The following is a 124,210-nucleotide window of genomic DNA, read 5'->3' as shown; positions in this document are numbered from 1 at the left end:
CAGTTGGTATAAATTCATAATGAATAATCCCTTTGATATCAAAAAAGGTTAGCAACATGGTTGCAACAAGTTTGTGAACTTGTCAGACCTAGTATGTGTGTGTGTGTGAATATATATATGTATATGTGTATGTATATATGTATATGTATATACATGTAGGTGATCCTTGAACATGAGTTTGAATTGTGTGGGTCCATTTACCTATGTAAGAATTTTTTTTAAACAAATACCTGTACTATTTTTTATCTGTTTGGGAGTCTGTGGATGTGGGAGGCCGATTGTATGCATTGATCTAGGCCATTTTATATAAGGGACTTGAGCATCCATGAATTTTGGTATCTGAGGAAGGTCCTGGAACCACAGCCCTGAAGATACAAAGGGAAAATTTAAGTTTTTGGGGAGTCAAAAGTTACACATGGATTTTTTATGGTGCGGGGGTCAGCATCCCTAGCCCCCACATTGTTCAAGGATCAACTGTGTATATATTGGGGTGCCAAAAAATGTATACCTTTTTTTTTTTGAGGAGGGCACAGCTCACAGTGGCCCATGCGGGGATCAAACTGGCAACCTTGGTACTATTAGCACCACGCTCTAACCAACTAACTGGTCACCCCAATATTTACATTTTAAGAGATGTTATCTATGTATTACTTTTCAAAGTTGAATTACGGTAACAGTGTGTAGTATGAAGTTTGCTCAAAAGATGGCATTAATCAAATGAATGCTAGCATCACTATGAGACAGGCAGGACAGTCAAAGAAAATGGTGGAAGCACGGTTGTTGTTTGAGAATCGCAAGACCGTTTTGCCGTGGTGTTTGAAATCCGAGAACATTGTTGAAGTATAACAATGGAGGTGTGAGTATGCAACAGAACCTCCAACACACCTAACAATTGCACGCATTCGTTATAACTTTGAGACGCACGGTGCTGTGTGAAGAAATTAAAACGGCAGGCACATCCATGCAAGTGGACACTGGTCAGTGTGGCTCAAGCAGTACATAATTCGCCATAATCAGAAGTGTCTGGACGCTGATGGTAACCACTTTGCACACCTCTTATACTTGCAGAAGTCAAACGTGACTTGTATTCATCTTCTTTTATTGGTATATATTATTACAATTTTAATACTTTCTTTGGCACCCTCTGTAGATATATGTATATATCTCACATTTTCTCTATACAGGTATCAGTGGGTTAGGTTGTTTCCATGTCTTGGCTACTGTGAATATTGCTGCAATGAACATGGAATGCAGATATCTCTTTGAGATAGGGATATTTTTTTATCCTGGATCACAGAAGTCAGATTGCTTGATCATATGGTAACTCTATTTTTAATTTTTTGAGGAACCTCCACACTATTTTCCATAGAGGCTGTATTACTTTACATTCCCACCAACAGTGTATGAGGGTTCCCTTTTCTCCAATCCCACCAACAGTTACCTATTGACTTTTTGATAATCGCAATCCTAACAGGTGTGAAGAGATATCTCATTGTGGTTTTGATTTGCATTTCCTTGATGATTAGTGATGCTGAGCATCTTTTCATATACCCGTTCCAAACTCAGCCATTTGTCATGAAAATAGATTTAAGGTAGAGAGACAATTTAATCACATGGAGGAGAGATGTATGGTCTTTGAAATTATTGGAACCCATGTTAGTGAAGGAGGTTCAGCTGTGATTCCCGAAGGAGGAAACCCTGGGATTCCGTACAATGTGACCCCTGTCTGCCAAGGGTTAGATAGACCAGTCTCAAGATCTGGGCTGGTCTGACTAAATGCTGTTCTTGCTAAATGTTATAATGCAGCAGTGTTTTGCAGAAGCTCTAATTAACCAAATCCAGAGAAGTTCAGCCAACTGTAAATAAGAAATCAACATGTACGTAACCAAATAGTGTATATAAGCAATGGCTAAGCCTACCTTCAGGGAGATGGAGCTTTGGATGTGAATGAATCCTGTCTTTTTTACTTGCTGCAAGTAAAAATTACCTAAAAACAACCACGTCTCATTCTTGAATAGAACACTCCAAGTGGTGAACCCCTTGCGTTGGTTAACAAGAGCACTGCACAATGTCAAAACGAGCGCTGAGGGAGTACAGCCTAAGGGGGTCAACTTCTCCACCACCACAGTCCTTGGATGTTCCGGGGAAGCCAGCGTCTTCCCAGCAGATTCCCGTTCATTGTGAAACGACGGGTCAAACACTGCCAGCAGCGCCATGCCAGCCGTCACTTATCCGCCAACACTGGCAATGCAGCAGTGCGAGCCTTTACCCGCGCAACACAGCGCTGGGCACCTCCAGACACGCGTTGGCAGGGTCCCGTGCGTTAAGGGTCCTGGGCAGAGCCTGAGTGACAGACCAGGCAGGCACACGGGCTCCCACACTGGCACCTGGGCCGAGTCTCTCCCTCTGCTCATTTCTCGGTGTCTATCCTATCACATCACCGCTTGTGCCCGCCCTCGTTACTGAATTTCGTGGCGGCTCATCTGTAACATGAAGTACGATAACTTTAGTTGTAAGGCTGGAGCGAACAACTTCAAGACAGTACATATAACGCTTTTGCCTTCGCGCTCGGCAACGCACCCCTGGTTACAGAGACGGGGTCCCAGCCCTTGGGGGCACTTCCGGGATGGCGGAAAGGGAGGGGCCCAGCAGGAGACGTCTGAGCGGCCAGGACCGCGAGCGGGTGTGGGCGGGAGGGCGCCGTCCGCGTCTCCCACGACCCCGCCGCAGCTCCCACGACCCCGCCGCAGCTCCCGCTCAGCCCCAGCTCCCCCCGCCAGGCCCGCCTCTCCGTGGGCGCGGAGCGGGTCCCAGCGGGCATACGCATGCGCACGCGCCGAAGGCCGCGCCATTGGCCGCCACGAGGAACGTGTTGATGACGTGTCAGGAAAACACCGGAAGTGCGCCCCACGGCCGCCGGGTGGGCCCGGAAGAGTCCGGGTGCGGCGCCGCGGGGCGGAGGGAATGAATGGGCGCTGAGTGGGGGCGCGCCGGCTCTGGGGCCCGTCCTGCGGCGTGGGAGCGGCCGCAGCATGGAGGACGACGCGCCGGTGATCTACGGGCTGGAGTTCCAGGTGAGTCGCAGGAAGGCGCCTCCGCGTCCGCGGTTTGCAGAGCGAGGCCGGCGCGGGGCCGCGGGGCCCCTGGGCAGCTGAGGGCGCCGCAGCTGCGGGCTGAAGGCCCTGCGTGACGTCAGAGGGTCACCCGGGACCAACGGGTCCGCCTAACCGCGCGACCCCCGGGCGTGGTAGCCGCCGCCGCCTCCGCTCCGTCCGTCCTGGGCATGACTGTGGCCTCGTTCTCACCGCTGACTCTGGTGTCCTGACCGGTGTACATTTGCCTCCAGCACTGGAGTTCCTGGAGGCGGGAACTCTTTTTTTTTTTAATTTAAATTGTTTAATTGCGACACACGGTCACATCGACGGAACAGTGGCAAAGAATACAAAAAGTGCCGCTGTGCTCTTCACCCAGCTTCCCCTGATGTTGACATCTTACTTGACCAGGGCACATCGATCAAAGCTTAAAAGTCAGCGCTGATGCAGCCCTATCACCTGACCACAGACTCTGGATTTCACCCGTTTTCTCAGTGATGTCTTATTGCTTTTGCATCTTGTGCTCGCCAGCGCCTAGTCACGTGACCGTCACAGAGTAGATGCTCAGCAAATGCTTCTGAAACGAATGGCCCCCACAGTGTAAGCAGCGAAGTGCGAATGCACAAGGCGGTTTAGAAGGACAGCGAGAAGGCCTGGTGGACAGAGTGAGGGATGAGGGGGTGGTTCGCATGATGTCAGGCCTCTTAGCGCCTGTACTGGTTTTCTTCTGTTGAAATAGATTTTGAGAACCTGTTATGCTTAAGGGACAGATACAGAGAAATAAAAGCACAATTCATTGCCTTATGAAGTACTTGATGCATAATTGTGGGCACTACATATATGTTAAAAATATAAATGAGCTCTGCTTTCAAGAAACTTCCAGCGAGGGATGCAGCGGTGTTTGTTACTAAAAGCCGGAATGCCACCATGGCTGCTGCTGATTTAATCGTGGCTGCAGCACTTACCAGATGTGTGACCTCGGGCCTCAGCTTCCTTACCAATACAACAGGAAAATGAATGTCTACCCACTGCGGCTGTTAAGAGAGTTAAATGAGTCAATACATTTAATTCAGGCATGTAGAACAGTGCTTGGCACATAGTATGCTTTCAATAAATGATGTTCTAATTATTATAATGAGATAGAATTCTTGCAGATGAAGTCCACCCGAGGCAGGTTCTAAGTGTCCGGTGAGCAATGAGCTGTGTTACAGGGTTTGACAGCTGGCTCTTGTCTCACAAGACTGGGGCCTTAACCACCAGTTATTGAGAAAGTAATTATGTGTGGGAAACTGCTTAGCACTCACTTAATTGCAGAGTGGTCATATTGGTACATGTTTTTTTCCTGTGGTCCAAGGACATTTACCAAGACAATGATAGACTTAGGATTCTAACCTAGGTAGGCTTGAACCCAATCCGGCTTCAGAACACCTCAACCACAAAGTTATGCTGCTTTCTCCTTAACAGGGTACCATGGAGAACAGGGTACCATGGAAGTACATACAGAGGGTGCACACAGGGAGATACAATGTTCCGTGACCTTGTGATACCTAAAGGGGGCATCTTCCGCCAATGCTACTTAATAACTTCTTAAGAAATCTTTCTCCTTAAGAAATCTCCTAAGTAACCCAGAGGTTTTGATCTTCAGTGTCCAGTCTTTGAGGTCACTAAAATGTTATTTCCTGGGTTTGACAAATTGATGGACTTGATCCTTGCTTTGGGCGTCAAATATTTTATCTGAATTTTTTTTTATCTTAAAAGAAGTAGCTGATTTTTGCACTTGTTTACTTTGGACAGCTCCATTGGCTGTTATTTTCTTGAATTTGAAGAACCATTACTGCAGAAACATAAAAAGCACTGAAAGTTATAACTGAGGTTTGGTTGTCAGTGATGTTCAAATCACTATGGAGAAACAGTTTACGTCAAAAGATGGGGATATGATTATTGACCATTGGCCGAGGGTAATGAGGATTGGAGGGTAAAGTGAGGCACTCCTATGGCAAATAAAAGGCAGAACAGAGACACACAAGGTGTGATCATCAGATATGGTAAATGTTTAAATAAAAAAATATGTATTACAGTAAAAGACACATTGCCCTTAATCCCCCTCAAAGTACTCCCCCTGGCTTTGAACACACATATCCCATTGTTCTTGCATTGTTCTGAAGCAGTTCTGGAAGTCTTCTTTCATGAGTGTCTTTAGTTGCATTGTCGTGGCTGCCTCGATGTCCTGAATTGATTCAAAATGTTTACTTTTCATGGTCATTTTGACTTTGGGGAAGAGCCAGAAGTCACACAGATCTGGTGTGAGGTCTGTGTGTCAGATCCAGTGAATAAGGTGGATGAGGACACACCATGATGGTTTTATTTGACAGAAATTGCTGTACCGGAAGCCATGTGTGACACGGAGTCTCAATGTGATAAAAAAATACGGTGAATGCTGCTGCCGAGTGCCATCCAGTGGAAAGGCAGGGATATTCAATACAGGCAGTGGCACGTCAAACCTTAGTAACAGTGTGTGACAAATTTCAACTTGTTCGTGCAGTTAGTTGGGTGTGAGCTATGGTTAAGAGAAGATGTGTTTTAAAGTGCGGTAAATCATGGATCATGAACAACGCATTAACGTGAAATGGGGCAAACGGTTTCATCCTCCATTATGACAACACTCCGTGTCACACGTCGCTTCTGATACACTGCAATTTCTGTCAAATAAAAGCATTACAGTGTGTCCTCATCCACCTTATTCACAGGGTCTGGCACCGTGTGACTTCTAGCTCTTCCCCAAAGTCAAAATGATTCAGAACATCGAGGCAGCCACGACAGTGCAACCAAAGACACTCATGAAAGAGGACTTCCAGAACTGCTTCAGGAAGTGGCAAGAACGATGGATAAGTGTGATTGAAGTGAGGGGGAGTATTTTGAAGGGGATTAATCTCAAAAAGAATTTAAGAAAATAATTTCATTTTAAATAATGTCAACATTGATAAAATACTTAGGAATAGTTTTAATCAAATTGCAAGACTTCAACAATGAAAATTACAAAAGAATTTAAAGAAAACCTACATACATAAATGTGAGGCCATCCCCTGGTGATGGAAATTGTCTGTAGGCAACAGAACAGATGCAGTGTACAGACTCAGTGTGAGTCCTGTGAAAATGCCCCAAGGTCTTTGTGGAAAAATGCACTAGCTGATCCTAATATTCACATAAAATTTCAAGGGATGCCAAAGAGCCTTAACAATCTTCAAAAACCAAATCAAGTTGGAGGCTCTCCCTTCCCAAACGTAATTCTTAGTACAAAGCCACAGTAAGGGAAACATGGTGACACTGGCACAGATATACATAGAGATCAATTGAATCGTATTGAGGGCCCAGAAATAAACCCGTCCAAGTCAGGTGATTTTTTTTTTTTAACATACATATTTAACTTATTTATCATTGTCATTTACAGCTTTATTTTATAAAACACAGAAAGACATTTTTTTTCTCTATTCTTTTTCTTTTTTTTTTAAGGAGGGTGCAACTCACAGTGGCCCATGTGGGGATTGAACCAGCAACCTTGGTGTTAAGAGCAGGATGCTCCAACCAACTGAGCTAACGGGCCACCCCCAGAGAGACCTTTTTAAGATTGATCTGTCAACAAAATTTAAACCCTAGAAATGTTGATAGTTTTTGAAGTGTAACTTAAATAAGTTACAATCCAATAAATCCAATAATTGGAGATTTTTTTCAGTATGGTTACTATACAAATGAAATTAATAGCAATATTTTGTTATCTATGTATTATCAGATGCTTTAGGACCTAAACAACGATTCTGAGTATTCAGACTTACTTTGTTGTGTTTCATATTTAAATACCTCCCTACCTGTATTCTGAGTCAAGCTACTTGACCAAAAGGTGTGATTTGGGACGACATTTAGCTTTATACCTAAAGTTTTTCTATCTACAGTCACCACCTTCAAGGAATTGACATTATAAGGCTGAAGTAATCTGCTGGGTCCCTTTTTTGAACACTGGGCAAAAAATTGTGGCAACACCCTGGAAAGTCAAACAGAGAGCCACCAAAAAATGGGACAATCATGTACGGTCCTGTAGAGTACGTTAAGTTTTCCCCATCTAAAAGTTAAGCAATAAAATACATGAACTGCAGTTGACTTGGTTTCGGGAGAAGCACATGTGAGGATTACATGATTGTTGTCCTCACGTATTCAGTCACTGCCAGGGAGTCTGTGGGCCACCAAGCTGTTTACTCTCTGCCTGCAAACGTCCTTGAGCTCTCAGCTGCAGCGGCTTCCAGGAGCTAGCAGTGCCCCAGCCAGTAATTCTCGCAGGTTCCCCAATACTGTGGGGGCTTAAAACACGAATTCTCTTGTTCTCAGCGATGTTGGTGATGGATCTGCCGGCAGTTTCTGAGTGCGGGCCGGGATCTTGTTTCGTGAGGCCGAAGAATGGAAATACGGACCAGGGAGAGGCAACAAGTTTTAAAAAGAGGATAGTTTATTAGAGGCAGGAGAAGAGGTTGCAGCTCCCGAGCGGGAGGGGGTCCGGAATGGGGGGGTGCCCCCCTGGAGAGCGTTTTGATACTGTGTTTTTATTATTATTTGTTTGTGTTCTGGAGTTAGAAACCGCAGACATGTTTTTGGTTCTAGCTTACTCACTTGCTTCTTTTCTCGTTTTTCATTTTTTTCTTCCTCAAAAAATATGTGGCTCAGGATAGATGTGTGTGTGTGTACATATGTACACACACGTATGATATATGTGTGTATATGTGATTTATACATAGTCTATGTAATTTATGTATGTAATTTGTATACACACATACACAGATGCTTATACACATAGGTTTATATACCATGCTTCCCCGAAAATAAGACCTAGCCAGACAATCAGCTCTAATGTGTCTCTAATAAGACCAGGTCTTATTTTACTATAATATATGACCAGGTCTTATATAAGAGCGGGTTTATATTAATTTTTGCTCCAAAAGATGCATTAGAGCTGATTGTCTAGGTAGGTCTTATTTTCGGGGAAACACGGTATATAATTTCTCCCCGAGCAGGACCTGTGTTTCTGTTCTGTTTTGAGAACTTAAGTGCAGATCTCTCTGGCTTGGTTCACTTTAAGAACTTTCCACGTCTCTGCAGCCTGTCTTTCTTGGGTGTGGGGGATGAGAAATAGGAGTGTAGCTAGCACAGAAGGAAGAAATTGAGCCTTTTATTTCTCTCTTTTCTTTTCTTTTTATAAATAAAACAGTCTGTTAAAACTCGGAGGAATTAATCTGCTCTGTCGAGACAGTGCCTTGGGGGTCTTTAGCCTTCTGGGGTGCCATCCTAGTGATTTGGGGGCAGTTCTTGGTAAAGAGGTCATTTCTGGAGGGCGATCACTCATTGTAGGAGGTGGGACTGACCTCGTTCTGTCTCCGCTGCTGGACGCAGAGGCCCGTCTCTGCCTGCGCACCTTCTAGTGGAGCCTTAAACTTGTCTGGAATGTGGCTCGTGACAGGGAGAGTCTCTGATGAAGAACTGCAACCGGGGTACAGTCTGCTACCTGTTATCCAGGCTGGGCATTCACTTGCTCAGTCGGGTAGCAACGAATCCGATTTGGACTTTCCCGGGGACGCTATTCCCAGTCAGTGCAGTGGTGGTGCTGTGCCTCCTGCAGCCCAGCAGGGCTGTCCACCCCCTCTCCACGGTGCAGCCCCCTGTTGTCTTCACTCTCAGCACCTCCACTTGCCTCTTACTGGCTCCGTTCACTAAATGGTGATGGCAGACTAGAAAGACAGCCATGGCCTTTCCTTTGGAAAACTGGGGATGGCACATGAGTTATAATAAAGTGACCCATGATCTAACTTCAACCAGATATATAAATGACTTGCTTGTGTTATTTATTATTGCCCTGCTTCACCATCGCAGAGAGAACCAGACTTAAGGCTGGGAGTCTGGGTTGTTCTTCTGCTCTAGAAGCTGTGTGACCATGGCTGAGTCACTTACTCTCTCTGGTCCTCAGTGTCTTATCTTCAGAGTGGGAATGATATTATCTAGCCTATCTTCCTGTCTGCTTCATTGAATTATGAGGATGAACCAAGATAAAATACATGGAAACTTTTTGTGACCTATTATACTGTAACATTTTGATCTTATTATATGAGGGTCATTGGAATACCTCAAAACCACCATCATGACTAGATTTAGAAAGGTCATTTTATCATTCACTTAAGCAAAGAAGCAGAATTATATACATGGATGTAGATCTGTCACCAAAATGGCCAGAGTTAAATTATTTTTGTAATTTTACCCAATAATGTAGCAGAAAGATCTTGAGTTAAACTTTTATGAGATTTCACTGTAATTTTTAAAGAGGCAATGTAGATTTTTTTATAGAAATGATTTTCCTCTTTAAACAAAGAGCTGTCTTCTTGTGTGAGATAGAACAAGATAGTTTCAGATTTGTAGTGCTTTTCTAAAACTGGCAGCTTTACTCTGAAACACGCTCTATTTAAACCTTTTTTCTTGCGTGTTTACCGTTAGCCCTCTACAGGTACACAGTTCTTGGCTCTGTAAGTTGCTTTAGAATGAAGCAAATTGAGTGCTGGTTCATTGTCGTCACTCAGGGGGCTTTTGCAGCCCTGATTGGCCCTTTCTTTTCAGTCTAATGGTCACTAACACAATTTACTTCCTTTTGATTCTTTTCTATTTTCGAGTAGTGGCATTTCATCCTGTCTCAGTCTAACACTGAACAGTCAGGATGTTGTTTTTCAGGAATGGTGTGGACCCTTCCTCGTGGGTTGTTTTTCTCTGAGCCAGGGGTGTTCAGATTGGCTAGGGTTCAGAGGGTCTGTGAATTTGCTGACATACACAGAATTCTGTGTCTGTGTGTGTATGTTTTTGGCAGAAGATCTATAGATTCATAAAGAATTCATCAGCTTTGCAAAGAGGTCTAAGACTCCAGAAATTGCCCAGCCAAGTTTGGCCCAGGAGGGTATAGGCATACTGACAGTGGGAACCTTAAAAGTACTTCAAGTTGATGAGTTAGCTGAAATAGGATTTTTCCCCTCTGAGTGTGTAATAATGTGAATACTGCGTTAGACATATATTTCCTTGCTTTTACTGACATGTATTTTGGTAGTTGATGTTTCTGTGTCACTGACTCTTTTGAGGAATTGTGGCAACAGAGGGGAAACAGTTGTATTTTCTGAGAGTGGAGCCTGAATTTATCTCCAAACCTTTTGGTGGCAGACACCCAGGAGGTCTTGTCTGCCCCTGTGTGGAAACCAAGTCAGACCTAGACAGACTAAGTGGTCGGAACAACTGTTAAACTGTTTCCCTTACCCTGTTCTGAAAAGAATGAGTCAAGGACTTGAGAGGAATATGGGGAGTTGGATGTGAAGGAGGAGGAAACAGGATGTCAGGCCTGTGTCTAGCTTGTGTGGTGGAGAGGGTGTGGAGCGAGGGCCCATTCAGTGCAGGGTAAGAGGCATGTTCGGTTCCTGACGGTCGGACCAAATCCGTACCCACTTAGTGGTTTCAGAGAACAGCACTTGTCGCTGGATGTGCTGTCGTTCCGTTGTCAGTTTCCCAGGTGCTGCCTGCAGGCGACTTGGCTTAAACTCCTGCTCTGCTGTTGCAGGATGCCACTTTCTGCTGTATTGTTGGAGAATAATTTGTTCAACCAACGTGTTACTGTCGAAAATTACGGTCTTATTAAACACAATTTATGTCTTTATTGCTTAATTTTTATGCCCACTTACAATTGTTGCCATGTACACATTCGAAGTGGGATTGTTGTGTCACAAAGTGTACAGAAGTGGAAGGCTTTTCATACATGTTTCTAAATCGCCTGCAGACACTTGGTACTACTCGGTAATCCATCAGCGGGAGGGTGGTAACAGCCGTGATAGTCGCTGTCTGAAATCTAACCACGAATGTGTGTGCGCTTTCCTTTCCCCTTGCAGGCACGTGCCCTCACCCCTCAGACTGCAGAAACAGATGCCATCCGGTTTTTGGTGGGGACGCAGTCTCTTAAATACGATAATCAGGTAACTATTTCCAACAAATCATACATGTTAATTACTAAGCCTATTCTCAGTTTTACAGCCATTCTGATGTGATTTTTCATGCAATGCTTGAGAAAATTACTGCTACACAAAAGAAAACTTTGCTTGGGATTTCAATATCCAGCTATAGGTACTGGTTGAGTTCAGTCATTTAAGCTTATTCTGGGTGGCCGTACTGCCGTCATCCTGTGTTTCGGTTCTGTGGTCACACAGGATTCACTGTAAGTGATAGGAAGGCAATGTGGGTGTGTGGTCAGCATTGCCTCTTCTACCCTGGCCAGCAGCCAGCTGTTTCATTGGTTGTGGCTCTGTCTCGACCTGAGCCCGGGTGAGGCCATGATCCCAGCTCCACATGGAGATCCAGCGGTCACCCCCAGCCGACCCAGGGAGACGTGAAGCAGGTGGCACGTTTGCTGTTCTGGCCACTGTACAAGAAAGAATATCGGATACTCATGAGAGCAGGGTTCAGTTCCCGGCTTGACACGAATGCGTGACCTTGAGCCGCCCTTGCTGGACTTGGTTTTCTCACTGCCAAGACAGACAGGGAGCTGTGCGCTTTCCTGCCTCACAGATGCAGTGATGTGTGAAGACATGCACTGGTCCTGATCCTGGGACAATGCACAGAGGCCACTCTGCCCAGTGACCATTTGTCACACAGGAAATGGCACTAAAATAGCTGTCAAAGAGTATTCCGTGCTGGATAGGGCTGGATAGGGCATGGTGAAACTGTCATGTTGATGAGGGGTTTGTATTGGCAGAGTCATTTGGGCAATGAATTTGGTGATACATATCTAGAGCTTTATAAATAAATGTTCATAGCACTTAACCTGGAATTCCTATACCCAAAACATAGAAAAAGCTTTGTATATGAAGAATACTATTGTAACGGTACACATCATTGCGAAGCAATTAGGAGCAATCAAAATGGGCACATGGTAGGTTGGATAATGTGGACTTGCCGGTTAGAAGGGCAGATTCATAGGGTTCAGCCTGGGTGAACCTGGTTGCTCTCCGAGGGCAGTAATCGTTCTTTAGAATGTGAAGCATCGCAACGGAAGGATTGTTAGACGATCAGGGAAGTGTTAACATTGCACGTATAACATGATCACTATTGTGTGAAATAAGGAAAGTACAAAATGAATCTCTACATCTCTACATAGAATAAAGGGTAGAGGAAATAGGTCAGAATCTGAGCCATTGTTACCCACAGTGATGCAAATACTTGTGATGAAAATTGTTTTCTTTCCAATTTTCTGTTTTCTGAATGTGCGCGTGTGCTTTTCTTTTTCCTGGAAAGTGTTAAATGGGAACAATTTAGTTATAAAAGTAGATCCCAATGGCCGTCACAGGGAAAACAATCCCGGTGAGGACACTGCAGTCTGGGGTGCTGCTGGAAGGGGACAGAGAGGAGGCCTGGTGACAGGCACGACAGGCACCGCAGCCCCCGCTGGCAGCTCCGCTGTCCCCGCCAGGCCCGGCTCCGGCTGGGGGAGGGGCGGCCAGGCCGAGGGGTTGAGTCTGCCCCCAGCCCTCTAGGCGCCTTTTTCTCATCTACTGGCTTTTAATTCTAACCAACTCTGAGGTGGGATCGTGGACCTTGTGTGGAGCATCAGGTTTTACACTTTCTGAGAATAAGGACGACATTATTATTTTTATTGTTAATATTTAATGAGAGATACTTATAAAACTTTTCTTAAAAAATATTAGAAGTTAACAGAAACCCGTGAATAAGAGCAAAACAAGGCAATGTAAGGCATTAATAAGTTACGTGAACAAGTTACACTGTACCTGGTGTTATCAGCCAGAATTGTACGCCATTTGGTTATAACAAAGATCAGCCTCAAATGATATGAAGTGCTTTTCATCTTCCTTCAATCCTTTTTGCAGCGAGAGTGTCCGATTAATTATTTTAAAGGGGCTTTTCACTTTTTCTCCCCCTTCCTATTTCTACACTCCACCTGCAGTGGTCTTTGTGAATTCAAATGAGAGGTGAGTGTTTGTGACATTGTGGTGTGTCCTTTACTGTTTAAGGCGTGTGACATTGTTGGGACTTCATTCATTCATTCCTGCAGGAAACGCTTTGGTCTGGTGATAGGGCTCTGTATTCCTCTCGCTGTTGTGTGCTGGGTACACAGATGAACAGATGTATTCATGCTCCAGTTTCAGTTTTTGGTGAAGTGGTGACACACAGACCCGCAGGTCGTTGCAGGGGTGTTGTGAGAGGTGTGTGCACAGGGGCCCGTGACCCAGGACAGGTGGCACTCGTTTCTCTCCATTGGCATTGGAGCCAGCACCACAGACAAGGTGGCTTTTTCCCTGCGGCCTTCAGACCCAGACGAAATGTGTGTCACTTTGTTGGTGGCCTGTTTTCTCATAGTCTGTGACTCATTCCTCAGGAGGGAGTCCTGGGGAGGAGCGGGTGGGTGAAGGGAGAGGCGAGCGGGAAGAGGAGGGTCAGACACTGCACGCTCTGTCCCCATGCGTGCTGGAGCAGTCGGCCCTCATGCTCAACACGCGTGTTCCCTCAATGAGGCACGTATGTTCCTTTCACACATGACGTGTTCCTCATGTGACACACATCCTGCTCACACATGACAGCGCTCCTTCCCGCACACATGTGCCACCTCTCACGCGTGACATGTTTCCTCCCCCATGTGATGGGTTGGCAGAGGCTCCTGGCAGTGGTCGCTGCGGGCGCCTGCCCCTGTCCTATGCTGGGTGGTGGCTGCCTGTGCGGTGGCTCAGCAGTTAGGGCTGCTCTTCGCCAGACGCGAGGTTCTTCCTACGTTTCCCACAATCTTATTGCAGCTTGATTATAGATTGCATTTTAAAATGTTGAAAAGGTTGTCATGGAATCTCTCTGCCTCCTTTCGCGTCCCCCTGAGCGGTTTCTGTCCAGTGAGGGCGACTGGAGCTGCGGTTGCTTCTGTGAACTTGTGTGAGGGGGGCGTTCACACGCCAAACCTCTGCACCCAGCAGCGTCGTGTGTCACCGTCTGGCCGTGTTATTTGTGTGGCTGTCTAGCAGCCGTGTACGGAGAGCACCCTTTGCAGTGCTCTTGGCGCGGGCACAGCTAGGTGCTGGTACAGAGGTAAATAAAGCGGGGTCCTGGTCCCCCACGAGCCTCCAGGATGGGGAAGGTGGGAGCTGGCCTGAGGAGGCCCCTGACTCCAGGGCTGGGGCCAGGGCAGGCCATTCCCACACCTGCCACCTCAGTGGGCAGAACAGGTGGTATTGACCCGTATTTAACATGAAGAAGTTGGCCCTAAGCAGTCACGTGGTTTTTCCAAGGTGACCCAGCTGGAATGTGGCAGAATGAGCACTGAACACCCTGCCCGCCCCTCTCTCCAGCGCCCTCCCCCTTGCTTCACTTTGCATTGTAACCACAAAGCCTGTGCCATGCGAGTGCATGTCCTGTTCACGTGTGTGCAGACCCCACGCACACAGGCTGTGCTGTGAGGCAGACGTGAGGCAGACGTTCCAAGGTCAGCACAGCACGCCCAGGCCCAGGCTCGGCCCCTGGCAGGTAGGAGGCTCACGGTTGGCTGTGCTGCTGCCACCGCTGCCGCTGAGGGAGCTGTGACAATGGAATCTCCTCTCCAGCAAGCCCCGCCCGTCCCCTTCCATTCCTGGGGAGTGGTGGCTGCTGGTCGGGGTTAATGGCCACTGGCTTTGCCGCAGGCCATCGCCTCGTCCCAGGCAGTCATTACTCCCCTAGGAAGTGCCCCCCACCTGAATCGTTACTACTTAATTCAGCTGTGCTGTTTCGGAACGTTTCTGGAGCTGTCACAGTTGCTGGCCTTTCTTTGTTGAAGGAAGTGCTTTGTTTTCTGGGCCCTTAATTTTGCACAGGACTCTGAGCTAGGGGCAGGATGAGCATTTCTGGAGCCTGTTCTCTCTCTGGCTTCTCCTTGGTGAGGAGGGCGGGTGTTTTTCTTGGAGGGTGTGTGGCCGTGGGTTGTCCAGGGGAAAGCGTGCCAGAGACCAGGAACCAGGGGTTTCAGATTGGAGGGGTGTGTTGGCTTGTGCACGGTGCTTTTCCCACGTGTTTTCTTTGCAGGTTGCCAACCCCCCCCCACACACACACAGAGGGGATGAGTGCCAGGCTGGCAGAGAGGGGGACCCACCGGTCCTTTCTCAGCACAGTCCTGGCGATGTGTTAGGACCAGTGGACAGGCTGATGTCCCTCAGGGCAATGACAGCACAGCTGGTGCTTTCGAGCTTTCCTTTACATTTTTTCTTTGTAATTTGTAAGCTCTGTGGTTCTGTATTTGTATGTTGATTAAGGGTGGCTTTGTCCCGCCCTCTCTGCCTGCAAGTCCTGTCCCTGGCCCCTCTGCAGACTAACCTAACCTCCGTTTTTTCCTCCCTTCCCTCCTTTCCCGGTCCCTTCCTCTCCCCTCTTTTCCCCTCTTCCTTTAATGAGGCAGCACTTTATTGCCCTGGATTATGGAAGCATCAGGAAGAGGAGCCTGGTTTCCGGTGAGGCTGGACCCAGTGGCTCAGCCACTTTGGCAGCACCCCATCACTCTCATTGCTGTATTTACTCAACGGCCGGCCGAGTTTAGGGACTCTAGTATGTGCCCTGCAGCCCTCAAGTTCAGTGTCTAAGGCCTGCTGTCTCTTGGAGATGCTGTCTGGGATTTGCCTGGACGACTAAGCCGCTCCTGTCCCAGGAGACGCGCGTGAGGGGCGTTGCGAGGCTGTGGAAGGTGGGCCCCTTTCTTCTGGGCTGTGGGCGTACTTTGGGCGTCACGGGTGGGTTGTGAATATACTGGGGCTTATTTGCTCAAGTGAAGAGTATTCACAGGGTAGGGGAACGGTGGCCCTACTATGGGCACGATGAGCGCTGGGCAGTGTGTAGCATGTTTGATCGTATCTCTTATTGAAAGTCCAGCCGAAGGACCAAGTTTAGGCTTCAGTTAGAACAAAGAGATCTTCGAAATCCAGTTCCCTAAACTTACGAATGTTGAAGAGCCCAGAGTGTGTGCCTCAGCCAAAATCACATAGTCAGGAAGTGGCAGAATCAGCTGGAACTCAGGTCTCCTACCCCAGGCCCCTCTCACGCAGCATGTCAGAAAGCAGCCGGACTGCCACGGAAACTGGGTTTTCCAGGGTGCTGACGTGAGCTGGGAGTAAAGAGAACAGGCGACACGGACCAGACGGATGGCTGCTGTATCCAGGATCGGGCCCCCGGCAGTATTCTGTCTTCCTCTTCAGGGACCGCTAGCCCAGAGGTCACTTCATCCTGGGTCATTAGTGGTGAGGCCCTGGCATGGGGTCTGCTCTGGGCGGGCCAGCTTCCCCCTGGTGAGGGCTCGCTGCTGTCCGTGGCAGGAAGAATCTTGCCCAGGGCTGGACCTTAAATTTCCCTAAGAGGGACACTTTGATTTCTCATTTCCAATGTTGTCTGCATTTTTTCTTCTTGAATTTTCGAGAGCGTGTTTACCTTCAGTTCAGTAAGAGAGATGAAATGGAAACAGGGCAGAGGCGGGACTCTTGTCCAGTCCTGGTGCCCACGTCCGGTCGTGGGCCCCTGAGGAGACGGGCTGTGGACGCAGGACCCCTGTCTCAGTCCTGATTCTTCAGGAAGCGAGGGCGAGTTCATTAGGACCTTCTTGGTGGGCTTTTAATACATTTTATAACTCTGACTCCTAAATCTTTATCACCCTGCACCAATTAATCCAATTAAACATGTTAATAATCGTAATTCAAAATCTATGAGTTTGATCTTCATTGTAAGCTGCTAAAAACATTTAAGAATGCAGACATGGCATGAAGACTTAAGGTGCAGTTTAAGTGCTACCCAGACGACCACACGTCTTCCCTGCCCTCTGAGCCAATAGTGATTGGCCTGTCTTGTGCCCCCAAGATCTTTTGCAGTCACCTTAACGAAAGTGCTTTCTCTGTGTTACTTGTTTTTGTAGCCGTCCTGTAACTGCCTCTATTTTTATCAGCAGAACATTTCTCTGTAGTTCTCGTGTGGGCTGGGTAGAGGGTGGTGCTCTGAGAATAGACACTTACCACACGGTCCCTTGTTCTGAGTCAGGAACTGCCTTGTATTTATTTTTTTGCTTCTCTGCTGCAGTGCAGAGCCCCCATTGTGGAGGGTGTGACATTTTCATGCACCCTGTGGTTTTGTGGGGCATCTCCATGTGCCCTATGGTTTTGTGGGGGAATCACCATACATCCTGATGGTTTTGTGGGGGGCATCTCCATGTGCCCCTGTGGATTTGTGAGGGCAAGCACCATGATGGGGGTTCAGAGCACATGCTCTGGAATTCTCTCTCTAACTGAAGGAGCCATGTTACTTGAACTGTTTCTTCACCTGTAGGTTGTGGCTATAACGGGCTATTGCAGGGCTCCTTTAGGATTAAAGGAACTAATGTGTGTAGAGTGGCACCGTGCCTGGCACGGATCCATATTGCCACGATGACTTTGATCCCTGTTTGTTTATGGTGGTGCTGTCTTATTCTTTCTGACCACGCCCAGATTAAAACATTTCATGAAGAGGAACACTTTGGACCTGTCCGTGAACCTCCTGTAAACCAGGATGGACTCGTCACACTTAAGGATGAAGGTTAAGGCCATGTTACCCAAGAGTGTCAGGTCAGGAGCCCTGGATCTGCGACTCCTCCCTCCTCCCTGCTCGGGGCAGGTAGACTTCCTCCGGCCTGAGCGTGTGGGAAACAAACCTGGAGGAAGAGTTGCTTGGACAGCATGTGCTCTGCGTCTTCACAGGAAAGAAAAGAGCTTTCTGGGAGGGCGGTGTGAAGAAAGACATATCCCCAGATGAGAGCAGGGGCTCTGGAGGAGCAGAAGCACTGGCGGCTGCTGGGACCTGGGAGACTTGAAGGGCGCTGGGGCGCGAGGGGGAGGGGGACGGGGTTCCTTGGTGGGTGGTAGGCGGAGCCGAGACAGGCCTTCCAGCTGGAGCCGCCCTGCTCCCACCATGGGGTCTCCTGGGCTTCAGTGCCCTGCAGAGGGCCACACTGGGCCTGGGGAGTAGTGTGTTTAAGGTGTTCTGTTTTACTGTTAGTGCCATTCCTAATAAGTAGGAAATGTATCAAACCCAAGGGGAAAATTTCTTGTTCACCCTAAGAATGCAAAAATTACTCCTGTGTTACCTTCTAGTCTATGTTCACATGTGACTTTTACATGATCACACGCCATTTTACATTCTGCTCTTAAAACTGAATGCTCTCGTAACCTTTTCGGTACTTATAATCGCTTTTAATCATGATTTTAAAAAAAAAGATTTTATTGGGGAAGGGGGAAGGGGTACAGGACTTTATTGGGGAACAGTGTTTACTTCCAGGCCTTTTTTCCAAGTCAAGTTGTTGTCCTTTCAATCTTAGTTGTGGTGGGTGCCGTTCAGCTCCAGGTCCAGTTGCCATTGCTAGTTGCAGGGGGCGCTGACCACCATCCCTTGCGGGAGTCGAGGAGTTGAACCGGCAACCTTGTGGTTGAGAGGACGCGCTCCAACCAACTGAGCCATCCGGGAGCTCAGCGGCAGCTCAGCTCAAGGTGCCACGTTCAATCTTAGTTGCAGGGGGCAGAGCCCACCATCCCTTGCGGGACTCGAGGAATTGAACTGGCAACCTTATGGTTGAGAACCCACTGGCCCATGTGGAAATCGAACCGGCAACCTTCGGCGTTAGGAGCACGGAGCTCTAACCGCCTGAGCCACCGGGCCGGCCCTCCTCTTTATTGTGGGTTTCATCACTGCTTCTGCGTATCTGTAGTTTGTTATTTTTCACTACTGTAAGTATTCCTTCTTATGAACATTCCCCAGTTTATTTGCCCATTTACTTTTGGTGGACATCTGGGCTGTGTATCACTTTGGCTATTGTGAGTAAAGCTATGAACATTCTTGCATGTCTCTGTTTTGGGGTGTGTTGGGTATATACCCAGCTGTAGAATTGCTGTGTCATGGGATGTATATATAATATATAGATATATAGGTATATATGTATGTATATATATATTTAGCTTTAGTAAATATTGCTGAATAGTCTTCGCAATAATCACTTAATAATCATTTAGTAATTAATTGTCAATAGGCTTTTTAATGGGTAACTTGTCCATGGAGGGAAAAAGTGTTTACAGGTATAGTTCCCTTGGGTGTAGAAAAGAGAAAGTGTCCAGTAAACCCTAACTTTTTAGAACAGTGCCACGTTATGGCTTAAGAAGCTGCCCATAGCAACATTTCCGAACCCCTGGGAAAACTGCATTGGGTTCTGAGTGCCGGGAGAACCGTACTGAACATAGTTTAGAGATACAGGAACACTCATGGTTTTCCGTCTCTCCTCGGAAGCGGGGACGGCGCTCGTGTATATGGCCCCGCCTGCCCTGTAAGCCGAGCACAGCTGCTGTCGAGGTCTGGTCGCCCTGGCGCTTGTTCCTTCGTCCTCATTGGACACGCAGGGAGACTGAAGTTCAGGGTCCCACAGGCTTCGAGTGGCAGAGGCGGGATTTGCACTCTACTCGACTGTGACCCTTAAGGGGACTGCAGGTTGTTATCATGTGCAGACACTGAGGAATTGTTAGGGATAAATGGGGACCCTCGGAAGCAGGCACAGAGTGCAGAGCCTTTGGGTGTCATGGGAACATTGTTTAAAATAGCTTTTAATGCTTGTTCTGATTGCAAAGTCATGCATACTAATCATGAGAGGATGTTAAAGATACAGCCGACCACAAAGGAGGAAAGGAGAAACCGCTCTCCTTAGTCCCACCGTCCAAAGATACCCAGTCACCTTCCAGCCTGTCTGTCCTTTGGACATGCTTGCTTGTGTAAACGGAAAATGTGGGTAGCGTTTGTACAGTTCTGCATTCGCTCTTTCCTCTGAAGTATAGATTACAGATCCTTTCACTGGCACTAAACAGTCTTTTTACACTGAATGGCTTCACGGTGTTACAGAACAATCAAATTCTACCATTTGTTTGAACAGTTCCCTATTGCCAGACATTGAGGTGATTTCTAATTTTTCATTATGATAATCAATGACACAGTGAACATTCTTGGATATAAATTTTTATGCAGATCCATGATTATTTTCTTAGTATAAATTTATTTTTAAAATAAAGGTCCTATTTCATTTTCTCATTGACTTGGGTATTGGTAAGCGAGTGAATGTGAAAATCATTTTAATTCCTCCAAAGTGATCCAGAAAAGCATGGAGATAGCATGTCTGACTTTTCATGTAGTGCTAAAGTGTCATACCGTGTTTCCCCCAAAATAAGACCTAGCGGGACCACCAGCTCTAATGTGTCTTTTGGAGTAAAAATTAATATAAGACCTGGTCTTATTTCACTATAAGACGGTATAATATAATATAATATAATATAACATAACATAATATAATATGTAATATCAGCTATAATATAATATAATACAATACAATATAATATAATATGATATAATACCAGTTCTTATATTAATTTTTGCTCTGAAAAATGCATTAGAGCTGATAGTCTGGCTAGGTCTTCTTTTCGGGGAAACACGGTACTATTATAATTAATGTTATAAGATCATAGTGTTTACAGCTGCTGCTGGCTTCATTTTTAGAAAGAATTGTAAGGTGTGCTGACGTACCATCCTTTCTCATCGCTTCCAGCCGCAGCCACTTGACATATGTCAGGCCCGCTCGGTTGGGCAGAGCTGGGTAATCCCAGGCCTGAGGACGCAGCGGTGCCCAGCCTGCCCCCCCTCCCCACAGCCCCTTAGCAGTTCCCAGAGGCTTGTGGCTGATTGCACAGCCCTGTAGGACTGGCCTTGCCACCAGCCATGGCACGACCCAGCTCTGGTGTCTTGCTTCCTTGGGACTGGATACGCCGGGGCCGTGTTATGTGGCTGCAACCTTCACTGCAGTCGCAGGCACCTCGTGCTTAGCTCCTGAGAGGGATTCAGTAAGATGATGTACAGAGGTGGATGCTGGTAGTAGGGTAAGATTGACCACTGGTTAAGATGTTAAAGGTGCGTGTGATTATTTGTGTCACGGTTTCATGAAGTGAGGCCCTAATGTGCTCTCTGTTGTATTTGTAGATCCACATCATCGATTTTGACGACGAAAATAACATTATAAATAAGAATGTCCTTCTCCATCAAGTGGGTGAAATCTGGCACATCAGCGCCAGCCCTGCAGACAAAGGTGTGCTGGCCACCTGCTACAATAAAAGTGAGTACTCTCGGCCAATCGTGTGCACCCTGGGGGCGAGTACTCAGCCGTTTGTGTGTGTCCATTGGGGGGTAGCGTGAGTACTCTCGGCCATTTGTGCGCCTGTTAGGGGTTAGGAGGTAGTGAGTACTTCAGCTGTTTGTGTGTGCCCATGAGGGGATTAGCGTGAGAACTCCCAGCCATTTGTGTGCGCCCATCAGGGGTTAACATGAAGGTGCTCATGTATTGCTAGTGGACTGGCACAAGATTTAGAGGATCTGATCGATGATGGTGCTGCGCGTGCAGAGCTGCTGCCCTGTGTGGGCGGATGCTGCAGCAGTTGCTATAATCCCAAATCTAAGGCCAGGAGCTGGAATCATCACTGTTCCAGGAACTCTGTCCCCCGGGGGCAGGCAGAGTAATCTGCTGGAGGTTGTAATGGACGTGGGTGTACGTCATGTGGCTCCACCACTGGTGGTGTGGCTGGCTTGGCCTCTTTTTTGTTGCCTGCATGTATGTGTGGTAGACATTACAAGGTAAGGAGAGCCCATGACTGCCCAGTTCTCTGATGGGTCTTATATTAATGTTTGCTTCAAAAGATGCATTAGAGCTGATTGTCCGGCGAGGTCTTATTTTTGGGGAAACACGGTATGTAAGCCAGAACAAGCCTTGTGGGTTTTGTTTTTTTTTGCTAGGTAGTTTCTAAAATGTTTCTTTCATTTGTCCAGCGTACCAAAATGCTTTTCCGCATTCTACAATCTTTAGACACTTGTAACACATTCTTTCTCATCTTTCCTTTCATATCCTAGCTTCAGAATATTATTCTACAGGCTTGTCTTCCTTCTGTTCTCAGTTTGGTTATCAGGATGCCCCGTTTCTAGAATTCTATGATTAGAGTGTCTGTTTTCATAGAATTCTGCATGGTTTCTTTCTACTTTATTTTCACATCTACCTTTTTTTTTTTTAATACTTTTCTTCAGGGCAAAAAATTATGTTCTGAAAGGTCTTTCCACCCTGTGCGTCCTCTCTTGTTCTTAGCTTTTACTGGCTTTATTCCCTTGACGGCGAGCGGCCTACCAGGGAACCCGCTCTCACTTTCCTTTCTGCGTCCTGTCAGCAGGGTTAGGGGAGAGCTTCTCACCCACTGAGAGAGCTTTCTGTCTGCTTTGTCATCTAGTCTCTGACGATAGGCCGTTACTATGCAGTGGGTTGTGATGGCTGGTGGTTCCACCCTAAATCTGCCCCTAGCGTACTTGGGATGGTAACATACCTTTGTACTTTTGTATAAATAGCCATTTGGTTCCAGAACTAAGAAGAATGATTAACTGACCTAGCACATGAGTGCCCTCGCTCCCCACTCCGCCTCTGTACACTGGTGTTTATGGTCTTGAGGGTTTGTCCCTGGACAGCTCTGCGTGCACGTCCCATGTGAGGCCGATGGTCACTGCACAGCATTGTGTCCCATTGTCTCCCCCACCCACCCCTGGCACTGCTGGTCCTTCTGCCTCCACTTGCCTTTAGCCAGAGTACACCCCGCCCCCTTTTTATGGGAGGGAGGTTGGAGATGAACAGAAGTTTCTACAAATGAAAACAGGGGTAGTCTCCTTCCAGAAAAGTCACTTGCAGACTTTTTTGACCAGTCTCCTTTTGATTATCTCCAGGTCGGCTGACCTTAATTTCACCTCAGATCCCTTCAGCTTTGGCATATAACACAGCAGGCAGAGAGCGGTGTCCCATCACCTGTACTGTAGTCTGTAGGTTAAAAGCTGGTCGGTGGCCCTGCCCACACTCGCGGGGAGGGGACTGCAGAGAGCTGTGACCCCTGGGGACTGGCACGTCGGCCCTGGCGTGTGTCTGAGCAGCGCCTGCCGCCCCGGGAGCCATGTCCTCACCTGTGCATCACAGTCGTGTCCTCCAGAGTCCACGCTGTGATGACATCTGCCCAGAGGCGCCTGCCCCTCGTGCCCTCAGCCCCAGCTGCTCAGCTGCTTCCGGGTGTGGTCTGCACAGTTCACCTGCTGCCCTGCGAAGCTGTGACGTCATCTGCCCGTGCACCCGTCACAGTGGTGGGGCAGGCCTGGGGGAGCAGTCCCTCCCAGAAGGGGAGAATGGGACGCCCGAGGAGCCGCTGCCCCTGGGCCGCCCCATCTGTCTCTGCCCTGCAGGCTTCTGGCTCTGAGCTCCATGTCATCGTTCCTTCTTTACGGAGCAGTGTGTACAGCTGAGGACAGCTGCAGCCCGCTCCTGCCAGGGCAAGTGTGGGCCAACGGTGAGCCTGCATTCATTCGTCCTCCTTCCTCCAGTTTCCAGAACATTCTTAGCTCCCTCTCAGCCTTCACTGGCAGTCTTCTGTGTGCCTGTGCCTTCAGCTGTCTTTGGAGGCAATCTAGGCTTTTCTGTCGTGCTCCTCAAGGCTTTTGCAGCCCCCACCCCCTGCTGGGTTCCAAAGCCGCTCCCACATGTTAGGGGTTTCTTACAGCCACACCCCACTTCTGTGCCCCGAATTTTGTGTTCACTTTGCTGCGTAGGAAAGTCCCGTGAACGCTGCGGCTCAAACGCCTCTTACTGCAGTCACAGGTCAGTGCGGCCTAGCGGGGTCCTCTGTCGGGTCCCTGGGCCGCTCCCGGTGTCACCCGGGCTGTGCACATGGGGTTCGGGTCCTCTTGCAGGCTCACTGGTTGGTGGCAGAACCCCATTTGACCTGTAGGCGCCCGTGTGCTTGCTGGCTGGCAGCGGGTGCTGCTCTTGGCCCGCAGAGGTTGTGAATGGGTGTGGGTGTGAATCACCCCATTTGGGCGGTTCCTGCGGGTCGTCCTATCTGCAGGCTCAGCTACAGCACTTCCTTCGCGTCACCCTGTGTGTCTTGATGTGCAGGCAGGGTTCCCGAGACCCATTGGGCTGCACAGCCCTTCTGTGAGCCTTCTCCTAACCCGCCCACCACTCCAGGAAGAAGGACACCGCTGTTCCCAGCATTTGTGGCTAAGTGCCAGGACTCTTCTGCCATAGGCAGCTCTGAGGGGCTTCAGTCCTGCACTGAAGGCTGGTTTCTGGCATGACTGCCGCGCGTCCCGACTTCCCTAACCGGCAGGGAGCAGCCCAGCCCGTCATCCCCTGAGCTCTTCTGGGCTCAGACCTGGTCAGCGTCAGCTGCGCTGTGCATATCATGTTCAGGAGTAGCCTCCAGACTGTAATAGTTCAGCCGCCTCCAGAGGAGCTTGGAGTCAGAGATCCACTCACCGCACCTGACTTCATACAGAAAGGACGTTTTAAGGTGACTGACATGGTTTGCAGACAGACACTCGTGGCCTGTTTTCTTGCACCGAGCTCTCCCACCAATCACAAGGTTCCACACTGCAACAAGCTGAATATGAATTAAGCCCCAAGCATCACAAACTTGGGTTAAAATGGACGCTTACGTTGTCACCCCGTCATATCAGGTCTCTCATAAAGAGCAGAACTGCACTCGCCCGCTCTGTCTTCCGCTGGAGGGTTCCTTGTCTCATGCTTGCCATGTGGGCTGGTTGAAGGCTGCTGGCAGGTGTTATCGCTGACGCCCATGTTCATCTACCGCTGGGAGCTTGTACGTGCTGCAGAAGCCGTGGTGCATCTCTGATGCCCCTCGCACGTGTTTCCCGTCCCCGTTCTGCAGCGGCCCCCACTTTTTGTTTCCATTGCTGTGCACGGTATTTTGGATACTGGTAGCACCTTTTAATCACGAGACCGACGGCCTCTGAGCCGTGCATCTCACACCCATGTGGTGCCTGGTGGAGGGGCTGCCGAGGGCAAAGGCGGAAGGACGTCCCTGGGGCCAGCCTCCAGGAATGTCTTGTAGGGGCTGCTTGCCATCTGTGTCCCCTTCACAGGTCCTTAAATCTTTTATGGATCCTACTGGGAGGAAAGGGTCCATGGAAAAGTGGGCCTCTACTCAGAGCCTAGAAACCAAACCCATGGGGGTGCCCTACTCCTGAGAAACTTTGGAATTCTTTGTTATAAACATGCAAAAGCCCCTACACATTAGCTGAAGTCTGTACTATGATAGAGCTCTTATGCGTGCCCGCGCACATGCACGTGCACACACACGTGCACACACACGTGCACACACACACACGTGCACACACACGTGCACACACGTGCGCACATGTGCACTGGAATGTCACAGTGGCCTTGTACATAAGTATGGAAAATTGGATTAGCTCTTAACTTGTTCTTAAAAATGCAAACGAGGAACCCTCCCTCTAGATCTTGCACTGTCCTGCTTGGAGGAGGGCAGTGAGTAAGGCAGTGTTACACCACCACACACCCAGGCAGCTCCTATCTGCAGGTGAGAAACTCCTTGCACTTATATTGTCTTCAAAACTGTTTAGAGAAGTGATAGCGAATCTGCCGTAGGTAACAGTAACCTAAAATTCAAACTCTCTGTCCGCTCAAACCATACACCCATCTATCCTAGTATACTTCTCTGTCTTGTGGGGAGCAAGTCATCATGGATTATTGATAGGGACCTGTGACTGCCATCCATCTGATTTTAGCCGTCACCTGTGACGACTGTAAAAAATACATTCTCCAAGTCAGAGTGGCGGGGCATTGTATGTACAGTAAACTCTTGGACCTTTTCCTACTAGGATGAAGATTTTAAAAACCTCTAGCTTTCTTTCTGATAGTTTTACAAGAAAAATGCGTCATTGTGGAAGCAGAATGAGGGCCTGGGACGGTGAGGCTGTCCCCACAGACCTCTGAATCCCGGAGCGCTGGGAGTCTGCACAGAAACTGGGTAAACAGCTGGTCCCATGTGGAACTGGGGTGGTGGCTGGTGACGGGCCCCCCTCGGGACACAGCTAAGCACACAGAAGTCACACAGAAGTGAACCTTCAGTCCTTGCTCGACACTCACCCTGGAAGGACCGTCTCTGCAGCCCGGACGCGTCCTGGACACTCCGGGAACCGACACAGGACTGTGTGTCACTGATTTCTGCCTGTGCAGCTGCGTCTGCACGCGCTCCCACTCCAAACCGCGCTCCCGACAGGCCTCATGCTGGGCTGTGGGTCCTGGTTCCATGTCCGGATTCCTGTTCTCGCCTGTTACCTGAAGGTTCTTGAGGAAAAGCATGTTTTACATAAACTGTAACAGACTTTAAAAATTATGACTTGCTGCTTCAATTTCCTTTTCACCTGAATCAGTGTGTCTGTTTTTCTGTCTGCTCACACCATTGTGTGTCTGTCCTGTGTATCTGTTGTGTTTGTTGTGTGCCTGTCGTGTCTGTGCATCTGTTGCCATGTGTCATGTATGTATCTGTCATGTGTGTCTTGTATGTGTTTCGTGTGTGTCTCTTGTCTGTCCCTATGTTGTGTGTGTGCCTGTCATGTCTGTCGTGTGTGTATGACGTGTGTGCTTGTCGTGTATGACTGTCTCGTGTGTGCACTTGTGGTGGCTGGCTGCACCCCGGGCGCTCTCCCGGGCAGCAGGGGGCGCCAGCGTCCTCTCACTGCCGCCTCCTCACTCCCGTCCTTCCTGCCGCCCTCCCCTCCTGGTCCCCTTGGGCTTTGCCCTTAGCCCGATGCCATTTTGAAAGCTTTCTTGTGCTTCTCGGGTGTATCTTTAACTATTGTCACAGACACGAAGACCTTGCTTGAAAAGCACATTTCAGAATGGGGCTCCCTGCTGGCCTCTTGCTGAGGTGACCCAGGACAAGCGTTCGCTCCTACCTCAGTGGTCTGGGGCTCAGTGGGGGAGCAAGGACTGAGCTCAGGGCCCTGACCCACACCCCCGGCTCCCAGGGGCCCCTCTCAACCCCCAGGCTCCTCAATGTGGTGGGAGCAGGCCGCGTCCCCAGATGGGAGAGCCATGGCTGCCTGGCCCGGGGTTCGGGTCGGTGATAATCGCCTGTGAGAACACTCAGCTCACAAGAGGAACCAGTGTCCTGCGGCTTGTGATGATTAGAAAGGCGGCCCGGGGTGGCATGGTGGGGCCTTGTCGCCATTTCCACTCCTGGAGTCAGCGACTGAGTGTGGCTTGTGTCCAGTCGGTTCCTAGGGGCCTGCCAGTGTCCCCGATGTTCTGAGCCCTCCGGGCTGCAGGTGCCACCTTGCACGCTCTCCCAGGACTTCGTGTGTCAGCGGTGGGGTGAGGTGCCGAGCCAGCGATGCCCGGCTGCCCTGTGGCTCCCTGTCTGGGTGCTCTGGGAGCGGGGTCAGAGGACGGCTGTCCATTCAAAGCGGCAGTTTTCCATTTATCTCTGCACCAAATTAGGAGAAATTGCAGTTTTAGTTTGAATGATTACTTTTGGAAATAAGCTAAGGGGAGAAGTGGGTTTCCCAGAAAATTATTTTAAGGCCTCTCTTCATGGAACCACAATACTGAGATACAATGGTTGCAATTCCTTTGATGAAGGGAGTGCATGAGAGGCAGGAGGAAAATCAGAATCCATGGGAACCCTGTCAAGTGTCTGCTAATTCAAGAGGGGCTGGGATGCCCTTGGCTCCACACACGGTCCTGTTGCTTTTGAAGCACGTGGGCTGTATGTCTGTGGTTGAACTTACTCTGTATTTCCGTGCAGATATGGAAAGCTGGGACACTTCCTTTTTTTCAGGGTATAGGTGCTAAAGCTAGAAAGCAGAGAGTGAAGTTTTCTCATGATCCCAGGGCCAAGAAATAGCACCATGAAAAGAAAGAAGTTGGGGAATTCTGGCAAGAGAGCTGTCGCTTTGGAGAACCGCGCTGTTGGGGAGGTGGAGGAGCGTGGCCTGGCGACGCCGAGAGCCAGCTGTGGTCAGACCCGCCTACCCTCAGTGCCGACCTGAAAGCATCCCCACGGTGCCACCTGTCTGCCATTTTCCTACCAGACCAAGCAAAATATGTTTGAAATGAAAACGTTTTGTATTCTATTTTGTACTTAAATATTTTGTGGGCTGTCATTTTTCTGTGACTAAGAGTAGAGTTGCTAGACCTCCCTTCATTAGAATAGCTGTGCACTAAGCAGAGTGTCTGCTGAATATGATTTCATTGGAGACAGAAGCCCAGATGGGCCAGCAGTGGAGTGTTTGTGCTGTGTGTGTGGGGTGTGTGCTCTGTGTGGGGTGTGTGCTCTGTGTGTGTGTGTGTGGGGGGGGTGCTGTGTGGGGGTTGTGTGGGGTATGTGAGAGGTATGTGCTCTGTGTGTGGAGTGTGTGCTGTGAGTGGAGTGTGTGTGCTCTGCATGTGGAATGTGCGTGCTCTGCGTGTGGAGTGTGTGCTGTGAGTGTGGTGTGTGCTCTGCGTGTGGAGTGTGCGTGCTCTGCGTGTCAAGTGTGTGCTGTGAGTGTGGAATGTGCGTGCTCTGCGTGTCGAGTGTGTGCTCTGAGTGTGGAATGTGCGTGCTCTGCGTGTCGAGTGTGTGCTCTGTGTGTGGAGTGTGCGTGCTCTGCATGTCGAGTGTGTGCTGAGGGTGCTTGCGTTGTGTTTTCTTTATTCATCCATTGATGGACCTTAGGATGTTTCCATGTCTTGGCTGTTGTAAATAATGCTGCTCTGAACATGGGGGTGCAGCAAATTACCTGAAATCTCAACATCTCCTTTATCTCTTCAGAAGTATGTGTATTTTACAGACCCAAATATTTTGCTGCTTGGGTCTTGGGTGTGTCCTAAGCGTCCTAGTTCCTTTGGAATTATTCCTTTGGCACCAAGTTCTGTGATTGTCTTCGTAAACATTTTGCACCAGGCTTTGTCCTCCCAATTGGGATGTGGGGTCGCAGAGGGACTCAAATGTATTCACCTGTGCAGACCCCCACCCCCAGTCCCGAGAGCCACTCGGGCGAGTGCAGTGGACCATGTGACCAGAGTCTGTTCTGGCTTCTGAGTTTTGAGGAGCAGGTGGGGAGAATCCTGGTTGCCAGGGGTTCACTGCACATTGCCGAAGTCATTAGATTCCTGGTTTGGGATACTGAGGGCGACAGTAGCGAGAGTTCAGATAACAGGGGACACCTGCATGGTTTCTGGACCATCATCCCATAGAAATCAGACGGATTCTAGAATATGGGGAAGTTTTTAATAAGCTTTTTTTTTCTTCTGAGATTGAATCCTGTGTTGTTTCTTAAACTCCTAACTAACCTCTTTGGATCCCATCTGTGTCATTTCTCTGTCCTCATTGACTTTCTGTAGCACCTCCAAATTTAGTATCATCTGGAAGTTTAATTAATGTGCTGTTTACTGCTCCTTCCAGATCACTAATGAAGATGCTAAATGAGACTTGATCCCCAGAGCACCCCACTGGACACCTTCTCACAGCTTAGCATTCTGTCATTTATCAGTGCACTTCGTTATGGTCCTTCCTCCAGGTTTCAGGCCACCAGAGGATGCTTACACAAAGCCCAATTTGAATTAATTTTTCCGGGAAGACTGTGAAAAACACTGCTCCAGATTCCTCCCGCAGCCCCAGACGTGTTGTTTGCTGTGTTCCTGCACGGCCTGGTGATTTCCGGGTGATTTGCCTCCGCACGTGGCCCTTGCCACTTCACGCTATGGCTTTGGGAGGCGAGGACCCAGCCGTGAGGTGACTCCCGCCTGACGTGCTGTGCTTAGTCTTAGTGTGAGTGGGTCGCCGTGACAAATCGCACACGCTGGGGGCTTAAGCAGTGGTACTGTGCCTTGTCAGTCCTGAGCGATCAGGGTCGGCAGGGCTGGTTCCTCAGGGCCTCTGTCCTGGGCGTGGGGACGGCCGCCTTGTCCCTGTGTCCTCGCGTGGTGTCCGTCTGCGTTCTGATCTTCTTGTCTTATGAGGACAGCAGTCAGACTGGATCTGGGGCCACCCTAGTGACCTCATCTTACCTTAATCACCTCTTAAAGGCCCCACCCCCAAGTGCAGTCACATGCTGAGGTGCTGGGGTTCTGGACTTCCACATGTGGATTTGGGGGGACACGATTCAGCCCTCAGGAGCCGTGGATCCTTGGATTCGTTTATTTATATGGGAGGTTGGGGAGGTGGTTCTACCTTGATTAGGACCTCAGACCAAATGTTAGGTAATTTGCCGGCCATCACACCACGTTCCTGGTGGGTCACGATTCCGTCCAGGTGTAAGAAGCACAGTAGGCCTCAGCTGGCAGAGCTCTGCTTCTGTGTTTTTGACCGTAGGTGAGACCCTGACTGCCCGCGATCTATGCTGCTGAGCCATTTTGAGTTGCTCACTGTTGACACGATGTTTGGGATGCAGCTGGAGCGGCTTTGCCTGGAGAGGCGTGGCCGGGATGGTGGGCGTGGCCAGGGAGCTGTGCTGGAAGGGGCGTGAGCAGGGACCGGCTGGAGGCGTGGCCTGGGGGTGTGGCCTGCAGGGGCGTGGCCTGCAGGGGCGTTGCCTAGAGAGGCGTGGCCAACAGGGGCGTGGCCGGGATGGTGGGCGTGGCCAGGGAGCTGTGCTGGAAGGGGCGTGAGCAGGGACCGGCTGGAGGCGTGGCCTGGGGGTGTGGCCGAAGCCCGTGCCCCGGGAGCCCGTGTCGTGGGCCTGCGGGTGGAGATGCTGGGACAGGCTATGGGGCTCCAGGATGAAAGCTCCCGGCGGTGTGCGGGCTAATGGGGTCATGGAGCTAGTGCAGCACAGGGGCAGGCGCTGTACAAGCAGCAGCTGAACAGCCAGGCCGGGTGGTGACTACGCGTGAGCCCTGGGTCCTCACAAAGAGCAGGACTTCCTGGGCCGAGGGCATTTCAGTGTCCCTTAGTCTGATCTGGCTGGGCGTGGGCAGCTGCCACTCAAACGGCAGGTCAGAGGGACGCATCCCAGCCCCACAGCCAGATGAGTGCGGGATCCAGTCTGTGTTTTCAGAAGGGCAAAGGAGCGGTGACAGGCTCACCAGGTCACCGATGGCCATGGGACGCCCTGCTCACCAACTGCCTTGCTACTGCTTCTCTGCCTGTGAGTGTCATGCACGTCACTCTGTGGTCCTGTGACTCACCAGACATAAAACTATGTGAAAATAGTCTTTAAAAATGGTGCAAGTATTCAGAAAATGAGAAAAACCTCAATATGCTGGTAAATAAAATTTCAGGAAGACCAGAAGAGGGTCTTTAAAAATAAAAATTAATATGAACCCAAGATGTAGAAGAAAGTTATGGCAAAGTGGTTTATAAATTAATTTTAGAAGTCTTCTATATAATTGGCCACTTGCTTAAGTCATCCCGTGACCCCAGTCAAGGGTGGGTGAGTGGCAGCTGGTGTTAGCGGCAGCTGGAATCAATCTCATGCCCCCGCATTCCGAGCGAGCATCCTGCATCAGGGCTGGGATGAATTTTTCAGCAGAGGAAGGTGAAATGTCAGGAAGACTGTAGCTCATGCCAGTGCAGGGTCCTTGGGAAATTAGAACAGTGCAGAGCTGACAGAGCAGCAGGCCGCTGACATACTGGTGGAAATGCTGCTGGCGGCGGCTCCCCACCCCTCCTGCTCTTTCGCAGGCAGCCCCCCTCGCCTGCTCTCCACGTGGGAGTGAGCAGAGGGCACATTGGTCACTGACCCAGGCCACAGGTTCAGGGCAGCCGACAGCCCATAGCCGACAGCCGGAGCGCTTGCTGTGGTCGTGGGGGCGGCAGTGGGAGGCAGCGGCAAGGGCTCTGTGGCCCCTGCTGATTAAGGCCTCAGGGTGAGCTGGGGGGTCAGAGGCACAGAATGGCTTCTTTCCGGCCTCCACCCCCTCCCCACTCCCACAGGGAGCCCGTTTTCTCCTCCCTTTTCTGCCCAGGCCCCAGCTTGGGCCCTCAATTTCTCACCTCAATGATTACAATTCGACTCCTATAACTAATTTCCCTAAAATACAGATCCCGGCTCTCAAGTCTGCCTCCCAGAAGCTGGCAGTGCTTCCCTGGGAGCTGACAAAGCCCAGAGCACAGCCTGTCAGTCTGGGCAGTGGGGTTCTGGTCCTGGGCCTGACATTTGTCAGCCCTGTGGCCTTGAGCAATAAGGACCCTCCCTAAGCCTAGTCGCATCTGTACCACTGGGGACAGAATCATGGGATCCGGGTGACCCTTCCATGCCCTAACGTGTGACGTGCTGGAGTGGTGCCCTTCATTGTCTGTGTGCTTGCCCCAAACTGCCCTTCCCCCCTCAGCTCCTGGGTCACCCCACAGTGCTGGGGCCCCATGTCCACCTGAGTTGCCCCTGTACTTCTGTAATTCTGGCTGCTTTTCATGCAAATCTCTCTGCCTTAAACATTCCTCATCCAAATCTCTGCCTGTCAGTCAATCCCATCCTTCAGCGATCAGTCTGTCACCCATGTCCTCCTCACCTTCATCTCCAACCCTCTTCCCATCGCCCCTCAACCAGACTGTGTGGGGGTGGGTGGGGAGGGGCACCTCTTGTCTCCATGAATGAGGGCTGGTCACCCAGCCTCACTGTCGCTGGGTCCCCACTGGACCAGGATACGTAATATACTCGCCTTTCTTAGTGGTTTGTGGTGAAGCTAAGATGGGAGTATACTTCAGAAGTCAGGTTACCAGAGAAAACAGGGTACCCCATAAAACTTGAATTTCAGATACACAAGGAATAATTTTTTAATATAAGGATGTCCTATGCAAAATATTTTTATTTTTCAATTGGGCAACCCTAGTCAGAGGGCACGCCCCAGGTATGAGGCTTAGATACCACCTGTTCTAGAGAGAGCTGGCCTGTGGACGGGGCACCCCTGTCAGACGCAGAGGCAGGCAAAGCAGCGGGAACCATCAGGAACTTTCTTCAGCCTGGGAACAGAGATTTAGCTGAAATAACCAGCAGAGTGCCCTTCCACCGGCACTGTATTGCCAGAGCACAGGCATGGCGGGTGTCCTGGGTCTTTCTCCCTATCTAAAGCAGGTGACACGTCTTGGGGAAGCCATCCCTCCAGGCTGGGCTGCTGCCTCTCTCCTCTGCACCATTTCATTGGTGCCTTTTCCCGCCTGTCCTTGTGACTTGGAGTTGGCGGTCTACTTGCTTGCCTGCCCTGCTCCTGGGAGAGCCATGTCAGAGGTGTCCCGTCTCCAGTCCAGCGCAGGTCCCCTCATCAGGGACAAACAGTGTTGACTGAGTGGGCATGGCCCTACATATGCCCGAGACGCTCAGCTTCCAGCTGTGCTGGCCACGCTGGTCCTCACCTCGGAAGGGCTCTGGAGAGGCCTTGACACATAGATTTTGTCTTCTTTCTGTTGTACATAAAACATGTTTTTGTAAAGGTCATCATGTACCTGCGTGCCAACTGAAGCTGTGCAGAAGGCTGCGTAGTAAACATTAAATCTCCCTTCTGCCTACCAAGCCCTCAGTGGCCCTCCGGAGGCAGCCTCTGTTACCCCAGGGGTCTTCGTAAATCAGAGCTAACGACTAGGGTTGCTCTAACAGGACGCAGTGTCGATTGTGCCGGCATTCTGAGAGGACGTGGAACCATGCGTCAGAGCGTGGAAGCTGTTTTTAAAACAGACATGTCTTGTGACACCTCAGGATGAATATGCAGGTGAAGGAATCGCCGTTGCTTCTGGGATGAATACCACCTCATTCCACCTGGGCCTTTAACTGGGAGGCGTGCTATTGGGTCTGTGTCTGCAGGAGACACAAACCTGCACCTTCGGACGACGCCACAGCTGTGGGAGGCAAGGCCATGCACAGGTGTGCACTGAGCTGGTGCGAGTTCTGGGGAACGGGAGATCCCACCGCCCCTCAGGGCTTCTCCACCATGTGTCCTGGACACTTGACATGTTCCGTGGAGTTTTCAGGCAAGCGTCCTTGCAAGGAGTCAGCCTGGAAAATGCAGAAAGAGATGGATCTCTGTGTCCCTGGTCCAGCCTGCCTGGAGCTGTTGTCACTTGGTACCCTGTAGGGTCACCTGTCACTTGATTGCCAGCTAGCGCAGTCCCTTCAGGTAGGGAGGAGGGAGAGAGGAGGGACACAGGCTGCCCGGAAGGTGGGCATCGCCACAGAGTTTGGGGCCATCGAGTGCTCTCAGCCCCGCCACCGTTCAGCCGGCCCTTCCCCGTGCCCACCTGCCCAAGCCCCTCTCATCCCTCTGTGTCTTTGACAAGCCGTTTCTTAGGGCCTCCTGTTTTGGGCACCGTTCTGGCCATTACGCGTATGAAGGTGCGCGAGGTGTGGACCCGGCCTTTGAGGGCTCACAGTCAGCAAAGGAGAGGGAAAGTGACGTGGTCACCAGGATGAGAGGAGGAAGTGAGGGCTGAGAGTCTGGCGGGTGTCAGAGGAGGCTGAGGGGCGCACAGCACCCGGTGTTCCTGGTCTTCCTGTCCCTCTGCCTGTGCCTGTGGAGGGATCAGAGCTCTGGAGTCTTCCCATGGGACACTGGCAGGCTGAGCTGTGCTAGGGCCATGCTGTTGGAGTCAAGTGGGCCTGAGATTGGGGCAGCTGGTCCTTGCGTAAGCAGAGGCTCTGCCGCCCCCCACCGCAGCCTCACCTGCCTTGGGCAGTGGCGTTCACCTCCCAGGTTGAAGAGCACACGCTGACTACCTTGGCAGGACTCACGTGCCTGGTAGAACCCAGTTCTCTGGGTGGCGCGCTGGCCCTGTGACACGAGGCCCCGTCGCAGGCTGGGCTTTTCTCGTCCAGTGACTTGCCTTGCTGCCTGGACTGGATTAACTTTCCGGGCCTCCCACCCTGCGATGCTGTGGTCGTCTGACTCATAAGCTGAGGCTAAAGCTCCAGATTCGTGGTGTGTTAGCAACACGCACCGAGAGGATGCGTGAGCGCCGAGCAGTAGGAGTTAGCGTTGGGAGGGTTTGGAAAACTGGACTTGGAACAACAGGACGTTTCGAAGGGGGTCTCCGAGATCCCACAGGCGGGTCCAGAAATAAGCTCCTCTCCATAGCAAGGACAGGGCCTAAGTTGTTTTCTTTCCCAGTAAAACCAGTTTTATACCACAAGCTCCTGAACGTTGTACAAACCTAGCCTCCACTGCCTGGGACATAGTTGCTGGGTGGCAGGTGACAGGTAGGTCAGAGTCCACCTGGGATGTTGTCCTCTGCTGCCACCGAGCAGACTAGAGGGGACTGAAGTAGCCTCATTTCCTTTTATGGAGGGGTGGGTGACAAGTTGGGGGAGGGGCCACCTCAGAGAGAACTTGGCAGGTCGTGAGACTGGTCTTCAGAGCCCCAGGGCGAGGAGTCACAGCTGTGTGTCAGACAGTCAACCCTGGACCAGAGACAACTGGGATGTCCCCGGAAGAAGCCCTGTCTCCGTGCCCTGGAGGTGACCACTCCCACCAGTGCTGCAGGGGGTTCCGTGTGTGTGGGGTGGCTGCACTTGGTGGCCCTTCCGTTCCTGTCTAGCCCTGTGTTTCTTCACATTCCACGCCATGCCTACGGGTGCACCTGCAGAGGGTAGTGCTGGAGCACAGTCAGTGGGAAGCTGCCCTGGCCGTCCTGAGGCAGCGTTGGTTGCGTTAAATGAGTGGAAGAAAGAGAGTGAAACGAAGAGAATGTTGTGTGAATAGACCGAAGTCCTTGACCTCATGGGATTTGTTTGTAGTCACCCCTCCCCCAAAACACAACACACTGTTGATAATTAATTTCTGAAAATATTTTTTAAATGTGGAAACATAATTTCTAGAATCCCCAAAATGTTGAAAGTGTGTTGAGTTGGTCCCATTCAGTAGCCCGTGCCTTTGGTTACTGACCTGTGTTAGAATCGCCAAGTTGCTTTCCTGTGAAATTGATGACACTGTGAAGAACGTAGGAATCTGGGGTCTCTGCATACATTTTCCATTTGATTTTGAAAGACGAGTCAGTAAAGAATCTTATTTATAACCTTATTTACAACAGATGCCTTGGCCTTTTACGGGACCTGACCTCCGGTGGAATGGCACCAAGATAAGAACTATACGATTTCCAAACCACATAAATTATCTGAGACAATCCATATATTGACAGAGCTAAGACTACCCATCGGAGAATCAGGGGACTCTGTGTAGAGAGGAGTTACTAAAAGGCGCAGCATGAGTAATTTAGTGTGTTTTTGAAAATCAGGTTCATTTGAGAGTTTATAACGCAAGGCCATGGAGAACACAATGCTGTTTCCTTCTCGTCTCTCAGACGCTGAAGTGTGTAAGGTAGACACTTATATTGACAGAGACCCTTCTGCCTCCAAAGGTGGTGACCCGATTTTGTTTGGAAAGTGCTTCACAGTTTTCAAAGCACTTTTCAAGCTGTTTCAGCGAGATGTCCCTGATCATCTTCTGAGTGTAGGCATCTTCATACACCCCATTTTATAAATAAGAAAATAGAGGTTCAGAGGAATTCATTTGCTCAGGGTCTCGTAGATTATAGTGTCAGAATCATTTTGCCAAAATAAATCTATTTTACCACCAGCGATTATGACCCCTTACGTATGGAAAACTAGGCTGATTTGTTTATTTGAGAAAAATCTGATGCTGGGGGCGGGGAGGGGAAAGAATAACAAAAAACTTAATTGTATACCAAAATTTGACACATAAAAATTGTTTTTAGGTATTTGTGTACGTATGAGAGAGGTCCCACGTCAGTACCAGTGTTCCCCACAGATTTCTTACGTTCTTTATAATACAATACAAGTCTCCTCTGAAGTTCAGATTACTTTATTATTTTTGAATTATCAATACTTTAAAAGCCTTTGAGGTCCTACTGGTGTTTCTCCTGTTTCTGCCAAAGCCATTAGAAAGGAAAGGTTTTACAGTCCCCTGAGCATTCTGCTCTGTGGAAACCCTTTGTTCTTTAGGTTCTAGCGGAGGAAACACAACAGACACTGTTGGCTGCAGTCAGTCTGTTGACGCCTGAAGCGCTGCTGTCTCAGCGTAGTTGGGACCTAAGGACGTCCCCCTAACACCTGGGTAATGCCGCCCCCACTGTCCACTGTCCGTCCCTCAGAACATGCTGCTGTCTGGCTGACAGCCACCCCTGTGAATACCGTGACTCCTGTAGTGTGGCAGCTAGGTCCTGCTGTCCCCAGGGGAGCTGCGCTAAAGGCAGAATGTTCCACTTGGAAGAATCCCGGGGCCTGGCCTGACCTCCCAGGGCTGCAGTCGCAGGGACGTGTGGTCACACTCTCAGGTCCAGTTTAACGCAGCAGCTTCCCCGAGGCCGTGCCGTCCTGAGCCTTTTACCCGCGTCCTTCTCCTCTCCTGGTTTGCGTCCGCCGTCGCCATCGCTGTTCGCCTCCTGTTAAACGTTGTGCGGTGGTACCTGGAAGAGAAGGGAGGGGTGAGCCAGGAAACATTGCTTTCACCCCAGTTACGGTGTCTGCCCGTGGGGTCTGTCCCTGGCCCTGCCGCCCTGGCCACGCAGAAGCCCCACCCAGCCACGTTAGCCAGTGCCCTGGGCTTTTGTTGGTAGACAGTGTATAGTTGAGTCATGTGTGTATGTGTGTGTGTTTGAGGTCACTGCCAACCACTGTCTTTTAATTGATGTATTAGACCATTTACACTTGAATTATTGATTTGCAGGGCTGAAGTAGGCCGTTTTATTATTTGTTTTCTGTTCTCTTCGTTTCTCGTTGCTGTTTCTCTTTTCTTGCTTTCTTGTGGGTTACTTGAATATTTTGTAAAGTTTCAGTTTGATTTATTTATACTATTTTTGAATATACTGCTTTGTATACTTTTCTTAGTGTTTGCATTAGATATTACAATTTACACATAATTTATCAAGTCTGCTTTGAGAGAAGTATAGAAACCTTACTTCTATTAGGTTCCTTTGTCCTCCCCACTTTTAAATTATCTTAAGTGTTTTCTCTGTATACATTGGTCCTCAGATATCAGGTGTGTGTGTGTGTGTGCACGTGCACACACGTGTGCACACATTTGCTTAAACAATAGAGATTTCTCACAGCCAGTTTGGAGGCTAGATAGCCCAGACCAAGGTGTGGGCAAGGGGTTTCTCGTGAGCCCCTCTCCTGGCCCGTTGATGGCTGTCTTCCTTCTTCCTGGGTCCTCACATGGTCTTCCCTCTGTAACTGGGTTATAGTTTTGTCATCAACCATCAAATGTGATCTAGAATCATGAGGAGAAAGATAGTCTATTATACTCTGATTTCTACTCATTCTGTTGTTCTGATTCCCCTTCTGAGGCTCCGAGCCTCCTTCTGTTAGCGTTTTCTTTGTGTTTGGGAAACTTTTTTTAGCCTTTCTCTAAAGATGGGTCTTCTAGTGGCAAATTCTCTTAGTTTTCCTTCTGAGAATGTCTTTATTTTCTCCTCATTCCTGAAGAGTATTTTCACTAAATATAAAATTCACAGTGGACAGTCCATTTCTTTCATTATTTGAACGACAAAGTGCCACACTGCAGGCCCCCATGATTTCACATGAGAAATCGGCTGGAAATGGAATGGGTGGTCCTATAAGAAACACGTCATGATATTCTGCTTTCAGTAGTTGCCCTTTGCTTTAGCTTTCTCACGTCTCATTATGCCATATCGGGGATGGATTTCTCTGCAGTTATCCTATCCGGGGTTTTCTCAGCTTCTTGAATCTGTAGGCTGTGTTTCTCATCATGTTTGGGAAATCTCCAGCCATTGTGTTTTCAAAGACACTTTCTGCCCCTGTCCTGCTGTTCTGAGACGTCATTGATATGTGTCAGCTCATTTGCTGTTGTCCCACAGGCTCCTGACACTGTTCATTTTATTCTTTCAGTCTGTTTTCTCTCTGGTGTTCAAACTGGGTATTTTCTATTGTTCTGTCTTCAAATTCATTGATTCTTTCTTCTGTCATATTCCTTCTGCTATTGAACCTGAGTTTTATACACTGAGTTTTTTCCTTTGGTTATGGTATTTTTCAGTTATATGATTTCCATTTGGTTCTTTTTTATATCTTGTCCCTGTTTGTTGAGATTTTTATTTTTTTCCTTCAAGAGAATTTGAAGTTCACTAAAGCATTTTTATGGTGACTGCTTTAAGACCCATCAGATAACTCTGGCATCGATTCACCATGCTGTTGGCGTTTGTTGATTATCTTTTCTTATTCAGATTGTGATTGTCCTTGTTTTGGGGAACTCTGGGTCTTGTTTTAGCAGGTTCTCACCTGTTCAGGTTTCGTGAGGACGTCTTGGTGTCCTCCCCTGGGCTGTGACTGTTTGTTTTGGGGCCCTCACTGTGTTGTTCTGGTCTGTGTCATACTGTCGATGCCTCTGGAGCTCCCGCTGACCCCTGTGGTGCCGACCATGGGGTGGAATGTTCTTTCCTAAGCCTGGGTTGCTGTGGAGGTGCTAGTAATGCCTCCCATGCCTGTGTTCAGGGCTGCGAGGGAGGAAAGCACCTGCTTGGGCTGCCCTCTGCCGAAGGCTGGGGCCACACAACACGGGCCGGGAGCTGCTGGGGCCACCAAGGCATCTGCAGTTGTTTTTTTTTTTTAAATTGGGGAAGGGGAACAGGACTTTATTGGGGAACAATGTGTACTTCCAGGACATTTTTTTCCCCCCAAGTCAAGTTGTTGTCCTTTCAGTCTTAGTTGTGGAGGGTGCAGCTCAGCTCCAGGTCCAGTTGCCGTTGCTAGTTGCAGGGGTCACAGCCCACCATCCCTTGCGGGAGTCAAACCGGCAACCTTGTGGTTGAGAGCCCACTGGCCCATGTGGGAACCGAACCGGCAGCCTTCGGAGTCAGGAGCATGGAGCTGCAACCACCTGAGCCACCGGGTCGGCCCGGCGTCTGCAGTTTTTGATGCGTGGTTTCAGTTCAGAGTCTCCAATTTTTGTTATCAAGAAATAAGGAAGTTGAAACCATACACTTACATAAATCCTGAATATGAAATGTGGGAAACGTAGAGGTTCCCCCTTTTGACTTTCTAACTAAAGTAATTTGAAAAGAAAAACCAACTTCTTAATGACAAACAAGAATACATGATGTCACCGGATGTTAGTAGCCGTGGAACACGTTCAGGAGTGTTAGGTGCTGTGTTCTGCATAAAGCACTAGTTAGGGGAATGGAAAGGGGAGAAGAAAGCAAACCAGACAACACCCGTAGAAATGAGGCTGTGGGGTGCTGTGCAGAGTGGCCGTCAGGGCCACTGAGGGACGCAGAGGGCTTGAGCCCACGCAGGTTCCCACTGTGACGACGGTGGGCCCCCCGCCCCCCATTCCTTAAGCTGGGTTCGTTTGGGCCGGGTTCCCCGCTTACTCATCCCAGTTTCCTTCCTGGGTTCTCTAATACGTCCAGCGTCACATCGTTTCTAAAGGCTTGGCTCTGTCTTGCGCTAGGGCTTGTGCACAGACTCTCTAGATGCCTGGAGGAGCAATTTGAGTTTCCTTGTCCGATCGCTGGCACGGTGATGGTGACGTTTGGGGAAGAGTCACGCTGCAGGGAAACAGAACAGCTGGGCCAGGAGGCTGGGGTGGAGTTTACAGGAAGCGGATGTGACACACTTAGAAGACGAGAGAGAGGGAGGGACTGAAGCTACCGGGTTGTTTTCAGCCTGGTTGTTGGAAAGATGGTGTCGTGTTATGGATGGTGAGAGTCCTTTCAGAGGGCAGGGAGAAAAGGCTGTTCCATTAACTGTCAGTCTGTCCCCACCGCCTCCCGCCCCCAGCGCTTCTCTTAGGTTGGTGTCCAGGTGAGTATGAGAAAAGCTAGGCAGCCATGGACACTGTCCTTTGGTCCATCTCACTCCAGTCTGTCCAGACCACATCCGTCTACACAGCAGGCTCTGTCCTGGGGCCTCCCTAGCCTTGCGTGGGCTCCGTGACATTTTAGGAAAGTCACCTCACTGCCCTTTCAGTGCCACCTGTTCTCACGCCCTGGGCTGTTTCAGCCATTTGGGGTGACGTCCTTACCTGTGTGCCTGGGGACAGTATCCATCCGCTTGCTTATGTCACAGGTAGGCTTATAAAATGGGGAAAGTGTGGCAATTCACAAAGCCTTCATTTATGACAGGAAACTGTTTCTGCAAATGTTTTGAATGACGGGGTTTTATGATAATTAATCTCCATTATTCAATCCAGTGTAATTACATAAGATTTTTCAAAAACCCTCCATTTTTAAAACAGGCAATAACTGTTTATTTGGGTCTTATACTTGTCTGTTGTTTATTATAGCTCTGCTCTGTGGTAAAATCAGCCTATTCTGGAATAAAAGCTGTCGTCGCATGATGTGATGAACGTACCTGGCCAGCAGAGGGCGAAGGTTTTCTGGGATTCTGAGGCCTTGACATTAACTGCTTTTCTCACGTTTTCATTGTGCCTGGGGGGAAACACTCAGAAGGCGAGTCATGAACATCCCACGGGGTACTGGTGGCAGCTGATCATCTTTTGGACAGCCTTCCTATGTTTGGGGGACTCCTAGGTTCTTAGTCCCGTTTCCCATCATGGAAATAAGAAATCAAGTTTCCATTTTCCCTTGTGATAGGGACGCAGCGTGTGCCCTAGGCTCTGCCACACAGAGGTGGCTACATGAGGGCCAATGGGTGCTCACACCGTTGCTGGTGTGGGCGGCTTGCAGCCATCAGCTTTGGGGTAGGGATGGGGGAGTGGTCGTGGTGGCTGGGTGGGTGACCTCCAGGTGGGGGCATTACAGTGGGGGGACCCGGAGGTTTCCTGAGGGGCCGGTGCCTTTCTGTGGTTTCCTTGGCCATAGCCTGTGTCTCTAGCACTGCTGGCAGCCCCTCTCCCTCCCCTATATTCTAGAATGATCTCTGTTTTTAATCAGAAGTCAGCTTTTCTGGATGGCAACTGAAGTGTGATGCATGTGTGCTCTACTGGGCAGTAGAAGACCCCACGCCGGGGTCTTTACATAAAGTAGTGCTGACGGTGACAGCTGTCGACACTGACCGAGTGTCTGTGGGCCGGTGCTGCGTCACTGCCCAGGAGCTGTTATAACCTGGGTCCAGTTATATCACGTCCAGTTATAACCTGGGTCTACACAGGAGGAGACTGAGGTACTGCAAACTCACGTCCTCACCATGGCCACCCAGGCTGTCCTTTCCTGTGGAGCTCAGGCCCTGGCAGGCTGGCTTTTCTCTCCTGCTTTTCCCACAATATTGTCCATCACCTGTCCACTGTATGTCAGGTACCGTGCTGGAGCCAGAGCCAACCTTGACCTTCCTGCAGCTCCCATGCGTGGGGAGGATGCCACTAAGTCATCCACCAGATGACACTGTGACGTGGCAGGTGTCCGACGGGAGGGGGTGGTGCCTGAGGGACCAGCACTGAGCTCCCTGCCAGTGGCAGCCCTTTGTTTATGTACACGTCACCTTGTTATACCTGATCTCTCATTTACCATTTCCTCATTTCACAGACTTCATTTAGGATTAGCTTCCGCAAGCTAGTCAGTGCGACAAGAAAAAGTCTACGTACAAAAAAAATTGAGGGACAGAAAAAGGACAGCTAAGTGCCAGGAGAAGGGATGAGATGCCTGACAAAGCCAAGGCCCCTAATTTAGAAGAGGGAGTGTCATTCAGGGTGGCATGTGGGGTCTCTGGTCCCACTCCTCACATAAGAACGCAGGACACAGTGAGGCCGAAAAGAAACACCCATGGAGCCATGGAACACCAACGGAGTCACACCACTATATTCTCGCTGGCGTCTGGGTTGGAGACAGGAGCCACACGATCTGCAACCTGCCATCTGCTTCTCTGCCAACCAACCAACCCCACTTGCTAACTGCAATCCGCGCTTGCCAGCCCAGCCACCATCTTCTTGCTAGCCCCCACTTGCTGCTAGCGTAGCCACGGCAGTTATATTCATGGCCAATGGCTCACTGGTTACAGCTGACGGCCAACTAGCCACAGCTGATGGCCATCCAATCACAGTTGATGGTCATTTACTACCCGAGTGAGCACCTTTCCACGTGAGGCCGAGAGCCTGGAAACCACTCCTGGCTCTGTCCCCACAGGGAGGACTTTTTATCTCTTAGAAACTTTGAAGACTATGGTTTACCATTTACTATACATACTTTAAGAGCTCATTTTCATGAGTGACTTGGAAGGAGATCCTTCTAGAAGTAACCCAGGAAAAAAGTCTCAAATTTTAATTTTTTCTCTACTTTTAAAGTCAGCTTTCTGTTTGATTCAAGAGACTGCCCATCATGCTTCTCCAGGAGTCATAGAATGTCAGGCGGGGTCCCCTCGGGACGCAGGTCCCGTGGTGCTTTCACTGGAGTTGGCCCCCGGCACCCTCTTTCAAGCCGGAGCTGGCTGAGTGCAGGGAATTAGTCTCTTGGCCGTGTGCCAAGGTGTTCCAAGTGGCTGCCTGTGGAACCCCCTTACGTACCTGTGGCGGGGGCTCTGCAGTGTGCTTTTGACTCCCTTTCTACTCTGGAGAGTTGCTGCCACCTGAGCAGACTCAGGAGGCCTATTAGCAAGTCCTCGAGGGTCTCCTTTGTGGCCTCGGAGCCTCGGGTGGCCCTGCAAAGTCCCCATTGATACGTGCTCCCCTCCTGGCCTCTTTACCCTCCTTCCAGAGTGAGAAGTTTGGACGTGCGTTTCCAAATTTGTTTTTATTCTCTCGTGTTCCTAGTGGGAACACCTGTCACATCCAACACCCAAGATATTTTAAATGGTGAACTTGGGTGTCCACAGGTTTCAAAGATTACACATTCCTTGCCTCCTGTAAGTTTATTCTTACCCGATCACCTTATTTTATCATTACTCTGAGCTCACCTTAGGTCAATCTTTGGATTGAGAGAACGGTCTGAATCGTCAAACCAATACGATAAGATCAGAAATACTTTCCCGAAAGTTGTTTTGATCTAAGGCTCACACAGTTCAGGTGCGTTTACTCAAGTGTGACCACTGGCCGTGTGTATGAGTCCCTGTGTCATTAGCCTGGCCCACCTGGAAGGACTCGCACATTCAGTGACTCAGCAACGGGGTTAGGGTGGTCCCCGACGTCCCAGTGGCCATCCTGGGTCAGCGCGCGGTCAGACCCTGGTAACACCACGGTGACTTTGGAAGCCCAAAGTCCCTTCACATTAGTTTTCCCTCCTGTGACACAGCGGTTCGCCTGACAGGTAGATCTAGGGAAGTGATATGTGTAACCTGACATTCGTAAGACTTGGCTTCTGTCCCACACACTACAACGGTAATCAGTAAAATGGCAATATGTAGTCCAGACCCATGATTTCCAAACCTTTCTTTTTTAAAGCCACAGAAGACATTTTTCACATGTTGCAAGGATTCTCAGTCAATAAAATGGCTAAGACCAGAGCTGCTGACCGAGTCAAAAGGGTGGGTTATGTGACGGGTCGTCACGTAGCCTCTCTCTGCTAATAGCATCTGTTAGGGGGTGAGGGGAAAGGACAGTAAATAGAAAATTGTCCATGAGTCACTGCCATCTGAAATGACAGACAATTCAGCATTGCCAACTGCTCTGCCCACACATTTGGAAGGGCCTGGCACATAGTAGGCGCTAAGAAAATGTTTGCTGAGTGTAGTCAATGAGCAAATGGCTCTACTACCCTGTTTCCCGAAAATAAGACCTGGCCAGACCATCAGCGCTAATGCAGCTTTTGGAGCAAAAATTAATATAAGTCCCAGTCTTGTATTATATTATGTAAGACCCAGTCCTATATTATAGTAAAATAAGACTGGGTCTTATATTAATTTTTGCTCCAAAAGATGCATTAGAGCTGATTGTCTGGCTGGGTCTTATTTTTGGAGAAACACGGATACAAAACCTTTTTGTGGTCAATTGGCTAAATCTGGCCCATCGCCTGGTTTTGTCAATAAAGTTTTATTGGCACACAGCCACACTCATTTACGTAGCGTCATGGCTGCTTTCATGCTAGAAGGCATTGCTTTAATGTTTACCCACTGTTGTCATCAACTGAGGGCCTCTTTTGGAGGTTGTTGTCTGTTCATCAGAGGAAACTGGGTGGTACAAGGAAGCAGGCATTAGAATTCGACGTGTCTGGCTGTGCATCCCCGCCCTTCAGAGGCTGTGTGCCCGTGGAGCGTTTCTTAGGTTGTCTGAAGCTCAGGACCACTCTTTGTAATAGAGGAATAATAGTGCCTGCTTGGAACGATGGGCATTAAACAGGTGCCCGTCGTAGGTCACATAGTTGGCCTGCTCTGAACAGAAGCAAGGCTCCCATCATCACCACCAGCAGACACGGGAGCGTCCATGAGCAGGACGGATTAGGAACATGACTGCCGGCTGCACAGTTTACGGAGCTTGGAGTTGCAAACCATGAACATACAATGCGTTGCAGGTCCTCACCCTGGCTGCTCCTGAGGATCGTCCCCGAGAGCCTTAGAGAGGTCCCATCCCTCGGCCTCACTTTGAGTCAGAGTATTTTGCGAAGGGGCCCCTGGTGTTAGGAGTTTTAAGCCATCCCCGAGTGGTTTTAGCAGGTGTCCAGACTGGAACTGTTGGCTTAAGACCTTGTCCAACTGCTGGTGCCCTAGGTGGTCCGCCTGGCCTGGCCGGAGGGGCAGGGCACCAACAGGCCATGCAGTCGGGCAGAGACTGTGCTGTCCTGACTGCACTGCTCGCTGACTGCAGCGCTGGATGTGGGCGTGTGGCCACACCTACGACCCTCGAGTGATAGCCACTCGCACACGCTCCAGGAAAGTCAGGGAAGCGGCAGGACGCTTAGGATTTAAGAACTTCAGTCTTGCTGTTTGTGAAATGATGCTAGTGCCACGATTTAAAAGGTTTGTTGTATCGATTAAATAAGGGAATGTGTGCAGGTACCCAGGGAGCTCCGCCCTCATGTTTACCCCTGAACATTTTCAGTGTGTCACCTACTAAATATGCAGGCATGCTGGTTATTTGTAAAACTGTTGTCTTAGGAGGTATGCACTGTATTTAGATAAACCTACTTTTAGAAATATCACATACCTCATTTTTTTATAACATAATTCTGATCTACATTATAATGCACTTAGCCAGCAGCCTCCTTTCCCAGATCCCTTTTGAAGGTAGCTGGGTTATAAATTATAAATATTCAGCGCTAGCAGAATCTGACACAGCGAAGGCACTCAGGTATGTAATGAACTGTGTACTATTCACATAAGATGGCATCCCATTTTGCATCAGGGTGAATCCTAATTACAAAAAAATTGAATTCTTGACCTCCAAATGTCTGTGTAGTGAGGCTGGGTGTGACTGACTCCACTCTGAGCGGTCTCCCCCGCTGCTGTGGGTGCTGCCACTCCGACCTGCCCAGAGGCCTGTCCCTCAGTGTGGAGACGGGCTTCCTCCACGTGTCCTCATCAGTGCCAGAGCCGGGGACCCCAGGCACTGGGGCTGGCTGCACCTCCTGATCAGAAAACGGGCCGGCTCCCGACACGTGGAAGAGCTGGCCCGGTCTGGCCCAGAGCACTGGCAGCCGGGATCAGTTTCCTCTGTGTGGACAGAAACAAGCAGGCGTGTACTTGCTGCCACCTGTGATCTGCATGGCAATTAGCCTGGTCGATTAGAGAAGGAACACAGTGGTCTTGCCGCTCCCGGTGACAGCAGCTTGCTCAGGCCCACTGAAGGGGACGTCTCCCTGTGTTTCAGACATGCCTGCCTCTGCATTTTGAGGACATTTTGTCCCTCTTTCCATTTCCTCCTTCCCTCTGCCCTGTTTTGCCCCCTGCCCCCTTCTCTTCCTCCTTGGGGAGCCTCGGGCTCCTTAAATTTAGTACAGATGGGCAGATGGTGAGCTGTTACAAAGACTGAGTCGGAATCAATAACCTTTAGCAGAAGTTCCTGAGGAAGTGCAAACTGTGTCGATCGCGTGGCCACGTCCAAGGAAAAGATTTTCTCTTTACTGTGGCTTAGGTGCCTGGAACATGCCACTTCCCAGATGACAGTCCCCATCACATGTGTATGGTAAAGCAGCCTCTTTAATGAGAGCGCGTCACTTTATATCCTTTTGTGTGTATACAAGTGTTTACAGCCCTCCTGATCTTCCTGCACTTGACATGACACACCATTGTTATTCACTCGGCACCTCTTACTGAGTGTGCACTGCGTGCCCGGCACCATTCTAGACCTGGGACTGTGTCTTTGCGTCAGGCAGCTGCCCACCCCCACACGACTGCGGCCAGTAGGCGTGTACACGTGTCAGTATAGCTCCTATAGAGTGTGAGGGAGGGTAGAGCAAGGTGAAGGCCTTGGTCCTCCTCAGGGCCGGGTGCTGTTCTTCTCGGGGTAGGCGTCTGAGCCCCTGCAGAAGACAGCAAGAGAGAACGTCAGTGCATGGGGTGTGTGTGTGTGCACGCACGCGTGTGCACACCACAGGTGTGTGCCGTGCAGAGATCCGGGAGCATGGCATTCCAGAGAAGTTGCTGACGTAGGCTGACGTGGGGCTGTGTTGGGCGTGTTCAGGTCGGGACAGCAGGCTGGCTGGCACCCTGAGTGACAAGGGGCCGGCTTGCGTGTGAGGCAGGAAGTGAGCAGGCCCAGCTGGCCCGGGTGGTGGAAAGTGTGGCTGACGGGGAGGGATGAGCCACCTGTTCTGAAGATGTTGTTGCGCTTCTTTCGGGAGATGTCCGGGCCTGAGGGAGCGCAAGGAACAAGCCCTCGCCCGTGAGCTGGCCATCCTGGGGGTGGGGACCAGACAGGGACTGAACCACGAGTGAACGCGGCACATGGCAGCTGGTGATCAGTGCTGTGGGGGCAGGGAGAAAGCAAGTGGCTGGGGAGAAGACGGGAATGAGAGGCCGGCAGAGGGCAGAGCAGAGCGGTGGCAGGGCCGGCAGGGGACGCTGGGGCCCTCCCGGGAGCAGTACGTACTGGCGGGGGCCAGCGGGCACAGCAGGATTCTGGATGTATGTGAATGTCAGGTGTGAGGGGCGGCCGTCAGGGTGACTGGACTGTTTATGGATATGGGACGCCAGGAGACCGAGCTGGGAGAGACCAGGGTCAGTGCTAGACACAGATCCCGTGCCCGCTGAGTGGGTGAGGGCGGGAGCGCCGGCCAAGGTGTGAACCAGTGTCCTGCGCTGGGTGAGCTGGTGAGGTTGGAGGTGCTGGTGGAGGAAACGGGGCGCGGTCGGTGTTCGCCCGCATTCAGAGCCGAGGGATGTGAGGTGCGTGGGGGTCTGGGGCTGCGGATCCCGCCTGGGCATGCAGTGCGTGTGGGTCGGCGGAGGGGGGCGTCAGTGCAGTGCGGGGGCAGGAAGGGCTCGGACCCCATGTCCACAGCGCCCCAGGTTGGGTGAGCTGAGGACCTTAGGATCCCTGGATCCCCGTTCAGTTCCTGCTGTTGGTTGTTGAGGTGACTGGTCTCCAGGGCATGTCACCCCCATGCCCTGAGCAGAGAACATTCTGAGGCAGGTGGTCTTTGTTTCAGTACGACAATTTGGGAGATAAACCCAGATAGAAGAAGGGGATGACAGAGGGCTGACTGAGAAAGATGGCTAAGACGCTGAACCCCGAGAGGGCAGGACCGAGGCAGCAGTAGGCCTGTCGGTGAGCACAGCGGTTTCCCCGTCTCCCCTCACTGAGGCCGGGGGTGGTGGTGGGGGGAGATGAATAGAGCAGTTCTGTTGCCTAGGAGGAAAGCAGAGTGGGCAATTAAAACTCCAGAAAGCTGCGGAGTGCGTGAAAATCATGGATTTGAAAGACTGCCTTTTAATCAGAGGAGATAATGGGTGTGGAGGCGCTTGCAGCAGGGTGGCGTGCGTGTTCCTGTCGCACAGATGGCGGGTGGCTCGCGAGGGACGGAGCGCCCGGGCTCCCTGAGGGTGGGGCCGCGTTTGCTCTGCGCTGTGGATGCTGCTGGGAGCCTGCCATGTCCCCGGCTTGTGAGAGAATGACTGATCGAGTGGGAGCTCCGTTAAAAAGGCCCCCACCCGTCGACTTTCAGAAGGTGCACGTCCATGCACCACATGTTTTGAACATGACCCATCTATTTTTAGAGGTTGGGTGGTGGAGGTGAATCTGTGCCTTCCGGTGCCGGGGTGTCTGGCTGTGCTTTCAGGCAGAAGCTTCTCAGAGGCAGTGAAGGGTCGCTCTTTTTCCCCTGAGATCTGCACATTTGGACTCGTGTCAAGTGGCTGCCACCCCCAGACACTGGCTGACAGGTCCAGTAGCGGACACCTACGGAAGGGGGGGAGGGAGGCGGCAGGGCGGCTGGCTCTGTTGCTTAGCAACGGGTTCCAGTCCGGATCTGTTCTTCCAAGGACCGCACCAGTGGCCTGGCTTTGTAATCGGAAGTACTTTCTGTTTTTTGTTATTAGTATTCCTCCGTGATTAACAACCGTTATTTACTTGATCCTGCCAGTCAGAGAAGCAGAAGAACTTTCCACCCACCCTAGCAGACCAAGTGATGGGAGAGCTCTGTACAGTTGTAATATTTGGCATTTCACGGTCATCTGTTTGTGAACCCCATGGTAACTTTTGAAGGACTTGGATAATTTCAATGAAAATTTCTAAAACTACTCAAGGGTCCAAAAATATGCCTCAAATTCAGTGTTTCTATTTTTTTTTTTAAGTTTAGCGATGAGATAGTGATCTGTTTTTCAGACGACCTTGGCCCCAGTTAATAGAAGTGGAAGCGGTTGAAAAATAACACCTTTTGTTTTCCACTGAGGACACAGGAAGACAAATAAAGGTGTTCAAGGTCACGGCGCCTGCCTCTCCTGCCTGCAGTGCCCGTGGGCCACTCCTCACTGCCTACACTCATCTCCTGAGATTCTCTAATCCGCATCAAACCCCCACCAGGCTGCGCGGAGAGGAGCCTTGTGCTCCTTAGAAAGCCTCCGTCAGCGGTGCCGGTGAGGGGCCTGCGAAGGGCTCACACGGGCTGTTCATACACCACACAGACCGTTTGTCCAGGTCGCGCCACAGGAACGATTCTTGGTGAAAAGAAAAATGGAAGGCTGAGCAGCGGCCGGGTCATGCACATAATGTCGTGGGACAGCAAGGAAGGGGGCAGGGCAAAACGGGTGAACAGAGTCATGGGGGCGGGCGGTCCTTCACACCTCCCAGCTCGGGCCTCTACGAGAAGGGCCCTCTCAGTTTTCTTACTCTGTTGTCGGGCGTTCAGTGAACGAGTGGGTGGGTACCTCGCTGGGTGGGTGCCATAGCCTGTGTCCATCGTCCATCCATCCACCCTTCACCAGCAAATGCCATCAGGTGTGTGCCGTATGCCGGCCAAGTCTCGACTGCTGGCTAAATGAGTTGCTGCGTGTGACCCCTGCCCACACGGGGCTGAGTTGTAGTGGAAGCGACCTCTCCACCTAGACCCTGCACTTCGGCAGGCCCAGCGTGGAGGCTAGGTGCCCCACCTCGTGTAGGAGTCGGGGCTGGGCTCCATCTGTTCTCACTGCCGGCGTGTCCTCAGCAGGCCGCTTCTCTCCAAGCTTTGTTTTATTGTCTGCACGTGAGGTGCGTATCCACGCCATGGGCCTGCTGGGCATATGGGCTCTGCTGATGCGTTTCCGGAGGGCCCGGTGCCTCTGCTGTGTGGGCTGCGCAATGGGGCATCCCTGCCCCCGCCCCCCCTCCAGCACACTGCCTTTCCTACATGCTTATGGAAATGCCTCCGTGTTACCAGGCGAAAATAGGAGACATCTCAGGACGCACACTGGAAGTTTGACTGTGGTGGCGTTTCCAGACTATAAACTCCAGAACGTCCCTCACCTTTGTCTTCCCATGTCCCCGGGACACCTGGCAGGAGGCCTCCTGGACCAGCCTCTGTCCTGCTCCTTCTCTGCTCCTCTCCTGGGGCTTCTGAAGTTCAGCCTCTGCCAAGTGGAGATTAATGGAGACTGTCATGGTAATGCATTTTCAGTGACAACAGTGTGCATCTGGCCATCACACACAGGTACACGTAATGACAGCAGTTATAAAATACCCTTTGGCTTGTCAAGGAGCTTGACTTTTTCAGCAGAGCGAAGCCAGCCCTTTATCGTGTGCACGGGTTCTTGGGTCCAGGCTCAAGCAGGGCATAGAGGGAATGGTTCATCCCTGCCCCACGTGCCCGGGGCTCGGCCTGAAGGTGTGGAAGGGTCGGCTGGGGTCCTGGGAAGGCTCGCTCGCTCCCAGGCGACGCGCTTGGTGCTGGCTCTTGGCTGGGAAGACTTGAGTCTTGAATAGCAGCTCCTCATGGCCTGTCAGCATGGCCGCTCAGCTTCTTCGTGCCGTGGCGCTGGGTTCCTGGGCGAGACCCAAGAGCGGCCGACCTCTAGGGCCATGTTGTGACAGCAGGAAGCTCTCACCCTCCTCGACCCAGCCTCATGTGGTCGGCAGCAGCCTTTCTCTTTTGGAACTCAGGACATGCTCTCTCAGTTCATATGGAGCGAGAGAGAGGAAACCCACAGGCTCCTGTTTGAAGTAGAAGCTCACTGTCCCTGAGGTTGGGCGTTGGGTGACCCGAGTCTTGTCAGGCAGAGGCCGGGGCTGTGTTTGGTGTCGCAGGTCAGTGGGCAGAGGGCACTGAACTCTCCTGCCCACCGCAGACGTTGTCCCGTGTCAGGGGCTTGGCTCTATCATTAGTCCCCATCGACCCCCAATCCCAGAGTGTGGGTGGAGCCCACCCCTCTCGTCCCTTCTCCCAGCCCTTCTTCCTGGTCCGGGAGTCTCTGGCACACGTGACATGGATGGAAGCCAGGAGGCACGGGCCGCAGCCCCGCTGACCGGGAGGGCTCGCCAGCTTGTAGAACTGGACGGGATGTAGGCATCGTGCTTTCCCAGGCCATTTCCAGTGGTGGTGGGAAGCGGCCCCATGTATTTAACCAGTTCTGCTTCGGTGAACATTTATTTCCAGTATTTTGCTCTTATAAGCGAAGCTGTGTTGACAGTCTGTACATGCACGTCTTTTGTTCTTGTCTGAGTTTTCCTTTGCGAAGAATTTCTGGGTCTCTGGGATTTTCTCGTGGTCTTGGTGGCCCCGCAGTCCTTCTGTGGCTGCGCCCAGGGCCTCCTGCCGTCCACTTCCACAGCATTTCCCTTCCTGCCCTCAGCCGCCGTTCCCTTTCCCCTCTCCTGCCACGTGTTCCGGCTGCTGGGCCCCGCGCCTGTCTCCTCATCCTGCTGCCCGGGCTGAGAGAAGTCGCCACCCGGAGTGTCACCTGCAGTCCAGGGGACGGAGCTCCCGTCACTGTGGCTCACCATACACACTGGCCAAACGAGTCCTGTGATCCCCCAGCCATGAGGGTGCTCACAGGAAGGGGAACCAGATTCCCGCCATCATCACTCATTCAAGATTACGTCACGCTAAGGGGGGGAGCAAAAGACCTCAGAAAACCACAGAGAAGGCGGGAGAAGGGGAGCAGGGGCTCAGTGGGGTGGGTTCTGGATACACAAAAATAAAAGACTAATTTTGGGGAGCCCAGAGCTTCCCCAAGACCCAGAGGAGGAAGGAGACGAGCGTGGATGACACACCTCGCATACAGGGCAAGAGAAAGGCAGAGTACAGGCCGAGGCTCCGTGCAGACTGGTGCGAGCTGGGCGTGGCCACGAGCTGGAGGCGTGGCCACGAGCTGGAGGCGTGGCCACGAGCTGGAGGCGTGGCCGCGAGCTGGAGGCGTGGCCACGAGCTGGAGGCGTGGCCACGAGCTGGAGGCGTGGCCCAGGCTGGCGGGCACCTCCCAGGACCCACACCATGGACAGCAGCACGAGGGTGGGAGGGGGTTCGGGGTGGGGAGACGCCTGATTTCTGTGCTGTGGCTGCGCTTCACGGTCTTCAACCCGCTTAACCTCATTCCTTGAAGGAGCCGTTATTCCCATTCTGTTGATGAGAGAAACGCTCCCCCAGGATCACAGAGCAGCCCCTTGGAGCTGGGATTCAACTCAGGTCTGTCCAGCCCCAAAGTCCGTTTCCCCATTACGTCCTCCCTTTCAATCTCAGTTTCCTCTGGAAAGTCGTTAACGTGAGTGTGTTCTTCTGGCTTGTGGTGGCCGGGCGCAGAGGAAGGAATGTTGCTTTGGGATCTCTTGCACCCCCAAAATGAGCTACACCACTCACTTCCTGGGCCCCTCCTTCAGCAGCTTTTCCGCAGGCCATCAAATGAAGATTGCAGTGTGACCAACTCAGCCACGTTTCGTATTTGTAAAGATCTGAGCACTTGGAGGTTGCCAGATGAAAAACGTTATGTATATGCAAAATGTTAGTTATTAGGCCCCTCCAGTAACTTTTCTTATTTTGTGCTTGTCTCATGGGGAGATCCAGAATTTCACAGCAGTTGCCCTGTGCATTTTTAAAAAGATTGATGAGCAGAAAAGTGTGTTTAAAATTAATCTTTTACTTTTGTGTATTCAGAACCCACCCCGCTCACCCCACATCCTGCATTTTCAGCCATTTGAAGAGAAACAGGAGAGGAAAGAGAACCGTTTACAGTAAGGGAAGGAGGGCCATGCCACAGGGCTGCCGGCTGCCGGCTGCCGAGCTCACTTCTAGCCCACAGGTACTGCTTAAGGAGAGCCCTCGCTGCGGTGCTCTCTCTCTGCGTTTTGTTTGGGTGGCTGACGGATGCTGTGTTCATTAGCGAGGCAGCAAGATAAGCCTCGTTGTCAGTGGGAGGGTACGGCTTCTGGAACTGGCTCCTGGTCCCACCACAGCCACCCGAGGGCATTAATGGGCACCAGCTGGGCTTCCTCTGTGCACTGCAGCCTTGTGTGGACTCCAGCACACACCTCAGCGGCTGTTTCCCGGGCAACGGTGCAGCCAGCTGGCTCTGCCCCCAAGCCCATCAAGGTGCCCACCCGCTAGGAGCCAGCCCCGCATCCCAGGGCTGGAGGTTCTGATGTGGGAGCATTTGCAGTTGGGTTTCAAGATTAAACACGAGGGAATACACGAGACAACTAAACAGACAGGACTACAGTTTGGGGTATGTTTAGATATGCAGGCGGAGGGAGAAAGGAAACACCTGGCTGGTCCGAGCTGTAGGTTCCGTGCTGGCTGCAGACACAGGTAGACCTGACTCCCTGGCCTTATGCAGAGCAGCCCTTGGCCAGGCTCACACAAATCCAGTCCTGGGCTCAAAGCACCACAGCCATGTTTGTGGGGTTTGTCCCCACATACCGTGTTTCCCCGAAAATAAGACCGGGTCTTATATTAATTTTTGCTCCAAAAGACGCATTAGGGCTTATGTTCAGGGGATGGCATCCTGAAAAATCATGCTAGGGCTTGTTTTCCGGTTAGGTCTTATTTTTGGGGAAACGCAGTAAACTTAGTTGACTTGGCAGGGATTTCCCCCTTCAAGTGATGCTGTACCTCCTGGGCTCCTGGTCATCTGTTTTGTAATGTTGAATATAAAATTCACATTTTCAAGCAGTTCACCTTGTAAAGCATTCTGGTATTTGAACTTGGGCTTTCCCTCTGACACTGACTGACCCTGTTTAGTTCCAGCAAATCATGTTTGTGATGTAACATGGATCTAAACTTCCCACGTGCGTAGATGAAATTGAATAGCACTGATGGACTTGGAGGCCTTCTGCGTCAGCTGTGCAGGTTACAGACCCGCCTGGAGTGACCACTCACGGCCCTGCGCCCTCTCAACTCACTGCTGTAACTCAGTGTCACCGTAGTTCACGGACTGCGTATTGAGGGCACCCCACTTCCGTCTCATCTAATCTTCTCAGAATCCCCAGAAGGCAGGTGTTAGTACCCACTTCACAGCTGGGGAGACTGAGGCCGAGGACGTCACACGGGTCTGAGTAGCACGCCAGGGTTTTAGCCCTTGCAGCCTCCTTGGGCTCTAAATGTGAAGATTGTCCCCACCTCTTCCCAGTATTTACTGAAAAAAGTATTTTTATATATAAATTGTATTGATTGGATATTTTTATAGGAGGGTGTTTTTGATATTTTAGCCTAGGGCAACGTATTAGAAAGCTAAACACATCAGTCAGCAAATCATTAGCTTATCAAAGAATTCAGGTCTGAAGTTTCTGGGGGTTAATGGCTTTGGGTGTGCTTGGCTGTCAGAGTAGCTCATGACGTCTCTTCAGATGGTGTCCACTTCTGCTCTCGCTCCTGCTGAAGACTCACTGTGTTCTGTGTTTTAATGAGAACGTCCAGAAAGCCAACGCTTGGATGTCAGCCGAGTGTCACTGTTTCCTTTCTGTGGAGCCATAAATGAGTGGCTGCGTGGAGTGAGAGCGCACACGTCATCGCAGAGTCCTGTCCAGGCCCGCTTCAGGCTGCGGACATGCAGCCACGCCTCCAGGGCTCGGCCCTGAGAAATACTGGCTCTGCCTGGAGCTGGGTTTCAGCGATGGGCAGGCCTCTCTGGTGGCCAGAAGCTGGCCCTGTTGGAGGGAGAGAGTCCGGCCCCGCTTAAAGACATGGCCACACAAGAAGCCTCTGGTGGACCAGCCCAAGCCAAGCTGCAGGGGTGGGCGGTCAGGGCTGGCCGTTTCCTGACCAGCTCCCTGCCAGGGGGCGGTGCCAAGCAGGTGGGGGGAGGAGCCGAGGATGGAGGAGGCACGGTACCCTGGGGTCCAGTTGCGCAGCTGCTGACTCCTGCAGATAAACAGGTGCTTGGAGGAGTTCGCAGCAGCAAGCCCAGTGCCTGGGAGGATGCCTGTCTGTAGCTACCCACAGGGCCTGGCGGACGGACTGGTGTGGTGTGCACAGTGGGAGGGTTACATGAAGTCCAGTCTCAGTGCCAACGTTCCTGGAATTCTAGGAAAAATCAGGGAGGTCACTTCCAGGAGATCCTGGGAGGGCAGAGCGGTGGGCTGGCATCTGGGACGAGGGCGTCACGTAGGCCTCACCCTGTGCCTTCCCTCGGCGTGCCTGCCTAACAGGGAGCGGCAGCGACGTCTCCTTTCTGAGCCAGGACGAGGGAGAGGACATGCTGAGCCAGAGCCCACACTTACATGTGCTTCCCAGTAACCGACTTTCATCCCCATCGCAGCCCAGGAGATGCAGTGAGGGGTCGGTGGTCACAGAGGGAGTGACCTGCTTGTCCAAGCTTGTCCAAGTCAAAGGCGGAGTGCCGTGGGCTGGCCTGCTTGGTGACTGCACACTCACGCTGTCTCCTGACCGCCGGGGAGGCCCTTGCCATCCCACGCACTTGGGTCACTTAATTAGAAAGAAAAGGACCATAAAAATGCCCGGGTGGGGGGTGTCCCGCTTGGAAGGCAGATGGGTACGTTAGTGTTTGTAAAGCACTTAGGTGCAGTGTACATGCCTGCTGCACACTCCACCTGCCCCTTGCTTCTCAGAATTTCAGTGCTGTCCACCTTTGCTATGGACCCCAGGGTCCAGGTGCCTCCCCTGGGCTGAGCCTGCTGTGTCTGTGTCTCCCTTCTGACGCGAATCATTCCCATGAAATGTCATCTGCGAAATCCAGTTTCAATACATCAGGAAAAGAATGGAAAGGCACCGCTGAAGCCGTGTGAGTGTGGACTCCTTCTGTAGCTTTGTGGGTGCCCCGCGCTTTCCACATCTCAACCGTCTGCCTGAGTCCTGTTTTGCCGCACCCCGACACGTGGTGCCCGGTTGCGTTCTCGCCGCACTGCATCTCTGTCTCTGCTGCGTTCTTTATTCCAAACGGTTAATTCTCACCAGTTAGTTCTAATCTGCTATCAAATTGCCAACTGAGATTTTTATTTCAAGAATCATAATTTTTAATTCCAGGCACCTTATTTGGTTCTTTTAAAGATATTCCTGGTAAATTTTGATAGTCTTTTTGTTGCTGGCTCCTACATTTGATTCCAGCTTTTATTTCTTTAAACATTTTAAAGATTCCAGTATCCAAAGTCATTGGAATCTAATTCTGTGATTTGTTCCTCTGGCCAGCTCTCACTGAGTCATACAGTGCCCGTGAATTTTGCCCTGTTTCATCAGAAGTACCTTTTGGGCTGTTCTAACTGTGGCAATCCAAGGGCTGGCCTGTGGCTGCATTAGTCCACAGACAGCATCTGGAATGCCGGGGGCTGCCAAGCCTGGGGACCTCTGTAAGTTAATTGTTGGCCTAGGGTTTCCTGGACCATGATACCTGTGGTCTAAATGCAAGCCCGGAGCTTTGTAAGGACCCACGCAAGTTACAGATTCTCAGGTAGACTGTTATCTGCTGGAGACATAGCTGAGATAAACACGTTTCCCTCACGTGTCCCTGTGCCAGCTGGAGACATTTTTCCAGCTCATTCTTTTAATGAGAATGTGGCACTTCCACAGCCTGGGCTTCTGCAGCAGTCTCAGTTCCCGTCTACGTGTTGTGGGTCTGGAGCTCACTTTCCTGTTCCGGGCGTAGTCTTTCGATTCTTAGCAGAGAATCGAAAGACATGAAAGGGCAGCTGTCGCTTACCATTCTGGTGTCGACTATGGCTTTAGTTTTTGCTCCTCTTCATGTCCTTTACTTTCCTGAAAGCACAACTTTACATTTTAAAAAAATATGTGTTTTATAGAAGGAAGGATATTTTCCAGAATGTATAATTAGCTATATTGCTAGACTCAGAAGTCCTAGCATCTATTAAAGTGATAAACGAAAGGAAATGTTAATAAACATACTGAAGAGAACAGTCACCTTACACCTTTACTCCTATCCTGGGCTCACACAGAAACACACATATCAAGCTGTCCAGTAGCCTCTTTACCTTGCTGTGTCTTGAGCATCTCAAAGCAGCACCACCTCCGAATGAGCCACACCGCTGAGTGACACCGCCTTCCTTTGAGACAGCTGGCTGAGTTTATCAGGAGAGAGCGTTTAATAAGAGAGCGGGGAATGCAGGCAGAAAGGGGGCTGCAGATGGGACAGCGGTCATCACTACTACAGGAAGCCACTCGCGCCCTGAGGTGGAGGGCTGAGGTGATGCTGTTGGCTGGGGGGCTGGAAAGGGGGCCTGCCCAGCACACGCTCCACACACTGGGTGTCGGGGAGTGGCTGGCAGCCTTCCTGCAGGTCTTCTGGGAGCCCTTCTGTTGTCAAGACACTGGTGAGTTTTCACATGAGGAGGCACTCCCCCTGCGTTGCTTGAGCTGTCACCTGCAGGCCTCCTTGCTTTGCTTCCGTCTGTTCTTTCTTGATCATGTGGCCAGGTTGGAAGCCACAGCCCAGACGCCGATACGATCGTACCTGACTGTGTCCTCTCCTGGGCAGCGTGGCCCACCCGGCGTCTGCTCAGGGCTTTGTCTGCTTTCAGACACCCCTGCATACAGCACTTCCTGTTGGCGCCGTGTGGGGGCGCAGCTGTCTGCAGGCTGACGACAGGCGTTCTCCGATGGGGCCAGCGGGGTGTCCCCAGAGCAGAGGCTGCACTTTCAGGGTGTGCGTGGACTGATTTTGTTGGGAATAAGCAGTTCCCACTCGGTGTTGGACGCATCTGCCTCTCCCTACAGCCTGGGGGATCAGACAGCACCCATTTCCTGCTGTGCGGGGCTCAGGGTCCGGGAGCTGTTCCCGACAGCAGAGCAGTTAGTGCTTAGCGGCACCGCCTGGCGGCAGAGCTGGGCCTGGCCTGTCCCTCTGAGCTCTGCACAGCATCTCCTCTGCCCGGGACAGGGAGTACCAGTGGGATGCTCGGTGCCTGGACCACCTGCAGAGCCTCCTCTGGTCTGAGCCCCACTCAGCTGGCAGCCTGGCGCTCAGGTTGCCGGGTTAGAGCCTCGTCTCAGTAAGTCGCCTCCAGAAGTTGGACACCCTAGTGGCAAAGACGCTCCTGCATGCTCCAGATGGCTGGACCCTCGGGAACGCCACTGAGGCAGGGGCCCTGCAACTCCCTGGGCTTAACCCCCACCCTTCACTTAGGCGTCTGTACAGACAGGCCCGGCGGCATGCTGCCCTCTGGCGCTGCTGAGGTCAGGGTGTGTGGTCTGGATCACGAGGTGGACACCCGCCTGCAGGGCAAGCTGGGGAGTTTAGCATACGGAGTTCTGAACTGTGGTCCCCGACACGGTGTAAGCTGGTACCTTGGGACTCAGTGGTAACCCCCGAGGGCGGGAGCGTGGAGGGGTGCAGACGCGTTAGGAGTGTGTCCATCCGCTGGACAGCAGGCGAGTTTGCAGCTTTGGCCAGGCGGGAGCTGGTCTGCTGCCATGGGGCAGGCAGGAGGCTGCCCTCCGAGGGCAGGCGGGCGCGGGCCACAGCAGGGCGTGGTGTACCCTGTGATGCAGGGCGGTGAGAACACGTGGGGCTGCGCTCAGGCTGCAGTCGGGCCATGTGGGGGCCTGCGGAAGGAGCCAGAATGTGGGCCTGGACTCCAGGCCCCCAGGAGCTGCTGTGGGAGGAAGGCTCTGCTTTGAGAGGGCCACGGGAAGGGAACTGCCAGGCCGCGGCAGCGGGGTCACACAGGACAGGCAGAGGTGCTCGAGGAATTCTGTGGGTGATTATTGGGCAGGGTGTGAAGGGCGCACGTGGGGCTGAGCCGGGAGGGGTGGCGGACACTTTGTGAGGGCCAGCTTATAACTGTTCAGGCCTGTGGCCGTCTGGCCCCTTTCGTCCTTGTTTGCGCTTGCTCCTGTTTGCGATGCAGAACCATCCTTAGTTCGTGGCCTTACAGAAACAGGCAGCGGGCCGGGTTTGGCCAGCGGGCATGCGTGCCCACCCTGGACACGGCGTGCCCACCTTGGATGAGGACCTGCTTGACAGCTGAGGGCACTGATGTGGGCTTGCCAGGGCTGTGAGCTTTTGTCCCTACTGGTGACAGTGCCTGGTGGCTGGTGACCCTTCCAAACTGGCATTGTGAAGAAAAATGCTAGCTCGATATTTGGGTTTCTGAAGCCAGGGGCTGTGCCATTTTGCCTCTGGGAGAACAGTGCATGTGAAATAGCAGCTGCCATTGGCATGACCTGCCTGATGACGTTGATGACAATCCACTGTCCTTGTCCAAGAAGCTTCTGCTGCTGCAAAGGCCCCACCGGGGAGCTTGGTGGGGATCTTAGACAATCAGCATCTTTCCACTGCGGTGACTCAAGGCAGCTTCCTGCCCAGACCCCAGTTGTACTGACGCAGATCAGGGGGCACTGCCGAGAGCACCTGGGTGGAAAGCTGCTGACGGCCTGGCTCCTGTGTCTGCCTCATGTCTGGAGATCACAGCCAGTCCCCTCAGCCCCACTGGCCTTGCCACTGCAGTGGCATCTCCCTGCCAGGACCCCCAGAGCGAGCTCCAGGGGCGCAGCCCCCCTTGTGCTGGGAGGAGAGAGGATGGGCAGGGAGCAGCCTCTCTCCTTTGCTCCTTCTCTGCACACCAGGCTGCGGCACTTACGTGACGCTGGCCTGAAGCGCTTGAACGGCCAGCGTGAGAAGCCGTTTCCAGTGCACCCGTCTCAGCGGTGGGTGTGGGGGGTGGCTCCACGGCGCTGGCTGCCCCTCCTGCTGACCCTGTGCCTGACTCAGGCTGTGTCTCTAAAAATAGCCCTGGGTCCGCATGCTCTGCTGCAGCCCCCTCCCTCCAGCTGGGGATCATGTTCTGTCCCCAGCCGGGCTCGGTTAGCCCTTTAGCGGAGCCCACAGGAGCGGCCACTCAGGCTCACAGAGGCTCTAATCTCTGGACGCCTGTGAGCCCCGCGGGGGCTGTCCCTCGCAGCACAGGCTCGCTCCGCCTGCAGCAGCCTGCTGTGCCTCTTCCCTTGTTCACTCCATTATCCTTTTATCTCATTAAGTGCCTTTAGCTCTCGTGTTACATGTGAAAAATAGTGCGTCAAATTGGCCCTAAAGACACACGTCGGTATCTTCTCTGTGGAGGCGATGGGCTGTTACCTGAATCAGGAGAGTTCATTTCTCCCCGACTCTGCTGCTAACGAGCCCTGAGCTTGGCGAGGCAGGTCCCTGCACTGGGCCTCAGTTTCCTTGTTTGCAGAATGCAGGGGCGTGATGTCGTGGTTCCACCGGCTGTGTGCTGAGTGACGGGCTGTGGTTCTGCTGCACGTGGATTGACATGGGCGCAGGGCCTTGCCCTCTGGGGGCTCCTGGCCCTTACAGCAGCGATTCAGCAGCAGCAGCAGTGACAGTACAGGACCCGAGTCCCCGAGAGCTTTGAAAGCAGAGATAAAAGAAGAATGCGTCGCTGGCTATTACAGCGTTTCCCTTCTAAAGACCAGGTTTTCCTTCTTAAAAGCACCTTCCCATCTTTGATAGCTGCTGGGTGTATATTGACTGCTCTGTCGAGATTCACGCACATCCGGGAATCTCAGAGCTTCAGCTTGATTTGCATGTCTCGGTGGGTGTACCTACAGCCCAGCTCGCTCGCTTGCTCGCTCGGTGAGCTCTGTTTACGTTCGGGTTCATCTGCTTCTGAGGATTTGGGCAGTTGCAGGTAACGCCGTATTCCTCGGGCCTGTGAGCACTTTATTCAGCATGCTTTGCAGTTCGTGCATTTCTGGTGTTGGCAGGGGCCTCCCACATGCACGGAACTGTCACTTTCTGGCCTTCAGGGATTGCTAGTGGTTACCTTCTCAGTAAGGGACTTTGGCCCCACCTTCTAAGCATCGATTTTTCCGATTAAGTTATGGAAAGAAAATTTTTAAATCTTTTCAGAAAATCCAAATCAATTTTCTTTTGTTTTGTTTGTTTCAGGTGTACAAAACAACATAGTGATTAGACATCTATATACCTCACAAAATAATAACCCCAAGAAGTCTATTACCCATCTGACACTGCACGTGGTTATTAGAATATTATTGCCTGTATTCCCTATCAAATCAATTTTCCATAAGCTAGAAATTTCATTAAACGTTTTCCCTTTTATATACCAATTTTTAGAAGAACTGTGCTGCTTCAGTACATTTTGCAAAGGAACCTAGTGCGGTTTTCTGTCTGCGTCACATCTGCTCATCCGTGGCTAACAGAGCTGACGTTTCCATCACTAAGTTGCTATTTGCCGGGATCCGATCTGCCCATGGGAACCCCCTGTGGCCTCTGTGGCCTGTGGCGTGTCCCTGTCATGTTCGGGAGTTCCCTTGTCTGCCGGCCCTGGAGAGTCTTCATTCACTAGTTATTCGGGCCACCAAGAATGTCACCACACCCACAGTGTCCATGCGTATGTTTCTCTGGTGGTTGGCCATGAAAGCCCTAGGGGCTGTGCCCCCACCGAGCAACATGGGACCAGACGTGTCTCAGGGACCACACATAGGAGTGCATCCAGGCTTCTAGAATGTGGAGATGAGGCGTGTCTTCTCCAGCTGTCCACCTGTGCTTTCCTGGGCACCGTCACCTCTCGCCTGCATTAAATGCGCTCTGATGATAAGTGCTCACTGCTCCTGCCCCGTGCCTCTGCTGCGAGCCGCGTCCCTGACTCAGTCCACCTGGCGTGTGACGCCGATCGTCCATCCTGAAACGCGATGCTCAGCCCTCCTTTCTGCTTTGACTGAGCCCTTACTCTGCCAGGCACCGTGTCCTCATTCAGAACCGTCAGCTGCTGCCTTGTTACCCAGAGCAGACCCTCCACACTCGGCTGGTCTGAAGGCCCCGGGCGCCTGGGCTGGTCCTAGGACAGCCTCACCCCTCCTTTCCTCTGGTTGAATAGACTCTGTCACATCCCAGATTGAACTGCTGGCCATTCTCTCCCCTCCCAGGCCATCAGCCCTGAACGCTCCTTCTCAGGCCGGTCATTGGCTTCCACATGCCCAGGTGTCCCCTGGGGCTTAGGATCCCCTTCTTGATACTCTGTCCTGATGGTGTCCCTTAGCGCAGGCGTCTCTCCTTTCTGTCACACTAGCTCTACCGGGATCTCTCATAGGGCACTTACCAACCCTGGCCTTCTGTTTTGTAGTCATCTGATCGTGTACACGTTCTTGTGTCTGTATCTGATTCAGCTTTGTGTGTGCATGCCCAAACGGAGGCCATGCACACGGACGGCTGTGGTTAGTGGTTGGTCAGCTTATCACTGCATAGCCACAGCCAGAGGCACACAAAGCATCTCTCTCTTCTGGCTCTCTGCGTGTTGTTGGTTGCAGGTGGGCTGATCTGCGCGGGGCGTGTCTGGGCTGAGGTCCAGGCTGTGGGCTGGTCCACCCCTGCAGGACCCCGGCTTCCAGGCCCCGTCGCCCAGCAGCACACACGCACATGCGGTCCTACCAGCTGTGCAAATGCATTCCAAATCTTTGCCTGTTTCACATCTGCTAACATCCATTGGCAAAGCAAGCACTGTAGCCCAGACCAGAGCCAAGAGCAGGAGAGAATGCATCCACCTCCAGTAGGAAAGGCGCAGACATAGGCAGCGGTCAGGATGTGAGGACAAGTGTGCCATTGCCCAAGGTGCCCTTGGTTTGGTTTGGAGTCTGAGGTTGTTTAATGAAAAGAGAAGGGATTATTTTTTGGAAAATAGCAAAGAGAAAATGTAAGCAAAACGCATGTCGCTGTGGCAGGTGCAGTGCCGTGCAGCACAGGTCGAGGGGCCCCCCTCGCCATCGGGTAGGCTCTCTTCTCCCCACCAGTGTGCTGGCCGCCCGCTCCTAGAAGCAGCACTGAGGCTGGGTGGTTGCAGTGGGCTACGGGCAGGTGGTGCCTGTGAGAGATGGGAGGGGCGGAGGCGAGTGGGCAGGGAGAGCTCAGACCCGTGTCGGGAGGACCAAGCGTCAGCCGCCCTGCTGGCGGCCGCCCCTCCCAGCGCCCCGTGTCTGCCGTGCCCAGCCATTAGCTGGGTGAGGGGCCACCACTTCTAAGGGGTGACTCCCCTCAGCCTCCTGCTCACCCAGCCTCGCTTTCTTTTGACTCTGTGCATAGCAGGCAGGCATGCGTTAGGCAGCCGGTGCTGTGGGACAGCCATCTGTTCGCTCCCACGAATCCTGTCCCCCGCTCGCCGCCTCACGGCTCTCGGCCAGCTGGCCTTCCTTGGCCGACACCCTGGCCTGGCTGGTCATTATGATAATTGCTCCCCTTGACTTCTGGCACCGACATGCCACCACCAGGCCACTCATGCTCCAGCCAGCTTGGACTGCGCAGAGAGCCGTCACAAAGCTCCCTGCCAACAAGCCATGCTTTGTGGCAGCTTCCGGAGAGCGGGCTTCCTGGGGCACCTGGTGAGTGAGTACTCAACAGCTAGGGTGTTTTTGAAGTGTGTGTCCTGCGTTACTCTCTCCAGCTGTCCGTGAGTGGCCCGGCCGCTGTGTCTTTCCAGCACTCTGCATTGCTGAGCTTTTAAAATTAATTTTAGCCTTTCCAGTAGGCGTGTGGTTTATCTCATTTAGGTTTTGTTTTGCATTTCTCCAGTACTATTGATGTTGAGCCTCCTTTCCGGTGCTCGCTGACCACTCATGTTTTCTGTGGAGTATCTGATTCAGTCTTCTGTCGTTTAAAAAAATTGGGTTATTTGTCTTGTTACTAAGTTGTAAGAGTTCTTTTTCTTTATATGTTCTGGATACATGCCCTTTGTCAGACACATGGATTATGAATATTTTCTCCCAGTTTTGCTTTATTTTTTAACAGTGTCTTTCCAAGAGCAGAAGTTTTTAATTTTGATGAAGCCCAATGTCTTTTGGTGAATCGAAATTCTTAATTTTAATGTTCTCTCTGTTGTCAGGCTCTCCCTTTGTGATTAGTGTTTTCTCTTCCTGTTTAAGAAATCTTGGCTGATCCGAAGGTTGTGAACATATTCTACTATGTATTCTGGGAAAGATTTGTGTTATTTTATCTTTTATGTTCTGATCTTCAGTCTATCTGGAATTGGTTTTTGAGTATGTTGTGATGTCAGATATAAGTTCATCTTTTCTTATGGAGGTACAGTTCTCCCAGAATCTTTCACTGACAAGACCATCCTTTGTCCATCTAATGCAATGGCATTTTTGCTAAAAATCAGGTTTCCATCTTGCTAAGGTCTGTCTGGGCCCCATTTTCTTCCTCTAGGCTATTTCTCTGCACCAATACTGCAGTGGGCTCAGGTTCATAAGCTGTCCGTTCTTCTTGACTGCCTTAGCTGTCTGGGTGGTTCTCACTGCCATGTAAATTTTAGAATTTCAGAAGCAGGTTGTTGATTTCTACCCAAAAAGCCTGCTGGAGCTTTGATTACGGCTCATGAGCTGTGTGCAGGGTGAAGCTCCCAATCCATGAACATGGTATGCCCACCCCTCCATTTCTAGGTCTTTACTTTCTCTCAGCAGTATTCTTTGTTTTGTCACGTACAGGTCTTGCACCTCTATAGTTTTAGAAATTATTGGATATTTGATTTTTTTTAATGTGATTGTTAACATTTTTTCAAATTTCTAATAGTATAGTGTAGATTCTTTCAAATTCTTTGCACACATAATCATTAGCATGTAATGGTATTTTTATTTCTTCTTTTCCTGTTCTCATAGCTCTTTTTTTCCTTGTCATACTGAAGTAGTTAGGACCTCTAGTATAATGTTAACTTGAAGTAGTAATACAAAGCATTCTTGTTTTGTCCCACTTCTCAAGGGGAAAATATTTAATATTTTACCTCCAACTATTGTGTTTGCCCAGTGAACAGGCAGTTACAGGAAAGGAATTATTTTCCTGACACCTGAACAGAATTCTCCAAAGAAGGAATTTGTTCAATGGGGAGTCTGCCCCCAGTGATCTATTCCATATAATAGCTATTTTTACTACCCTGTACCTTCTGTCATTTTGTGCATTTCATTCATTTTGCAGTGCAGCCACAATTTAGTTCCCACCTTATTAGTTCCATCATTTTTCAGATTAGATATTTTTTGGTCATTTAGGAAGATTAATACAATCTGTGCCTCTGTTGAGTGAATGTTTCAGACATTCATTTCTTCTTTTCATCTTACAGTTGCCAAAACTCTCTTTAGTTATTCTTGTATTTTCAGGAGCTTCATTGCCAACCTCATAGTCTCTACAAAAAGACTGTAATGGAAAATTTCAGCAAAAAAATTAATTTCTCACATAGATCAAAAGCATTGTGCACTACCTTTTCATAGTTAAAATGAAGTGTTAGCATTAAGTGTGTGTATGTATGTATATGTATGTGTGTGTGTGTGTGTGTGTGTATATATCATGTATGATTCTTTTTGAGCCACAGCTCCATATTCTTTCAGACCCAATGAGGTGTATGAAATGAGCACTGAGATTGGGACCAGAAAGCCTTGGTTGGAATCCTGGCTCTTTTACTTACGACTTGATCCTGGGTGATAACGGCGATGATAGTAACACCTGGAAGCCAGGCATTTTGCTTATTGTGTTCATGGCTGTATTTTCTGGTTGATTAGTTGGTATTTAGATTGAAGGACCATTGTAACTAATAAACGGGACGTTTCGAATGTAATGGAAGGTCCTTTGTTTTTTACTTATTTTTATGCATAGGAAATACTACTTACAGGGTGTTCGTCCTTGTTCTACAGGTTCTTTAGATTCTTGACTTCATATCAGCTGATGATTTAATGTTGAAGCCTGTTTGTGGTTTTATCATCATGTATTAAGGGTCATTTTTAAAAGGAGAAGGTATTTAGCACATATGCAACTTAGAACTAAAAACAAATTTTGGAAGGATTTATATTTGGGAATTTATGATTAAATTTTTATCACATAATGTTGAATCTGATTTTTTTGTCTTATTTGTCTTATTGAAAACTACTCTAGAGGGGCAGAGAGCTAGAACCTGGCATGTACCCTGAAAATAAGTGATCCTAGTCCTTCTTATCTAAGTTTAGTCTCTTTATCCACAACGTGGCTTTTCAAGGGGCTCTAAGAACACGCAGATCCCTGGAGCGTCTTGAAAATCAGGAGCGTTGTCAGGACCGAGACGAAGCTTGTGAGCAGCTGCCAGCAGGAGCTGGTGTCCCCACTGGGCACCAGGCTGCTCTGTGCCGCGTGAACTGGGCTGTAAACTCGTGGGCTTCAGCCTGGCACCCCTGCGTCCCCCACGCTCACCACCTTAGTGGCCTGGGCCCAGCAGCACCAATGACACTGTTTCCAGACGGAGTACTTTGAGGGCGCTTGGTACCCGTGTCAGGTGCTCTCCTGAAGCCATGAGCAAAAAGCCACTGCGTGCCCATCTTAGGCAGACCTGAGCTGCGTTTGGGCCCTAAATTGCGCACCCCCACCCCCCAGTACACCTAATTTTGCTCTATTTGTTGGAGATCTGCTGAGGAAGAATAGAAGAAAGTCAATTTGGAGGACATTAATTTTTTCTGAAAGCCAGGAAGACGCAGGCTAAGTGCGAGCTGTGCCTTTCTGCATGCTGAGCCCAGGCCCCTGCCCCGCTCTGCTGCCCGCAGTGTGGAGCAGCTGTGCCCTGGCCCTGGGTGCTGTGGCCGGCCGTGCGCGGTCTGCAGAATGTGGCCGCACGCACGCCCTGCTGACGTGACCCTCTGTGCTCAGCTTCTGACAGCAAAGTCCTGACGTGCGCGGCCGTGTGGAGGATGCCGGAGGACTCGGAGCCGGGCGGCCACGAGTCCCCTGACGACTCGGCGAGCACCGCACACACGCTGGAGCTGCTCTGTCACCTTGACAACACGACCCACGGCAGCATGGCCTGGTAGGTGCTGTATGTCGCCCACGCCCGGGGCAGCGGGAAGGGTAGGCACGCGGAGCCGCGGGGGCCCACGGGCGGGAGCTGCCCTGCACACACTCGAGCTCTCCTGTCCTTGACGAGAGGCTGCAAAGTGCTTGTTTTCTTCTTTTCATCCCTTTGTTTTCTAGATTGGACATATTTGCAGAAGCCCTAGTGCATAGCCAGTGAAAGGGCCATGTCCACTTTCCCTTTTTGTCTCAAATCCATGCTGCCCAGGTCTGAGCCAGAAGGACGACGGGCCGGCACTGCATAGCGCTCACGTGCCACGCTGCCTTTTAACTCGTAAATACAGTTCTATTCCACCGTCCTCGCGTCACTTAGCTTATTTGTTACTTCAGGTTAAGGCTTGTCATTCTGTAGGCGAAACATGGGTGCCCAGTGTGTCTGTCACACTGAACCCCGAGCCCTCCGTGTCTTCATCCTCATATGTGTTATCCCCAGACGTCATGTGCAATCCCAGGGGCCGATTCCTCAGGGCTCCCGTGGGTTATGATGGAGGGTTTGCTGTCCCCACTGTGGTCCCAGGGACCCTCGTCAGGACACTCTCTGCTCTCTGTGAAGCTGTCGAAGCCTCGGCAGATTCCAGGAGCCTTGCCTTCTAGAAGGGACTGGGGAGCATAACGTTGTTATGGGTGTTCACAATTACGAGAGTAATTATTGTCTTAGTTAATACAGTAACACCCGTGTGTGTGTGTGTGTGTGTGTGAGAGAGAGAGAGAGAGAGAGTGAGAGAGAGAGAGAGACAGAGAGAGAGAGAGAGAGAGAGAGAGCTGCCTGCTCTGTGTACTCACTTCTGTCTTAGGTAACTCTACCAATTAAATCCATTGAATCCAGCAGGTATTTAGGAAGCACCTGCTGCACGTCTGCCAGGCCCCAGGGAGGCCAAGGGGACGCGTCGGGGCCCGACCTCCAGGAGTCCTGATCTGGGGGGAGACCACGCTGTAAACATCTAGTGGAGACACAGGGCAGGTGGGGACCTCACTGGGTCATTAGGAACCGTGTGCTGGGGGCCGCTGAGAAGGAGGAATTCATTTTTAGTGGCGGAACTGAAGAGGGATTCGCTTAGGAGGTGACCTGTGGAGCTGGGACTGATTGGTCTGCAGGTGTTTTCTTAGGCTTGTCAGTCTGCCTTCTCACGGAGGTGTCAGGCCCCGTCCTGCAGTCCCAGGAGGCATTGCCTCAGCCGCCCGTGTGCAGAGGGTGTCTCTGCAACGACAGCACTGTGGGAGCTCCAGGTTTCAAACAATAACCACATTTCCCTAACCAATACTTGCATGTGAGAGTGTGAGTGTGTGCATGCGTGTGTGCGCACGTGTGTGTGTTTCTAGAGGTGCCTGGCTCTGGGGGAGCAGGGAGACACTGTAGGCAGCAGTGACTTAGAGGATGTTGGCATGTAAGATGGCATCCATGTGTTTGGCACGTGCGCATGTGGGCTGAACTCAAAGCATGGAACGTGCGTGCTCCAGGACGAGGCGCCGCTGGTCAGCCTGCTCCCCTCCTCCCCGCAGGCTCAGATACTCTGTCAAACTCGCACCAGAGAAGCCTGATGTGAGAGTGTGAGTGTGTGCATGCGTGTGCGCGCACGTGTGTGTGTCCCCATGTGCATCACAGAAACGAATGACAGGGCGAAACGTTGTCTGGATCACACCTGTGGTCACACTGTGTGCGAGAGGAACTTGTTAGGAAGTCATGGTTGATGTCCAAACACGTCCAAGTTTCCTGTGCTCCTGAAATTCACCTGGAATGATATTGTTCTTAACAGGCTGCCATTGTCCAGTGTTTCTTGAATTCCCTGCTGTTATCCGTTACACTATTGTATGCTTTTTGACCTTTTCACTTTGAGGTAACCAGATCCACACACAGATATAGAACAACCCACAGAGATCTATGCGCCCCTCACCCAGCTCTCAGTGGTGACCTTGTGTAACTACTATCCAGTGTCATCATCGGAACGTGGCCCTGATATGACCCCTGACCTTGTCAGACTTCACGTGTTCCGCACGCACTAGTGTGTGCACACTTACTCAGACTTCGCGTGTTCCGCATGCACTAGTGTATGCACACTGAGTTCTGTACCATTGCATCACACGTGTCACTTCCTGTTGCCACCACCATGGTCAAGACGCAGAACCAGGGTCCCTGATGGTACCTTTTAGGCCACAGCTCACTCCTCCCCAGGCCCCAACCTAATCCTTGGCCGCCACGAGTCTGTGCTCTGCCCTATAAACTTGTTTCCAGAACATTCTATGAATGGAACCCTACACAGTGCAACCTTTGACAGTGGCTTTTCCGCTCATCGTTGTTTCCTGCAGGCTCATCCTGGTCGTTGTGACCAGTGGCTTCCCCACCTCCCTTCTGAGGTGTCCACAGTAGGATGGCCCACAGCATGTGTGACTGTCACCTACTGCAGGATGTTGGGGGCCCACTTCCTGGGTATTGTGAATAAAGCTGCTCTGAACACGAATGTGCAGGCTTCCACAGGAACATGTTTTCATCGCTCTTGGCTGTACTTGCTGAGCGTGTGCTTAGTTCTGCAGAAGCTCTGCACTCTTGTGCAGTGTGGCTGTGTCCTGACACTCCCAGCAGTGCGGCGTGAGGGTTTAGTCTCTGCGTCCGTGTCGCACCTGCACGTATCGTGGTAGCATCAGCGTTTGATTCTTAGACAGGGACTTACAGTTTGGGAAATTTGTCTGGTGGCTGCATGTTGATGAAAGATGCTGGTTGGGATCAAACACAAGGTCATCCGTGGTTATTGTTTGCATTTTTGCTTTCCTTTTTGGCTTATAGATTAGCAGTGAGAGCACTTCCAGGCAAGGGACTTCCAGACATGTGCTAAACATTGGTCCGCTGGTGGCTGTGAGGCAGCGTCCCGGCATGCCGTGTGACCCCACTGCCCCATCCGTGATGCTGCGGGCAGAGGCGGGCCAGCTGTCCTCAGGGCCACTCAGCTTCTGCATGTCCTGGAGCAGCCTGGAGCCTAGTGTAGACGGCCCCTGCACGCCCATCTCAGCCCCCCAGCAAGCAGGGTCGGGCAGTGCACAACGGGCACACCCTCCACCACTTTGGCTCCAGTTATGAAACAACGAAGGTGAGGAAAGCAGGTTAGAAAAGGCTGCATGGGGTGTGTTTATTTGAGCACTAATAAGGAGCCCTCCAGAACTCCTGCCAGCAGAGGCAGACGGGGTGCTGGCCCGGGAAGCACCAGGCCGCTCTCTCGTGCTCTCCTGCGCTGACACGCTATAGGGTCACTGGAAAGTCACCTGTTTCTCTAGATCACGTCCTCATTCCTGAAAAGGAGATAACGTGTCACGGTGTGATGATGGCCCCATGGCAGGATCTCTGCAGAAACATGGTACTCACTTTTGTTAGGATACATGCTAATCATAAGGGGACGAAGGGGTTGGTACAATGTCCCCATGGGTCCCGTCTTGGCCAGGTTTTCTCAGTCCTGCGCTGGAGACGTGGGTCCTGAGTGAGCTCAGAGGGGCTCTTCATAGCCTGCAGTGCTTGGCTCCTGTGTCGATTACAGAGCTGTCAGCTTCTCGGCTCAGTGTCACCTCTTCAGAGAGGTCCTCTTGAACCGTTCTCTCTCAAACAATCACTGCTACCCCCCACCCCCATGCCTTTCTGTCATTTTACCCAGTTTTATCTTTCTTACTAGCAGTTATCGTCGTGTGACTTTCCACGCGGTGATCCTGCTGCTGTGTCTTTCTCCATAAACCCATCTCCCCCCAAGGGGCCTCGCAGGTCACAGGCTGCGTCTTCAGCACCAAGGACAGAGCCGGGCACACAGCGGGCACTGGGCGTATTTGAGAAAAGGAACAGGAACAGGTTGTGGCTGTGCTGTGAGCTGGGCCCACTCTGTGGGTTTGCGTGCATCACCCCGCTTGTTTCCCAGAGTGAGCCTGTGCATAGGGCCCGTTGCAGATCAGGCCTGCGGCTCAGCCAGAGTCAGGAGAATGCGTCGGGTTTAGCCCCTCCGCACTGGGGCCACTGGGGTCGCAGCCAGGGGTTCTGACCCCAGAGCACCGCAGATGACCCAGGATTGCCTCCCTGCTGAAGGAGCGAAAAGAGCCACTTGTGCTCACGACACTGTGATTGGGAAGTTGTTTCAGTTGCTGGGAACATAAACACATCTTCATCAGAATAAGTTTGGAGACTGTTCACACATCTTTCTGGTGATAAATGTAAATGAACTGTGTGCTTCGTAGGGGAATTCCTCCTCTTGCAGTGATAAGGGCGCCTTCTTCCTCACTCACTTCCTCCATTCCCTCTTGGTCGGCTGTGCTGAGTGTGTGACGATTGTAGAAGACATGGTGGGCGGGGCTCTCCCTCCAGATCTGTGGCTAATTCACGCCATCCCTGTGGGCGAGTGGTGTGTAAGTGGGGTGATGGCGGGGGGTCTCTGATGTCTTTCCCGCACTGTGCTCGTTAGATTCAGTAGCCTCTGGCATTCACTCAGTGCCACATAGCTTTTTCTTACTGCACCGAATGGTAGCTCACGGCCCTCTCCCCGCTCTGCCTGTCACACTGGAGTGACGGGCACCTGCTGCTCCACCAAGGCAGCCACCTCACCTGCCACATGACCAGTGACGTCATTCAAGTGAAGGCCGTCCTGGGGTGACATCAGTCAGCCGACAGCTGGATGCCTGGGAGTTGGGCTGAGCCGTGGATGCTTTCACCAAAGGTGATGTTTTAACCATTTTCAGTGTATCTCACCCCATCATTCACGCTGTATGTATTAGCTGCCTTAAATTCTTTTTGGAACAAATTGGGATCTAGATAAGTAAGTAAAAATTAGTAAAATTCTACCTTATATACATGGGTGCTGGGCGCTGGGCATGGGCAGCAGGCCCACCCCCCACTCCCAGGTCTCCTGGCACCACACCTGCCCTTGTCCTGTCTACACCAGCATCTTTGGAGCCGATGCTGGGAGGCTTCCGGGAATGTGACAGGTGAGAGCAGGAAGGCGGTGGGGACGCTCCCAGGGGACTGTGCTGTGGTGTCTGTGCCGTGAGGTTGTGAGGGCGTCACTGTCACTACTGGGGCGACGTCTGATTAGCCCTGCACGGCGATCTCACGGTGCTTTCTCTGTGTCCTTTGGATGATGGAGAGGCTGTCAGCTGTCCGAGGTCCGCACCTTAGCTGTAGCTAATGTCCCTGCTGGCAAGAGGAAGCAAAGCCAACACCATAGACAGTATGGGACGTGCCTGGTGAGGCCCATGTCCCGGTGCTGTAGCAAGAGGCACCATGCGCATCCCCGTGTTTCGTGGGTGACGAAGCTCTCCTTTAAAGGAAAAGTTACTAACATCAGTAACCAGAAGCCCTCCAGGGATGGAAGTGAGATTAATGACAACGGCTGCTGCCCCTCCCAGCCCTGACCGAGTGTGGAGGGTCGTGGGGTGGCTGGTGTCACTGCATCGGACATGCTGCTGTTTCTCTAATGCTATTCCAAATGTTCGTGGCACTTGGACACTGGCCTGCTGACCTCTGCTCCCTGAGCCAACTGTTGGGGGAAAACAGCTCTTCAACGCAGGTGGAGGTAAATAGCTCACTGAGTGTCAGGCAGGCTGAGCATGTGTAAGGACACCTGGGAAAGTGGGCGTATCTGTGAAGCTACTGTTAGAAGGAAGAAAAAGGGCATAAACCATGCTGTGGAGACTGGAGAGGAAGCAAAAGCAAGCGCTGTGGGTGTGGGCCCACCAAGTACTCAAGTGTTTGGCCAGAAAAAGCATTTGGGCTCCTCTCTGTTTTTCTCCTTTATAGTTCAGTGTAGCAGAGCAGTGCAGACTGGCTTAGGGGACAGTTACAGCGAGTGCATTCAGAGCTGTCCTGCACGTCTGCAAACTGTCTTGAGGATAACGAAGGAAACATGTTGGGAGCGTTCAGAGACGCGATACTGATGCCGGACATCGGTGAGAAGGAGCTGCCACTGACGCTTGATCAGGTTTTATCGGGTTCATGTCAGTGCCCTTTGGTTTTGCCCCGCCTGGATGCACTTCCGTGTGGGCGTTTGCAAACTGGCACCCAGAACTTGCCGCCTTGGGTGCTGGCTCACGACTGGCGTGTCTGTCGGCTTCCCAGGAGCCCTGAGTGGTGGCCGGCCTCCCCACCTTTATGCAGGAGAAGAGTCTCGCGTTGTGGTTGTAGGGTGGCTTGACAGTGCCTTCCCCCTTCGCGTGTGTGTGGTCTCCATTGCAGAATGGGGACTGGTTGTCAGCCTCTCCCTGGCCATATACGAATGTCGTTAAACTTCAGTGTTAGAAAGGGGATGGTGATGAGAAAGTAGTGAAATGCAACGTGCAGGGAGTCAGCAAACACTGAGCACACGGGCAGGAAGTGTAGCTCGTCATTTGTACTACAAGAGAATGCAGATCCTGTCTAAGATTTTAGTCGCGTTTCCATTGAATAACGGGCTCAGAGTGCGTTTCAGTCGGTCACCTTATGAGCCCAGTGGGTGTTTCCCTGGCGGGTCAGGCAGAGACACGCCTGCATGTCTTATGGGGCCATTTAGAAGGCTGGATTTTTTAAGGTTCTATTTGTGATTATTTAAACTTCAGGTTTAAATAGTTAGAGAATTTAAAACCTGAAGGTGTATTCTGTGTGTGACAATTTTAAACTGTAGTCAATTTTTCTTCTACTGTTTAAAAACCGGGTGGGGGAGGGGACAGAAAAAGAAGAGGAGAAGCCAAAACCGCTACTCGGAATTTAGGAGGAATGTTTTATATGAAAATATGTTATGGTGGAAGCTGACTTTGAACTCACCGGCAGACCCAGGGAGAAGGGCGGGTTTACTGAGCCTGCTGCTGTGTTGGGTGCAGTGTTCATGCTCGTCACTCGACTTGCTGTCCTCTCCACGTCTCAGGAGGGACCTGCGCGCGCGAGAGTACCACCTGGGCCTGAGCTGAGACGGCCTTGAGAGGAGAGGCCTTTGCACCCTGGACTTGAGGGCTGGTGAGGGGGACCCCGGCTGTGCCCAGGCTCTCTCTGGGACAGACGGGTGGGATGGCGGGGACTCTGGCACAGAGCCATGCTCTGGGAGGGCAGGCACAGCGGTGCCTACCGTCGGCCGCCCACACCTGTTCCGCCTTTGTGATACCTGCTGGCCCCTGCAGCGTTGCCACCAGGGGAGGCTTGGAGGAGCACAGGTACCTGCCGGTCTCGGCAATTCCAGCCTTGAGTGTCCGCACACGGTCACTAAATGGTTCTTTCCATTTCTGCGTTTAGTGTTAGGCGCTGATTTCCACCGAGGCACGGAGCGTGCACCTGGCTGTAGGTACTGATGCCAGCACCCACAAAAATCTGAGAAATACCTTGCCCTCACGTCCAGCCTGTATCTGTCTGTGGCTTTTAGTCCGACTGTAAACAGTCATTTGGTTGATGGAGCTATAAGTTTCTCCCGGTGGGATACGTCAGAACAAACAGACTCTTACTAACTGAATCGTCCAGTGGCAAAACTTAGACTTGTCTGTCCGACGGGGTAGCAGGTGCGTAAACATGATTCTGTCACTAGAGGTGTTCCCTGTGTCACAGCCACTGAGAGCTTCGCACCCACAGATTTGATCAGTGTGCCTCTTTGCTCATGCTGTAAGTCTTAAAGTCTTCCTTTAGTCCTCGTGGCACTTGTGGAAAGCTGTCCTGCGTTCTGGTGTGAATTCGTGAGCAGGAAGAAAATCACCAGATTGCCGAATCTGGATGTTTTAAGAAAGAAATGCATAAGCTGGGAACTCACTTATTACTTTCTTTTTTAATGGGTTTTCGAAAATGTGACTGGTAACCAATGATTTAATCACCAATGACCTAATAGAAGTGGTCCTCTCTCAGGGTTTTCCCGTTTCAGTCAAGCTTGATGAGTTTTCCAGTGCAGATGGAACAAGTGGTCTTGACAGCAGCATTCCTTGTGTATTGAAATCTCTTTTCCAGCCTTTTGTAGCTCTGCCTTCTGCATGTCCTGTGGTGGGTTCCGTCCCCTTGGACTGGTACCACGTGCATCCCCACTTCCCACCTGAGAAGGCTGCGGGGAACAGGTGTGTGGGTGATCTCAGGTTGAAGGACTTTTAGGAATTTCCAATGTCTTTTGAGCTGTCCTCAGCCCAGGTGCCAAAGCCGGAGTGTGAATCCTTCAGTTTTAAATCACTTATCTGAACAAGAAGAGCATGTGTTTTGTCTGATCAGCATGAAACCTGCTAAATGAGAACTGTCATTCCTGCTATTACGGACCTTGTTAGAAGGTTAGATTGTTCATTTGGGTTTATTTACAGAAACAGCCCCTTTCTTGTGTTTTTCTGTCAGTGGTTATGAAGGGTGTGGAACACCTATACAGTGGTGCCTTGGTTTTCGAACGTAACACGTTCCAGAAGACCGTTAGATTTCAGAAATGTTCGAAAACAGCCGACAACGAGGCCTCAGCATCTTGCACTCAGCGGAAGCCGCGTGACATGTTCGACTTCCGAGGCGTGTTCGAAAACCGAAGCATTTACTTCGGGGTTTATGGCGTTAGTAATCCGAAATGTTTATCAATGGAGATGTTCGAAAACCGAGGTGCTACTGTATTAGATACATGGTACTTTGTATATGTAAGTATCACTTATTAACATGATTTTCTGTCTTCCCAAATTCACTGGCAGAGTGATAAAGCAGAAAAGTGGATGATGTTTATGAACAAAGAAATAAACTTAGTCTAGAGTAGTAGGTATGGCAGAAATCCTAGGTTATTTTCTTAGTTTGTAGCACCAGCTTCATGGTGGTGACCCGGATACAATAGGATCTCTCTTTATTGCACTTTGCAGACGAGTACACTCGTTATCCCGAGGTCCGGCCCCCACACTAATGGTCACAGGGGTCATTGCATGTAACCAAACAATGGCTGTTTCTGATGCGTCAGCCATGGGCAGGCCATGGGATGCAGGGTGACAGCGCTGTCTCCACAGTGGGGGGACTCAGCCATCGGCCCCATTTGATGTCCAGCGTTGTGTTCATACCAGTTCTGGCTGAGCACCTCAGAAACGCTTTTCTGGAGGGAGGGTCCGATAATGTTACTCAGGTGCCTGGTTTTACACCTGGAGAAGAACGAGGGCCTGTGCTTGTTTATTGAAGTGTCTACGTGAATGTAAGTCCTGGGACAAAAGGGGGAAGGGCGGGGAGGTGAGGGGACGAAGAGCGGGAAGCCAGGGTGAGGTCACGTGACAGACGGGCAGGCGTGCTGCACGCTGCCATGGACAGGGCCCCAGGAGTGTGACGTGCCGACTGCCCAGCACCGCAGGGCGTGTGGCCACCCCGCTGGGGCCAGGAAGGCGAACTCTCGTTTTCTGTGTTTACTGGCAGATCCTCTCAGCCCGTTTCTGGTCTGATGGCAGCTGTTGTTTATTCCCCTTTTTGGGTGCATGTGGGGGGTTGCTTGCTGTTTCTCACAGTGTTTAATAGTGAGCCAGCCCTAGCTCACCTGTAGTGTTGGGTTCAGAGGACACACGTTCTGCCCAGAGCCTCCTCCAGACGTGCCCAGATGCCGGCCCCGTTTCTCAGTGTTAGGGGCTCTCTTGTGACCCTGACGTGGGAAGTGAGGGTGTGAGGCAGCCTGAGGAGCCAGCACGTGTCCCTTCCTTGGGGCCGGTGTGTCGGTTTCTGTGTCTCTTCCTTTTAGGACATGTGCCAACTCTCTCTCAGTCCGCCTTGGTCCCCTGAGCTAGTTTCGGCCGATGCCAGAGGAAACACCCACACGTTTCCTCATCATCCCAGCACGGTCAGTGGCTTTCTCCTTAATCTCGTCGTTTTCTAGCCAAGTGAACGGACTGTTAGTGACATAATTAATGTAAGTTTCCCAAGCACCTAGTGCCTCCTCCCTTCTCACTCTGGTTGTCGCTGGGCCATCCACATAAGTGGCAGGGTGAACCCTTACAGCACGTAAGAGGCAGACGTGCTCCCTTTCTCTTTAATTCATATAATTCAGAGATTACAGATTGAAATTGCCTTAGGCATGAATGGCAGGCTCACAAGCGTGCCTTAATTCACGTCCAAATGGGCCAGTTCCTCTGTGAGGAGGAAAGTTCTTCAGTGGAGGAGAACCTTCCTGAGACACCAAGATGCTGTGTGTGACGGCTCGGCTCACGGACGTCTGCGCGTTACGTTCCAAACAAAGGCGTGAGCTACAGCTTCCCTACACACGTGCACGTGTGTGTGTGTGTGTGTGTGTGAGACTCAGAACTAGTGCGACAGGCTGTGGAGTAGACCTCAGCGTCTTCCTCACTCACTCGCCCTCATCCGCTTATTTTCAATCTTGGGTTAAAGTTCGTCCTCTGGGTTTGCCTCACCTTTGCCGTGCACCCCCCCCACCCGCCTACCCCCTGGGGTGCCCTCGGGCTGGAGGAGGAGGGCTGCCAGACTCAGCTGTCGTAAAAGCGAACCCCAGCTCAGGGCCATGCCCATGGGCAGCAGCTCTGTACCCTGAGCAGTGTGGCTGCCCGAGGTGCTGTCAGCAGGGCAAGGCTGTGTGTCTGGTGCACTCCTGCAAAAGGCAAACGGTGTGATGACTTTGAAGGAAGTTAAAAATGCGAAAAGTCACCAACACGACCAATGTTAGTGGTCCAAAGCGGTGTCCAGACCTCTTGACTGAACCAACAGGAAGAGATCGTTTTACACCATTACGCCGCCCCCCCACACACGCAAACATATATGTGCATAACTGAAAGAAAAGCTTCACAGCAACTGCTCACTCTGGGGACGTGCTGGCCGCTGTCATGTCATGGCCCATCCCTCCGTGTGACGGCGCCTCTGTCCTGCTGGGACTCGGGGGCAGCTCGCGTCATCCTGACAGCAGCCCTGAAAGGGACAAGTCCAGCTCCCCGATGAAGGAGAGGCCCCGACAGGTCGCATGTCACTGGGCGGAGCTCCTAGGGACCTGGGCGTCTGATGCTGGGCTCTGAGTGCACCAGGCGAGTGCTCTGACTTCAGGGAGGTGACAGTCTCGCTCGGGGCAGGCGGGCGTGGCCAGCGAGGGACTGCGGTGGGGAGGAGTCACCGTGGAGCAGTCCTTGCCAGCGGAAATGGCCTTGGTGGGAGGGCAGATGGATCTCGTGCTGCATGGCCCCTCCTTGTCGTGTGCACGGCAGGCTTTGTTTGCGGGACCCAGCAGCACGTGAGTCTTTCCACCACTGTGGCCCTTCACAGAGAGAGGTCCCTGGACGGTCAGGAACGGAGACATGCTGGACAGAAGGCACTCAAATCCCAAATCTGAATCCTTCTCGTTGAGTGACTGTAAACAGGGTGGATGTGACAGTATTCTGTGTATACCTGGCAGATGGCAGGTGCTCAAAAATGTTACTGGTGCTGCTTTCATGAGGCCAAATTCCGATGCAAGTGGCACTTGAGCCGAAACTAGATGGCATTTCCATAAAACACCACCTTGTCAAGTTTCTCCGTTTCAACAGCAAAGAGGCCCAGAGATGGGACCAAGCACTGACTGTTGGTGGCTGTGATGTGAGGTGACTGCAGAGTCCACAGGGAAAAGTAGGTGCTGGGGGGCTGTTTCCACACAAGAGCTGTAAGGAAATAATGAAGCCACAGCCAACTGTGGGTGAGATTGACGTAAAAACAACAAATCAGACAGGCACCCAAACCAAAATTCAACAAGCTTCATTGGTTTGTGTGCAGAGTTTGGGTGTGATTGACAGATGTAAAAAGTCACCACTGTTGCGTTCCCAGGAGGGGGTGCGTGCAGCCGACTTCTGTTGCGTGCATTTGCGTTGAAGGTGAAAGGACATGCAGTTAAAGATGTCCTTGGAGGCAGTCGTGGGGCTGGGATCCAAGCAGGACATGCAGTTGTGGCTTCGCGGGCATGAATGGTGCCATCCCCAGAGGTGGGAGTGGGTGGGTTTTGGAGGGTGAGAATAGAGAGAGAGGATAGCGGGTGGACAGGGAGACTGTACTTCCTTCAGCCCCCCAAGACCGTTAGCAAGCAAGGCCTCTTCATAATGAGATCCCTTTGATGCCAAGCAGACCCTCTCAGAGGCGTTCTGACACTGCCAGGCGCCACTGAGTGCACTGATAAACAGTCTTTTTCCCGTTTTATTTTTCATGCATTACAGCATTGCCTAGACGCATGCTAAGAAGGAGCAGAATTCTTCCTTCCTTCACTCTTTCTTGCAGCACCTGTTTATTAAGTGCCTCTCATGTGCAGGTCACATCCTGTGCTGGGTGAGTCTGTGCTTGTGCAGGATTTAGTCTCGCCAGGAAGCGAGCCGTGAGTGATGAGCAGGGTGCAGTGTGTGCCAGGGGCAGTGAGGCTGCTGCTGGGACAGGACAAGGGCAGCCCTCGTGGGTCGGGACAGCTCGCTGCGGGAAGAGCTGCTTCAGCCCAGCCCGAGGCTGTGCCAGGGAGAAAGAGAAGGAGGTGCTCGTTCCGGGAGTCTTCTCTCTACCCTCCTCTCGGGATGAGTCGTTTACTGGAGTGTCTTGCCGTCCCGGCTCTAGCCCTGGCCTGTGGAGGAGCCGCCCTCCTCACTGAGGTTGGATCATGGATTGTACAGGCCCCCGTGTTCTCGTGTTCACATCCTGTAGTTCTCTCTGGACCCCTCCCCTCTTGGCCGTGACTTTCGTCCCCACCGACAACTGTGGCATTGCAGAGCCGTGCCCGTTCAGGGAGTTGCCTGGTACTGCTCTAAAAACACACAGCCATCACGACTGCCTTCTAGCAACTCAGCAAGCCTTTTTTGGGCTGTTGGTTTCAGAGGCCACAGCAGCATAAGTCTTACCCGGTGTCTCCAGCGGCCCATCCACGAGGCAGGACACCCAACCAACCCAAAAAGCCAAGTTATTTTTTAAAGCACATCAATATTACATCCTGTATTCTTTAGGCTTTTTTTGACTTCTTTTTGAATTATTATATAATTTCCCTTTTTAGATATAAAAAGTTACTTCTAAAGGCCCTTGAAATTCATTTGATTGTTTCCTCTGATAACATGACTGAGAAGCATAAGGTTTCTCTCAGAAATACGTCCATGGCCTGTACAAGGCCGACGGCAAGTCTGTTGGACCAGAGAGGAAAGGGTGAGTGAGCACAGGTTCCTGAAGGAAACCCGTCCCCCGTCCCCTTCCAGTCCTGGACCAAAATTAGACCAAGGTGACCCATTTCCTCTGCGCCCCGGGGAGAAGGTGCAGCTGCCCATGCTTGTGTCTGAGGAAGACTGTCCTTTGAAGCACACTCCTTCCTCCTAACATCCTGTGGCTGTTTGATTTGCTGTCTGTAGCGAGCGTGTGATGCAGTTTGGATTCTCTCCAACTTTGGAATTGATACTTACGCACTGTGTGTGTCTGCTTCATGCTAAGCACACAGAAATGGGGGCTTAGGCGGTGAGCTGTCGTGGGCACCTGACGTTGACTTGCCACTCCGCGGTCCATGTCACAGATACTCCAGAATGTACCGGGGCCACTGTGGGTGCGGCCCCGACTCTAAATGCTCTAGAAAGTGCCGGGGTCACCACATGTTCCTGACGCCCCAGGTCTTTGGTGTCACCCAGGGAATACAACCTCCTCGTCGCCTGGAAGTGGAGAGAGGGGGTTTCAGCTGGGGGGGCTGTCCCACCTGCTGCAGTGTGTGGGGGGCTGGCCTCTGGTGCCCCTTCTCTGACTGACACTGGTGTGGGGGACCTGCCGTGAAGCATCTTCTTCCCGCATTGTTCGCATGTGCCCGTCCCCAGGGAGCTGTGCTGTATCACGGGGTGACTGCGACCCGTGTCTACAGGAGGGCATGATGCAGGTTCACTGCAAGTGTTTTGCGTGGCTTGGCTCAGTTGGGGGTTTTGAATTTCTGACTAAACTTAAAACGTAGTTACCTGAAACCTTAAGGATTTGCCCTGGTGAGTATGTTGAGTTCTCCTAGTCATTGAGGTTTGTTGAAGTCAAATATCATGACTTAAAAAGGAGATGGAAAGTTTTCTGAAACATATTTTGATATTTGCTGCTTTTTAATTAGAGCTCACAGAACATGAAGTTCCACCGAGTTTCCAGACCGTGGTTGCAAACAGCCCCTCACACAGGCCGCAGTGCGGTCTGTAGACTGTTTCACGCTCAGTGCAACACGGCTCCAATGCCTGGAGCCGTCACCTGGGCCCCCTAAGCTCCTCCCGGCCCCCTCCCCACTGCTGCTGTTGTCTGTGTTCACAGCTTGCCCTGTGACCATATTCCTGCTTGCACAGCCCCTCCCCGTCATAATGCACTGGTTTGTTTTCCGTAGACTTACAAGTCAGATAACCAAGTATGTTAGAAGTGTGGGCAGATCGAAGGGTCAAGGACACTTGTGAGGGGGTTCAGAGATGCTGAGATTTACAACGTACATGAGGCTGTGAGCCTCAGTGCGTGGAGTTTATTCAGAGGCCTTCCGAGCCTTTTCTCATTGTGAGGGTGCTGGCTGTTTTCCAGAAGCGAATGTGCTGATGCTCAGCTGAGTGCACTTTGAGACAGCCCCGTTTGTGTGCGGCACCTCCACTGTCACCTGGGAGTCCTCACTCTTCCTTCGGCTTCATGAGCAGGTGTTACTGAGGGGCCATGTTTTCCAGACGCTGCTGTCTCTGGAGAACATGGAAGTGTTCTGGTAGCTCGGTGTACCCTCCAGAAGCCTTGACCCCTCCAATGTCCATGACCTCAAAGAAGGTCCCGTGTTTGGTGCCAATAAAACTGTTCGTGGGAAGGAAGGGGGGCGTCTGTGAGCTGTCAGCTTTGCTTCACTGTTCGGTGCTCCATCTTGGGCATCAAACTGGCTAATTCTTACACTGTGATTTGTTAGTTACATGGAGTCCTGCTTTTGGGGGTTTCCATTCAGAGCTCCACGTGGCTGTGGAGTGAGACCTTCAGGCTGTCATCCTGCTGACACCATGCTGGGCGGTGACGGGCACCATCCTCATTGCCGTGGCCGGGCAAACTCCTCGTCCGGCTTGTGTGTGTGTGTGTGTTGGGGGTGGGGACGTGCGTAATTATAAGTGAGATCTGCTGAGGCGCTCACTGCCCCTAGTACATAGTGCTGTGGACTCACTCCTTTGCCCCCTCTCCAATTTCATATAGTGCAGCCCTAATCTCCAAGTATTCAAATGAAGAGGTGGGGCCTTTGGGAGGTGATGAGGGTGGAGCCCCCAGGATGGGACTGGTGCCCTTATCACACAGAAGGAACAACTTCCTCTCTGCTCTCCGCCACGTGGGGACAGGGCGAAAAGGTGGCTGTCAGTGATCCGGGAAGAGGGCCCCCCAGAAGCCGGCCAGGCTGGCACCGCTCTCGGACTTGCAGCCTGCAGACTGCTGCGTAAGCCCCTCAGCCGTGCTGTCGGTTACAGCAGCCAGACTGGGGCAGACAACGTCCAGCAGTAGTGCGTGTCCTCTGCCAGGACAAGGTCAGGCGCTGCCCTTCCGCCTCTCTCCCTTGGCTTTCATTGTCAGTTGTCTGGACTCTATGTAAGTTACCTGTGAAAACAGCCACCATGGGAAGTGTGGGCTTCTGGCTCTCAAGTGTCTTCAAAATTACAATTGGCTGTTCTCTTAAGAGGAGCAGCAGATTTTAGAACCAAACTCTTGGCATCTTCCCAGCTATCTTGCTTTAATTTTGTTTACTGAATAGTATGCATTTTTCATTGTTGTTATTAGGAAAGGTACAGTGAGCTGTTTGATACAGGAGTGATTACCTGTGGTCACAGTGCTATGAACGTTTTGTGCGTTTCTTAAACTGTAAATGAGAGCGCAGTGGTGGTTTTGAATTGTATTGATGTGGTGATTAAAAGTATTAATAGCTCCATTGAGAGTCTTGAGAAGATGGCACGAGGGCGGTGTACCCGAGGACAGTCACAGCGTGTTCTGTTTGAAGAGAAGTAGCAGGGGTCTTTATCGATGGCTTCGGTGGCTGGCGTGTTAGAGTACGTGAAAGGAAATTGTCCTCTTGGAAGCACGTTAAGAATTTCATCAGGAGACACAGAAATCCACACTTGTGACCAAATGGAGCAATTCTCGGTCTCTTCGTGGTTTACACCAGGGATGGTGTGATTTCTGGTGTTTGTCGGTTACTTAGTTAGGGTGGCTGTGGCTGCAGATAATGGGGAACTTGGGCTCACATTCACTGAAACACAGGAAATGATGACATCACAGCAGGGCGTGACACCATCTGCTCTGCCCTCCCCTCTCCCCAGTGCTTGGCTGCACCCTGGGGCTGCTGAGGACATGGCTACATAGGACGCAGCGTGCCACCCCAAAGCGGCATCTATTCTGTGCCCTTTCCCACCCCGCTGGCCAGAATCAGTCAGCTCTCGGTCCCTGGGAGGGCAGAGCGGCCCGTGTCTGTCAGCTTGCTGCCATAGCACACACCACAGGCTGGGGGCTTACATGGCAGACACGTGTGTTTCTGACAGTTCTGGAGGCTGGAAGTTCGAGGTCAGTGTGCCAGCATGGGGGGTTCTTGTGAGGATTGCCTTCCCGGGTTACAGACGGTGCCGCCCTGCTGTGCTCACATGCGGCTGGGGGGGTGGACTCCCACACTCTGCTGTCAGTCCTTCCGAGGGCACGGAGCCCATCGTGGGCCCCACCTCACACCTAGTCACCCGAAGGCCCCCTCCTAGCACCAGGTGGCGTGGGGGGAGGACACTGACCTGCAGCGAGCTGGTGCCGGCGGCGTGTGTCCCCGTCCTGTTGTGATAAACAGTACCCGTGAGGATGGCTAGGAGGAGGCCACACTGCTGGGAAGGGCTCGGGAGAGAGAGCTCTTAGCCCAGGTTTGGGCATCTCCTCAAATGTCCCTAATATGTGGCACTTCTCTCCTCAGTGTCACGTGGGAGCCCACGGGAGACGGGAAGAGAGTCATCTCTCTGGCAGACAACCACATCCTGCTGTGGGATTTGCAGGAAAGCTCCAGCCAGGCCGTGGTAAGTGATAAGAACTACACCGGTTCCATGTAACATTTTTTTTAATTGGACCTTTTGGCTGAAGTCAGAGTACAGTTCTTGATTCATATATGTTCAGAATGTTGACATTAATTATGAAATGACTAATGGGCGGGTTGAATCATCGATCAAAGAATTGAGTGATTGGCTGCTGCAGGCTTGGGATTGGGCCTCGGAGACGTGTACAGACAGGACACAGAACCCCGAAAGTTGACACAACTCCCCCCTTGCCATAACGTGTCCAAAGGAGGCAGTGGGATATCCAAAAGTGTGTTCTGCTTCAAGTATATTGTCTTCTAATGAGTGGATTGTCCCAGTCTGTGGTTAATGCCGCCTTTCAGGTAGGTACTGATTTCGTGGTGTTGACTAGCTTTTTCCTCTGCACGAGTTATGAAAATGACAGCCGACGGGGAGCCGGTGGCCTGCCAGCTTCTGTTCCTCTCACTCCCGGGCATGCACAGGCTGGGTTCTAGTCGTCAGGAGCGTCAGCCATTCCTGCACACGGGTGTCGGGCCACTGCCCCGCATGGTGGCTGTGTCACCACCCGTCAGGTGCCCACCGTCACCTCCAGGGCCCAGTGACCAGGGACGGGAACAGCTGGGTCTTCACACTTCCCGGCCGGAAGCTGGCGTCTCTCTCAACAGGCCCATTCCCTCTCAGACCTGTTTGGTATTTAGCGCTGACTTTCTTTGGAACCAGTTTTGCTTTCAAATATTTATTGCTTTAAATACTTCGTCTTTCATAGAGTAAATACTCTGATTGGTATAAATTCTTTCATCTTTGAGTCCTTAAATGGCCTCTTTTAAAATGTGATTTTTACATACATTCATGATTTCATTGCTTTTGTTTATGTCAAAGTAACAAATTGAGAAAGAAAAATCAAGAGATTTGAAATGATGAAGTTTTTAATGCCCCTCATACCTGGGGGCCTCATACCTGGGGGCTCATACCTGGGGGCTCATACCTGGGGGGCTCATACCTGGGGGCTCATACCTGGGGGCTCATACTGGGGGGCTCATACCTGGGGGCCTCATACCTGGGGGGCTCATACCTGGGGCCTCATACCTGGGGGTTCATACCTGGGGTGCTCATACCTGGGGCCTCATACCTGGGGGCTCATACCTGGGGGCTCATACCTGGGGGCTCATACCTGGGGGCTCATACCTGGGGCCTCATACCTGGGGGCCTCATACCTGGGGGCTCATACCTGGGGGACTCATACCTGGGGCCTCATACCTGGGGGCTCATACTGGGGGGCTCATACCTGGGGGACTCATACCTGGGGGGCTCATACCTGGGGGGCTCATATCTGGGGGGTGAACTGCTGTATGAAGTCGAGGTGTTGGAGAGCCGTGTCTGCTGGTCAGGCAACTTTCCTGCAGGTCATGGCTTGCGTTTGTGCCCACATGCTCATTAAATGTCCCCTCATGGGACCTGACAGCATTCAGAAAGCCTGTCCCCACCCCCCGTGGGTTGCAGAGGTGGCATGGACAATGCTTTGCCATCAGTATGTGACACAGAAGTCAGACTTGAAAATACTAAGTGCCTGTTGAAGTTTTAAAACTCCTCATGGGCAGAAGGGCATCTCATAGCCTTTGATGGGAAGTTAAGAGTCGGCGTGTTTTCATAGCATATAAATAACATTTAAGGAGAAGTGATCACTTTCTTGTTAAATTAAAAAAACAACAACATATCTCTGTATCATGGAGTACAATGCAAAGTTCACCCAAAGTTTTAGGAGAAAACAGAACACTTGAAGGAAACTCAGTGCTTGAGATTGTTCCCTGCATGTCTGGGGTGGAGACACTCATCATGTTCCACCTTCTGGGGGTCTTCCTGCGGGGCCAGCTGGGGGGGTGGCTGGGGGTCCGACTGGGGCCGGCTGGCGGCTGGCTGGGGGCCAGCTGGGGGTGGCTGGGGTCCAACTGGGGACTGGCTGGGGGGCCGGCTGGGGGCTGGCTGGGGGCTTCCTGGGCTGGCTGGGGGCTGCCTGGGGCTGGCTGGGTGGCCGGCTGGGGGCTGCCTGGGGGCCGGCTGGGGGTGACTGGGGTCCGACTGGGGGCTGCCTGGGGGCCGGCTGGGGGTGACTGGGGTCCGACTGGGGCTGCCTGGGGGCCGGCTGGGGGTGACTGGGGTCCGACTGGGGCTGCCTGGGGGCCGGCTGGGGGTGACTGGGGTCCGACTGGGGCTGCCTGGGGGCCGGCTGGGGGTGACTGGGGGTCCGACTGGGGGCTGCCTGGGGGGCCGGCTGGGGGCTGGTTGGGGGCCCGGCTAGGGACTGGCTGGGGTAGTGGCTGGGGGCTGGCTGGGCATCCGGGTCAGAGTTGGGCGTAATGCTGCGCCTGCCCTTCTCCCGTCCTGTCTCAGTAGCGTATTCCCGTGACTGCATCCTGCCAGGAGGAAGAAGAGCCTCCTGCTGAAAGGCTGGCCCCTCGGGCTTGGGGGAGAGTGGGGTGCAGAGCTCAGCTCCTGGCCCGAGGAGGTGCCGAGCATCCACCGAGCTGTGCTGCAGGAGGACCCCAAAAGGAAATACAGCCTGGTTGCTCGTGGGCGTTAGAATTCCGCAAGCTCCCCTTGCCGCGCCTTCGCAGCCCGTGCTGCACCGAGCTGTGCACGTCGTCAGACACTCAGTCATCTCGAAATGATTTTATGGAGGGTGATTAATCTGTAACTTATTTTCTGCGGAGACCAATTTAGTTTTCTCGCCCCCTCTTTTATCTGCTGTCAGCACTTCTGTCAATACCACTTTGTGACCCTCTGCCGTAGCATTTAATACTGAAACCCTGCTATCGATCCCGGCCGGCTTCACACCCAGCTCCGCAATTTTTTTTTTTTTTTATTGTTTGAGGATATTGCCTTCTGTGGTGGATCTAATCTTATGCTCACTGCATCATTACCCTTTGCAATTAAATTGGAGGTTCTCTGCCGTTTGTAACCATTAGTGAGAGCCCGGGGAAGGCCTGGAGGGGTGGCTCCCAGACCCCGATGAGGCACAGTGGATACCCCCGTTTCCCTTTGTGCTCATTCATCTCTTGGTTCCAGCAGCTTCCACTGGCTGTGGAAATAAGTAGTTCTTTCAGGGTGCAGTGAGTGGCAGAGCCAAAGCAGAAAGGTGGCCGCGAGAACCCCCGTCTCTCCGTCTGTCCACACAGGAGTGCAGGGGCTTCCTGAAACGAGCCCCGGGTGTCGCCTGCTCGGGGGGCAGGGCCCGAGGCATTTACTTCCAGGCGCACCTCTTTGAAGGCAGAGACTGGGCTTCGCGGACACAGTGTTCTCTTAGAAATCGTCTGGTCCCGGGTTTCACGTAGACCCCGGGGGAATCAAATGCAGGCACTGGAGGCAGAGCCAGGACGGACAGGAGTGCCTTGCCTGCAACTAAGTCATGTCCGCTGTGCGTGGAAACGTGAACCTTGCTTGTTGTCTGGGGACAGACAGCATGGCGCGCGGCAGGGACACGCCCCGGGGGTGCCGACCTGCGGCCTCTTCCTCCTTCCTGATGCTCCCTTCCTTGTTCTCCAAATGCAGCTCAGAGGAAAGGATGAGGCCTGTCTAGTTAGTTTAATCCCTTTAATTAGCTTAGAACGTGAAGTCCAAAGCCTGACAGGCTGGATTCAAATGTAGGCCTGCTGTTTACCAGAAGCCAGCCACGGGCGAATGCAGGCACCCTGGGTGCCAGTTCCCACGTGTCCTCATTGTCATAGGGACGTGCCTAGCCCTTCGGTGTGGTGACACGACCCCGGACACAGACCTCATTGCCAGTCTCCCTCGCTGCTCGGCAGAGCTGGACAAGCAGCCGTGGGCGGAAGTGGTCTCTCCAGCGCCTGGGCACTGCCGCTTCACTTGCTCACGTCGCCGCTGCTCGGTGTGGAAGTAGTGTGCGCATATGCCCGCCCATTCTCTTCCCTGCCTTTTCATCTGCTTGGCAGGGCGTTTTGCAGAGCACAAGTTTGTCGTTGTTTTCATAGACTTTGTTTTTTAGAGCAGTTCTGGGTTCACAGCAGAATTGAGAGGAAGGCACAGATTTCCTGTATCCCCTCGCTCTCCCCACCGTTGCCCCACTCTCGGCGTCCCCACCAGAGGGGACACTGTTCTGACCACGACCCTCCTTGGACACTAGTCGTCCTCCGTTCCCCCACCATGTGGTATCTGAAGGTCTGTGGCACTAATTCTGTACAAAGGCCCTGGAACTCCGAATGCCAGGTCAGTGTGGGTCGGGCCTGTCTGTGCGTCGGTGCTGGTGACCGTGCTGAGAGGACACGGGGCTTTCCCAGGACCCCTGCGAGGGGTCTCGCACAAATGGCGCACGAGCTCATGAAATATTTCAACAAACTGTCCCGTCACCAATTTTAGAGCAATCCCTTTAAAGAGCGGTACAGGCTGGGGTTCCGGGGGCTTCTGAGGCGACGGCCTGAGTGACAGGCCTGCTTCCATCCCACCTCCCCATTGAGGCCACCTGTCACCGTAACCCCCCCGCCCGAACCTGCAGCTCAGCACGCGAGCATCTTGAATGATCGGTATCATTTCAGCCTGTGAGGGCAGCTTTGGTTTTTGGAAATAGCCAAAAGTTATTTGGAGCAAAATCTAGTGAATAAGATCGTTAACCAAATTTTGTAAAGCTGGTTAGTGGAAAACATGTCAAAACCCTATGAAAACTGGTTTTCTTGTGAGACTCATAAAGAGACATTCCAGAATATTTCCAGCAGTGGCTGCATCATTAAAATCAGTAGAAGCTTGAGAGCCGTGGTTTTCAGACCACAGTCATTTGAATTTGTGTTATAGGACATTTATTTTTTTAAAAAGCCTTGATCTTTAAGAAAATACTGAATTTAGTAATTTACTAAGTTGCATATCCTAATATCATGGCATAACAGCTACATATATATCTTTTGATTTGTAAATATTGAAGACAACTAGTGTTTTTTTAACCATCTAGTTAGATCTTGGGGAAAAAATCATTAAATACAAAATGGGCTACGGGTTGGTGTGTAGCAAGTGAATGCTTGTTTCCCAAGCTCTCAAAAGACTCCTTTCTGGCAATTAAGAGTAAATAGTACATTTTAAAAAACCAGGCCTATTTAAGAAAAAGCAGCTGCTAAGCCTGGGGGCGTGCACAGGGGTGAGGAAGGGGGGGCTGCTTTGCACTCCCCGTGGGCACCAGCGCCGATGGCTGCCGTGGCCAGGGGCCGTGTAAAGTGGGACGCGTGGCAGGAGCTGGGAAAACAGAGATGTGGCCTCTGCCTTTTGGTAATTGTTTATCCAGCTGTGGAGTTTTTAGTGCATAGATGATGCCTTTAATTAAAATTTTCAGGTTTTGCTGGAGTAGAGGGGGGGGGCATGGGACAGTGGCCAAGCCGAAGCGAGTACCAAGGGCATGCCACATGGGAGGGGTGGGTGGATGGATGGATGATGGATGGATGGTGAATATTGGATGGATGGATGGATGGATGGATGGATGGATGGATGGATGGATGGATGGATGGATGGATGGGGGGGAGGGAGGGTGGGTGGGTGGGTGGATGGTGGATGGATGGCTGGATGGATGGGTGGAGGATGGATGGATGAGTGGGTGAGAGGATGGGTGGGTGGGTGGGAGGGAGGGTGGTTGGTTGGATGGATGGATGGGACGACGGGTGAGTGGATGTTCTTCTCCCAAGAAGGGAAGGTGCGTGTTCTCAGTGGGTCCCTGTTGTCCTGGATGCTGGTCACGTGCATTTTCAGGCTGTCGTGTGCTGGGTGCTGCGCTCTCTAGCCGCATCCCTCCACCAGGCCGGTCTCCGGAATCTTATGCCGAGGTCCTTCCTGAGTGTGCCGTGTACCACTCATGCGGTGGAGTGGCTGCATTTTGGCTCATTAGAAGGTGTGTTCTTTTGTTCCCATCTGGCATTGGTTCCGACTCTTCAGAGGGTTGTGGGGTGCCTTTCATCATGCCTTCTGCCTGGGAAGCACTGAATATTTCTCTTTCAGGCTGAAAAACATTACCATGTCACCGCACCCTCTGGAGCTCTTGCTGAGTTCTGTCTCTGTGTCACCAAGACACTAAAAACCACAATTGATTAACCTTAAAACTCACAGCGCGCTGCTGCTGAGGAAGCCCTCAGCACTGACGGTGCGTGTCTTCCAGGTTGTCATTACAATTTACGCTGCAGACGTCTCTGCCCCTGTGGCTGTGGGGTTCTCGACGCCTTGGCTGTTCATGCGTTAGAGTGAGCGGAGGGGCAGAGGCAGCAGAGTGACATGGAGTCACCTGCCCTCTGTGGTCTGAGTTCCCGTCTGTGAGGTTGGGGGCTGGGCCAGGCGCTCGTGGCCACAACTGGCTTTCCTGCTTAGCCCGCCGTAGTGGCCTCTGCTATTCTCCAAACGTGTGGCTCTGTTCTGGTTTCCGCCCCCGCCCTGGGGCGCTATCCTGGGGCCCCCCTCGCCTTTCCGTGTTCTAGGCACAGCCAGGCCGTCTCTGCGGTGCTGCTCCTGTCCTCCAGCAGTTTGCGTAGGACCCTGTGCGTCCCCAGACGCCAGGCTTCACATCCTTCCACTTTGCATTGCAGTGGCTCTTCTGTCTCGTGCGCTCTGTCACCGCCACGCCCAGCACTGTGAGCCTACAAGGAGGAATGCAATCGTATTGTTTGTGTGGAACAGTCCCCCTTTATCTTTCTGTGAGAGAGGATTAGTAAGTCACATGTAATCGAGGTAATGACAGAACAGGCATTTGAACTGAGGTGTCACAAACATGTGCCCCAGCCTCCAAGGACATGGGTTCTGACTTCTTATGGGGAAGAAGGCAGGGTGGTGGGGTGGCCAGGGGGCTAGGCCCAGAGGACCTGGGGGGCACGTGAAGGGCTCCCCAGAAACCTGAGAAGGCATGTGTAGCAGTGTCAGCTTGGTAGGCCGGGGAGTGCCAGCATCGAGTGCCCTGCCACAGCAGCCCCGGGCGCTGGCCACCAGCTTCCTTGGAGAAGGCAGTCACGATGTCAGCCGGGCACGGGGCGCCACCTCCCCTCTGCCCAGACCCCGTCATCCTCCCTTCTCAGTGACATCAGGCCCTCAGCCCTGTGAGGGGAGAATGTGCAGGCTGGGGGCATAGGTTGGGCTGTGGGGTACCAAGGCCGAGATTCTTCGTCGGCACGGTGTGCTAAGGCAGCAAGGCAGGAAAATGAACTGTTTTGGAGAAAGATTTTCTGTGATAAATTGAAAGAAGGGGTGAAGTGCTTTTTTTGATGGGCTGGTCAGTGTGTCCTGGGTAGGTGACCTCTCTGCAGTGGTTATTAGAATAAAAGAGATTCACTTTGAGATGTTGTTTTTAAAAATGTCACCACTATCGTGTTTCTTAACCTTCCTCCCTGAAGAGGAAATGGGGTGTTTTTCTCCCCAGGTTTCTAGTCGAATCCCCTCGCACTGACTGCTCACTCCGTGGGGCTTCCCAGGCTTGTCCATCTCGAGTCTGGGCAGTCTCGTTGCCCCCTGCTACGTGGGCCCCCAATGAAGCACTGAGATGGGGCCGTGGCACCCAGGACAGTCATAGGGGACAAGCACCGCTTCCAGTGACAGCTTTCAACCTCCCACAGGCCTCTTTCCACAGCTGTGGGGCCTGCCTCCAGCTCCCCTCTCAGAGGGCTCCAAGGAGTGAGACCTGTGTTCAAGTTAGATTATGAAGTGACAGTGGGGCTTGTGTGCCCTGGGGAACGTGTGGCAGAGTGCGCCAAGTGCCGCAGACGTGGGCCGCAGCCCTCTGCCTGCCTTTGGAAGTCACTGTGGAGATAGATGCTCCACCCCCAAAATGAAGAAGCGATGTAGCCAGTGTGATGTGTCTCTGTGCACAAAATCCCAGGCAGGTCAGGAGGGAAGTCTTCCCCAGACACTCCAGCCGCGGCCCCTCCAACTGCAGGTCGGGGTTTCTGCCCAGACACTCCCAGCATCTGTCTCGCGAGGTCTTGTCATTACCTACTGAGGTTTAATTAACCTCTCTGTAAAGGTTTTAGGGACCCTAAAGAAAGAGGGGTGGGGTGCATACCGAGAACACGTCCGATTGGGCCCTGGCGTGGTCCTGTGTCTTCAGCTGGCCCAGTGGACCCCACTTGCTTTGTGTCTGTCTGTGGGGGCTGCCAGATGCCTTTGTTATTTCGTATTGTTCCTTCAAATTTGAGCAGATTACCTCTAATAATAACACCCTTGCAAGTCCTGTTTAATAGCGGGTCCATTAATATGCTTTCTAGTTTTTGCTGTGCTCGGTTTCACAGTTTTTTCTAAAAAAGGTCAAACAGTCTTGCCTTTCAAGGGAAGGAAACAAAGCACTTCCTAATTATTTTCAGTAATTATTTTCAATAATTTCCAGCGCATAGAGGATATCGTCTTACGTTTTCTGAAGAGTTCACGTTTCTTTTCTTCCTCTGAAAGCTGGCCAGCTCGGCGTCACTGGAAGGGAAGGGACAGCTGAAGTTCACCTCAGGACGGTGGAGCCCACATCACAACGGCACCCAGGTGGCCACAGCAAATGACACCGCTGTCCGCGGGTGGGACACACGCAGCATGAGGTCAGTGGCGGGCGTGAGCCCAGGGACGTGCCCGGTCGCTTGATTGTCGCTCGGCGCCTGTGCCCCGACGAGGGGCCAATCAGGCAGGTGTGCTGGGGCCGCGTGCTCGTCTCTCCGTCTCGTCTTCGGGGGAATCCGTCTCCTCTTGTTTCCCCTCCCCGGTGTGAGGTGGCTGTGGACCCGTCACCACGCATCTGGCCTCCTGAGGTGCCACGTGGGCTTCCCTTCAGCGGTGGCACTTGGTCATGAAATGACTCTCGGGCTCCGTCATCAGCAGCCCGAGCTGACAGTCGCCGTGCCCTGGTTGAGTCTGTGGAGTTGTCTGCGACCGTTTCTGTGCCTTCCAGATACACACCTATCGGGTGAGAGTTTATCATGTCAGCCATTACATGCAGCAGCCAGCAGTTCTAATGGCACAAGTAGCAGCGGTTTTCTGTTCTAGGTGTGGTCGGGTCGGCACCAGAGTGATGGTGTGCACATCCGTTGTCATGGCAACAGGAGCCCGTGCAGCCTTTGTAAGAGGCAGTTTATCCCCTCAGCTCACCATGATTTATCACTAAGCTGCAAAGACGGCGTCACGAAATAACTTGTGTCGCCTTCAAGGGTGGGGGCACAACTTTAAATTTAGTTCGGCGGCTCCTCTGAAGACTTGGGGCTAATAAATAATCAGCCGCCACATCCAGGCTGTCTGTGTCTGTGCAAAGGGCTGTCCGCTCCTAACTGAAAGCAGAGAGCCAGGGACTCCAACCGAGACCATCCTGACACATCCAGCCCCCAGGTCCTGTGGCCACCTTGCCCCGTTCTCACTGTTCTTTAAAGAATGTGAGGAATTTGAGTGTCTAAAAGCAAGAAACTCAAAGACTGACATTACCGTCCCTCAAACAAATATGACAGAAGGGCTTTAGGGGCGACATCCTGCAGTTCCCACGTTTGCTGTGTGGTCTCTTTGGGACGATGAGAAGCTAAGGGGACATATGACTCCTGTCACTGAGCATCACTTCTCCTGCAAACAGCTTTGGTGTTTATTGAGCCAGGGTGCTTTTAGTATTTGTTCTAGAATGTGTTGTGCTTTGGTATTAAAATTGATGCCCCCAGAGCATGCAGCAAACCACTAGTGAACACTCAGCACGTGTGACTGGCCACTCTGGGTCTAGATTTTTAATTTTATACGTCTGCCTGTTCCACCTAGAAGATCTTAAGGTTTAAGGTATCTATTTTAGGAAAAAATATGAGTGCATTGGAAAGGTGCAGGATATAAAAACTGGTGCAAGATTGAAAAGCTTTAGGCCCAGAAAGTGCAGCGTGGGGAACAGACAAAAGGGACTGAGTTTGTCTTCCCTGGAGAGCAGAGAGACGTGAAGGCCTCCATGATGGTCTTCAGCTACGCGGAGAATACTGACAAGGGGCAGGGCTGCCTGATGGCCACTGTGCCCGCAGAAGCCAGGGAGAGTGAGGAAGCCAAGTGGTTGCAGGAGACAGGAAGTGACGCCAGGGTGGAAGGGGAGTGGGCGGTCGGACGGGAAGGACGTGAGGGCAGGTTTGGGCTGCTGCCCAGCAGCGTGGGCTGCGCTGCATCCTGACTGGCTGCAGGCCTTTGTTGTTCCGCTGCTTTGGGCTTGTGACCTGGGAGGGATGTGACAGATGGGAACGTCTGATTTCAGACTCTGTGAGGGGCAGCCTGGAGCGGTGGGCGCCAGGGCTTTGGTTAAGCTTGTGCATGTGCTGTGTGAGCGCACATGTGCCGTGTGTGCACGTGTGCCGTGTGTGTGCACATGTGCCATGTGTGTGCTGTGTATGTGCATATGTGCCGTGTGTGTGCACGTGTGTGCTGTGTGTGTGCACAGATGCACGTCCTTGCCCGCATTTCCTGTGTGTGGGACGGGTGGGTTGCACTGCACCCGCAGAGGCATCCGAGGTGGCATGAGTGGATGGCCGGCAAGCCGACTGTAGCAGGTGCTGGCCCCTTTCTGTTTTTGTAGCTTTCCCTGCCTGCTCTCGCTGTTCCCTCTCTCCCAGCACCAACAACAGTGCATCCTGCCGCCCCATCCGCCCTTTATTCTTTCCTTTTCTCACCGCATCCTCCCAGAAACTTGTCCAGTGTCCCAACCAAAAGCCTGTCTCTGCTCCTCCACGGCAGTCTCGCTGGCCCGCTCTCATTTTCCAGGGACGATGTCAGTCCCACAGCTTGCGAGGGTTACAGATGTGCTGCTGGAGAAGCCGCAGCCCATGTCACCACTGGGAGAGGCACCAAGTGGGCACCAGGCTGGGTTCTGTGGGGACTCACCGGGGCTGGGCGCCCAGAGCGCCTGCAGGTCAGGCTGGCGTCACCCCCTCCCCCCTGCACTGTCTCCCGCAGCCAGACCTACTGCATCGAGAACGCCCACGGGCAGCTAGTGCGCGACCTGGATTTCAACCCCAACAAGCAGTACTACCTGGCCAGCTGCGGGGACGACTGCAAGGTGAAATTCTGGGACACGCGCGATGTCACGGAGCCCGTGAAGACCCTGGAGGAGCATTCCCACTGGTAGCGACTCTGCGTGCGGCTCGGGGAGGGGTGTGGGGTCTATTCCACTAATTACTTTACCACTTGGAAAGGTACAAACCGGCTTCACTTGTCCTGTTGGGAATCAATCAACCCAGCTTTCGTTTTTCCAAAGAAACACTAATTCCAAACCTGAATGTGTGTGATTTATAACTGTAGGAAAGGAGGAAAAGCATTAGAGTCTGTCTTCTCTTGAAATAGTGCGGGTTCAAACATGTGGGAATAAATGTGCACAGACGCTCCTGGCTTGTCGGGAAGGGCGTGGAGCCGGGACAGCCGAGTGCCACCAGCAGGGGGCGATGACGTCGGTGGGTGCCGCTCTTGCTGTGAAAGGGGTGGGGCGGGGCTGTGTGTGCGACAGCACAGAGCCAGTCGCTCCGCCTCCTGAAACGCTGTTTGAAAGTATAAGGCAGGGGTGACGGTGCTCAGTAAGTGACAGAGATCAGACCTGCGACGACTGTGTAGTAGGAGCCAGGTTTTATTCAAATAAGGCGAGTCCGCTGGTGTGTGAGTGTGCGTGTGTGCACATGTTTGTGTGCACGCAGAGGAAACGTCTAGAAGAGTAAGCGTCACACTACCCTCGGGAGCCCTCGCTTAGGCCGGTGACATGTCACAGGAGAGTTGAGTCTCTATGGGCTGTGCCTCTGAATTCTCTGAATTACTTACCAGAAGCTGTATTGCCTCTGCAATCAGAAAATGTCAAAACCCGGGGCTCTCGTGCAATTTCATCAAATTCAGTGAGTGGCTGTAATTACTGCTGTCCGAGCAGAAACGCCTCTCCTCCTGGCCTCTGTGTGGGCTGTCAAGCACTCCCGCTGCCCTCGGGCCAGCAGGCGCCCGGCATGGCGGCCACTCAGCACTGCAAGCATCCTGGGCCTGGTGACAGGGCGTGACAGGTCACCCTGCACCCACGGCGGCTGCTCCTGGGCAGGTGCCCTGGGTTTGGCTTCGAGTCAGGTTTTGGGAAGCCTCCTGCGGTGTCAGGCCGTCAGCCGTCCTGCCCCTCTGAGGCTCGTGCCTCCCCTGGGTCTCTGCCGGCCCACTGGGGTTTCAGAGCAGGTTTCCGAGGACCCCGATGAGCCTCCCCTCTGCTGGACACTGCCCAGCGTCAGGCTGCCTGGTGCACCCCCGCCGCTCTGCCCAGGAAGGTCCCAGTGTTGTCAGCATCGTCTCCTTCCTCCCAGGGTGTGGAACGTCCGCTACAACCACTCGCACGACCAGCTCGTCCTCACGGGCAGCAGCGACAGCAGGGTCATCCTGTCCAATATGGTGTCCATCTCCTCGGAGCCCTTCGGCCACCTGGTGGACGACGACGATCTGAGTGACCAGGAGGAGCGCCGCCCGGAGGAGAAGTGAGAACTCCCCGGGGGGCTGGGCGCTTCCTTTCTCACCAGTGGCTCTGGGCCGGGGCGGCTCGTGTCGGCGTTAGGGTGGGGCCCCTACTGTGGCCCAGGTCCCGCTGTGCAGGGGGTCAGCGTGCAGGACCGCCGTGCCGCGGGGTCGGGCTGGCGCCTTCTGTCTGGACTCTGAGACGCGTGTCTGTGTCGCTGTCTCTGTTTTCTTACATAAGATTTTAAAGACTCGCTAGTCTTTAGACGGGACACTTCAATGACATGAGAAGCAGCGTTCATGGATCATCATAATGGTCCCCGTGAGAGGGACGTCATCCATGTCCTTTCTCGCTGTCGTGATTGGCGTGTGCGAGGCAGAGTTGTGGCTGTTTGCCCTCAGCGGCGGGGACAGCGTGGGGCCCGCAGGCAGCCCTCTGCCCCCGGCCCAGGTGGGGTCTCCTGCATCCTTTGCCCCGAGACACTGTGAAACATGGTGACACTGGTGTGTGTTCAGGGTCACACCACCTTGCTTATGTATCTCCCCAAACCCTTTCCTACCCGCTCTGTTTTCCAGTCCTAAATGCATCTGCCCAGGGGCTGTCTCTTCAAATCGGGGCTCAGGCCCCTGAGATACTTGGGGTCCTGGGGGTTCAGGGAGCATGCTGGTCACACTTCTGGTCCTGGTCAGTGTGGAGTGGGGACGCCCGTCCCTTTTGGGCTACGGCTTCTCTGCTGGATACAGAAGCAGGAAAGTGTGATGTTGTCAGTCAGCGAATTGAAAGGGAGACGCCTCTTGCTTCTGGCGTGGGTTCATTCCGCATAGGCAGCTGCTTCCTCTGCTGTGAGTGAGGAAGTCACGGCTCCCGATGCGAGGCGGAAGGTTCAGGAATAAGTCCCACTTGAGTTGAAGCTTGAGCCCCGAAACCCAGTGGGGTTTGTTGTTCTGTTTTGAGACTCTATACACCATCTGCTATCCGAGTTCCTCTGCCACCTGCCGGCCCTTAGCTGAGCATGACTGGGGGACACCTCTGTATCGGTGGCTGTTGCCAGTGGTGACCTCCGATCTGTCTGTCTCTTGACTCAGTCGTTTTTCTGTTCAAACATGTAGAAACACAGTTGCCGTGGTTTCAGTCTCATGATCTCTGTCATGCAGCAAGATCTGGGGCTCTTTACGTTCCCTCTGTCCCCTCTGCTCACGGCCACACAGGAGGCCGTGCCCCGTGTCTGTCGGCCCCTGAGCTGCCACCTGTGGACTGCATGGGCATCCTGCTGTCCTCACGGTGGCTTTGGAGAAGCACTGTGGAGGGCAGGCGTGTGCGTGGCTGGCAGTCCTGCCAGGAGCTCTGACACCAGTGCTTGCTGTCCCCGTCCTGCCCTGCAGTCCTGCACCTGTGCTCTGTCCACACTGATGAGATTCAGGAGAGTCAGGGACGTGTACGTGGTGGTCTTTGTGACCACTGGCAGGCCCGCTTGCAGAAGCCGGGCCGTGGCTGTGCGTTGAGGGCTGGATGGGACACCAAGCTGTGTCCAGGGCAGGATGCGAGGGCGGCTATGTCTCCGGGAGAAGCAGCATCTTCCCACCAAGAGCCCAGCAGCACTGAGAGCACTAGAATATTCTGTGAAATGGAAGGAAAAGTGCCAAAGAAGTCAGTGCCAGGTTGAGCTGTGGTCCCTGCCTTGGGGGCGGGTTTCAGCATCATCTTCAGAACGGGAAGCCTGCGACGGCCATCAGTGCTGGCAGCGAGGCCCTCTCTGTGCACGTCCATGTAGGGGGTCAGCACCTGGGTGTCTCCTGGGCATGTTTCCCGGAGGAGAGCTGTAATGCAAGTGTAAGGGGAGGGGACGTGGGGCAGCGTCCTGAACGGGCACAGCCCAGGGCTGGGCCCAGTGGGCTGGTTCCCGTCCAGCTCCTCCCCTGAGGGGCTGGGCTGGACAGTCCCCAAGGTGCCACAGGCAGGGCTTCTCGTCATTGTTCATGCCCTTCTTTTTGTCCCCTGTGAACGTGTCCCCAGCTTTTCCCTGAACCCAGGAGGCCCCTCGTGGGTCATCCCCAGCGTGTGCCGGTCCAGAGCCCGAGGTTGCAGCCCGGTTCCCGGGAGCTGCTCCTGGCCGTGGTGCGGGCCTGTGCCCCCGGGCCGGCTCCTGTGCTTCTTCCCGTCACGCACGTGAGCAGAGCCAGCCTCGCGGCCAGCGGCCGGGCAGGCGCCCTCCCGCCTCGCTCACGCGTGTCTCTGCTCCTTGCAGGAGTCAGGAGCCCCCGCAGGACAGCGTCATCGCCACGTACGAGGAGCATGAGGACAGTGTGTACGCTGTGGACTGGTCCTCGGCCGACCCCTGGCTGTTTGCCTCCCTGAGCTACGACGGGAGGCTCGTCATCAACAGGGTGCCCCGGGCACTCAAGTACCACATACTGCTCTGACCGTCCCCACGCACGCGGCGCTGGCGGCTGCTGGGAGCGCGCTCGTCTGCCAAGCCTGCCTTTCTCGGGGAGAACCGGCGGCGTCTCCCGCTAACGCGAGCATTCGTAATGACAGGGCGCCTCTGCCAGCGGCTCTGCTCACCCCTCCTCAGGTCCCCTCGTCCTCCCAGCCGTGCTGGGGCCGCTGTCCGCTGTCCCACGAGCGTGTCTGCCATCGTCGTTCCCTCTCTCTCCTTTAGGGATTCTGGGGTTTCACTTAAAACAATCTTTGTTTCCATAATGTCATCAGTCTCTTGAGATTAAAAATGAAATAAATGGGCAAGGCCTTCACGTTGCTCTGGCTCTGGATCATTCTTCTGGGGCCTCTGCCCCCGACGGCCTCGTTTCCCGGTCTCTGTTCATTTTCTCTGTCCCGGCCTGGAGGAAGGCCGGTGGGCAGGGCTGTGGAGCTTGAGGGGCTGGGCCCTGGTGTCTGGGCCTGCGAGCTCTACAGCCCTGCCCGTGTTAGTGACCCAGTGTCTCCTGTCCGCCTCTGCACCCTCCATCCCTACGTGCCCTTCTGTCCTGGGTCCCCTTGAATTCTGCCGATGGCATTGGAGATGTGGCTCCTTGTCACCTGCAGTCATGCTTGTACCCCTGGGTCCCCCAGCACTCTTACCTGTTGAGATCCCGCGTCATAACATCATTCCCCACACATTGGTGACCCTAAATCACAGGTCATGCAGCCTCTTGCCCGTGACTCCTCCTGGGGGCCCACCCGTCCATTCTGGGCGCACTGTGGGCTCTGGGCTCTGGGCTCTGGTTCTATGTGGCCTCCACCAGTCAAGGGTCCCTGCAGGAGCCGTGTCCCCACTGGGACACTGGTTTCCTGCTCTGTAACGACAGGGAGGGGCTGGAGTTGCCCTCGTGCCCACATGGAGCTCAGGTTTGGTTCTTCCAAGACAGGCTTCAGTCTACATGACTCATTCTGAATGGCCGGAGCCGGCTGTCTTCTCAGGGGTATCTGTGTGGTATTTTCTATGGCACATCCTGGATTTTGTTTATTTTTTTCAGGGGTGAGAGGTTGTGGGGCAGAGTGGGGGCCTAGGGGCAGAGAGGGCAGGCGGAGAGTGGGGGAGGCGCAGCCACTCCTGGTTCAGAAGCTCCCCCAGTCCTGCTGCCCCGCCTGTGAGCCAGTGAGGGAGGGGAGGGTGGCGGCGACAGGATGCAGAGAAGGGACGATGCAAGATTCGCCTTGGAAAGGCCGCTAGCAGACTCAGGCCTGACCGATGGACGGTGGGGAGTTCTCATGGGACTGGACAGGGTGCAGGAGAAAGGAGTCTGATTTGGGGCTCTTGTTGCCTGGGGTGGAGGGCAGGGACCGTTACTTCAGTTGCAGATACAGTGAGTTTGTGCTGCCGGCGAGGCCTCAGGTGGGGACAGCGGGAGGCAGCTGGACAGGGAGGGCCCAGAGACCCTGTGCTCTTGTCAGCACCCAGGTGGCTGGGACGCATAGGATGACCCTTCTGTGCCTTCGGCCGCTCGGTGGCTATGACAAGGACCAGAGACGGGGCGGCATGAACGCCACGCAGATCAGACTGGAGCTGCGAGTCCGGATCCCGGTGCCAGCAGTACTGGGTCCTGGTGACAGCGTCTCCTGGCTGTGTCCTCACAGGGAGAGCGGGAGCCAGCTCCCTGGTGGCCCTTCTTATACGGACACGAATCTCGTCACACGTCCTGTCACGGGACTGCAGCCTCAGGACCTCATCCCCTCCCAGAAGGCCCCCCTCCTAATACCATCGCCTGGGGGCTTAGACTTCTACACATGCATTTGTGGGGACACAATGCATCCCTAGCCCCAGAGAGGGTGGCCACGTGGAGGAGACAGGACCGAGAACGGAAGCCTGAGGAGAGCCAGCTCCCACAGCCCGAACCCCTGCTGGTCACCGGCCCACATGGGGTTAACAGCCGCCTCCCCCTGCGTAATTCGGGAGCCTGTCACCACCAGTGATGGACCATCAGGCACGGCCAGTAGTTCCTGGTTCTCCCTGTACACGCCTGGCAGCTCCTCGCAAGACAGTGGCCCAGCCTGGTGAGTGAGGGACGTGCCCTTTGCTGAGAATCCCCCAAGGCCAGGGCGTCTGCCCTCTGGTTGTTAGAACAGCCTGTCCAGGCCCTGCCAGGTTCCGCCGTCCCAAGGGACGCAGTGCACATTGTTTTGTAAATGTCAGCACAGGGCCTGCAGAACAGAGGGGCTCGCCCTGTGGGGCCTGGCTTTGGGGCTGCTTTGATGCTTAATTCAGAAAATAACTGGGACAGTTTTGAGGCTTGTAGTAATCAGCTGCCATCAAAGGCGTTCAAGGCCAATTGTCTCGAGAGCAGAAGCAGTTCTGGAGGACTCCCGGCTGAGTGGAGGCCTGGAGCTGAGTTGCCACAGCTTTGGGGCAAGTGGGCGCCTGGAAAGGGCATCTGTGTGTGGGGCTGGGCCTTGTGCCCATGAACATGCCAGGTCCAAACGGAGACGGGTGTGCGAGCGGTGGCATCTTGGACAAGCCCCAAGTCTGAGCTTCGGTCGCCCCCGTAAGTGATGAAGCAGCACTGTTTGTTTCACAGGCTGGCTGTGCTCCAGTTCTGGGGCTGGGAGCACAGCACCCCCGGACCTAGTGGGGCAGCGATGGCCAGCCGATCCCGCCTGTGGGTCCTGTGGGACAGCACCGTGGGCAGAACAGCACTCTGTCTTGGGAAGCGGCTGTGTCTGGGCGGGGCTGGAACAGTGCGGCTGGTGTCGCTGTCACTGGAGCCTCAGCAGCACTGCCCCACACGCGGCCCCACGTGTGACTGGGCTTCCTCAGGGGAGCGGACTTCTTTCCTGGTCACTCAGTGCTCTGGGACAGGAGTCACAGCGTCACTTTGTCATCCGTTGGCCAAAGCTGTAATAAGCCCACCGAGAGTAAGCGAGCCATATGCTCTGAAGCCTGTGGTCCCACCATCACGCTCTCCGGCAACACCGCGTGTGGGCTGTGACCCATGCCCGGCCCCGGCCTCACGTCCACCTGAGACTTAGGGTGTGTGGTCAGTGACGACCGCTAACATGGCATCAGCTGTATCTCTTAAAATTGTCCATCTTTTTAGCAGTAGGGCTCGATGTGGACAGGATTTTTTCCCCACAGGAATCAATGTATAGGTCAGCTCTGTCTGAAATCCACAGGCCGCTCCGTTTCTATTTTGCGAGCTGGACACCGAGCTGGGTGAGAACACTACTGCACACTGTGGAACCATCGTGCACACCCACCCGGAACCTGCTCGACATCTGGCAAGCCTGCGGCTACCCCTGTACCTCTGCGTGTCTGAGGGGAAAGTCGGGGCTCATCCTCCTCGGGGGCCTGGAAACAGTGGCCGGCCTAGACCCTGTGCCCCCTGTTTGGGGGGCAGACATGGCTGCAGGGAGGCACCCACTCCTGCTGAGGCTTCACGAGTCCCTGTGCTTGGCCAGTGAGGTGGCCGTGAGCGTGCAGGAAGTGGGGCCGGGGAGCCACCCGCCTGGCTCTGCGAGCAGGGCTGCCCAGGGGCGTGATGTGGGGGCCTGTATCCTGGAGCCCACGCTTCTCTGCGGCCCACACACCATGGCAGGTGTCCCCTGTGAGCTGCCAGGGGGCAGTGACATGGCACAGCGCTTCTGCTTCCCTGAGGCCCACCTCCCGGGGCAGGAACCAGGGCCACCCCCCTTTTTGCAAATTTTGGTGTGTCTGGCATTTAAGAAAAACTAATACACTTTTTTAAAGTCTGGCTTTTTTAAATTAATGAACTTTTAGAAAGCCCATTAAAACATTTTTAAGCAGGTTGGGGTTTATGGAAACATGGAGCAGGAAGCACAGTTGTAGTTTGCTCCGCCCTCCTGTTCCCCGTGGTCACCCGTTCATGTGGCTAGTTTGTTGCAAGTGATGAGCCAGTTTCGATACAGTGTTATAACCTCAAGTCCAGCATTAAGGTTCTGGTCACTGGGTGGTGTGCGTTGGGTCGGTTTGGACAAATGGATAACGGCGCTGTCATCACAACACACAGAGTAGCCTCACCGGCCCGCAGATGCCCTGTGCTCTGCCTGTGCCCCAAACCTTGGCAGTCTCTTTACGATCTCCATAGTTTTGCCTTTTCCAGAAAGTCATACAGTTGGAATCGTACAGTATGTTGCCTGTTCAGACTGGCTCCTTTCACTTAGTCGCGTGCACCATGTAAGGTCCCCATGTCTTTTCATGACTTGACACATTGTTTCTTTCTAGTGCTGAATAACAGTCCACTGTCTGCCTGGATCAGTGTATCCATCACCTGCTGGAGGATGTCTGTGCTGCTTCCAGGTTCTGGCGAGTGTGACTAAGCTGCCGTAAATACCGTGTGCAGGTATCCGTGTGGACCTAAGTTTTCATCTCTGGGTAAATACCTGGTTTCTTTGGATCCCTGCTGTCCGGGCCGCGGCAGATACAGCGCTGAACAGATGAGTGAATGTGTGAACATCGCGTAGACTCGAGTCCGGTCAGTGGCGGTGAGTCTCGGCCTTCGAGCACCGTCGTGCCCATGTGAGCCCCAGGCCCGGCGCCCACTCGTTGCTGGATGTGGCTGATCCCAGGCCCTCAGGCTGTCCTCTGAGCACACGAAGGCGCCTCCTCTTGTTCCTGAGCTGCGTCTCACTGAGAAACCCTTCCCCTCCTGCACCCACACCCGGGGCCCAGCTCCTCATCTGTCCTGTCCCCAGCGCCCTGCAGTCCCCTGCTGCCACCATCTCCACCCCCTCTGCTCTCATTCTCCGTCTTTGGCTCAGAGCAGCCTTGCTAAATGCAGAGCGGACCTGTGTCTCCCTCCCTCCAATAAGCTCTTTTCAGGTTACCAAGCCCCTTAACTGGGGTGGATATTAGGGTGGGGGTGGGGAGGGTGCTGGGGTACCTGTGACTCTGTCTGAAGAGGATGAGGACGAGGCTGTCCGCTGTCCTGAGGGGCCGCTCAGGGCGGGCTCACGGCTGAGTGTCGGCACCAGCAGGGCCGCGTGTGAGCCCAGGTGCTTCTTTGTACCTCAGGGCCCTCACACGGGTCAAAGGGGCCTCGTCCCTGGCTGAGTGGGGAGGGGTCCTCCAGCATCACTGCTCTCTGCCCAGCTAATGAGTCCCCCAGCTGGCCCCTCATGGACGTCCACGATAACAAGCACCCCCTCCAGCTGGCCTGGGGCCATCGTTAGCTTCCCAGGAAGGGTCTGTGGGCAGCGGGCCATGGCCTGGGGGCCTCCGGGAGCCACAGACTCCTGCATGGCCTGTTCGGCCCCTTCTCAGGGACAGTGGGCACCCCGTGGGGGCACCAAGCCGTCACTGCTGTCCCTTTGTCCCTGACCTGTTCAATTAGGGGGCAGGAGGCGCCACGTGCAGCCAGGCTACTGGAACAGGAGTGGGACTGAGCCCTTCGCCCCCACCAACACCAGCGTGAAAGCCCCGTGCACAGGACACACGTCCTTGCTTGTGTCCTGAGAGACGACAAAGGCCACGTAGGGCCTGGCTGCACCTTGTGTGCCGGCCACTGGCTACGTGGGGAGGGCTGAGGCCGGAGACAGCAGCAGCCCCTTCATTCTGGGGCTGAGGGCTCAGGCGTCACTTAGCCTCAAGGAGGTGACCACCAGGTTTGTGCGGCGGGGGTGGGGGGGGGCTGGATATCGGGGTGCCCCCAAGATCCTGGCGGTTAGTGAGTGCCCACGCCCCACCTGGGCAGTGGGACGGCGGTGCAGTGGGGTCCGTGGTGTCGATGCTGTGCTGACGGTTCTGTCCTGTGGTACCTGCCCTCCAAGGGCGTTGAGATGCACCTCTGCTCACTGACATCCCTTGTCTGGAAAGGCAGCTGCTCCACGGGACAGACTGGGGCGTTCGCATTGGTGGCAGAGTCCTCAGCACACAGTAGGCGCCTCTTCCTGTGAGATGAGCCTGGCCTCAGAGCCAGGGTGACCAGGGTCGGCAGTGGCCCAGAACAGGGGCGCGAGGCATAGTTTGTTGGCACCAGTGCCTGCAATAGCGCCACCTCGGCTCCCTCATGCCCAGGCACTGACAGCTCCAGAGGTCAGGCCCCGAGGCACACAGGTCCTCGCAGGCCTTTTACTGGCAGCTTCCTTCTCTGCTGGTTTTTTTTGCTTTAATAAGAAACAGGATATTTATCACCCTCTCCCAGTAACAGAACCCAAATCTAAAGTAAAGACTCATCAGAGTTTTTCCTCCTCAGCAGCTGGTTTTTTTTAACTGCCGAAGTTGATAGCCCAATTCACTTTTTGCTGTAGTTATGATGGTTTTAGGAGCTTTAGACATGATTTTTTATAGCGTGAAAAAGAAAAATAGAACTGAATATATGATAATGATGAATCCTTCTACTTTTGTGTCTAAAATTGCTTCTAGGTATGAGTTATCGCATAATAATTCATGCCCTGTTGTGTCTTACTGTTTAACAAGCGTGTGGAAAACGGTTATGTGGGGATCGTCTTCGTATTGTTGTTTGCTGTCGTTTAAATTGTGCTGCGTGGTGGCTGAGGGGCTCACTGAGCCTGACGAAGGCGTCCTGGGCGCCGACCGAAGGAGCCGGTCACCGCCCACGTATCAGAGACCAGAAAAAAAATAGCTCCATGGTCCCCTGGCAAAGGGAGGGATTCTGTGTTGGAGCGCAGCCTCCAGCTCTCAGCGATCAGCCTGCAGGAGCCCTTGTCGCACGTCGTCATGGTTGACGTCTTAGGTGACAACGGCCCCATGTCGCTGCCTGGCTCTTGGCAGCTTCAGGAGGCTGGGCTCCCAGGGCCCACGGGAGCGTCCCCTGCATCCCCACACGACACGCCCTTTCTCCCCTGAGGTCCTACAAGGCCCTCTTTTTGGGAGTTGGTCTCTTCCGTCCTTTCCTGTGGTTTTGACATATGGCCGCAAGCTCTTTGAGGACACAGGTCACTGAACCCACCTTAGAATTACCATGCACAGCACACGCCTGGACTCAGGGACCCGAGTGTCACCACGAACAGGAAGGGAAAGTACGAATGAAATGAATGGAATTAGAAACCCAATGTAGGCGGTGTTACCAGTTTTCTCTCTTTATTCTAAGAAGTTAACACAGGAGACATTTTCTCAGCAGCGTTGGTGCTGTAGCACGTGCACGGTCTCACTCCGTGCTGCCTCTGGAGCTGGCGGACCCCTGGGGATGATGCCGGGAAGGCCCTCGGCCCTGGGGACCGGGTGGTGTGCAGGCAGGATGCCCGGTGCTGTAGCTCCGGACACCTTTGCAGCTGCCCCCAGCAGCACAGCGGGCAGGCAGGCAAACCTTCGTACAGTAGCACCCTCCTGACACCTGCCGACAGCTGCGGGCTGTGGCCCAATGCGCCGGGCTACTCACAGGAAGGCGTCTTGTTTGACACAGAGTGTGTCCGTCCAGATGGTTGTCACTGTGAGGGCTCCTGAGAGGAGAGGCATCCAGTCAGGTCACAGGGAGGGGACGCGGTTGGAGAGGCTGCGCTTGCTGGTCTGTGGTCCCCACCCGGGGGCGCAGCGCTGGCCAAGCTGCAGCACCAGCTCTTCTCCAGCTTCTGGCGCCCAGGGAGGGACCAGTTTTCTCACTTGGCAGTTCAGGAGTGGGCAGGGCCCTGAGACTCTCAGACCTGCCAAGTGCCACTTGGGAAGGTCCAGGCAGAGGCTGGAATGCAGCCTGGCGGCCGACCACACCCTCCACACTGCCTTTTCCCACAGCCTTGCCTCTTAACAGTTCCCAGGACACATGAGCACACACACATCCCCGCGTGGGCCTCGGGGTACCCCGAACCTGAGCACCCTTCCCTAGGGCGCCTCCAGAGCACAGAAGGGGAGGGGCCGAGACCTGGGAGCTGGGAGCTCTCTCTTGGGGAGCCTGCTGTGGAAGAGCAGGTGGATTCAGGCCCTGAGGCTGAAGACAGCAGAGAAATTAATGTGTGTGCTGGAGGGAGGCAGGTGGTACCTGGTGGGAGCACAGCGCCCTGTGATGTGGGCATGGTACACGCGGGCGTCCTATGACGTGTGTTACATCCGGGCACCCTGTGGTGTGTCTGTTACCTGCAGACATCCTGTGACATGTGTGTTACACTCAGGCACCCTGTGGTGTGTGTGTCTGTTACCTGCAGACATCCTGTGACGTGTGTGTTACACGCGGGTGCCCTGTGACGTGTGTGTTACACTCAGGCGTCCTGTGGTGTGTGTGTCTGTTACCTGCAGACATCCTGTGACGTGTGTGTTACATACGGGCATCCTGTGGTGTGTGCATGTGGGCAGACGTGGGCTCTGAGCCGCCTCGGTCCGCGGGTCCCCTGGGGCTGAGAACTGACAGCTCTGACTCATAGCCAGTGTGGTGGGTGGACAGGCAGCTTCTTCCTGATTTCCTGCTGTGTTCTCAGCATTGTGTGCACTGAACACCTCTGTACTGCCCACTCCCCATCGCGTTTCTCCCACCAGGGACCCTCTGCAACCCACACACACAGGTTCTTGACTGGCGGGCACGTGGGAGCTCATGGTGCCCAGCCCCTCATATTACCCCGGGGAGTGACAGGGATGGCAGGGGACGCAGCGCTGACTAGCTGGACAGCCAGGCCCCCTCCTCCCTGCACCAGCACAAGGGCTCGTGCTGCCCGAGAGTCTGCGTGGCACAAGCTGTGCAGGGCTGCGTGTGGGGCTGCCTGAGTCCAGTGGATCTGGACTTGTATCTCATTTCTGATTTGTCAAATTTCAAATAATTAGCTCACTTCTTGGCTGATACTCAGAGGTTTGAGACCAAAACATGGAAGAAGACAACTTGGTTTATGCTCATCTCTCTTTGCCGTTTAAAAAGTGTACATTTTAAAGGTACACAGCTCGGTGGCTTTGGGGAGAAGTGTACACCGTGAAACCATCACCCCTCCCGTCAAGGCCATAAATGACCGTTTCCTCTCAGTTTCCTCCTGCCCTTGGTTTTATTATGTGCGTGTGGTGAGACCACTTAACCCAGAGCCAACGCTAAGGCCACCGTGTGTAACTGTCAGCTGCAGCGCTGCGCTGGCTGTCGTCTCGAGAACTTACTGACTGTTGTGATGTGTTAATGACCTGCCTAATTTGTTGAGAGTTTTATCATGAAAGGGTGTTGACTCTCGTCAGATGGTCTTTCTCCATCTATTGAGATAATCATGATTTTTATCTTCTGTTCTGTTACTGTGGGGTATCACATTTATTGATTGCAGAGGTCGAACCGTGCTTGCATCCAGGGAAGACCCCAGTTGATCATGGCATATGCTCCTTTCAACGTGCTGTAGAATTTGGTTTGCTAGTATTTTATTGAGGAGTTTTACATCTGTATTCATCAGGGCTATCGGTCTGTCATTTTCTTTTCTTGTGGTGTCCTTGTCTGGCTTTGCTATCAGGGTGATGTTGGCCTCATATGTGTTTGGGGGTGTTCCCTCCTCTTCAGCTTTTGGAAGAGTTTGAGAAGGGTTGGTGATAATTCATATTTGTTTGGTAGAATTCACCAGTGAAACCATCTGGTCCTGAGCTGTTTTTTGTTGCAAGGATTTTGATTACTGAGTCAGTATTCTTACTTGGCTGTTCATATTTTCTCTGTTTTCCCTAATTCTGTCTTGGTAGATTGTGTGTTTCTAGTAGTTTATCCGTTTCTGTTAGGGCACTGAGTTTGTTGGAATGCTGTTGCAGTGTCATGTGGTGCTCGGGCAGCGGTGGAAACGGCTCCTGTCTCATGTGTGACTCCACTTACTGGAGTCTTCTCTTTTCTAGGTTAGTCCAGCTACAGGTTTGTCAGTTTATCTTTTCAATAAACCAACTCTTAGTTTCATTGATCTTTTCTAGTATTTTCCTGGTTTCTGTTTCATTTATTTTTGCTCTAACCTTCATTGTTTCCTTCATTCTGCTAACGTTGGGCTCAGTTTGTTCTTCTTTTTTAGTTTCTTTAGGTGTAAAGTCAGGTTGCTTCTGTGAGACCTTTCTTTTTTCTGCATGTCTGCATCTTACGTTCACCTTTGAATTCTCTGAGTCTAGTGCTCGCTCCATGGACCGCTAGCCAATGTTGTTGTAAGTGAATAAATCGACTTAATCCAAAGAGGATCCGTGTCTTATACAAAACTAATAAATTTCAAGAGAATACTGTTAAACAATGACAGCAGTTAGACTTGTTCTTCTTTTTTTTTTTTTTAAAGATTTTATTGGGGAAGAGGAACAGGACTTTATTGGGGAACAGTGTGTACTTCCAGGCCTTTTTTTTTTTTCCCCCAAGTCAAGTTGTTGTCCTTTCAGTCTTAGTTGTGGAGGGCGCAGCTCAGCTCCAGGTCCAGTTGCCGTTGTCAGTTGCAGGGGGCACAGCCCACCATCCCTTGCGGGAGTTGAACTGGCAACCTTGTGGTTGAGAGCCCGCGCTCCAACCAACAACTGAGCCATCCAGGAGGCAGCTCAGCTCAAGGTGCCGTGTTCAATCTTAGTTGCAGGGGGCAGAGCCCACCATCCCTTGCGGGACTCGAGGAATTGAACTGGCAACCTTGTGGTTGAGAGCCCACTGGCCCATGTGGGAATCGAACCAGCAGCCTTTGGAGTTAGGAGCACGGAGCTCTAACCACCTGAGTCACCGGGCCGGCCCCTAGACTTATTCCTATGGCTGGATCTATGGCAGGTGTTCAGGGCAGAGTGTGTGTGGCCTGTCACAAGGCATCATGGCCGCGTAGCACTCGAAGCCATTCCTTCAAACACCGATTGGGCTTCAGGTGCTGTGCTAACTACTATGGATGTAAAGCCAGGCAAACCTGCCCTGCCCTGGAAGAGCTCCCAGTTTAGTGTTTGTTTAAAACAATGAGGAGGGACGTCAGTGAGGGCCTTCACCTCTGAGGTGCAGAACCTGGGTCTGGGAGCCCCGTCTCCTCCCAGAGATGCTGGGAGAGGAGGCGAGAGGAGAGAGCCCCTGGGTCTGCCCCGTTTCAGCTGCTCCACCCCTGCACCATCAGGAAGGTCCCAGGGCTGACCGTGGAGCCCAGGCCCTGGGAATTAGGATGCGCTTACCTGCCCTGCAAGAACCTGATGGACACCCTGCCCAGAGTCAGTGCAGACCCATCTCAAGGGGGACAGTGGGGGCTTATGGGGGGTGCAGCTGCTGCCTTCATGACAGGCAGGCCACGTCGTCCTGCTGTGGGGGTAAATCCATGTGAGCTTCAGGCAACCGTTTTAACAGCTGTTAATGTGTGCTCCTCTTGAAGTAGTCAGCATGTCTGGTGTGATGGAACTGGAGAGAGACTAAGGTGAGTTGCCCCATTATTTGAACATCAGCTTTTTGGAGGAGTCTTATCAGGGAACAGACCGAAAGTGCTGAAAAATCCAACAGGGCCAAGAGCGAGTTGTGGTTCCAGAAATGACATATTGCAGTACAGGTGGGCTCTGTCGTGGGTTACTGCAGAGCAGCCACCCTGTCAGGATGTGGACGGAGGCCGGCCAGTTAAATCACCTCTGAAATCTCCACGCAGCAAGGTGTGGCTGGCGGTCAGGCAGCAGGGCACCCTCCAGGGCGCCTGAGCCCCTTCTGTCAAGCTCTTTGACCCTGTCCTTCACACCGTGTCCCCAGCCAGTGGCCAAAGTAGCTGACAGACTAACCTTCAAAGAGGAGACGTTCCATTTGATATCCATTTGCCATTTTCCAAATCTTGACCTTTAAGCCTTCCTGCTCCTTACGCATAAGACACATATCAGTTCAGAAAGCGGCAGTCCTCTGTGTGGTCCTCTGCAGGACAAAAGTGCCCAGAGCCCATGCCATGAGAGGGGATGATGGGGAAGAGACCTGGCTTAGGAGATAGAAGTGGCTTTTGGGTCACATACTCCACGTCCTTGCGATGTGACTCATCTAAGCGTGTTTCTTCATTGGCATTGGGAGGATGAAATTTGCTAGGTCCACCAGTCTGGGTCACTGTGGGAGTCCGCTGTTTAGACAGGCCTTGCAGGGCTGCGGTCCAGAGTCAGACCCGGGATCGGGGTTTATATCTGCCACTTACTATCGGCGTCTCAGTGGCAAATGTTCTGTGTGCCTCAGTTTCTTCATTTGTAAAGTAGAGATAATAGTACCTACTTACATAATTGTGTTCTCAGGTTTAATCTTATAATTTATGACAAGAATATCGTGCCTTTCCCACTGCAGAACCTCCAGAAGTGGCAGCTGTTTCACAAGTTACCACCATACAGAGCAGTTGACCCTTGAACAATGCTGACCTTCCTCGAAGTCGAAAATCTGTGTATAATTTTTTGCTGTTATGTGTTTGTTTCTTTTGTTCTTTAGATTCCACATATAAGCGAAATCACATTGCACCTGTCTTTCTCTGTCTGACATACTCCACTCTGCACAATACCCTCCAGGTCCATCCATGCTGCTGCAGATGACAAGAACCCATTCCCTTCCCTGGCCGAGCAATATTCCATTGCATACATGTCCCACCTCCTCTTGATCCATCTTCCATCAGTGGACAGGCTGCCTCCACATCTTGGCCACTGTAAACGATGCTGCAATGAGCACATGGATGCACAGGTCCCCTTCAAGTAGCGTTTGGGTTTCTTTGGATAAACACCTAGCAGTGGGATTTCTGGATTCTTCTTTGTCTCATGTTATTGCCTTTGTTTTAAAGTCTATTTTGTCTGGTATAAGTATTGCTACCCAGCTTTTTGTTTGTTTATTTGTTTCCCTTTTCATGAAATGTCTTTTTCCATCCCATTACTTTCAGTCTGTGTGTGTCTTTCAATCTGAAGTGAGTCTCTTGTAGGCAGCATATGTAAGGGTCTTGTTTTCTTATCCATTCAACCCTTCTATGACTTTTAATTGGCGCATTTAATCCATTTACATTGAAAGTAGTTGTTGATAGATATGTAGCTATTTTATTATGTTATTCAAATTTTTGAGTTTTTTTTTTTCTTTCCACCTTAAAGAAATCCCTCTAAGATTCCTTGTAATACTGGTTTGGTGGTGATGAACTCCCTCAGCTTTATCTTGTCTGGGAAGCTCCTTATCTGTCCTTCAATTATAAATGACAGCTTTGCTGGGTAGGGCAATCTTGGTTGTAGGTCGTTGCTTTTCATCACTTGGAATATTTCCTGCCAGTCCCTTCTGGCCTGCAGAGTTTCTGTTGAGAAATCAGCTGACAATCTTATGTTGTAGGTAACTAACTACTTTTCTCGCTGCTTTTAAGATTCTCTCTTTGTCTTTAACCTTTGGCATTTTCACTATGATGTGTCTTGGTGTTGGTCTCTTTGGGTTTATCTTGTTTGGGATTCTCTGTGCTTCCTGGGCTTGTATGTCTATTTCCTTCAACTGATTAGGGAAGTTTTCTGTCATTATTTCTTCAAATAGGTTTTCAATTCCTAGCTCTCTTTCCTCTCCTTCTGGTGTCCCTATGATGCAAATGTTGGTATGCTTGATGTTGTCCCAGAGGCCCCCCAAAAATGAGAATTTTTTTGGATTCTCTTTTTTTTTTTGCTGTTCTGATTGGGTATGTTCAGCTACCTTATCTTCCAAATTGCTGATTCAGTCCTCTGCTTCATCTACCCTACTGTTGATTCCCTCTAATGTATTCGTCATTTCAGTTATTGTATTCTTTATTCCTGACTGGTTCTTTTTCATGTTTTCTGTCTCCATTTTTGTTTCCTCTCTCTTTGTTGAAGTTCTCCCTGAGATCAGTGAGCATCTTATAACTAGTGTTTCGAACTCTGCATCTGTTTGATTGCTTATCTCCATTTTGTTTAGTTCTTTTTCTGGAGCTTTGTTCTGTTCTTTCATTTGGGACATGTTTCTTTGTCTCCCCATTCTGGCTGCCTCCCTGTGTTTGTTTCTGTGTATTAGGTAGGGCTGCTGTGTCTTTCAGCCTTAGTAGAGTGGCCTTATGTAGTAGGTGTGCTGTGGGGCTCAGTGGTGCAGTGTCCCTGGTCACCAATACTGGGCACTCCAGGCGTGTCCCTCGTGGGATGTGTGTGTTCTCCTATTGTAATTGAGCCTGGGCTGCTGTTTGCACATCAGTGGAAGGGACTGACCCTCAGGCTGATTGGTTATGAGAACTGGCCGTGACTACAGTGGAGGAGCTGTGGGGCAGGGGCTGATCCTACAGAGCAGCTGTTAGCCGGGCTCTGGTGCCTGCCCAGTGTGCCATTTGTGTGTTTTGTCCCCAGAGGTGGCCGGGTGATGCTCTGGCCCAGTCCAAAACTGGCCACTGGGCCTGCCGGTCGTGGGGTCTCCTGGGAGGGGACCTGCTGCAGGCCAAGGTCAGCCACATTCTGTGCCCTGCCTTGTGCCACCTGGCATGAGCACAAAGCAATGCACAGACGGCCGCCACCCTTGCTGTGCTTGGAGATGCCTGGGAGAGGCTCAGCTTCGGACTGAGCTCAGCTACTGCTGGTGCCGGGCCTGGGGCAGCTCAGCGAGAGGTACGGGACACGCGAAGCCAGATGCTGTTTGTCCGTGTTTTTGAACCTTTGAGAGATTTTAGGAAAGTCTGCAGCATGAGCCAAGATAGGCCATTTGTAAGGAAAAGCCACTGGAAGCAGCCTGGGTGTGCACAAAAGCTGGGCAGGGCGTGGTCTCAGGGAATTGGGGCAGGGCAGGTGCAAGGTGATAGCCAGTGTGATGGAGACTCAGGTGTGACGTCTGCGTGCGTGCTGCGTCTGCATGTAGGGGAAGGCTCAACAGAGACCAGGGCTCCCGCCTGCTCCTCGGACCAGGAGAAAGCTGCCCCTCCAGCCGTCACCCTGAAGCCAGACAACTCAGTTCCTCCCCGTATGTTCCTGCCACCTTTGGAACTGCTGCCCCAGCGCTGGAGCCCAGAGCGAGTGAGTCCGTCAGCAGGCGAGTCGTGCGCGGCCTGTTAGGAGGAGCACCTGGGGCCCCAGCTGCCCTCGTGTTAGTCTCAGTCTCTGCGGGTTTTCACAGCCAGAAGTGATGGGACCTCCCTCCCCGGCACTGGAACCCTGGGCTGGGGTGGGGCTGGGACCCCTTGCTCCTTTTGGGGTGTGGGGGAGAGGGGGGACCTCCACAGCTGAGACATCCCTCCTGATTTTTAATGGTCCCACGTGGGTGTGGGACCAGCCGGGTCTGTGTCTCTGCCCCTCCTCCCGGTCTGGAGGTGGCTTCTGCTGTGTGTCCATAGTTGTAGGGCTTTGGTTCAGCTAGACTTCAGGCGATTCTCAGGAAGGTTGTTCTTGGTTTACTTGTAATTGATGTGGTCATGGGAGGAGGTGAGCACAGTGTTTACTTCGCCATCTTGCCCAGAAATTCCAATCTGTGTATAATTTTTATCACCTCAAAAACTGAAGTTTTCCCTCAATATCCACAGGGGCTCGGTGCCAGGGTCCCCTGTAGACACCAAAATCCACAGATGCTCACGTGCCCTGTGTACTGTTGCATAGATGAGTGGATGCAGTCGGCTGTTGCATAGATGAGTGGATGCAGTCGGCTGTTGCATAGATGAGTGGATGCAGTCGGCTGTTGCATAGATGAGTGGATGCAGTCGGCTGTTGCATAGATGAGTGGATGCAGTCGGCTGTTGCATAGATGAGTGGATGCAGTCGGCTGTTGCATAGATGAGTGGATGCAGTCGGCTGTTGCATAGATGAGTGGATGCAGTCGGCTGTTGCATAGATGAGTGGATGCAGTCGGCTGTTGCATAGATGAGTGGATGCAGTCGGCTGTTGCATAGATGAGTGGATGCAGTCGGCTGTTGCATAGATGAGTGGATGCAGTCGGCCTCCATGTCTGAGGACTGGCTCCCAGCTCCCAGCTGTGGATTGAAGACAGTGTCGGTGGTCATTGGAAAAGATTTGCGCGTAAGTGGACCCATGCAGTTCAAACGCGTGTTGTCCGAGGGTGAGCTGCGTTGTTGTTACTGCTCTTCCTACTGCCGTTGCTGCCGTCAGACGGGCGGGGAAGCCCGTTGGGACACGCAGCCTGGGGGCTGGGAGGGTGACTGCCGGGTCCTCTCCAGGTTATCCTGATGAAGGCCTGTAATTACCCATAGCTGCTGTGGGTCTCTCCTGCCCGTAACTCTCGCAGAACAGCCACCTGGAGCTTTTTATATCGCGTGTCATGAAAACAACTCGGATTGGGTTCCTAGGAAGTCAGGTGTGCAGTGGCCCCTGGCAGCTGGAGCAGAATTCATGTCCAGATGGAAACCACCCGTGCTCTGTCTCCAGCTTCCACTGTGATGGGTTCGCTTGGATCTGTGCGTAGTGGTTCTACATACTCACTGGCTTAGGGATTCGCACCGAGTACCTGCCTCCATCCCGGGGCAGGGGGCATGTTTAGACATGACTTCCTTTGCCTCAGTTGTTCTGTTCCCCTCTGTTCTCCTGCATGGGTCCCCTCCACTCTGTCTCTGTACCCCTCTCCCCCCGTTAGCGTCCCCGAGGTGGTGCTGTGACTCCTTCACCTCGAGCAGCACGGGCGTCACTCTGAGAAGAGCTGCCTTGGGTCCGAGAGGAAGTGGGTGCGTGGGTCCTACTCACTGGGGAGACTAAACAGAGCCATGAGGCCGAGGGACAAAGCACCAGCACTGACCGCTCCCAGCCTGCTCTCGTAGACTCGTGTGGGGGGAAGGCCGCCTGTGCAGGCACTGGGCCAGGCCTGGGGGCGGGCGGTACAGAAGAGTGTGACACCCTGTCCTTAGCGAGCTCACAGCCTAGTGTCAGGGATTCTCTCCTCACCAGAGTCTACGCAGCTCCCGTGAACTTGTCAATGAGGTCTCTGCTTTGGGGCTCCCGTGTTCACCTCTGCAGTGTCCAGTTTGAGCAAGAATCCTGCTAAGTTGGTTTAGTCCGAATCCTGCATCCTCCATGTCCAACCGCCCTTCCTGTCTGGTTGAGCTCCTCACCCCACCCTCGCCCAGGTGATATCTGGCCTGCTTTCAGCAACACCCTGCTGGGTTCTTTACCCAAATGCCCTGACCTCTGCTGTGCCCCCTCTGGTTTTCCACACACTGACCCCACTGCTCTCTGGGTCTGCATTCCACCTGCCCACGCTGTGTTCAGGGCTGAGCCTGCATCTGTCCCGATGGCTCTTTCCTCCTCTTTTACTCCTGAATAAAATCTGTTTTTTTTTTTTTTTTTTTTTCCCCACTTTATTTTCCAGCACTGTTTTTTCTCTGACATTCAGTGGCAGAGACAGACCGGTGAACAGGTAGTGTAATCCCAGGTAGAATTAAAATAGAAATAATATATCAAGGGTTTCAAACAAGGTGAGTGATGTTCATTGGCAGAGAGGCAAAAAAGGACATCTGGGGAAAATGTGGAGCTAGAAATAATGAAGGCATGTGTTTGGGAAAAAATAGGGGTTCGGCGGACGGAGTTGCGAGATGCAGCAGAGTGGAGGGTGGTGACGGGACCTCTAGCCTGGCAATGTCCCGCTGGATGTCCAGCTGGTGTGTCTGTGACACAACGATAGAGGGGCACAGGAGCTCAGATCAGGGAACATTAGCACCACGTTATCACACCTGTTTAGGGGGCCGTGGCACTACTTCTGGGTAAATGGCTTAGTCATGTGCATTCTGTAGGGTTAGAGGGGAAATTGGTGAAGGGCGGAATGGAAGAGGAAGCTGGAGAAAGAGACATCAGAGAATAGACCCGTCCAAACTTGGACCTGGGACCTGCTCACCCAAGAAGATACTCGCCCCAATTACTTCTGCAATAATAAAAATGCATCAGAATTCAGTCTTCATTAGTCAGAATTTCATCCTAGCACCTCCTGCTCCCATCTGCAAAACACTGGTAATTGACATTGGTGATTATGGCCAAGACTCAGAAAAAGCAAATAAATTAAGTTCAATAAAACGTCACTTTTACATATGTTCATCTGTCTGCCCTCTAATTTACTGAAATCAGGAACCCGTACAAGGCAGCCAAGGCAGCGCTCTTGAGATGCCCCGTCCGCTGAGCCCTGACCCATAGCCGTCCTGGTCACGGGACCACACCCGCTGTTACAGTTACCACCACAGAACCTGCGTGCTGCAGGATGGAAACGGTTCTCGTGTGTAAATAGCACCTTTCCCCTGGACCTTCCTTCTGCAAGGAAGACAGAAGTCGAATTTATTTCTTTCCTTCTGTGTAAACTAATTTTTTTCTTGTTACAAAAGCAAAAGAATGCTACTTTGCTGCCTTGGAACCAGCCAGAGAATAGAGCCTGGACATGCAGAGTGGAGTCTGGAGATCACAGTGGCGTCCAGCTCACCTCCTGCCACAAATTAAGCTGCGGGCCACTTAAGCTGCCAGCAACAATAAGTGAGGTTCTTGTGCTTCAAGGGTGCTCAGATGGCATCACGTGGCGTCGAGGGGTCTGTTGGGTGGAAGGGCTTAGTCCTTCGTTCCCACGGCCCATCCTACCCCAGGGGTTTGCCGCCCGCTTTTTCCTGAGCTCTGTCACGTCTGAGCTCGCACTGAGCCCGCTGGTCATCAAAAAGGAGCCCTGAGACGGGGACAGTGCGTGCGTGCGTGTGTGTGTGTGCGCGCGTCTGGTCGTCTGACGGCAGGCAGGGATAAGGGTGCTTAAGCCAAAGGAAATTGCTATTAAGAAATAACGTTGAAACGTCTAAAGTAAGACCTGTGTGTGTGTAGTCAGAGGTGGGCTGAATTCCAAGACACATTGGTGAGGGTTGGTGGTATTTTCCTTTGAATGTGAGGTCCTTTTGTCTGGCACTTCCTATCCCCAGAGGCCAGTAATAGTTTTCTTCACAGAGTGACACCGTGCAGAGTGGAGACCTTGCTGAGGGAAGAGGAGAGGTGAGTAAAGCTTCCATGAGCTGGTGAAATACGCCACACTCCTGGAAATGCCTTCAAATACGTTGGCAGCTGGCAGAAAAGTCAGGTCTTTTCCCTGCAAATTATCAGTTATTTTGAGCTTCTGGGGAAGGCTGACACCTCCCCACCTCTCCTTGTTTTTCTGTCCCATCTACAGGCGTGTGACGTGGCTTATAGAACAAGTCCTAGTACACGGTAGGGTGACTGGGACGGAGGAGCAGAGAAGGTCCACGTGGACGTGGGACTTCTCCACACTCTTGGGCATAAACTGTGTCCTCCTCCCCTGTCCTGAAAGGTGGGCATTTGGGAGGTTCTTGGGGTGGTTCCTCCCGAGGCCGGTTACCCTGACCCTTCCCTCCCCGCTGACCACTGTAACCAAGTCCCTTCAGTCGTCAGGATGTGGGGTCAGCCAAGTGAAGCCCGTGTGACTTAAGCAGGGTGCCACGCCTTGATTGTGTCACAGGTGTGGATTTGGTCACAGGTGTCTGTACACTTAGCTGTTTGCTCGTGAGGACTGGTGGGCTGGGCCGGGGCCTCGTGACATCCAGTCGGCAGCACGAGACGAGCCCGGGCCAGGCCTGGCTCTGCACCCCTAACCTGACGCTGCACTAGCGCCTCCCTCCCACCCGGTCAAGGGCTGAGCGTGGCCCTTCACTTGCAGCTCAGACCTGAACACCCACCTGCTACAGCGCAGGTCCCTGGGCTGGGGTTGCCCTTCTGGGTCCGAGTGTGGCTGGGTGGCATTCACGCTTTGTTCTCTTTTCCTCACCTGGTAGGTCTGTTCTCTGTGCAGGAAGGGCCACTTGCTTAGAGGACACATGCTTATGTTTACCTTTCAGACTAGAAATTTAGTCTTCGATGACAACGTAGGGAAAAAAGAAAACGCAAAAGAAAAATAGATTCATTTGCAAAAATGAACTTGTTCTCGTTACTAAATTCTTCTAGAGTGGACTTTGAGCGACATGGTACACACTGTACTCAGGCCCAGTTTTCCAGAAGGTAGGAATGCTGCTCAGACAGGTGATTCTCCTACTTAGGCCCTTCCCAGGGCCGAGCCTGTGACTGAAGAGCACGGCGGAGGGATGGCTGGGGCCCCAGGGCCAGGCCCTCGGCTGCGTTCCCGAATCTGGTCTGCAGGTGGGAGTAGAGAATGGGGGCTCCTCTGAAGGAGGCGACGTCAGCTCAGCACACAGTGGACAATGCATTGGTCAGGAGCCTTTTCCGAATGTTGCATCTACCGCTGAATCTTTCCCAAGTGCCCCTCGGTCATGGGAAGACAGCGTGTGGAGCCCCCTCCAGTGAGGGCAGCACGCCAGGGCTTCAGCTGAAGTTTGCCGGGAGAAGGGCACTGACTGCTGGGCACAGAGGTCAGGCGAGCGCCCACCCTCCATGCCTCCACTCCTGCCTACAGCCAGCTCAGCTCCGCGCGTCCACGTGTGCACTCCCACCCCAGCCACCTGCTCAGTGCCTGTCTCATGCTGGCCCACCCATGCACTGGCTTCTCCCCTCCACATGCCCCGTCTTGTAGGGCCCCAAGTTTCGCCCATCCGAGAGCCCCTCCTTGACCATTTGAATGTCCAGGATTTCCTGTCTTTGGACTTCTTTAGCCAATATATTGCTGCCCATCTGTGGGCATCTTAAAATGCATTTTCTTCTTTAAAAAGTCTAGTTTTCATGCGTGCATGTACTTTCCGTAGTGGACAGTCTCTGAGTTTCTGACAAACGCATAGTTGTGTAACCAGCACCACACTCAAGAGGCAGAAGCCATCATGCCCAAGGGTCCTCGCCCTGCCCCTGTCTGTGCTCAGAAGCCCTGTACAGCCCCCTCTGCCCACACGTGGCCTTTCCCGGACTCCCACCCTGGGCCGCCTCACCCCGGCGCCTTCCACATGGCAGGGTACATGTGAGGCCCGCCGTGTCGTGTGTGTGAGAAGCACGCCCCAGCGTGGCCGTGCCACCGCTTACCCCTCCACCTGTCCACGGAGTGTGGGTTGTTTGTCTTGGCGAGTGAGGATAAAGTTGTGAGTGTTTCCAGCAGGTGATGTGTGATCGTAGGCGTGCACAACTCCTGTCTCGAGGGTTCTACGTTGTGCTGAGTGTGTTTAACTTTATGACAAACTGCTAAACAGTGTCCCAAGGTGATTTTACCATCCTGTGTCCCCACCAGCAGACAGAGTGACCCACCTCCCTGTCAACACAGATGCGACCCATCATTTTAATCCCACCCACCCTGGTTGGTATCCACACGTATCTGACTGTGGCTTTCGTTTGCGTTTCCCTGATGACCAGTGACGTTGAGTGTCCTTTCATGTGGATATTCTCAGCCATGCGTCTTCTTTGGTGAAATATCTGTTCAAATGTGTGTCCATTTCAAAAAAATCAGGTTGTGTGTTTCCTTATTATTGACTTTAGAGAAGTTTTAAATGTTTTGGATGTCAATATGTTGTCAGATTTGTGATTTGCGAATATTTGCTCCTAGTCTGTGGCTTGGTTTTAATTCTCTGAAGTGTCTATACAGAACAAAAGCTTTTTTGTTTTTGTTTTTTTAATTTTGCTGAAATCTAATTTATTAACCTTTTCCTCTTTCATAGATCATGCTTTTGGTGTCATGTTTGAAACCTAATTGCCCAACCCAACGTCTAAAATGTTTTGTCTTATTTATCATTTAAAATCTCTACAGGGCTACATTGTACATTCAGGCCTGTGACCCACTGGAGTTTATTTTCCTGCACCACATAAAGTGCCTCGTACGTATACGGAGGCTCACTGTTGTGGGCCAATTTGTCAAGCGTCGTTTGTTGAAAAGATGATCCTTTGAATGTGAAAGTTGGTCAGAAACCAATTAAGTTTAATTTTGTGGGACTAGTGGACTCTGTTCTGTTCCATTGATCTGCGTGTCTCTCCTGTCGCTAACACTACTCATGCCAAACTCACTAGTTCTAGGAGTTTCTTTTTTTTTAAGGAAAACTCGGAATTTGCCAGGTGGACAATCGTGTGTGGTGCAAAACAACGACAGTTATTTGTGCCCTTCCGTTGTGTATACCTTTTATTTCCATATCTTACCTCACTGGGCTGAATGTCAGGACCAGCAGTGTGGTACTGGGAGGGGAGTGGTGGGCGACCACCTGCTGCCTTGTGCGGGTCTCAGGGAGAAATCACGCAGGCTTGACCCCTGAGTGGATGGTAACTTCCGTTCTTTTGTAGATGCCCTGAATCAGGCTGGGGAATTCCTGTTGGTCTGAGAGTTTTTTTATTTTTTTTATTTTATCATGAATGGATATTGAATTCTGTTGAATCCCTTCTGTGTGTCTGTAGCTGTGACTGTGTAATCTCTCTTCTGTGGACTGCTAATGAAGCGAATCCCATTGGTTGATTTTCATATGTCAGTTGGCCTTCCGATTCTATTTGCCAATATTCTGTTGGGGATTTTTACATCTATGTTCATGAGAGATGTGGGTCCATTCTTTTCTTTTATTGTAATATCCTTGTCTGGTGTTGGCCTCAGAGGAATGCCGGACTCATAAAATGAGTTGTAAAGTGTTGCCTTTTCAGGAAGCAGTGTGTACAATTGGTTTTATTTCTCCCTTAAGTATTTGGTGGAATTTGCCAGTGAAATTTTCTGCGAGTTTTCTTTGTCAGGAGGTTGATATTGTCCCATACGTTTCTGTACCATAGGTTTCTGTCCTTTTTTCCCCCTCATTTTTTCTATCTGTTCTTCTGATGAAAGAATCAGTGTTGAGCTTCAGGATCCCTGATCTTTCTTGTTATTTGCATTGTATTCTTGAAGCGACCTTATGATTTTTTGTTTTATGCCTGACATTTTGTTTTTCAGTTCTAAAGTTTTTATTTGGTTCTTTTTGATAGTTTCTACTTCTCTGCTGAGACGTCTGTTTCGCCCTTTGTTTCTAGAGTGTTCACCTTTATCTCATTGAGCATGGTTGCATCTATGCTCTAAAGTCTTCGTCGTTGATTTAAAGCATCTGTTGTCTCAAAGCTGGCGTGGGTCGATTGTTTCTACCTTTGAGAATTGGTCAGATTTTCTTGGTTTTAGTATGTGGATTATAATCATTTTTGGTTGTGTCCTGAGTACATTGACTATTATGTTGTGAGGTGCTAAGTTCTGTTTAAATCAGTGGTGCTCAACCAGAGGGGATTTTCCCTGACAGAGGACATGTGGTGACAACTTGGATTGTCCTGACTGTGGAGTGACTGGAATCTGGTGGGGAGAGGCCAGGGATGCTGGTGAACACCTACAGTGCCTGGGACACCCCCTCCCCGCCCCCCCAAGCTGGGACTCCTGTCAGCTCACCACCAGTGGGGCTTCTCTTTGACCTCTCCGCCTGCCTTTCCCTGGTCCTTTGGCTAGAAAGTTCTGGTTTTGCTCACAATCTTAGGTCCCCCCCTCCCTCATGTACCATATTGCAGTTTCACATAATTACGGTGGTTTATAGGGCAAAGAAACAGGACAAAAAAAGGAAAAAAATAAGCAGGATTCCCCCAAATTCTCTGGAGCAAGGGTCTCCCTTTCCCAGGTCCCCACCGCAGACAGATTTTTCTCGGCCTTTTAGGAGCTTACGACACAGCAGTGGCTGCAGGTCCGTAGCAGGAGCTGGCCTCAGAGCGAGGCCAGGACAGAAAAAGAGGGAGGGGTCCTGGCAGTGCCCCCAATACTCTCGCGCTGACAGGCCCCTTTCCACGTTCTCAGGCCAGAAAGCGGGGGATTCTCTCTGAGTTATTCTGTCCTGCTCACCTATGGGTCTGGGACTCCCTGCTTTCAGGACAAAGCTAAGGGACAAAGAAGGAAAACCCAGTACGCGCACCGCTGGCCGCCCATCACCCGTCAGGTTCCACTCCCCAGTCTGCTGCTGTGGCAGACTTTCTGGAGTCCGGCTCCCCCTGCGTGTCCTGCCCAGGGGCCGTGGTTGTGGCCGTGGGGGAGAGGCCAGCAGTGGGCCTGCCCCTCCCACTAGCACCAGCTTGACTCGCTTTCTTTTGTGAAGAAGGAGAAAGGGCATAGGAGCACGAGTGAGCAGTGAGGGATTTTCTCAGAAATGAGCAGACAGTGGCCTCTCTTCTCACAGCCCTCTGAAGTGCCATGCGGTTGGCATGATGGATTTCTATCTTGTTCTTCTCTTTCAATGTTCTTCCTGAAAAGGTGGACGGAAGTGGCTGCACGGAAATGGAGACTAGAGCCTCTGCAGGCTGCTCTCAGTTCCGAGGCGCAGTGTTTGTGCTTGGTCCACATTTCGGAGAGCCTTTTGCCACGTGCTGAGGTCTGGCCCAGGCGGGTAGTAGTGGGTGGCATTGCTCCCAGGCCTTGCCTGAAAACAGCGCAGCCATCCTCCATCCTCCATGCTGTTGATCGTGCCAGCTGGACGTGGAGGGTCAGCAAAGCCTCCAAGGCACTCTGGTTGTGCCACGTGTTGGAGAAAGCCTGGGTCCCTGAGTCAGTGTGTGTGAGGATGTGCCGTGATGGCTGCCTGGCCCACATGGGACTGACGTGAGCAGCAAGGAGGATTTCACTGGGTCGAGACCCTGAGCTGTCAGTTACGGCAGCTGGATGCCTTTGCCCGAACAGAAGCAGCCTCTAGTGGGTGGTTAGCATCTCTCCCTGGCTTGGCCACGGAGGAAAGTGTCAGACTTTTGATGAGTTACTTCCCATCTCTAATCTTAGTTTAACCCCTACCAAATGGGGCATATTCATTTGACCATGAGCATTACGCTCTTGTCACAGCGACGGGGGAAGATACATTGAAGCAGTCTCTGGAAGATTTTGAACCCTTTGGAGGAGAGTACTTAAAGACAAGGTATTATTATCATGATGATTTTGAGTACCACTCTGCCAAGCACAGAGAAAAAGTTATTTGTCACCCCTTAACTCTGACAGGCAAGAACCGCTCTGGCAATGAGATCTACAGATACTGAAAGCACCCTGCCTGCTTCCCTCGTCACCACCGCGGTGCCTGTGACAGCGCCGGGACCCAGCCGAGGCCCCTGAGACGCGGTTTTGATTCCTGGTGTCGTGTTCCGGGAAACGGCACACATGCCGCCCGTGTCACTTGTTAGATGCGGCTTAATTAGCAGGAGGGTCACTGTGGGGAGACTGCTCGCCCACGTTTTGATCTGTGAGGTGGTTACGATGTTTGGAAGACCCTTTAAGAAAAATCCAGGTGGTGAAAATGAAGGAGCCATTCACCTGAGTGTTTACCTTAGAAGCAGCCGTGA

General features: G+C 52.3%; 1 protein-coding gene across 7 annotated transcripts; it reads left to right on the top strand.

The window, feature by feature from the left end:
* The first annotated feature begins 2,715 nt into the window (after positions 1 to 2,715).
* EIPR1 (EARP complex and GARP complex interacting protein 1) lies at positions 2,716 to 99,543 on the top strand. 7 transcript variants are annotated; one of them, XM_074331638.1, is made up of 9 exons: positions 2,716 to 3,074; positions 11,042 to 11,125; positions 21,189 to 21,321; positions 67,293 to 67,449; positions 84,275 to 84,374; positions 92,781 to 92,917; positions 95,274 to 95,441; positions 96,644 to 96,811; positions 99,035 to 99,543. In XM_074331638.1, the coding sequence occupies exons 1-9, from the start codon at positions 3,033 to 3,035 to the stop codon at positions 99,207 to 99,209; spliced, it is 1,164 nt and encodes a 387-aa protein (XP_074187739.1). In that variant the 5' UTR covers positions 2,716 to 3,032; the 3' UTR covers positions 99,210 to 99,543. The 7 variants fall into 7 exon arrangements, with proteins under 7 accessions (XP_074187739.1, XP_074187741.1, XP_074187740.1 ...); XM_074331640.1 differs by lacking the exon at positions 11,042 to 11,125 and having other exon boundaries at positions 2,884 to 3,074; XM_074331639.1 differs by lacking the exons at positions 2,716 to 3,074; positions 11,042 to 11,125 and adding an exon at positions 14,538 to 14,669.
* The last annotated feature ends 24,667 nt before the right edge of the window (positions 99,544 to 124,210 follow it).

The sequence above is a fragment of the Rhinolophus sinicus genome, linkage group LG05 (genome assembly GCF_036562045.2).
Source record: "Rhinolophus sinicus isolate RSC01 linkage group LG05, ASM3656204v1, whole genome shotgun sequence".
In the NCBI taxonomy this organism is placed as follows: Eukaryota; Metazoa; Chordata; class Mammalia; order Chiroptera; family Rhinolophidae; genus Rhinolophus; species Rhinolophus sinicus.
Note: the sequence above shows the minus strand (reverse complement) of the source record. Positions and strands in the feature narration are given on the sequence as shown.

Coding starts and splice junctions, on each gene's coding strand:
- EIPR1 (XM_074331638.1), top strand. CDS start 3,033: ATGGAGGACGACGCGCCGGTGATCTACGGGCTGGAGTTCCAG. Junction 11,126..21,188: donor CTCTTAAATACGATAATCAG/GTAACTATTTCC, acceptor TTGTATTTGTAG/ATCCACATCATCGATTTTGA. Junction 96,812..99,034: donor GAGCGCCGCCCGGAGGAGAA/GTGAGAACTCCC, acceptor TGCTCCTTGCAG/GAGTCAGGAGCCCCCGCAGG.